Below are 144,179 nucleotides of genomic sequence, written 5' to 3'. Positions count from 1 at the left end.
CGTTTTTTTTCACATGCGGATTCAGTCTGTGAATCAGTCGCTCATCTGCACTGCCCCATTGAATAACATTTGTCTGAGCGCTAGCCGCTTTTTCTCTGATGGCACTTGGAGTAAAAATACCATCGTGTGGATGTAGCATTGAAGTAGAAGTGAGCAGTCTGTTGTGTCCTGGTGAGAGGCACAGCTGCCTGTTCCCTACTGAGGGTGATTGGGAACCATTCACAGAGGCATATCTGGGGGGGGCAGTCGAGCTGCCTAATGCGGCGGTCTGCAGTGTCTCCCCAGGCGGCTGCATTCTGCCGCCCCCTGGACTGTGAGTCAGCCATTCTCTGTACCGGCTGTCAAGCTGACAGCTGCCACAGAGAAGCTGCAGCTCTGACTCCCAGGGATCAATTGTAGTGTGAGTACAATGGAAGCACTGATCGATGCCAGCAGCATGATCAGATCATGTGATCATGCCTGCTGACATCATTCCTCGCCCTGCAGACAGAGGCACACATCGGTGGTAAGTGCTCCAGTGGAGCCAAAGACACCAAAGATTAAGTGCAATGGGGGGGATTTGGAGTGGGGATGGGGTCATGTACTGTGTGTGGGGAGATTTGGAGTGTGGATGGGGGCATTTAATGTGTGTGGGGAGATTTGGAGTGGGGATGGGGGCATTTAATGCATATGGGGGGATTTGGAGAGAGGATGGGGTCATGTAATGTGTGTGGGGATATTTGGAGTGGGGATAGGGGCATTTAATGTGTGTGGGGAGATTTGGAGTGGGGATGGGGGCATTTAATGCGTGTGGGGAGATTTGGAGTGGGGATTGGGGTGTAAAGGGCTAGAGTGAGATTCACTGGATGCAGTGAAGAGCCAGAGGCAGAGAAGGGGGTTAACAGAATTTACTTATACAGGTTATATAGATGTACAAGGCATACGCCACACAGGGAGGAAAGATCAAAATGAAGTATCACAGAAACACTGGTGCAACAACAGAATTTGAACAAAAACACAATATTTGGGGGAAAAAGATATATGAAAGAGGTAACTTATCACTTGCAGTTATTGTTGGGGAGAGGCTGGAATATCTCCCAACGGCATCGTAAATCATGGACAATGTCTCTGGCTCTGTTACGGAGGAACAAAATGCACTGTCACCCGACCGTGCCGATGTATCCGGACTCGTTTTGCTTGAGTACATTGGAATGCAGGAAACAGTCTCTTTCGTTGATTCCTCTGGGATGGAGCAGAACACGAACAGCAGGCAGACTGCGGTAGAGTGCGAATCTCTGACGTACTCGCTATGAGCAGAGCGAGCAAAACTATCTTTTACTGGGAGCAGGAAGGGTCTGAACGGTACGGGAACATCCGGGGGAAGCTCGGTCAAAACACAGGCTGTTGGTGAGTCAATCCGCAAGGGACTAAAGGATGAGGCGTTCGCAGTCGGAGCAGTGGGGAGTCAACCTTTTCCTTGTTCTGCAGTAGCCTTCCCACCAAATCTCCCCCGTTCCAGCGCGCTCAGCCCCTTTTATAGCTCTCATGCCCCCTGTTGTCCTGTGCAAAGGTCCTCCCAATCCAGAAGAATCGTCCCCCGGCAACAATGGTGATAGTTCCGGCCCCAAAGTGTACAGGGAACCGCTGATGCTGTCCTGGTTCATCTTCTTACATTTAATGCATGTGGGGAGATATGGAGAGGGGATGGGGTTATGCAATGTGTGTGGGGAGATTTGGAGTGGGGATGGGGGCATTTAATGCATGTGGGGATATTTGGAGTGGGGATGGGGGCATTTGATGCGTGTGGGGTGATTTGGAGTGGGGATGGGGCATGTAATGCGTGTGGGGATATTTGGAGTGGGGATGGGGCATTTAATGCTTGTGGAGAGATTCAGAGTGGGGATGGGGGCATTTTATGCGTGTGGGGAGATTTGGAGTGGGAATGGGGCATTTAGTGCATGTGGGGATATTTGGAGTGGGAATGGGGGAATTTAATGTGTGTGGGGAGATTTGGAGTGGGGATGGGGGCATTTAATGTGTGTGGGGAGATGTGGAGTGGGGATGGGGGATTTAATGTATGGGGTGAGATTTGGAGTGGGGATGGGGATTTAGTGTATGGGTTGAGACTTGGACTGGGGAATCGAGGATTTAATGTGTAGGGGGATTTGAGGAAACAAAATGAGGAGCAAAGAGGGAAATGCAGAACATGTATGAGGAAACAGTATGGGGGGCATGGATGAGGAAACAGTAGGGGGGAATGGGGGCATGTATAAGGAAACAGTATGGGGGATGGGTGCAGACATAGTATGGTGAGTGGGGGTTGGGTGTAGACAGTATGGGGAGTGAACGGGGAATGTATGCGGACACAATATGAGTAGCGATGGGGAAAAATCAATGTGGACATAGTATGGGTAGTGAGGGTGATGGAATGTGTGCAGACACAGTATGTGGAATTGGGGGTATGTATGAGCAGGCAGTATAGAAAGTGAGGGGTAAATATACAAGGAGACAGTATGGTGAACAAGGGGATGTGAGGAGACAGTATAAGGGGAATAGTGTGAGGCGACAGTATAGGGGGAGAAAAGTGACTGGACACAGAATAGAGAATGAGTAGTGGGGGCGTAGCATGGGGGGACAGTGTAAGGCGGCAGTATACCAAGGAGGCGGAGTGTGATGTAAGGGTACAGTAAAGATATTGAGCCCTATAGGGAGGATACAGTGTGAGAGGACAGTGTGTAGAGGGGGCCAGTATGGAAAGGAGAGGTCAGTGTGAAGAGCATGTACCATAAGAGGGACAGCTTGGGGCCATATTTTGTGCAGACATTTTAGTGAGGGGCAATTATTTATTCAGGGGCTTAGCATAGGGCAGATATTTTTTATTCAGGAGCATTATAATGACACTGGTATCTTTAAAGGCATCATGTGGAGATTTGCTGCAGAAGACCGGAGAAGATGGAAATCTGAGACGGCTGTGGATGAGAAAACATCATGGGGTCTGGACAAGATGAAGAAAAGGAGAATGACTCCAGAGACGACGTCATCTATAAGGTACCTGGATGTAAATATTATTTGTGATACTGACTAATTCTCATGTTCTTATTTATGGTAGGAGCAATAAAGGGTGTCCAGGTTTGTGCTGAGTCTGCAGTCATTCTTTGTGACTGCAGACTTCCGAATTCTCACAGTGCGCCCTGTACGCTGTTAGGATTCTCTCGTGCTGGCGATTTACATACATGGACTCACCAGCTGACTAGACATGTGTGGCCTCACTCAATGGAAATGAACTGAATGAGGCCGGGCACGTCTAGTGGGAATGTGGTCAGAAGTATACAAATCACATACTTGTGCTGACATGACCGTCCACTCTTGGCAAGGGAGAATCCTAAAAGTGTGCAGTGCATTAGTTGTGAGAATTCAGAAGCCTGCAATCAGGATTCAGCTCTGCAGGTTCCAGTAGTCATCACACGGACACTTCACTCATGCAATTTTCATACTTATGGTCCTGTGACAATGACAATGAGCTTTTCTTCCTGCTTCTCTTTTTCACTGATCATTGAGAGCATTAGGGAGAGCAGCTCGTCGGTACATGAATGTGTGCAAAACGCATGTGTGCTGGGGGATGCCAAACTAAATTCTTGCCCTGGATGCCAGAAAGCCTAGATATACCTCTGGCAATTCATCAGCAAATAGTGACTTTGTGGTCACAAAGACCTCTGTTGAACTCAACAACACTGAGTGGTCAATGCGACCGTGTGAGAATTGCTTAGATTGGCCAAATTGTGGGCAAATTTAACCTCCTCAAGGACCTCAGTAGCACTAAATGACATAAAAAAAAGCTAGCAGCTACCTTTGGCACAACCCAATCCTCAACCTATTCTGTGACCAATTATTTAAACCCTTTACCCCCAAGGGTGGTTTGCACGTTCATGACCGGGCCAATTTTAACAATTCTGACCACTGTCCTTTTATGAGGTAATAACTCTGGAACGCTTCCATGGATCCTGGTGATTATAGCATGGTTTTCTCATGACATATTGTACATGTTAGTGGTAAAATTTCATTCATATAACTTGCGTTTATTTGTGAAAAAAACGGAAATTTGGCAAAAAATTTGAAAATTTCGCAGTTTTCCAACTTTGAATTTTTATGCCCTTAAATCACAGAGATATGGCACACAAAAAACTTAATAAGTAACATTACTTTACATCAGCACAATTTTGGAACCAAATTTTTTTTTTTTTTTTAGGAAGCTATAAGGGTTAAAAGTTGACCAGCGATTTCTCATTTTTACAACACAATTTTTTTTAGGGACCACATCACATTTGAAGCCACTTTGAGGGGTCTATATGATAGAAGATATCCAAAAAGTGACTCCATTCAAAAAACTGCACCCCTCAAGGTGCTCAAAACCACATTCAAGAAGTTTATTAACCCTTCAGGTGCTTCACAGGAATTTTTTGAATGTTCAAAAAAAAAATGAACATTTAACTTTTTTTCACAGTAAAATTACTTCAGGTCCAATTTTTTTATTTTATCAAGGGAAACAGGAGAAATTGGACTGTAAAAGTTATTGTGCAATTTGTCCTGAGTACGCTGATACCTTATATGTGGGGGGGGGACCACTGTTTCAGCGCATGGCCGAGCTCAGAAGGGAAGGAGCGCCGTTTGACTTTTTCAACGCAAAATTGGCTGGAATTCAGATTGGACGCTGTCACGATGACCCGCCCTGTGTGACACGACCCGCAGGCCGGTAACTAAAACAACAAGACTCGGCACGTGATACTGTCCTGCGTGACACGGCCCGCAGGCCGGTAACTAAAACAACAAGACACGGGGAAAAGGGAAACAGTTACAACGGTGGGCCCTGCGATAGGGAAAGGGGACGTGGAGACCTCCTGCACTCCCCTGAGTCAGTGTCCCTAACGCTCCTAACATTCCCTATGCCGGTTCCGCACCGGGCGCCGATCAGGAACCTGTCACCCTAGCACACCCCTACACCTATCCCTTTCTAGGGAGCTGGGTGGCGCAGGCACTGGCCCCACCTCTGCACTTATACACACTAAGGAAAAACAGAAACAGGGAAACACCACTTAGCTTTACTCTGTTGCACTTGCTCCTGGCAACAGAGTCCACCACCAGAATGCAGCTCTTCTCCTGAATCGCTGCCACCAAGCTCTGTCAGAGCTACAAATAAATCCCCTATGACTCCTTCCACACCAGGGCTAAGACAGTGCTGCAAGGAATGCTCTCCAGCTCCTTCCTCCACCAAGGATGGCTGAAATGAACACTATCACCAACACTGATTGCAACACCTGTGACTCTTTTATAGCAGAGCCAAAGCAATCACACCTGCATTATAATCATGTGCACTTAACTAAAGAAATCAGAGTGCAATGACGCTCACCACCACCGGGGGGCAAACTTAGAACAAAAGACACCACAGTGCAATAATCCTAATGGCCACCGGGGGCAAAAACCAAACTTAACCACAGCTTAAGAAAAAAAAAGGTTACTTGTGCTTTTTATCAGTCCTGATCCAGCATGGATCATGACAGACGCCATGTCACGTTTGGAGAGCCCCTGATGTGCCTAAACAGTGGAAACCCCCCACAAGTGACCCCATTTTGGAAACTAGACCCCCCCAAAGGAACTTATCTAGATATGTGGTGAGAACATTGAACCCCCATGGGCTTCACAGAAGTTTATAACCTACAGCCGTGCAGTTAAAAAATCATATTTTTTCCTCAAAAATGATCTTTTCACCCCCAATTTTTATTTTCCCAAGGGTAACAGGACCCCAAAAGATATTGTGCAATTTGTCCTGAGTGCGCTGATATCCCACATGTGGGGGTAAACCACTATTTGGGTGCATGGCAGAGCTCGGAAGGGAAGCAGCACATTTGACTTTTTTGGCTGGAATTGAGATCGGACACCATGCCACATTTGGAAAGCCCCTGATTTGCCTAAACAGTGGAAACCCCCCACAAATAACACCATTTTGGAAACTAAACCCCCCAAGGAACTTATCTAGATGTGTGGTGAGCACATTTTTTCCACAAACATGATCTTTTAGTCCCCAATTTTGTTATTTTCCCAAGGGTAACAGGAGAAATTGGACCCCAAAAGTTATTGTCCAATTTGTCCTGAGTACACTGATATCCCATATGTGGGAGAAAACTACTGTATGGGCACACGTCGGGGCTCGGAAGGGAAGTAGTGACATTTTGGAATGCAGACTTTGATGGAATGGTCTGCGGGTGTCATATTGCCTTTGGAGAGACCCTGACATGGGCAGACATACTGCCGGTTCAACCTGTGCGACTGCACAGGGGCCCAGAGCCTCCAGGGGGCCCTGCAAGGTGGCTAATGAGAAGGGCAATCTGGCTGTTTTCTCCAGGCCTGAGGCTCTGGGGGCTCATGGCCAGATTGCCCTCATGTGCAGGCACAGCGGCACGCAGGGAGTGATCCAAGCAGCTCCGCTGCTTGCAAGAGAAAATTGCAGGAGTGGAGCTGCAAGGATCCATCCTGCTTGCTGCCCGGAGACCGCGCTTGCTGTCTCTGACACAGAGAAGAGCGCCACTGAATGACGTCATCATTCAGCGGCTGCTGCTGTGCCAGAGCGAGGAAGCGAGGGCGATGCTGTGGACAGGTGAGAGGAGAGAGGTGGAGTGTGTGTCAGAAACACCGCACTGAACTTCCTCACTGAGCGACTGCGCGTGTCCTGAGTAAAGCGAAGTGTGCTCAAAGATACCTGTGGAGCGGGCAGCAGCCGAGTAGATGCCGCAGGACCTGAAGCACGTGACTGTTAGGGGCGTGGCCTAAACTCCAAAGAGCCAGGAGCTGCAAGAGAACTCCTAGTAGGGTAACTGCGAGACAAAGTTACCAAGGGGCATAGACAGGGAGGATAGTCAGGACGTAACCAATGAGGCGTACACAGAGATAGCTGCAAGGTACAAAAGGGGCGAGCAGAGAGTAGTCAGATCACAGGCAATGAGTCATACACAGAGAGGATAGCACAGTACAGAATCAACAGGCAAACTCACAATGGGAAACAGACCCGGGTCAGAACCATATAAACAAGCTATAACAACGAGCAGGCACAGGCACACAGAGGTCAGCACACTCAGCCAAAGGCAAAAGTATAACTGGCAGGGATTGGAGCTTCCCAGGGGTTTAAGAAGCTCTCCCGGAACCAGAAAGAGGCCACAATCATTAATCCCAGGTGTGCAGGTCAAAACCTGCACTGAGCTCCAGACATTAACCCCTGACGTGCAGCTCAAAAACCTGCACTGGGATCATGACAGTACCCCCCTCTCAACGGGGGGCCTCTGGACCCCCAGGCTTCCCCGGGTACTTGGCATGGAAAGCCCGAGAGAAGCGATCTGCATGTACAGAGCGAGCAGGGACCCATGAGCGCTCCTCTGGTCCATATCCCTTCCAGTGGACCAGGTACTGCAAAGAGCGGCGCACCCGCCGAGAGTCCACAATATGTCCGACCTCATACTCCAATCGACCCTCCACCAGCACTGGAGGAACAACAGGCTCGGAGTCCTCTTTGACAGACCCTACGGATTTCAACAGAGATTTATGGAACACATCTCGTACGGACCAATGAACTTTGGTCCCAACTTAGCTGATGGTACCTTTAAGTTGATGTTACGTGTGGAAAGCCAAACCTTCTCTCCCACCTGAAACATGTCTCCCGAGGCTCTCTTTTTGTCAGCAAAATATTTGTACCTCTCCTGGGCCCGAGAGATAATACGCTGGACTTCAGCCCAGAGGTTTTTTAACCGTTGAACAGACCCCTCTACCCCTGGACAACCGGAATCCACCCGTGAAAACTCCCCAAAATGCGGATTAAACCCATAGTTAATCAGGAATGGGGACATGTTGGTGGACTGATTCACCCGGTTGTTAAAAGCGAATTCCGCCAACGGTAACGCATCACACCAATCCTCCTGTCTGGCGGAGGTCAGACACCTGAGAATTTGTTCCAGGGATTGATTGGTGCGTTCTGTCTGACCATTACTCTCCGGGTGATATGCCGACGAGAAGGAGAGTGAGATGCCCAATTTCATACAGAACGCCCTCCAAAATTTGGCCACAAACTGCATAACCTCTGTCAGACACAACATTCAGGGGTACCCCATGCAATCGGACCACATGCTGCACAAACCACCTAGATAATGTTTCTGCTGAGGGTAATGCTGCCAAGGGAATGAAATGGGTCTGTTTAGAAAACCTATCCACCACCACCCAGATCACGGTATTGCCCCTGGAAGGTGGAAGGCCGGTAATAAAATCCATGGAAAGATGAGTCCATGGCCTATCAGGAACCGGTAAAGGTATGAGTTCCCCAGCTGGCCGGTTATGCGAGCTTTTGGAACAGGCACACACGCAACAAGCAGAAACAAATTCCTTGACATCGGACCTTAATGAAGGCCACCAAAAACCCCTGGCTACTGCCTCTCTAGTGGCTGTGATACCTGGATGAGCACTCAGCCTAAACTCATGAAACTCCTGCAGAAGTCTAGGCCGCAATGAATCTGGAACAAACAGTTTATCCCCTGGCCTGGTTGCCAGAGCTAGGGCCTGAGCCTTTAGAATTTCTTGCTCCAACTCAGTTGAGACCCCCGCCACTACCACCCCTGGGGGAAGAATGGAGGAAGGCGGCTCAGGGGGAGACACTGGGTCAAAACTTCTGGACAGGGCATCTGCTTTAACATTTTTGGACCCCGGTCGAAAAGTAATGGAGAACTGAAATCGTGGAAAAAAAAAAAAAGTGACCAACGGGCTTGTCTAGGAGTAAGCCTCTTAGCAGATTCAAGGTATGCCAAATTTTTGTGATCCGTGACAACCGTGATAGGGTGAGCCGTCCCTTCCAAAAAGTGCCTCCATTCCTCAAACGCCAGCTTGACCGCAAGAAGTTCTCTATTGCTTACATCATAGTTTTTCTCAGCTGAGGAGAACTTCTTGGAGAAGAAGGCACAGGGTTTGAGTTTGGTAAGGGTGGCCGGACCCTGGGAAAGCACAGCCCCCACCCCCACTTCAGAAGCATCCACCTCCACAATGAAAGGTTTGGACGGGTCTGGTTGTACCAACACCGGGGCAGACATGAAACATTTCTTAATCGCTGAGAAGGACTCCTTAGCAAGTACAGACCAATTTTTTTTACATCAGTGCCCTTCTGAGTAAGATCCGTGAGTGGTTTAACCACTTGTGAGAAACCTTTAATGAATCTTCGATAATAGTTCGCAAATCCTAAGAAGCGCTGGAGCCCCTTGAGATCTTGAGACTGAACCCAGTCAGCGATCACCAGCACCATCTTAGGATCCATACGAAACCCCTCACAGGACACAATCAACCCCAAAAAAGACAGTTCCTGTACAAAAAAACGAACATTTTTCCAATTTAGCGAACAATTGGTTCTCCCTGAGTCTCTGGAGAACTGTCTGTAGATGTTGCAAGTGAGATTGGCTGTCCGAGGAATACACCAAAATGTCATCCAAATAAATAATAACAAAATGGCCTATCAGGTCAGAAAACACAACATTGATAAAATTCTGGAAAATAGCGGGTGCATTATTTAACCCAAACGGCATTACCAGGTTCTCAAAGAGTCTTTCTGATGTGAGGAACGCAGTTTTTCACTCGTCCCCTTCCCGAACCCTTATCAGATGGTAGGCTCCCCGCAGATCTAACTTGGAGAACCATTGGGCACCAGCTAACTGGTTACATAAGTCTGGGATGAGAGGAAGCGGGTAAGTGTTCCTAACCGTTATCTTGTTCAGTTCACGAAAGTCGAGGCCGCAAACCACCATCTTTCTTCTCCACAAAGAAGAATCCTGCTGCCACAGGTGACACAGAAGGCCTGATATGCCCTTTGCGGAGACTCTCAGCTATGTACTCCTTCATGGCTTGGCGTTGAGGCCCAGACAATTTGAACAATCGAGCCTTAGGTAACTTGGCTCCGGGTACTAAATCAATGGCACAATCGTAGGGTCTATGTGGTGGCAGTGCCTCAGCCTCACTTTCGGAAAATACGTCTTCGAAATCCTTCAGGTACTCCGGAATACCTTCCAGACCGACAGACGACACCGATATGGATTTCACAGCGTTAAGAAGATGTCCCAGGTTGCCACATTTATCCTTACATCCCCATTGAGTGATCTCCCCTGTAACCCAATCAATGGTAGGATTATGACATTGAAGCCAAGGCATCCCCAGTACCAGTCTTACCAAGTTATCTAGCACAAGACAACTTAGTTTTTCCACATGAGTGGAACCCACTTTTAGAGAAAAAAGTTCAGACCTGCAACAGATACCGTCCTGGGTAAGAGGAGACGAGTCAATTGCCACAAGTTTAACAGGATCCTGAAGCCTGACTGTCCCTATCTTATTAAGAGTCATAACTTTGGTATCAATCAGGTTCACAGCAGAACCACAGTCAACAAAAGCAGTAGTCTGAACCGGACCATTACCAAGTTCCAGTTCCACCTGCAGCACCATTTTTGCACGTGAGGAAAATTGTACCTGAAGGTCTGGGTAGCCTCCTCGACTACTACCCAGACCTAGTCGTTTTCCGCCATCTTGGAGGATGACGGACAGGAGGGGCAGTCCTTCCAGCGTCCAGATTCCCCACAATAGAAGCACAACTGCTTCTGCCGGCGGCGTCTTCTCTCCTTTTCCTCACAGGTGACAGCGCTCATCTCCATAGTCACAGGAAGAGTCCGGGTCTCATCTCCACTGAAGAATAATGTTGTTTCCTGTTGCATAACGCCTCTAGCCCACAGTCTGCGATCCATGCGAACCGCTTGGGTCATGGCATCCTCCAGGGAGTCAGGCGGAGGATGGAGTGCCAAAGCATCCTTCAGACGTTCACACAGGCCTTTACGGAACAGCCCCCGAAGGGCGGCATCACTCCAAGAAATTTCGGCTGCCCAATGTCTGAATTCAGTACAGAACCATTCGGCCGAGTGCTCCCCCTGACAGACACTCATCACCTTGTCCTCAGCCAAACGCACTCTATCAGGCTCATCATAAATAAGCCCTAAGGCTTCAAAAAACGCATCCACAGACATTCTCTCAGGGGCAGAAGAGGAAAGCGAAAATGCCCAGGCTTGGGGGGACCCCCTAAGCAGGTACATAACCACCCCCACCCACCATCCCCAGAGGAGCGGGGTCTCAAAGAAAAAAAAAGTTTACAGCCCTCCTTAAATGCTCTGAAATCATCTTTGTTACCAGAAAACGTATCTGGCAATTTAACCGGGTATTCGGGTGGGACTAAAATGACATCTCTATTCCCCACCTGCTGGAATCCTGCGGAAAGTACCCCCTGAACTGAGTCCTCAACCCGCCGTTGGGACTGGGCCAGAGCTTGGTGTTCCAAACTAAGCTTCTGCAGTGACTGAGTCAAGCATTTCACCTGCTCAGATAAAGCATGCATTGGGTCCATGCTGCCGAAGTGAGGAGAGAAAAAAAAAAGCAGGCCAGTTATAATGTCAGAAACACCGCACTGAACTTGCTCACTGAGCCAGTGCACGTGTCCTGAGTAAAGCGAAGTGTGCTCAAAGATACCCGTGGAGCGGGCAGCAGCTGAGTACATGCCGCAGGACCTGAAGCACGTGACTGCTAGGGGCATGGCCTAAACTCCAGAGAGCCAGGAGCTGCAAGAGAACTCCTAGCAGGGTAACTGCAAGACAAAGTTACCAAGGGCATAGACAGGGAGGATAGTCAGGATGTAGCCAATGAGTCATACACAGAGATAGCTGCAAGGTACAAGAGGGGCGAGCAGAGAGTAGTCAGATAACAGGCAACGAGTCATACACAGAGAGGATAGCACAGTACAGAATCAACAGGCAAACTCACAACGGGAAACAGAACCGGGTCAGAACCATATAAACAAGCTATAACAACGAACAAGCACAGGCACACAGAGGTCAGCACACTCAGCCAAAGGCAAAAGTATAACTGGCAGGGATTGGAGCTTCCCAGGGGTTTAAGAAGCTCTCCTAGAACCAGAAAGAGGCCACAATCATTAACCCCAGGTGTGCAGGTCAAAACCTGCACTGAGCTCCAGACATTAACCCCTGACGTGCAGCTCAAAAACCTGCACTGGGATCATGACAGTGAGTGTGTGTCAGTGTGTGTGAGTGTATGTCTGTGTGTGTGTCTGTGTGTGTGTGTAGGTGTAGCCGGCCCAGGAGGAGAAGGTCAATGACATGATGGGGGCATGAGGAGAAGGCAGTGATGGGGAGAGAAGGCCATGATGGGGTGATGGGAGAAGGCCATGATGGGGTGATGGGAGAAGGCCATGATGGGGTGATGGGAGAAGGCATTAATGGGATCATGGTAGTGATGGTGAGAAGGCAATGATGGGATGATGGGGAGAGGGGAATGATGGGAGTGATGAGGAGAGGGCTAATGATGGGGTGATGGAGAAGGAAATGATGGGAGTGATTTGGAGAATGCAATGATGGGAGTGATGGGGAGAAAACAGTGATGGGGTGATGGGAGAAGGCCATGATGGGGTGATGGGGAGAAGGCCGTGATGGGGTGAAGGCCATGATGGGGTGATGGGAGAAGGCATTAATGGGATCATGGGAGTGATGGTGAGAAGGCAATGATGGGAAGAGGGGAATGATGGGAGTGATGGGGAGAGGGCTAATGATGGGGTGATGGAGAAGGCAATGATGGGAGTGATTTGGAGAATGCAATGATGGGAGTGATGGGGAGAAGGCAGTGATGGGGTGATGGGAGAAGGCCATGATGGGGTGATGGGGAGAAGGCCGTGATGGGGTGAAGGCCATGATGGGGTGATGGGAGAAGGCATTAATGAGATAATGGGAGTGATGGTGAGAAGGCAATGATGAGATGATGAGAAGAGGGGAATGATGGGAGTGATGGGGAGAGGGCTAATGATGGGGTGATGGAGAAGGCAATGATGGGAGTGATTTGGAGAATGCAATGATGGGAGTGATGGGGAGAAGGCAGTGATGGGGTGATGGGGAGAAGGCCATGATGGGAGTGATGAGGAGAATGCAATGATCGGCGTGATGGAGAAGGCAATGATGGGGTGATGGAGAAGGCAATGATGGGAGTGATTTGGTGAAGGCCATGATGGGAGTGATGGGGAGAAGGCCATGATGGGGTGATGGAAGAAGGCCATGATGGGGTGATGGGGAAAAGGCCATGATGGGAGTGATGGGGAGAGGGCAGTGATGATGAGAAGGCCGTGATGGGGGTGATGAGAAGGCCATAATGGGGTGATGGGGGAGGAGGCAATATTGGGGGTGATGGGGAGAAGGCAATGATGGGAGTGATGGTGAGAAGGCAATGATGGGAGTGATGGGGAGAAGGTAATGATGGGGTGATGGAGAAGGCATTGATGGGGTAATGGAGAAGGCAATGGTGGGAGTGATGGGGAGAAGGCAATGATGGGAATGATGGGGAAAGCAATGATGGGAGTGGTGGGGGAGAAAGCAAAGATAGTGGTGGGGGAGAAGGCAATGATGGAGGAGGTGAAGAGAGCAATGATGCGGGGGGAGGAGGACAATGTGAGGTCTGGGGGATTGGGATGGGAGGAAGGGGGACTTATAATGGCTTTAGGAACAGGGGAAGGTGGAGGAAGACATTATCGCTTATTATGTATAACACAGTCCCTTAGCACATAGTGTACTCACTAATTCTGTATAACACCATCCTTAGTTTCATAGTTTCCTCTTTTATTATGTATAACACTGTCCCTTATTACGTACCATCCTCTCTAGTTATATATGGTGCCGTCCCTTATTATATACAGTAGCTTCCTCTGCTGTTATGTATAGTGCTGTCTCTTACATAGTGTATTCGTGTTAATTTTGTTATTCACAGCATCCTCTTTTATTACATAGTCTCCTCTCTCTTTAGATATAAAATGACTGCTGATCGAGGAGCCGGTGACCAAACGATAAGTCCATCAGCTCCTCCATTAGAAAGGAAGCTTTTCTATGCTCCATCAGCCATCATTGCATTATACAGCTAACAAGACAAGACAGTATGTAATAAAAAAACAGGGCTCTATATAATCCAATATGTAAGGGACGGTACTGTACATAACAAGAGACGGCACTGTATAATAAGGGACAGCAATATACATAATAAAGGAGACTATGTTATATATATATATATATATATATATACACTCACTGGCCACTTTATTAGGTACACCTGTCCAACTGTGTGTTAAGACTTAATTTCTAATCAGCCAATCACATGGCGGCAACTCAGTGCATTTAGGCATGTAGACATGGTCAAGACAATCTCCTGCAGTTCAAACCGAGCATCAGTATGGGGAAGAAAGGTGATTTGAGTGCCTTTGAACGTGGCATGATTGTTGGTGCCAGAAGGGCTGGTCTGAGAATTTCAGAAACTGCTGATCTACTGGGATTTTCACGCACAACCATCTCTAGGGTTTACAGAGAATGGTCCGAAAAAGAAAAAAAATCCAGTGAGCGGCAGTTCTGTGGCCGGAAATGCCATGTTGATGCCAGAGGTCAGAGGAGAATGGGCAGACTGGTTCGAGCTGATAGAAAGGCAACAGTGACTCAAATTGCCACCCGTTACAACCAAGGTAGGCAGAAGAGCATCTCTGAACGCACAGTGCGTCGAACTTTGAGGCAGATGGGCTACAGCAGCAGAAGACCACACTGGGTACCACTCCTCTCAGCTAAGAACAGGAAACTGAGGCTACAATTTGCACAAGCTCATCGAAATTGGACAGTAGAAGATTGGAAAAACGTTGCCTGGTCTGATGAGTCTCGATTTCTGCTGCGACATTCGGATGGTAGGGTCAGAATTTGGCGTAAACAACATGAAAGCATGGATCCATCCTGCCTTGTATCAACGGTTCAGGCTGGTGGTGGTGGTGTCATGGTGTGGGGAATTTTTTCTGGGCACTCTTTGGGCCCCTTGGTACCAATTGAGCATCGTTGCAACGCCACAGCCTACCTGAGTATTGTTGCTGACCATGTCCATCCCTTTATGACCACAATGTACCCAACATCTGATGGCTACTTTCAGCAGGATAATGCGCCATGTCATAAAGCTCGAATCATCTCAGATTGGTTTCTTGAACATGACAATGAGTTTACTGTACTCAAATGGCCTCCTCAGTCACCAGATCTCAATCCAATAGAGCATCTTTGGGATGTGGTGGAACGGGAGATTCGCATCAGGGATGTGCAGCCGACAAATCTGCGCCAACTGTGTGATGCCATCATGTCAATATGGTCCAAAATCTCTGAGGAATGCTTCCAGCACCTTGTTGAATCTCTGCCACGAAGAATTGAGGCAGTTCTGAAGGCAAAAGGGGGTCCAACCCCTTACTAGCATGGTGTACCTAATAAAGTGGCCAGTGAGTGTATATATATGAACAACGACAGAGCAAAGTCCAGCAATAACGTGAGCAATCCAGGATGCTGTTAAAAAAAATTTTTCTTTCTTTTTATTCATAAATCCATTAGAATACAATGGTCCAAGCAGTTCAAAACAGCAATAACGCAGGAAAGTAGTGCAGATAGGACTACGCGTTTCAGCGGTAACACCCGCCTTCTTCACGGTCCAGAATCTAATCTGCTTTCCAAACATGGAACCTTATATACATCCCACTCCCATTAGAGTAATTATAAACATGTGAGAGACTAAAAAACATGTGTTATAAAAGCAGATCAAACATATAAGCTATCCACATATTGATCAGTATACAACATGCATAAAAATTATAAAGAAAGGATTCAACATATTGGAGAAAAATACATTAGAAGTGTCCAATAACCTGACCATAAAATTTAAATGGTACAAGATCATATAACAATAATACTAACCAGTGTTGTATAGTACAAATATATCAATAGTGCATAATGATATCCAGGCGATTATTAAAGCCCTGTGGCATACGTGTCCCCAACTCAAATGTCCACCTACTTTCTCTTGCAAGCACTTTTTTTGTGAAAATCTCCACCCCTCAATGTTTTTTTTACATGCTCAATGCCCATAAAGGAGAAACCACGTAAATCTCCATTATGTTTTTTAGAAAAATGTCGGGATACTACTGATGCACCAACCATAGGCAAATTACTAGCATCTGACAGGTGTTTGCGGATTCTAGTTTTAAGGGAATTCATCGTACAACCTACATATTGCATACGGCATATATTGCAATTAATTAGATACACTACATTCTCCGTATTACAGTTTATAAAAGAACAAACAAACTGTTTTTTATTGGAGATAGATGTAAATGTTTTAGATTTATTAGCAAAACCGCAGCACTTACAGATATTGGCACCGCATTTAAAAAATCCTGTTATTTTTAACCAATTGCTAGGGGAAATTTTATCCGGATCTTTAAACATGCTGGGTGATAATAATGTAGCTAAAGTCGGGGCTCTTCTTGCTACAAAGGCAATATCATTATTTTCCACAATATTTTTCAAAACATCGTTCTGAGACAACAAAGGAAGATATTTTTTGATGATTTTAACAATAGAGTTAAACTGAGGACTATAATTAGTACTGAAAACCACCCTAGATTTTTTAGAGTCAAACTGTCTTTTTTTCTCAGTAGATTCCAACAGCTTAACCCTATCCATGCCTGCTACCATTTTCTTGGCTCTCTCCAAGGACCAATTAGGATATCCCCTTTTTTTTAAATTATTACAGGTCATTTCAATTCCTTCCTCCAATTTGTCACCAGATGTAGTATTCCTTTTCAGTCTAATAAGCTCCCCCACAGGAATATTCTGAATGACATGTTTGGGGTGATTAGAGGAAGCCATTAAAATACTATTGCATGCAATGGATTTTTTATAGGGAGATATCAGAACCCCATCATTGTCCAGATCTGCGGTCAGTTTCAAGTCCAAGAAGTTAATTGATACCTCATGACCACTACTAGTAAATTTTAGATTGAAATCATTCAAATCCAAATAGGAGAAAAAACTTTTTGCAGACGAGAGACTACCCCTCCAGACAAATATCAGATCATCAATAAATCTCCCCAGCCAAACAATATTATCCTTGTATGGGTTATCAATATTAAAGATATAATTTTCTTCCCACACAGACATAACCAGGTTAGCTAGGGAGGGTGAGAACTTAGCGCCCATGCTCACACCCTGTGTCTGGAGGAAATATCTCTCATCAAACATAAAATAGTTGTGGCTTAAAAGGAATTGAATTGAGGAAACAATAAACCTCTGGATGGAATCCTCATAATTACTGTATCTTGACAAATAATATGTGATGCATCGTATCGCGACGTGATGGGGGATGGAAGGATATAACCCCACCACATCGCAAGATAACCACACATAATCAGATTGCCAGTAAAATTTCTCCATAATCTGTATTATACTTTTGGAGTCTTTAAGATGACTTGGTGTTAATGGCACTTAAAGTTCATTATAATGAGGACAACACTCATGTGTATAATGATTTATCATCTGTCAGTATACCATCTGGTAATAATTGTATTCATTTTAGTGAACAGGTAGCTGTCTCTAATTTAAGACAACTAGAGGGGGAGACACTGTTTGGGCGCATGGCAGAGCTTGGAAGGGAAGGAGCACTTTTTCAACGCAGAAATAGCTGGAATTGAGATCAGACGCCATGTGGATTTGGAGAGCCCCTGATGTGCCTAAACAGTGGAAACCCCTCCTATTCTAACTCCACCCCTAACCCCAACACACCCCTAACCCTAACCTCAGCTCTAACCCTAGCCCTAACCCTAATGGGAAAATGGAAATAAATACATTTTTTTAATTTTATTATTTTTCCCTAACTAAGGAGGTGATAAAGGGGGGTTTGATTTACTATTTATAGTGGGTTTTTATGTTTGGCAGCTGTCACACACTAAGGCTGGTTTCACATTAGCGCTTTTTAAGCGCACGCACGGCCGGGGGTAGCTTCGCCCCCGAGCCGGCTCTCTGCCCGGCGTGCCCGCCCCTTGCTTGTAGCGCCGCCTCCTAGCGCACAGCGGCGCCTGCGATCGGCGCACCCTATCTTTAGCATAGGGTGCGCAGATCGTGCGCAGGCCGTGCGCTGGCCGTGCGCTAGTTGCGCTTTGACCTGCGCTGCGCACTTTTGACGGTGCGCCGTGCGCGCCAAAATCCAAAAAGTTTGATTTTGGCGCTCACGGCGCACCGTCAAAAGTGCGCAGCGCAGGTCAAAGCGCAACTAGCGCACGGCCTGCGCACGATCTGCGCACCCTATGCTAAAGATAGGGTGCGCCGATCGCAGGCGCCGCTGTGCGCTAGGAGGCGGCGCTACAAGCAAGGGGCGGGCACGCCGGGCAGAGAGCCGGCTCGGGGGCGGAGCTACCCCCGGCCGTGCGTGCGCTTAAAAAGCGCTAATGTGAAACCAGCCTAAGATGCTTTTTATTGCAAAAAATATTTTTTTGCATCACCACATTTTGAGAGCTATAATTTTTCCATATTTTTACCCACCGATTCATGTGAGGTCTTATTTTTTGCGGGACGAGTTTACATTTTTACTGGTACCATTTTCAGGCACATGACTTTTTTTATCGCTTTTTATTCCGATTTTTGGGATGCAGAATGAACAAAAACCAGCATTTCATGAATTACTTTTGGGGGAGGCGTTTATACCGTTCCACGTGTGGTAAAATTGATAAAGCGGTTTTATTCTTCGGGTCAGTACGATTACAGCGATACCTCATTTATGTTGTTTTTTTATGTTTTGGCGCTTTGATGCAATGCAAGCAATTTTAGATAAAAAATAATTATTTTTGCATCACTTTATTCTGCGAGCTATAACTTTTTTATTTTTTCCATGCAAAGAGAAAAGGTCGCACTCATCGAGATCGATGTCTCACTGATTTATTGACATATCATGAACATGTCAAGTCGGGGGAGTGACATAAGGAGTGCAAGAAAGGCTGACAACGGCCGCTCGAGCAGCGCGAAACGGCCGTTGTCAGCCTTTCTTGCACTCCTTATGTCACTCCCCCGACTTGACATGTTCATGATATGTCAATAAATCAGTGAAACTTCGATCTCTATGAGTGCGACCTTTTCTCTTTGCATGGATTCCCAGGATTGACTGTTTCCAGGTCTGGCACCCGAGATTCCCAGCTGCTGGGCTTCTGTATGCCGCACATCATTTGAAGTCACACGGTAACAGCGGTGCCGTCCGCTTTTTATCTTGAGTTTTGTTTTTTATTTTTTCGCTGATGGTGCTGTATGGTGGCTCGTCTTTTGCGGTGCAAGAGGACGTATTCAGCGGTACCGTGTTTCTTTATATCCGTCTTTTTGATCGCGTTATTGCACCTTTTGTTCGGCGGTATGATGATAAAGCATTGTTTTTTGCTTTGTTTTTTATTTTTATTTTTTAAGGGGTTAACTAGTAGGACAGTTTTATAGGGCGGGTCGTTACGGACACGGTGATACTACATATGTGTACTTTTTTTGTTTTGGTTTTTTTTATTTCCAAAAAATGAATTTATTAGGGAATTTTTTTTTAAATTTATTTAGGCATTTTTTAGAAATTACTTTTACACATATTTCTTTTTTTTTACTTTATTTTATTGTCCCAGGGGGGAAAATCACTGTCTAGTGTCAGATCGCTGATCTGACACTTTGCACAGCGCTGTGCCAGATCAGCGATCTGACAGGCGCTGCTGTAGGCTTTCTCAGCCTCCATGGAAGCCACCTTCATGCAGGCCTCCGAAGGCCCCCGCGGCCATCTGCTGGGAAGGAGACCCTTGGAGCAGCGCAGCACATCATGCTGCTCCGAGGGTCTCAGGGAAGCACGCAGGGAGCCCCCTCCCTGCGCGAATCTTCCCTAATCCTCCGGTACACTGCGATCATGTTTGATCGCAGGATGCCAGGGGTTAATGTGCGGGGGCGGTCCGTGACCGCCCCTGACACATAGTGTCGGGTGTCAGCTGTGATAATCAACTGACACCCGGCCGCAATCAGCGGCGCTCCCCCCGACAGGTGAAAGACTGCAGTGATAGTCGACTTTGTAGAACTTTCTCCCATCTCCCTACTGCCTCTATGGAGCTCAGCCACAGTGATCTTGGGGTTCTTCTTTAACTCTCTTACCAATGCTCTTCTCCCATGATTGCTCAGTTTGGCTGAATGGCCAGGTCTAGGAAGACTACTGGTGGTCCAAAACTTCTTTCATTTAATGATCATGGAGGCCACTGTCCTCTTAGGAAATTTGAATACTACAGAAATTCTTTTGTAACCTTGACCAAATCTGTGCCTTGCCATAATTCTGATTCTCATTTTGTCTGACATGCACTGTGAGCTTGGAGGCCTTATATAGACAGGTGTGTGCATTTACAAATTAAGTCCTATCAGATTAATTAAACACAGCTGGACTCCAATGAAGGAGTAGAACAATGTCAAGGAGGATCACAAGGAAATGGACAGTATGTGACTTAAATATGAGTGTCTGAGCAAAGGGTCTGAATACTTATGACCATGTGATATTTTAGTTTTACTTTTTTAACCCCTTTACCCCCAAGGGTGGTTTGCATGTTAATGACCAGGCCAATTTTTACAATTCTGACCACTGTCCCTTTATGAGGTAATAACTCTGGAATGCTTCCATGGATCCTGGTGATTCTGGCAATATTTTCTCGTGACATATTGTGTTGTGAATTCTCTTGCTTGGAGTTCTGAGCCGAAGCTCCCTCTGCTCCCTCTGGTGGTTGCTGAGAGTAGTGGAGCTGGTCAGGTGGATGGAAGTTCCCCACCTGACAATGATAATTGGAAACCTGGGATTACTGGCTGGGAGCATATAATTGAGCTGGCTGCTCTTGGAGGTTGCTGGTGATTTCCTCAGTGTGCATTTGGAGCTCTTTTGTCCCCTGCCTGATCTGCATGGTTCAGTTAAGTGATTCTTTTGCTAATCCTTTGCATCTAATCTGGTTGTGTCTTTTTTTGCTTTCTGTTTTGCTGCTAGGGTTCAGTGTGCTGGGCCCTGCTTCATATGTTGCAGCTTGTTCAGTCCCCTGTTATGTTAGTATCTTTTTGCTTGCTGCCAGTTTATACCAGAGTGCTGATCTAGTGGGGGTGAGATCATGTGATCTCAGGTTTTTTTGTATATCAGTAGTGTTGGACTTTTTCAGGGTTTTGTGCATGATTGCAGACAGTATCTTTTCTATCCTGTCCTGTCTAGACAGCTTTGGCCCCACCGTTTGCTCAGTCTGTTCTCTGCCTGTGTTTGTGTCTCATTTTGTCTCACCGACAATATATGTTTGGGGGCTGTCTATTCCTATGGGGATCTGCTCCGGGGCAGTTTAGATTTCATCTTTCTGTCTTTAGGCTTAGTTAGTCCTCCGGCTGTGACGAGGCGTCTATGGCATCGTAGGAACTCTCCACGGCTACTGCTAGTTGTGCGGATAGGATCAAGGGTCTGCAATCCGCTTAGTTACCAACCTCTCTGGTCTTCTGGTGGCTTAGCCTGTTCCTGCCATCCTCCTCGGTGACCCATTCATGACAGTGGTAAAATTTCTTTGATATGACTTGGGTTTATTTGTGAGAAAAAAAAACTGAAATTTGGCAAAAATTTTGAATATTTCGCAATTTTCCATCTTTGAATTTTCATGCCCTTAAAACACAGATATGTCACGCAAAATACCTAACAAGTAACATTTCCCACATGTCTACTTTACATCAGCACAATTTTGGAACCAAATTTTTATTTTGTTAGGATGTTATAAGGGTTAAAAGTTGACCAGTGATTTCTCATTTTTACAACAAAATTTACAAAACCGTTTTTTTAGGGACCACATCACATTAGAAGTCACTTTGAGGGGTCTCTATGATAGAAATACCCAAAAGTGACACCATTCTAAAAACTGCACCCCTCAAGGTGCTCAAAACCACATTCAAGAAGTTTATTAACCCTTCAGGTGCTTCACAGGAATTTTTGGAATGTTTAAAAAAATGAACATTTAACTTTTTTTCCACAAAAACTTTACTTCAGATCCAATTTTGGCCTGGGCAATAACATGCAAACCATCCTTGGGGGTTAAAAAAGTAGGTAGGTGGTGTCAAGGGGCTGGCTAGGTAGGTGGTGTGTGTGTGCGCTCAACAATGTACCAAAGGCCAAATACATTATTGCAGCTTATCACACATACAGCAAGCAGCAAAACCCTTGTTAGCTAGATTGATTTATTACATTAATGACAATACAAATTGAATACAATATAATGCACATACAAGATACAGTGGGGACGGAAAGTATTCAGACCCCTGTACATTTTTCACTCATAAGGCCCCGTTACATTTAGCGATGCACCAGCGATCCCAACCACGATATGACCCGGTCAGGATCGCTGGTGCATCGCTAAATGGTCGCTAGTGAGCTTTCAAACAGGCAGATCTCATTAACGATGCAGCAGCGGTCGGCGGTCGTACTTACCTGTCAGACGCGGCGAGGGTGACCGTCTTCCGCCTGCGTCCATGGCTCGCTCATCGGCGCCAGTAGGAAGACGACGACGAGAAATGGACCAGGCCGATCTCGCGCGATCAGCGATAGCCAGCGGGGGAGCCGGTCGGAGGTGAGTATCACATGTAGGGATATCGCTAGTGATATCGCTGCTGCGTCACAAAATTGGTGACGCTTTAGCGATATCGCTATGTGTAAGGCTGGTTTCACATTCGCGTTAAAACAACGCTGCGCCCTGCGTCGTTAAGCCCCGCCCCGATCCGGCTCCCTGCCCGCCCCATCCGGGATCACCGCCTACTTTCGCATTTGCACGCATGCGATCGGCGCACCCTATCTTTAGCATAGGGTGCGCAGATCATGCGCTGCCAGTGTGAAAGTAGCGTGCTGCGCACTTTTGACTGTGCGCCGTGCGCGCCGAAATGCAACATGCTGCATTTCGGCGCGCACGGCGCACCGTCAAGAGTGCGCAGCACGCTACTTTCACACTGGCAGCGCATGATCTGCGCACCCTATGCTAAAGATAGGGTGCGCCGATCGCCTGCGTGCAAATGCGAAAGTAGGCGGTGATCCCGGGAGCCGGATCGGGGCGGGGCTTAACGACGCAGGGCGCAGCGTTGTTTTAACGCGAATGTGAAACCAGCCTAAAGGGCCCTTTAGTTTCATTGCAGCCATTTGGTAAATTCAAAAAAGTAAATTTTTCTCATTAATGTACACTCTGGACCCCATCTTGACCGAAGAAACAAACAGAAATGTAGACATTTTTGCAAATTTATTAAAAAAGAAAAACTGAAATATCACATGGTCATAAGTATTCAGACCCGTTGCTCAGTATTGAGTAGAAGCACCCTTCTGAGTTAGTACAGCCATGAGTCTTCTTGGGAATGATGCGACAAGTTTTTCACACCTGATTCCTCTGCCAATCTTCCTTGCAGATCCTCTCCAGTTCCGTCAGGTTGGATGGTGAACGTTGGTGGACAACCATTTTCAGGTCTCTCGAGAGATGCTCAATTGGGTTTAGGTCAGAGTTCTGGCTAGGCCAGTCAAAAATGGTCACAGAGTTGTTCTGAAGCCACTCCTTTGTTATTTTAGCTGTGTGCTTAGGGTCATTGTCTTGTTTGGAAGGTGAACCTTCGGCCAAGTCTGAGGTCCAGAGTACTCTGGAGGAGGATTTCATCCAGGATATCTCTGTTCTTGGACAAATTCATGTCTCCTTTAATTGCAACCAGTTGTCCTGTCCCTGCAGCTGAAAAACACCCCCATAGCATGATGCTGCCACTACCATGTTTCACTGTTGGGATTGTATTGGGCAGTTGATGAGCAGTGCCTGGTTTTCTCCACAAATACAGTACATTAGAATTATCAACAAAAAGTTCTCTCTTTGTCTCATCAGACCAGAGAATGTTATTTCTCATAGTTTGGGAGTCCTTCATGTGTTTTTTAGCAAACTCTATGCAGGCTTTTATATGTCTGGCACTGAGGAGAGGCTTCCTTCGAGCCACTCTGCCATAAAGGCCCGACTGGTGGAGGGCTACAGTGATAGTTGACTCTGTGGAACTTTCTCCCATCTCACTACTACATCTGTGGAGCTCAGCCACAGTGATCTTGGGGTTCTTCTTTACCTCTCACCATGGCTCTTCTCCCGCGATTGCTCAGTTTAGCTGGACGGCCAGGTCTAGGAAGACTTCTGATGGGCCCAAACTTCTTCCATTTAAGGATTATGGAGGCCACTGTGCTCTTAGGAACCTTGAATACTGCAGAAATTAATTTGTAACCTTGGCCAGATCTGTGCCTTGCTACAATTCTGTCTCTGAGCTCCTTGGCCAGCTCCTTTGACTTTATGATTCTCATTTTGTCTGACATGCACTGTGAGCTTGAAGGTCTTATATAGACAGGTGTGTGCCTTTTGTGGGGAAGGTGACTTGACGGACAGACGTGAATGGTAGTAGGAGGGGACGGTTTGTGCACTAGAGGCGGAGATTGACAGGATAGAAGGGTGACAGCTGGGAAAGGTGGATAGGAGAGTGCAGTACCTAGAAATGACCACAAGATGGCAGGGGGGAGTAGCTTAGGACTCAACATCAGCTTATGGCTTGAGAAACGCTTAGTCATGGGGGGCGGGAAGATAGGAACCCAGGAGGGAAATTCCTGGTGAGAGAGGGGATAAATAGAACAGGATAGGGTTCCAGGCAGGCTAGTCCAGGGAAGAGCTCGGCAGAAGACGGAGAACAGCGAAGAGCTTGACCAGGGGACTGACAGGAAAGAGACAGTCAGGGGGGTGGCCCTGACCCGACGGACTGCAGGACTGACGAGGCCCCGGGGATACCGATTGGACGACAACCTTGGGCAGGTGAAGCGCTGGTGGTAGATTGGTCTAGGACACCCCCAGCGAAAGATCCGCGAGGGACGTTACTTCAACTGGAGCAAAGGTGCAGGTACCCAGGCCTGGAGACAGAGAACTGTAAAGAGGCTGCGGTGCGTGGTTGTGGTCTTCAGAAGGACGACGAATAAATACGGAACTGTTACTATTGAAATCTGTCTCCGCCTCGTCGTTGCATCGCCTGGTGTCTGTGTCATCCGGACAGGGTAAGCAGTGGTCCACCCCCAATCCCGGCCCCCTCGACATTTGGCGTAGTCGGCAGGATCGCTGCCGCTAATACGACATCTTCCGTGGCAGGCCTGCGCCTGAAGAACCCAAAAGGACTTGGATTGCTCCCCTGTGGATTACAAATACCTGTGGATTACAAGACTGCTCACCTAGGGATTATAAATTGGAGACTTGGTTCCGGATCCGGGACGGTGGCGTCAAGAGGTCGAATCTCATCGGGAGGCCTGCTTTCGGGAGCCACTGATGGCCCCCAGACATCGGGCAGAGAGGAGGAGTGACTTTGGGCTCTGCTGGAGCAGCCGCCAAAGACATCGCCTGGGAGCCTCCCCGCGGGACCCACGAACCTGGAGGCTAGCCCTGCCAGACGGCGGGGTGAAGATTGGAGGTTGCGGGAGGAGCTGCGGAGTGACCTGCCGGAGGCCGCGGCGCCGGGGAAGGTAAGAGATCCCCCGGCCGGCGGCTCCGCGACCAGCCCCCTCCACCCGGCCTTCCCGCCCGGCCTCCTGCATTCCTGTGGGCCCGGTCGCGGAGGGCTTTGCGGCCTCCGCTGGGCCAACCGACGCTCTCACCCGCCACCCTGAGCCACCCCGCCTGGCGGCGCATCGGCCCGCGTCGCCGGTGCGGAACCAGCCCGCGGCCGACACTGCTGCATTCCACCTGTCAGCAGTGGCCCATTCCCTGAAGCCGGCCGCCACTCCGGCCCCGTCTGCGACTCCAACTCCGGTTGCGGCCTGCCCTGCGGCTTCGGCTGCGGCCTGCTTGTCGGGCTCTGCGGCCTACCCACCGGGAACCACGGCTGCCCGGCCCCAGCGGCTGCTGGGCCGCCGACATCTACAGCCGCCTCTGCCCCGCTCTCAACCCCGGCTGTGTCCCGCCCACCGGACTCCGGGGCCTACACCGGACCCTCCATCTGGGTCGCGGAGGTCATACGGAAGAAAAAGGCCAGGGAGCAGGACGTCTGGAACCTGCTCCATGAGAGAGGGGAGGCTGGCATGGCGGCTTCACGATCTTTGGGGCGGCTTGTGTACACCAACCTGGAGAAGGGATACGGCTTCATTCGGGACCTCGCAACCGGCCAGAAGGTGTACATCAACGTGACCTCCATCCGTCACGGCCGGGCATTGCGAGGGGGGACTTATCGTACTACAAAGCGTACTGTCCCTGCGGCTACTACGCGGTAGCCGTAATTGCTGAACCCGAAGGTCACGAGCCCCCATAGAAAGGACCCCTAGAGACACTCCCTGCATCCCGGGAGCTCCATGGCTGTGGGGCCCCTTGCTACCGGCTACCAGGAGATGGCCCAGACTGTCGGGATTTCGTTGCACCGTTGTGCAGGCCACGAGGACAGTTTTCCGTCCAGGTTACAAAGAATGTTTTTATGTTGTTTGATTTGTTTTCCTGATTTAGCGGGGATGCGGAAAAGGGAGTATTAATGTTAAAGGGAGGGGGAAATAATGTTACGTGTTTTGAAAAAAAGAGAAAAAAAAAGAAGAGAAAAAGGGGGTTACTCCAGTTGAGCAACTCCTATTGCAATTAAAGTAAGAGTAACAGTATGTTAAGAGTTGATTTAATGAGTAGTGTGTAACAAAAAAAAATGTGTGTAACAGGTTCCGGGTACGAGGTAGATGTGACGAAGACACCGACCATGACTCTTTTTAGGTGAAACACGAAGAGACGACAAACATCGAACCAGACAGTGGTCCGTCAGTCAGGTCCCCAACACCACGGCCACCCCACAAGGACGGGCGGGCGCCAATGATGACCTGGTAGGCGAAAGGCCTCAGTCATGGCATTCCGGACAGCTGAAGATCATAGAAGGGGAGAGTAGTGGGAGGTTCGCGCCTTAGAGTAGTCCAGGTGGACCTCACCAACCCGAAAGAAGTCACGTGGCCTGCGCGCTGGCGAGTAGCAGTAGGCTGCTCGGAGCATGGTGCTTCCGGTTTAGTTCGGCCCCGTGGGCAGCGGGTTTGGCCCAACGACCGGTCCGACAACAGACTGTGGACAAGCTTCAGAATGACGTAGGTAGGGAGTATGATTGTCGGGACAACAATGGACAAAGGGAGGGGGAGTGTGGGGAAGGTGACTTGACGGACAGACGTGACAGGTAGCAGGAGGGGACGGTTTGGGCACTAGAGACGGAGATTGACAGGATAGAAGGGTGACAGCTGGGAAAGGTGGATAGGAGAGTGCAGTACCTAGAAATGACCACAAGATGGCAGGGGGAGTAGCTTAGGACTCAACATCAACTTATGGCTTGAGAAACGCTTAGTCATGGGGGGCGGGGAGTTAAGAACCCAGGAGGGGAATTCCCGGTGAGAGAGGGGATAAATAGAACAGGATAGGGTTCCAGGCAGGCTAGTCCAGGCAGAACTGGACTAGTCAGGGGGGTGGCAGAAGATGGAGAACATCTCGGCAGAAGATGGAGAACAGCGAAGAGCTCGACCAGGGGACTGACAGGAAAGAGACAGTCAGGGGGGTGGCCCTGACCCGATGGACCTCAGGACTGACGAGGCCCCGAGGGTACCGATTGGACGACGACCTCGGGCAGGTGAAGCGCTGGCGGTAGATTGGTCTAGGACAGCCCCAGCGAAAGATCCGCGAGGGACATTACTTCGACTGTAGCAAAGGTGCAGGTACCCGGGCTTGGAGACAGAGAACTGTAAAGAGGCTGCGGTGCGTGGTTGTGGTCGTCAGGAGGACGACGAATAAATCCGGAACTGTTACTATTGAAATCTGTCTCCACCTCGTCCTTGCATCGCCTGGTGTCTGTGTCATCCGGACAGGGTAAGAAGTGGTCCACCCCCCAATCCCGGCCCCTACCACACCTTTACAAATCAAATCCTATCAGTTTAATTAAACACAGCTGGACTCCAGTGAAGGAGTAGAACCATTTCAAGGAGGATCACAAGAAATGGACAGCATGCAACTTAAATATGAGTGTCTGAGCAATGGGTCTGAATACTTATGACCATGTGATATTTGAGCTTTTCTTTTTTAATAAATTTGCAAAAATTTCTACATTTCTGTTTTTTTTTTGTTCAGTCAAGATGGGGTGCAGAGTGTACATTAATGAGAAAAAATGAACTTTTTTTAATTTAACAAATGGTTGCAATGAAACAAAGGGTGAAAAATGTAAAGGGGTCTGAATACTTTCCATACCCACTGTAGCTAATCAAAAAATATTAAGCAGCCTGCTGTATCCCACCTTGTCATTTAGTGCTTTGGTGAAATAAAACTGTCTGCAGACCTAAGGCACATAAAAAAGATATTTTTCTGTTTCTAAATGTGAAACAGCCTGCTGTATCCCATGTAGTCATTTTGTGGCAGTGATAGCAACCTCTTTGCAGACCTAAGGCACATTAAACAAAATTATAATTTTTCAGTTGCAAAAAGTTAGACAACCCGCCGTATCACACTTTGTCATTTGTTTGGGTTGAAATTAAGCTGTAGAGGCCTGATCTAGAGGCCATAAACAAATTCTTCTGTTATTAACGTCATATAGTAAGGGACCTGACTTGAAAATAGTTTGTAGCATCTAAGTGTGTTATAGAGGCCTGATCCTTGGTCCCCCCCAAAAATCTTTGGGTTGAAATTAAGCTGTAGAGGCCTGATCCAGAGGCCATAAACAAATTCTTCTGTTATTAACATCATGCAGTAAGGGACCTGACTTGAAAAATAATTTTTAGCATCTAGTGTGTTATAGAGGCCTGATCCTTGGTCCAAAGAAAAAATCTTTTTTTCTGTGACTAACACAATACAGCACGCCGTATTTCAACTTTGAATTTACTGTCACTGAAATTCAGCTGTTTGCAGAGGTGGTGCAGAGTTTAAAATCTAATGTTTGGTTGTTAATACTGTGCTCCTACCACACTATCTGAGCAATATGACTGGGAAAAAGCGAGGCCATGGTGGAAGGGGAATTAGGCTTGGTGTTCAAGGTGTACGTGGGGTAGGTGGAAATGTCGGTGAAAGCACTAGTGAAACAACGTCATGTCCTATGCAAAGACAACACACAACTTCTGTTACTGGACAGGCTACACCCCTACCATTCTTTGGCAGATGCACAGCGGTACATCTTGTCGATGATTCCCAGAAAGAGCATGTACTCGAGTTGATGGCAAGTGCAGCCTCAAGTGGCCTCTCCTCCTCTTCCTCCACCTCAACATCACACCCAGTACAGTCCACAAATGTGGCACCCAAATTCCCCTTGCTTCCCCCCACGTCCCAACTATCCAAATGTTCACCTGACTCTACGGAACCACAGAGGGGTGATTCTGAAGAGCTGTTCACACATTCAATACCATGTTCATTAGAAGTGTACTCAATTTGCATAGTCAAGATGAGGGAATCTGCATTGATGCCTAAATTTATTTTTAGCTTGGATCCGGGGCAGGAAGAAATACAGTCCCAACAGCATCCTGACCCTCATCATCAGACGTTAACCCCTGGGGGAGGTGATCCTGATGAGACTCAGATATCTGAGGCTCACGCGGACTGTACTGTGCTGTCAGGGCAAGAAAAGGAGGAGAGTGACTCCAATGGCCAGGAATGTGATAACACAGAGAATGATGAGGTGTTACATCCCAGTTGGCATGAACATAGAGGCACACAGCTGAGTAGGTCATCTCAGGAGTTAGACCAGGAGGTTATGTTGCGCCGCCCGTCGCAGACACGTAGTGATGCAGCCACGATGAGCGATGCATCCTCAGCCACAACTATGCCTCTGACCAGCAGCGTCCTTTGGTCTGCAGCTCGCAGGAGTGGCAAGGGTTGCCTACCCTCGGCCTTTTTTGACACTGAAAAGGATGAGCCAACTCATGTAATCTGCCAACTTTGCAAAAGAAAAACTGATGAGGTAAAAACTGCAATAATTTGACTACTACATGTATGAACCTTCACATGCGCAATCAACATGCTTTAGTGTGGGAATCCCACTGCGCAAAAATGCAGACCAGCGGACATCAACCACCATCAGCAGCCTCATCAATCGCATCTGCTGCTTCTTCCACCTCCCCTGTTACCGTGGCAACTATTGAGATGCAGGTCTTCAACCATAGAACCTCAGGTTCTTTACCCATTTCAGTCACGCTGACTGAGAGGCCGCCTTCAGCTGAAACAGAAGCAGACATGCCTGCTGTTTGTGACCAATCTCAGAGAACAATCACACCACAAGTTTCTCAATCTACAGTAACAGTCTCAGCGTGCACCTCTCTCATGGTCCAGCAGTGTTTTTGGTTCACAGTACTCCACCCTCTCACAGCTCTGCAGCCAGCCAATGGTTCCGCAGTTGTGGTCATGGAAAAGATTGTTTCCTCCTATGCATGACAAAGCTAAGAAGTTGAACTCCACCATCTCCAATTTATTGGCAATGTAAATGCTGCCTTTCCGCATGGTGGATACTGATGGTTTCAGAAAACTGATGGCCGTCGCAGTCCTCCAGTACCAATTACCCAGTTGCCATTATTTTTCTTAAAAAGCTGTGCCTGCACCACACCAGTATGTAGCAGACAACATCACCCATTCCTTGACATAATCTCTGTCTGCCAGGGTGCATTTTACCACAGACACTTGGACAAGTAAGCATGGCCAAGGGTGTAACATCTCGCTGACTGGGCACTGGGTGACTCTGGTGTCTATGGGGACAGATGCTGCTCCACAAGTCTTGGAATCCCCAAGGCTTGCAGGCCAAACCTGTCATGATCCAGGTTGGATATGACAGAGAAAACGCTCAAGTAACCTTTTTTTCTGTGAGCTGTTTGCTCAGGGTTGGTTTTGCCCCCGGTGGCCATTAAAGGTTATTACACAGTGGTGTCTTTTTCCTAGTTTTGCCCCCGGTGGCCAATAGGGTCATTGCACTTTTGTAGTTTCAGTTTAGTTTGCCCCCGGTGGTGGTGAGCGTCATTGCACTCTGTTTCTTTAGTTTAGTTCACATGATTGTAATGCAGGTGTGATTGCTGGCTCTGCTATAAAAGAGTCACAGGTGTTCCAATCAGCGTTGGTGATAGTCCTCAGCTACAAGCAAGCCTGGGTGAAGGATGGAGCTGAAGGAGAGTCCCGGGCAGCTCAGTGAGAGTCCTGGAGTGGCAGCTATGGTGTCTGCGAGGAGGGCTGGCATGGCTTGGTGGAGTTGCAGCTATGGTGTCAGCAAGCAGTTCTTGCATGGCTTGGTGGAGTGGCAGCTATGGTGTAGAGCTGCACTCATGATGCTGGACTCTTTTGCTGGAAAGCTGGACTCATATGCTGGACTCTGTTTCTGGACAGCTGCACACAGGTGGTTGACTCTGCTTGCTCCAAGGCTGCACTATGGTGTTGGATCCGGTCGGAGGAAAAGATGCATGCAGGTGGTGGGCTCTGTTGCTGGGAGCGTAAGCAACAGAGCAAAGCTAAGTGGTGATTCCCTGTTTTGTCTCTTTTCCTTATGTGTGTTCTAGTGCAGTGGTGGGATTAGTTTCCGCACCATCCACTTCACTAGTGAGGGTTTAGGTGCAGGGCGAGTCAGGTTTTTTAGGTTCCTGATCGGCGCCCGGTGCGGAACCGGCATAGGGAACGTTAGGAGTGTAGAGACACTGACTCAGGGGAGTGCCGGAGGTCTCCACGTCCCCGTTCCCTATCGCAGGGCAAACAATGTTATTGTTACCCAGGTTTTCCCTTTTATTGTTTAAATTCGCCTTACTGGAGGCGGGGTTTCCAGACATACGTGTATTTCCGAAATTCGCCTGTTGGAGGCAACATATCCAGCTGCACGTTTTATTATTTAAATTCGCCCAACTGGAGGCGGTGTATCCAGGGTCAAGCGTGTCATCTAAATCCGCCCTGCCGGAGGCACTGTGTCCAGCCACGCGTGACCATGACAAAACCTCTACATTTAACACTTCTTCCACTGCTTCTGCCTCCTGTATCTCATCTAAGGCCTTCATCTGTGCCCTCAACCTCTGCCTTCACGAGACACGCGTTCCAGCAGTGCATAGTGAACTCCCACCACCTCCGTACTGCGCAGCCAGGGCTCACCGCAATCAGGCAGTCTTAAAAGTGATATGCCTTGGAGATCGCAGTCATACAGTTGAAAAGTTGTGGACAGCTCTCCAGGCTGAATTTGATCAATGGTTGTCTCTGCTGAACCTGCATCCAGGGAAGGCCATGTCTGATAACGGTGCGAACCTGGTGCGAACCTGGTGGTGGCCCTACAGCGAGGCAAGCTCACACACATGCCTTGCATGGCTCATGTCCTCAACCAACATTTTCTCAGCCACTATCTTGGCCTAGGTGACCTGCTCCAGAAAGCACTTAAGCTGTGTGCTCATTTCTGCCATTCGCACCCCTCTGCTCATAGACTTGCATTGATACAGAGGTCTTTGTCCATGCCAGTTAACAGGTTGACATGCGATGTGCCGACACGGTAGAATTCCACTCTGCACACGTTGAGGCGACTGTGGCAGCAGCAACGAGCCCTGACACAGTATGTCATGTCACATAACCTAGGCCAACACATTATGGAGGTGGCACATATCACGTTACAGAGTGGGCACAGATTAAGGAACTCTACACCCTTCTGCACAGTTTTGAAATGGCTACTAAGATGGTCAGCGCTGCCGACGCCGTTATCAGCATCACTATTCCAGTCATTTATATGCTGGAGCAGACTTTGAATAGCCTGCAGAAGAGATGATGGTCCTAGAAGAAGAGGAGGAAGCAGAGGAGGCTGCGGAAGGGATAACATTGTCTCAAGACTGTCAAGACTGTCGACACACAGGCAGGTGCCAAGGGAGGGTGGAGTACTGCGATCGAGGGGGGCTGGTGATGATAGCAGACAAACAGTTATTGAAGGTGCAAGATCCGAGGAACAAATGGAGAAGGAAGAGGTGATGGGCGAGCAACTGTCGGATGAAGAGGATAATCCTCTCCTCTCTGTTGTTTGGGGTTGGAGGAAATGAGCCTCATTATTACCCAGCATGGGCTTGGACCTCATGGTAGAGCCTTACATATGAGTGCCTTCTTGCTGCACTCTCTGCAACATGATGCCCGTATAGTAATGATTAGGAATAATGCTGACTACTGGGTTGCCACTTTATTTACTCACATTTTAAAAACAAATTTTGCTAGATGATTCCCGCCCTAGAAAGGGACCCGCGAATGCAGGAGTATCGAAACACACTTTTATACAACCTTAAGAGAGCTTTTCCTCAAGACAGTAGTGGAGCACACAGTTCGCATCGCAACTGTAGGCTTCCAACCTCCGGCCCGTCAATTCGTCAACGACAAAACATTAGCAGCAGCGGTGAAAGTGAAAGAATCAATTTCTGTGAGTCTTTTGCCACTTTTCTTAGACCAACTCGTGCACCAGCAAAATAGAGTCCAAGTCTTACAAGTGATGAACGAATGGAGAGGATGGTGCAGGAGTAGCTAGAACTAAATGTCAATACCGTCAGGGAGGGATTGGACCCTTTCACATTTTTGGTCTTCCAAAATGGAGGAGTGGCCTGAGCTTGCCTCACATGCCTTGGAGGTGTTATGAGTGGCTCACCGAGGAGGAAAACAAGACCAAGCCAAGTCACAGAAACCAGAGAGGTTGGTAACTACGCGGATTGCAGACCCCTGATCCTAACCACACAACTAACAGCAGCTGTGGAGCGTACCTACGATGATTCTAGACGCCTCACACAGCCGGAGGACTACATAAGCCTAAAGCAAGAAAAGGGAAAATCTAAAACTGCCCCAGAGCAGACCCCAAAGGAATAGACAGCCCCCACACATGTATTGATGGTGAGACAAGATGAAAAAACGAACACAGGTAGGAAAATAGGCTGAGCAAACGATGGGGCCCACACTAGCTAGAAAGGAAAGATACTGTGTGCAATCATGCCAAAAAACCCTGCAAAAATGTCCAACACTTCTGATAGCAAAAAATACCCTGAAGTCACTAGACTTCTCCCACTGTATCAGCACTCTGGCATATTCTGAGAACAGAGCAAAAAGAGGCCAATCTAATAAGGGACAAAAAGCAAACTGACACATACAGTGACATAAGAGTGGAAATTCAGCACAGTCCCAGCCGGGGCTAGCTGACCACACTAAAAACTGAATAGACCAAACCAAATCAAATGTGAACATTAGCAAAGACAACTTAGCTTGAGAAGGCAGGAACTGAGCTGGAAACTAAGACCTCAGGAGGCAGGAAAAAATCACCAGCATGGGAATAGGTAGTCGGCTGTCTTAAATCCAGTCTGAGACTCCAGATGTCCACTCCTCTTCCTCATTATCAGGTGGCAGGTCTCTGTTAATTGGATCAGCTTCACTACCTCCTGCCACCACCAGAGGGAGCACGGAAAGAGAACTCACAACTCCTCTGTCAGCACAACCAGCTCCCTCACCAGAAACCAGAGGCAGACCAGAAAATGAGTTCACAACAGGAGGTTTTATCGTGCCCGGCAGCCAGCTTTCTCTCAGAATGTGTCTTCAGTGCTGCTGGTGGTCTCCTGACAGATAAGCGCATACAGCTGTTCCCTGAAAGTGTTGACCGCCTAACTTTCATTAAGATGAACAAGTCATGGATCTCCAAGGACTTTTGCACCCCAATCGCAGACTGTACAGACTAGGTGATATTGCATTTTTAATGTGATGCATAAATGTCTTGTAACTGTACTCTGTGATCTCTTTAGTGTCGCTTCTGTGGTTGCTGCTGCTGATGTTAAAACAAATTTGTGGAAATGTGAAGAGTCATCGTTGGTCTACATCTGCTGAGTTAGCTGTAGTGGAAGACGTGTTGGTCCCAATTAAACTATTTCTATTCTCGTGAAAGGTATTCCACTTCGGTGGTGTCAGGCCCTCATTTTTTTAAATGTCAACACACCTTGATGGATGTTCATCTGCTGGATCGGGTGTAGTGAAAAACCTGTCGGTCCCTATTCTACTATTTCTACTGTGTTGAAATTGATGCCACTTTGGTAGTGAATGCCAATAATTTTTGGAAATGTGAACACTCCTTATTGAGTATCCATCTGCTGGATTTGGTGTAGTGAAAGACCGGTCAGTCCCTAATCTACTATTTCGACTGTGGTGAAATTGATGCCACTTTGGTGGTATCTGCAAATAATTTTTGGAAATGTGCACACTCATGGTTGAGTGTCCATCTGCTAGATTGGGTGTAGAGAAAGACCTGTTGGTCCCTATTAGACTATTTCTGCTGTGGTGAAATTGATGTCACTTCTGTGGTGTAAGGCCCTCATTTCTTTAAATGTGAACACACCTTGTAGGGTGTTCATCTGCTGGATTGGGTGTAGTAAAAGACCTGTCAGTCCATATTCTACTATTTCTACTCTGGTGAAATTGATGCCACTTTGGTGGTATCTGCAAAAAATTTTGGGAAACGTGAACACTCATGGTTGAGTGTCCATCCGCTGGATTGGGGGTAGAGAAACCACACATACTCCACCACATACTAATTACACTGACACCATGGCCATGATATCACCACCACACTAATACACTGGCACCATGTCCATTACATCACCACCACATACTAATTCACTGACACCATGGCCATGACAACACCAATATATACTAATACACCGGCACAATGTCAATTACATTACCCCCACATACTAATACACTGGCACCATGGCCATTACATCAACACTACATACTAATACACTGGCACCATGGCAATGACATCATCACAACATACTAAAACACTGGCACTATGTCAATTACACCACCACCACATATTAATACACTGGCACCATGGCCATGACATCGCCACCAAATACTAATACACTGGCACCATATTCATCACATCACCACCACATACTAATACACTGGCACCAAGTCCATTACATCACCATCACATATTAATACTCTGACACCATGGCCATGACATCACCACCACATACTAATACACTCACACTATGTCAATTACATTACCCCAACATACTAACAAACTGGCACCATGGCCATGTTATCACCACTACATACTAATACACTGGCACCATGGCCATGACATCACCACCACACTAATACACTGGCACCATGTCCATGTCCTCACCACCACATACTAATACACTGGCACCATGGCCATGACATCACCTCCACATACTAATACACTGGCACCATGGCCAAGTCATCACCAATATATACTAATACACTGGCACCATGACATCACCACCACACTAATACACTGGCACCATGTCCATGACATCACAACCACATACTAATACACTGGTAGCATGGCCATGTCATCACCACCACATACTAATACACTGGTACCATGGCCATGTCATCACCACCACATACTAATACGCTGGCACCATGGCCATGTCATCACCATCACATACTAATACACTGGTACCATGGCCATGAAATCACCACCACATATGAATACACTGTCACCATGGTCATAACATCACCACCACACTAATACACTGGCACCATGGCCATGACATCACCATTATACACTGATACACTGGCACCATGACCATGACATCACCACTATATACTAATAAACTGGCACCACGGCCATATCATCACCATCACATACTAATACACTGGCACCATGGCCATGACATCACTACCACATACTAATACACTGGCACCATGGCCATGTCATCACCACCACATACTACTACACTGGCACCATGGCCATGTCACCACCACAACATACTAATACACTGGCACCATGGCCATGATATCACCACCATACTAATACAATGGCACCATGTCCATGACATCACCACCACATACTAATACACTGGTACCATGGCCATGTCATCACCACCACAGACTAATACACTGGCACTATGGCCATGACATCACCACTATATACTAATACACTGGCACTATGGTCATGAAATCACCATTATATACTAATAGACTGGCACCATGGTCATGTCATCACCACCACGTACTAATACACTGGCACAATGACCATGACATCACCATTATATACTAATACACTGGCACCATGGCCATGACATCACCATTATATACTAATACACTGGCACCTTGGCCATGCCATCACCACCACATACTAATTCACTGGCACCATGGCCCTGTCATCACCACCACATACTAATACACTGGCACCATTGTCATGACATCTCCACCACATACTAATACACTGGCACCATGGCCATGACATCACCATTATATACTAATACACTGGCACCATGACAATGACATCACCACTATATACTAATAAACTGGCACCATGGCCATGTCATCAACATCACATACTAATACACTGGCACCATGGCCATGACATCACCACCACATACAAATACACTGGCACCATGGCCATGATGTCACCACTCTATACTAATACACTGGCACCATGTCCATATCATCACCACCACATACTTATACACTGGCACCATGGCCATGACATCACCATTTTATACTAATACACTGGCACCATGGCCATGACATCACCATTATATACTAATACACTGGCACCATGACAATGACATCACCACTATATACTAATAAACTGGCACCATGGCCATGTCATCAACATCACATACTAATACACTGGCACCATGGCCATGACATCACCACCACATACTAATACACTGGCACCATGGCCATGATGTCACCACTCTATACTAATACACTGGCACCATGGTCATATCATCACCACCACATACTAATACACTGGCACCATGACATCTCCACCACATACTAATACACTGGCACCATGGCCATGACTTCATCACTATACACTAATACACTGGCACCATGGCCATGTCATCACCACCACATACTAATACACTGGCACCATGGCCATGACATCACCACTATATACTAATACACTGGCACCATGGCCATGACTTCACCACTAGACACTAATACACTGGCACTATGGTCATGTCATCTCCACCACATACTAATACACTGGCACCATGGCCATGACATCACCACTATATACTAATACACTGGCACCATGGCCATGTCATCACCATCACATACTAATACACTGGCATCATCGTCATGACATCACCACCACATACTAATACACAGGCACCATGGCCATGTCATCACCATCACATACTAATAGACTGGCACTATGGTCATGACATCACCATTATATACTAATACACAGGCACCATGGCCATGATATCACCACCACACTAATACACTGGCACCATGGCCATGACATCACCATTATATACTAATACACAGGCACCATGGCCATGTCATCACCATCACATACTAATAGACTGGCACCATGGCCCTGTCATCACCACCACATACTAATACACTGGCACCATTGTCATGACATCTCCACCACATACTAATACACTGGCACCATGGCCATGACATCACCATTATATACTAATACACTGGCACCATGACAATGACATCACCACTATATACTAATAAACTGGCACCATGGCCATGTCATCAACATCACATACTAATACACTGGCACCATGGCCATGACATCACCACCACATACTAATACACTGGCACCATGGCCATGACGTCACCACTCTATACTAATACACTGGCACCATGGCCATATCATCACCACCACATACTTATACACTGGCACCATGGCCATGACATCACCATTTTATACTAATACACTGGCACCATGGCCATGTCATCACCACCACATACTAATACACTGGCACCATGACATCTCCACCACATACTAATACACTGGCACCATGGCCATGACTTCACCACTATACACTAATACACTGGCACCATGGCCATGTCATCACCACCACATACTAATACACTGGCACCATGGCCATGACATCACCACTATATACTAATACACTGGCACCATGGCCATGACTTCACCATCACATACTAATACACTGGCATCATCGTCAAGACATCACCACCACATACTAATACACTGGCACCATGGGCATGACATCACTACTGCACTAGCAGCATGGCCATGTCATCACCACCACATACTAACACACTGGCACCATGGCCATGACATCACCATTATATGCTAATACACAGGCACCATGGCCATGTCATCACCATCACATACTAATAGACTGGCACTATGGTCATGACATCACCATTATATACTAATACACAGGCACCATGGCCATGATATCACCACCACACTAATACACTGGCACCATGGCCATGACATCACCATTATATACTAATACACAGGCACCATGACCATGTCATCACCATCACATACTAATAGACTGGCACCATGGTCATGACATCTCCACCACATACTAATACACTGGCACCATGACATCACCAATATATACTAATACACTGGCACCATGGTCATGACATCTCCACCACATACTAATACACTGGCACCATGGCCATGACATCACCATTGTATACTAATACACTGGCACCATGGTCATGACATCTCCACCACATACTAATACACTGGCACCATGGTCATGACGTCTCCACCACATACTAATACACTGGCACCATGACCATGACATCACCACTATATACTAATACACAGGCACCATGGCCATGTCATCACCATCACATACTAATACATTGGCACCATGGTCATGATATCTCCACCACATACTAATACACTGGCACCATGGCCATGACATCACCACTATATACCAATACACTGGCACCATGGCCATGATATCACCATTAAAAACTAATACACTGGCACCATCGCCATGACATCACCATTATATACTAATACACTGGCACCATGGCCATGTCATCACCACCACATACTAATAAACCGGCACCATGGCCATGACATCTCCACCACATATTAATACACTGGCACCATGGCCATGACATCACCATTGTATACTAATACACTGGCACCATGGTCATGACATCTCCACTATATACTAATACACTGGCACCATGGCCATGTCTTCACCACCACATACTAATACACAGGCACCATGGCCATGACATCACCATTATATACTGATACACTGGCACCATAGCCATGTCATCACCACCACATACTAATACACTGGCACAATGACCATGACATCACCATTATTTACCAATACACTGGCACCATGGCCATGTCATCACCACCACATGCTAATACACTGGCACCATGGCCATGACATCACCATTATATACTAATACACTGGCACCATGGCCATGACATCACCATTATATACTAATACACTGGCACCATGGCCATGACATCACCATTATATACTAATACACTGGCACCATGGCCATGACATCACCACTATATACTAATACACTGGCACCATGGCCATGACATCACCACTACATACTAATACACTGGCACCATGGCCAAGTCATCACCACTCTATACTAATACACTGGCACCATGGCCATATCATCACCACCACATACTAATACACTGGCACCATGGCCATATCATCACCACCACATACTAATACACTGGCACCATGGCCATATCATCACCACCACATACTAATACACTGGCACCATGGCCATATCATCACCACCACATACTAATACACTGGCACCATGGCCATATCATCACCACCACATACTAATACACTGGCACCATGGCCATGTCATCACCACCACATACTAATACACTGGCACCATGGCCATGACATCACCATTATATACTAATACACTGGCACCATGGCCATGACATCACCATTATATACTAATACACTGGCACCATGGCCATGACATCACCACTATATACTAATACACTGGCACCATGGCCATGACATCACCATTATATACTAATACACTGGCACCATGGCCATGACATCACCATTATATACTAATACACTGGCACCATGGCCATGACATCACCACTACATACTAATACACTGGCACCATGGCCATGACATCACCACTATATACTAATACACTGGCACCATGGCCATGACATCACCATTATATGCTAATACACTGGCACCATGGCCATGACATCACCATTATATACTAATACACTGGCACCATGGCCATGACATCACCACTACATACTAATACACTGGCACCATGGCCATATCATCACCACCACATACTAATACACTGGTACCATGGCCATATCATCACCACCACATACTAATACACTGACACCATGGCCATATCATCACCACCACATACTAATACACTGGCACCATGGCCATATCATCACCACCACATACTAATACACGGGCACCATGGCCATATCATCACCACCACATACTAATACACTGGCACCATGGCCATGTCATCACCACCACATACTAATACACTGGCACCATGGCCATGACATCACCATTATATACTAATACATTGGCACCATGGCCATGACATCACCATTATATACTAAAACACTGGCACCATGGCCTTGACATCACCACTATATACTAATACACTGGCACCATGGCCATGACATCACCACTATATACTAATACACTGGCACCATGGCCATGACATCACCATCACATACTAATACACTGGCACCATGGCCATGACATCACCACTACATACTAATACACTGGCACCATGGCCATATCATCACCACCACATACTAATACACTGGCACCATGGCCATGTCATCACCACACCAATATATACTAATAAACTGGCACCATGGCCAAGTCATCACCATCACTTACTAACACACTGACACCATGGCCATGACATCACCACTACATACTAATACACTGGCACCATGGCCATATCATCACCACCACATACTAATACACTGACACCATGGCCATGACATCACCACCAGATACTAATACACTGGAACCATGGCCATGACATCACCACTACATACTAATACACTGGCACCATGGCCATGTCATCACCAATATATACTAATACACTGACACCATGGCCATGACATCACCACCAGATACTAATACACTGACACCATGGCCATGACATCACCACCAGATACTAATACACTGGCACCATGGCCATGACATCACCACTACATACTAATACACTGGCACCATGGCCATGTCATCACCAATATATAATAATATACTGACACCATGGCCATGACATCACCACCAGATACTAATACACTGACACCATAGCCATATCATCACCACCAGATACTAATACACTGGCACCATGGCCATATCATCACCACCACATACTAATACACTGGCACCATGGCCATATCATCACCACCACATACTAATACACTGGCACCATGGCCATGTCATCACCACCACATACTAATACACTGGCACCATGGCCATGACATCACCATTATATACTAATACACTGGCACCATGGCCATGACATCACCATTATATACTAATACACTGGCACCATGGCCATGACATCACCACTATATACTAATACACTGGCACCATGGCCATGACATCACCATTATATACTAATACACTGACACCATGGCCATGACATCACCATTATATACTAATACACTGGCACCATGGCCATGACATCACCACTACATACTAATACACTGGCACCATGGCCAAGTCATCACCACTCTATACTAATACACTGGCACCATGGCCATATCATCACCACCACATACTAATACACTGGCACCATGGCCATATCATCACCACCACATACTAATACACTGACACCATGGCCATATCATCACCACCACATACTAATACACTGGCACCATGGCCATATCATCACCACCACATACTAATACACTGGCACCATGGCCATATCATCACCACCACATACTAATACACTGGCACCATGGCCATGTCATCACCACCACATACTAATACACTGGCACCATGGCCATGACATCACCATTATATACTAAAACACTGGCACCATGGCCTTGACATCACCACTATATACTAATACACTGGCACCATGGCCATGACATCACCACTATATACTAATACACTGGCACCATGGCCATGACATCACCATCACATACTAATACACTGGCACCATGGCCATGACATCACCACTACATACTAATACACTGGCACCATGGCCATATCATCACCACCACATACTAATACACTGGCACCATGGCCATGTCATCACCAATATATACTAATAAACTGGCACCATGGCCAAGTCATCACCATCACTTACTAACACACTGACACCATGGCCATGACATCACCACTACATACTAATACACTGGCACCATGGCCATATCATCACCACCACATACTAATACACTGACACCATGGCCATGACATCACCACCAGATACTAATACACTGGCACCATGGCCATGACATCACCACTACATACTAATACACTGGCACCATGGCCATGTCATCACCAATATATACTAATACACTGACACCATGGCCATGACATCACCACCAGATACTAATACACTGACACCATGGCCATGACATCACCACCAGATACTAATACACTGGCACCATGGCCATATCATCACCACCACATAATAATAAACTGGCACCATGGCCATGACAACACCAATATATACTAATACACTGGCACCATGGCCATATCATCACCACCACATAATAATAAACTGGCACCATGGCCATGACAACACCAATATATACTAATACACTGGCACCATGGCCATATCATCACCACCACATACTAATACACTGGCACCATGGCCATGTCATCACCACTACATACTAATACACTGGCACCATGGCCATATCATCACCACCACATACTAATACACTGGCACTATGGCCATGTCATCACCAATATATACTAATACACTGACACCATGACATCACCACCAGATACTAATACACTGACACCATGGCCATGACATCACCACCAGATACTAATACACTGGCACCATGGCCATGACATCACCACTACATACTAATACACTGGCACCATGGCCATGTCATCACCAATATATACTAATACCCTGACACCATGGCCATGACATCACCACCAGATACTAATACACTGACACTATGGCCATGACATCACCACCAGATACTAATACACTGACACCATGGCCATGACATCACCACCAGATACTAATACACTGACACCATGGCCATGACATCACCACCAGATACTAATACACTGACACCATGGCCATGACATCCCCACCAGATACTAATACACTGGCACCATGGCCATGACATCACCACTACATACTAATACACTGGCACCATGGCCATGTCATCACCAATATATACTAATACACTGACACCATGGCCATGACATCACCACCAGATACTAATACACTGACACCATGGCCATGACATCACCACCAGATACTAATACACTGACACCATGGCCATGACATCACCACCAGATACTAATACACTGGCACCATGGCCATGACATCACCACTACATACTAATACACTGGCACCATGGCCATGTCATCACCAATATATACTAATACACTGACACCATGGCCATGACATCACCACCAGATACTAATACACTGACACCATGGCCATGACATCACCACCAGATACTAATACACTGACACCATGGCCATGACATCACCACCAGATACTAATACACTGGCACCATGGCCATATCATCACCACCACATACTAATAAACTGGCACCATGGCCATGTCATCACCAATATATACTAATACACTGACACCATGGCCATGACATCACCACCAGATACTAATACACTGACACCATGGCCATGACATCACCACCAGATACTAATACACTGACACCATGGCCATGACATCACCACCAGATACTAATACACTGGCACCATGGCCATGACATCACCACTACATACTAATACACTGGCACCATGGCCATGTCATCACCAATATATACTAATACACTGACACCATGGCCATGACATCACCACCAGATACTAATACACTGACACTATGGCCATGACATCACCACCAGATACTAATACACTGACACCATGGCCATGACATCACCACCAGATACTAATACACTGACACATGGCCATGACATCACCACCAGATACTAATACACTGACACCATGGCCATGACATCACCACCAGATACTAATACACTGGCACCATGGCCATGACATCACCACTACATACTAATACACTGGCACCATGGCCATGTCATCACCAATATATACTAATACACTGACACCATGGCCATGACATCACCACCAGATGCTAATACACTGACACCATGGCCATGACATCACCACCAGATACTAATACACTGACACCATGGCCATGACATCACCACCAGATACTAATACACTGGCACCATGGCCATGACATCACCACTACATACTAATACACTGGCAACATGGCCATGTCATCACCAATATATACTAATACACTGACACCATGGCCATGACATCACCACCAGATACTAATACACTGACACCATGGCCATGACATCACCACCAGATACTAATACACTGACACCATGGCCATGACATCACCACCAGATACTAATACACTGACACCATGGCCATGACATCACCAGCAGATACTAATACACTGACACCATGGCCATGACATCACCACCAGATACTAATACACTGACACCATGGCCATGACATCACCACCAGATACTAATACACTGGCACCATGGCCATGACATCACCACTACATAGTAATACACTGGCACCATGGCCATGTCATCACCAATATATACTAATACACTGACACCATGGCCATGACATCACCACCAGATACTAATACACTGACACCATGGCCATGACATCACCACCAGATACTAATACACTGACACCATGGCCATGACATCACCACCAGATACTAATACACTGGCACCATGGCCATGACATCACCACTACATACTAATACACTGGCACCATGGCCATGTCATCACCAATATATACTAATACACTGACACCATGGCCATGACATCACCACCAGATACTAATACACTGACACCATGGCCATGACATCACCACCAGATACTAATACACTGACACCATGGCCATGACATCACCACCAGATACTAATACACTGACACCATGGCCATGACATCACCACCAGATACTAATACACTGGCACCATGGCCATGACATCACCACTACATAGTAATACACTGGCACCATGGCCATGTCATCACCAATATATACTAATACACTGACACCATGGCCATGACATCACCACCAGATACTAATACACTGACACCATGGCCATGACATCACCACCAGATACTAATACACTGACACCATGGCCATGACATCACCACCAGATACTAATACACTGGCACCATGGCCATGACATCACCACTACATACTAATACACTGGCACCATGGCCATGTCATCACCAATATATACTAATACACTGACACCATGGCCATGACATCACCACCAGATACTAATACACTGACACCATGGCCATGACATCACCACCAGATACTAATACACTGACACCATGGCCATGACATCACCACCAGATACTAATACACTGACACCATGGCCATGACATCACCACCAGATACTAATACACTGGCACCATGGCCATATCATCACCACCACATACTAATACACTGACACCATGGCCATGTCATCACCACCACATACTAATACACTGGCACCATGGCCATATCATCACCACCACATACTAATACACTGGCACCATGGCCATATCATCACCACCACATACTAATACACTGGCACCATGGCCATGACATCACCACTACATACTAATACACTGGCACCATGGCCATGTCATCACCAATATATACTAATACACTGACACCATGGCCATGACATCACCACCAGATACTAATACACTGACACCATGGCCATGACATCACCACCAGATACTAATACACTGACACCATGGCCATGACATCACCACCAGATACTAATACACTGACACCATGGCCATGACATCACCACCAGATACTAATACACTGACACCATGGCCATGACATCACCACCAGATACTAATACACTGGCACCATGGCCATGACATCACCACTACATAGTAATACACTGGCACCATGGCCATGTCATCACCAATATATACTAATACACTGACACCATGGCCATGACATCACCACCAGATACTAATACACTGACACCATGGCCATGACATCACCACCAGATACTAATATACTGACACCATGGCCATGACATCACCACCAGATACTAATACACTGGCACCATGGCCATGACATCACCACTACATACTAATACACTGGCACCATGGCCATGTCATCACCAATATATACTAATACACTGACACCATGGCCATGACATCACCACCAGATACTAATACACTGACACCATGGCCATGACATCACCACCAGATACTAATACACTGACACCATGGCCATGACATCACCACCAGATACTAATACACTGACACCATGGCCATGACATCACCACCAGATACTAATACACTGGCACCATGGCCATGACATCACCACTACATACTAATACACTGGCACCATGGCCATGTCATCACCAATATATACTAATACACTGACACCATGGCCATGACATCACCACCAGATACTAATACACTGACACCATGGCCATGACATCACCACCAGATACTAATACACTGACACCATGGCCATGACATCACCACCAGATACTAATACACTGGCACCATGGCCATATCATCACCACCACATACTAATAAACTGGCACCATGGCCATGTCATCACCAATATATACTAATACACTGACACCATGGCCATGACATCACCACCAGATACTAATACACTGACACCATGGCCATGACATCACCACCAGATACTAATACACTGACACCATGGCCATGACATCACCACCAGATACTAATACACTGGCACCATGGCCATGACATCACCACTACATACTAATACACTGGCACCATGGCCATGTCATCACCAATATATACTAATACACTGACACCATGGCCATGACATCACCACCAGATACTAATACACTGACACCATGGCCATGACATCACCACCAGATACTAATACACTGACACCATGGCCATGACATCACCACCAGATACTAATACACTGACACCATGGCCATGACATCACCACCAGATACTAATACACTGGCACCATGGCCATATCATCACCACCACATACTAATACACTGACACCATGGCCATGTCATCACCACCACATACTAATACACTGGCACCATGGCCATATCATCACCACCACATACTAATACACTGGCACCATGGCCATATCATCACCACCACATACTAATACACTGGCACCATGGCCATGACATCACCACTACATACTAATACACTGGCACCATGGCCATGTCATCACCAATATATACTAATACACTGACACCATGGCCATGACATCACCACCAGATACTAATACACTGACACCATGGCCATGACATCACCACCAGATACTAATACACTGACACCATGGCCATGACATCACCACCAGATACTAATACACTGACACCATGGCCATGACATCACCACCAGATACTAATACACTGACACCATGGCCATGACATCACCACCAGATACTAATACACTGGCACCATGGCCATGACATCACCACTACATAGTAATACACTGGCACCATGGCCATGTCATCACCAATATATACTAATACACTGACACCATGGCCATGACATCACCACCAGATACTAATACACTGACACCATGGCCATGACATCACCACCAGATACTAATACACTGACACCATGGCCATGACATCACCACCAGATACTAATACACTGGCACCATGGCCATGACATCACCACTACATACTAATACACTGGCACCATGGCCATGTCATCACCAATATATACTAATACACTGACACCATGGCCATGACATCACCACCAGATACTAATACACTGACACCATGGCCATGACATCACCACCAGATACTAATACACTGACACCATGGCCATGACATCACCACCAGATACTAATACACTGACACCATGGCCATGACATCACCACCAGATACTAATACACTGGCACCATGGCCATATCATCACCACCACATACTAATAAACTGGCACCATGGCCATGTCATCACCAATATATACTAATACACTGACACCATGGCCATGACATCACCACCAGACTCTAATACACTGACACCATGGCCATGACATCACCACCAGATACTAATACACTGGCACCATAGCCATATCATCACCACCACATACTAATAAACTGGCACCATGGCCATATTATCACCACCAGATACTAATACACTGGCACCATGGCCATGACATCACCACCACATACTAATACACTGGCACCATGGCCATATCATCACCACCACATACTAATAAACTGGCACCATGGCCATGTCATCACCAATATATACTAATACACTGACACCATGGCCATGACATCACCACCAGATACTAATACACTGACACCATGGCCATGACATCACCACCAGATACTAATACACTGGCACCATAGCCATATCATCACCACCACATACTAATAAACTGGCACCATGGCCATATTATCACCACCATATACTAATACACTGGCACCATGGCCATGACATCACCACTACATACTAATACACTGGCACCATGGCCATGTCATCACCAATATATACTAATACACTGACACCATGGCCATGACATCACCACCAGATACTAATACACTGACACCATGGCCATGACATCACCACCAGATACTAATACACTGACACCATGGCCATGACATCACCACCAGATACTAATACACTGACACCATGGCCATGACATCACCACCAGATACTAATACACTGACACCATGGCCATGACATCACCACCAGATACTAATACACTGGCACCATAGCCATATCATCACCACCACATACTAATAAACTGGCACCATGGCCATATTATCACCACCAGATACTAATACACTGGCACCATGGCCATGACATCACCACCACATACTAATACACTGGCACCATGGCCATATCATCACCACCACATACTAATAAACTGGCACCATGGCCATGTCATCACCAATATATACTAATACACTGACACCATGGCCATGACATCACCACCAGATACTAATACACTGACACCATGGCCATGACATCACCACCAGATACTAATACACTGGCACCATAGCCATATCATCACCACCACATACTAATAAACTGGCACCATGGCCATATTATCACCACCAGATACTAATACACTGGCACCATGGCCATGACATCACCACCACATACTAGTAAACTGGCACCATGGCCATGACATCACCACCAGATACTAATACACTGGCATTAGAGATGAGCGACTTTGCCTTTTTTATGGTCGAGTCGGGTTTCAGTATAATGTATACTAATTACTGTATACTAATACACTGGCACCGTGCAGGTTCCACCACACCATCCATATAGAGCTGCCTTCTGTTCACACTGCGGAGTGCTCACATCATGGGATGCACCACTGGCTGAAGGCAGGGGTGTGTACGAGAACATTCCTTACAATAGCTCCATCCTTTCCTTTATAACATTATATATCATTAGATGCATATTGTGCCCATAGTAATATACATCTACACAATATGGAGTCACTAGAAATAACTTATAGCCTGTCTGCATAACATGTGCACCTGATGTAGCACCCCCGTGTCAGTGATGGTATGCCCCTGCTTTTTTCTAATGAAAGCTTTGTGCAGGATGGACAGAGGATGAGAGAAGTGCGGGGAAGAGCGGGAGGCTTGATGTCTGCTGTGAGGATCCTGCGTGCTGCCGCCTCCTCCTGACACACCGCACCGTCTATACACTACACTCCATGGCGACAGTCATTGCAGGAGGGGGACACAGGAGCCTTCAGGACGACAGCACCACCACGGCTGGCATGCTGCAGCCCCCCTCATTGTAAGCCTGGGCTGGACACAATGAGCACCACCTGCATTCTGCAGCCCTTGGGTGGTCGGATCAGTAGTAGTCATATGCTCACCAAGCTGTAAGGTAGGTAAAGTGCACACGGCCCCACGTATATGGTGTATGTATGGGATATACAACCCCAGATATATGGTGTATGTATGGGATATACAACCCCAGATATATGGTGTATGTATGGGATATACAACCCCAGATATATGGTGTAGGTATGGGATATACAACCCCAGATATATGGTGTGGGTATGGGATATACAACCCCAGATATATGGTGTAGGTATGGGATATATAACCCCAGATATATGCTGTAGGTATGGGATATATAACCCCAGATATATGGTGTGGGTATGGGATATACAACCCCAGATATATGGTGTGGGTATGGGATATACAACCCCAGATATATGGTGTATGTATGGGATATACAACCCCAGATATATGGTGTATGTATGGGATATACAACCCCAGATATATGGTGTAGGTATGGGATATACAACCCCAGATATATGGTGTGGGTATGGGATATACAACCCCAGATATATGGTGTAGGTATGGGATATATAACCCCAGATATATGCTGTAGGTATGGGATATATAACCCCAGATATATGGTGTGGGTATGGGATATACAACCCCAGATATATGGTGTGGGTATGGGATATACAACCCCAGATATATGGTGTATGTATGGGATATACAACCCCAGATATATGGTGTATGTATGGGATATACAACCCCAGATATATGGTGTAGGTATGGGATATACAACCCCAGATATATGCTGTAGGTATAGGATATACAACCCCAGATATATGCTGTAGGTATGGGATATATAACCCCAGATATATGGTGTATGTATGGGATATACAACCCCAGATATATGGTGTGGGTATGGGATATACAACCCCAGATATATGGTGTGGGTATGGGATATACAACCCCAGATATATGGTGTATGTATGGGATATACAACCCCAGATATATGGTGTAGGTATGGGATATATAACCCCAGATATATGCTGTAGGTATGGGATATATAACCCCAGATATATGCTGTAGGTATGGGATATATAACCCCAGATATATGGTGTATGTATGGGATATACAACCCCAGATATATGGTGTGGGTATGGGATATATAACCCCAGATATATGGTGTAGGTATGGGATATACAACCCCAGATATATGGTGTATGTATGGGATATACAACCCCAGATATATGGTGTGGGTATGGGATATACAACCCCAGATATATGGTGTGGGTATGGGATATACAACCCCAGATATATGGTGTGGGTATGGGATATACAACCCCAGATATATGGTGTATGTATGGGATATACAACCCCAGATATATGGTGTAGGTATGGGATATATAACCCCAGATATATGCTGTAGGTATGGGATATATAACCCCAGATATATGCTGTAGGTATGGGATATATAACCCCAGATATATGGTGTATGTATGGGATATACAACCCCAGATATATGGTGTGGGTATGGGATATATAACCCCAGATATATGGTGTAGGTATGGGATATACAACCCCAGATATATGGTGTATGTATGGGATATACAACCCCAGATATATGGTGTAGGTATGGGATATACAACCCCAGATATATGCTGTAGGTATGGGATATATAACCCCAGATATATGCAGTAGGTACGGGATATATAACCCCAGATATATGGTGTAGGTATGGGATATACAACCCCAGATATATGGTGTAGGTATGGGATATACAACCCCAGATATATGGTGTATGTATGGGATATACAACCCCAGATATATGGTGTAGGTATGGGATATACAACCCCAGATATATGCTGTAGGTATGGGATATATAACCCCAGATATATGCTGTAGGTATGGGATATATAACCCCAGATATATGGTGTATGTATGGGATATACAACCCCAGATATATGGTGTAGGTATGGGATATACAACCCCAGATATATGCTGTAGGTATGGGATATATAACCCCAGATATATGCTGTAGGTATGGGATATATAACCCCAGATATATGGTGTATGTATGGGATATACAACCCCAGATATATGGTGTGGGTATGGGATATATAACCCCAGATATATGGTGTAGGTATGGGATATACAACCCCAGATATATGGTGTATGTATGGGATATACAACACCAGATATATGGTACAGGTATGGGATATACAACCCCAGATATATGGTGTAGGTATGGGATATACAACCCCAGATATATGGTGTATGTATGGGATATACAACCCCAGATATATGCTGTAGGTATGGGATATATAACCCCAGATGTATGGTGTATGTATGGGATATACAACCCCAGATATATGGTGTGGGTATGGGATATATAACCCCAGATATATGGTGTATGTATGGGATATACAACACCAGATATATGGTACAGGTATGGGATATACAACCCCAGATATATGGTGTAGGTATGGGATATACAACCCCAGATATATGGTGTGGGTATGGGATATACAACCCCAGATATATGGTGTAGGTATGGGATATACAACCCCAGATATATGGTACAGGTATGGGATATACAACACCAGATATATGGTGTGGGTATGGGATATACAACCTCAGATATATGGTGTAGGTATGGGATATACAACCCCAGATATATGGTGTAGGTATGGGATATATAACCCCAGATATATGGTGTGGGTATGGGATATACAACCCCAGATATATGGTGTATGTATGGGATATATAACCCCAGATATATGGTGTATGTATGGGATATACAACCCCAGATATATGCTGTAGGTATGGGATATATAACCCCAGATATATGGTGTATGTATGGGATATACAACCCCAGATATATGGTGTGGGTATGGGATATATAACCCCAGATATATGCTGTAGGTATGGGATATATAACCCCAGATATATGGTGTATGTATGGGATATACAACCCCAGATATATGCTGTAGGTATGGGATATATAACCCCAGATATATGGTGTATGTATGGGATATACAACCCCAGATATATGGTGTGGGTATGGGATATACAACCCCAGATATATGGTACAGGTATGGGATATACAACACCAGATATATGGTACAGGTATGGGATATACAACCCCAGATATATGGTGTGGGTATGGGATATACAACCCCAGATATATGGTACAGGTATGGGATATACAACACCAGATATATGGTACAGGTATGGGATATACAACCCCAGATATATGGTGTAGGTATGGGATATATAACCCCAGATATATGGTGTGGGTATGGGATATACAACCCCAGATATATGCTGTAGGTATGGGATATATAACCCCAGATATATGGTGTATGTATGGGATATATAACCCCAGATATATGGTGTATGTATGGGATATACAACCCCAGATATATGCTGTAGGTATGGGATATATAACCCCAGATATATGGTGTATGTATGGGATATACAACCCCAGATATATGGTGTGGGTATGGGATATATAACCCCAGATATATGCTGTAGGTATGGGATATATAACCCCAGATATATGGTGTATGTATGGGATATACAACCCCAGATATATGCTGTAGGTATGGGATATATAACCCCAGATATATGGTGTATGTATGGGATATACAACCCCAGATATATGGTGTATGTATGGGATATACAACCCCAGATATATGGTGTATGTATGGGATATACAACCCCAGATATATGGTGTATGTATGGGATATATAACCCCAGATATATGGTGTATGTATGGGATATACAACACCAGATATATGGTGTATGTATGGGATATACAACCCCAGATATATGGTGTATGTATGGGATATACAACCCCAGATATATGCTGTAGGTATGGGATATATAACCCCAGATATATGGTGTATGTATGGGATATACAACCCCAGATATATGGTGTATGTATGGGATATACAACCCCAGATATATGGTGTATGTATGGGATATACAACCCCAGATATATGGTGTATGTATGGGATATATAACCCCAGATATATGGTGTATGTATGGGATATACAACACCAGATATATGGTACAGGTATGGGATATACAACCCCAGATATATGGTGTATGTATGGGATATACAACCCCAGATATATGGTGTGGGTATGGGATATATAACCCCAGATATATGGTGTATGTATGGGATATACAACACCAGATATATGGTACAGGTATGGGATATACAACCCCAGATATATGGTGTAGGTATGGGATATATAACCCCAGATATATGGTGTAGGTATGGGATATACAACCCCAGATATATGGTGTATGTATGGGATATACAACCCCAGATATATGGTGTATGTATGGGATATATAACCCCAGATATATGGTGTTTGTATGGGATATACAACACCAGATATATGGTACAGGTATGGGATATACAACCCCAGATATATGGTGTATGTATGGGATATACAACCCCAGATATATGGTGTGGGTATGGGATATATAACCCCAGATATATGGTGTATGTATGGGATATACAACACCAGATATATGGTACAGGTATGGGATATACAACCCCAGATATATGGTGTAGGTATGGGATATATAACCCCAGATATATGGTGTGGGTATGGGATATACAACCCCAGATATATGGTGTAGGTATGGGATATACAACCCCAGATATATGGTGTAGGTATGGGATATACATCCCCAGATGTATGGTGTAGGTATGGGATATACAACCCCAGATGTATGGTGTAGGTATGGGATATACAACCCCAGATATATGGTGTAGGTATGGGATATACAACCCCAGATATATGGTGTAGGTATGGGATATACAACCCCAGATATATGGTGTAGGTATCAGATATACAACCCCAGATATATGGTGTAGGTATGGGATATACAACCCCAGATATATGATGTAGGCATGGGATATACAACCGCAGATATATGGTGTACTATGGGATATACAACCCGAGATATATGGTGTAGTATGGGTTATACAACCCCAGATATATGGTGTAGGTATAGGGTATACAACCACAGATACAGTGGGGCAAAAAAGTATTTAGTCAGTCAGCAATAGTGCAAGTTCCACCACTTAAAAAGATGAGAGGCGTCTGTAATTTACATCATAGGTAGACCTCAACTATGGGAGACAAACTGAGAAAAAAAAATCCAGAAAATCACATTGTCTGTTTTTTTTTCATTTTATTTGCTTGTTTCTGACCAAATACTTATTTTCCACCATAATATGCAATCAAGATTTCTGGCTCTCACAGACCTGTAACTTCTTCTTTAAGAGTCTCCTCTTTCCTCCACTCATTACCTGTAGTAATGGCACCTGTTTAAACTTGTTATCAGTATAAAAAGACACCTGTGCACACCCTCAAACAGTCTGACTCCAAACTCCACTATGGTGAAGACCAAAGAGCTGTCAAAGGACACCAGAAACAAAATTGTAGCCCTGCGCCAGGCTGGGAAGACTGAATCTGCAATAGCCAACCAGCTTGGAGTGAAGAAATCAACTGTGGGAGCAATAATTAGAAAATGGAAGACATACAAGACCACTGATAATCTCCCTCGATCTGGTGCTCCACGCAAAATCCCACCCCGTGGGGTCAGAATGATCACAAGAACGGTGAGCAAAAATCCCAGAACCACGCGGGGGGACCTAGTGAATGAACTGCAGAGAGCTGGGACCAATGTAACAAGGCCTACCATAAGTAACACACTACGCCACCATGGACTCAGATCCTGTAGTGCCAGACGTGTCCCACTGCTTAAGCCTGTACATGTCCGGGCCCGTCTGAAGTTTGCTAGAGAGCATTTGGATGATCCAGAGGAGTTTTGGGAGAATGTCCTATGGTCTGATGAAACCAAACTGGAACTGTTTGGTAGAAACACAACTTGTCGTGTTTGGAGGAAAAAGAATACTGAGTTGCATCCATCAAACACCATACCTACTGTAAAGCATGGTGGTGGAAACATCATGCTTTGGGGCTGTTTCTCTGCAAAGGGGCCAGGACGACTGATCCGGGTACATGAAAGAATGAATGGGGCCATGTATCGTGAGATTTTGAGTGCAAATCTCCTTCCATCAGCAAGGGCATTGAAGATGAAACGTGGCTGGGTCTTTCAACATGACAATGATCCAAAGCACACCGCCAGGGCAACGAAGGAGTGGCTTCGTAAGAAGCATTTCAAGGTCCTGGAGTGGCCTAGCCAGTCTCCAGATCTCAACCCTATAGAAAACCTTTGGAGGGAGTTGAAAGTCCGTGTTGCCAAGCGAAAAGCCAAAAACATCACTGCTCTAGAGGAGATCTGCATGGAGGAATGGGCCAACATACCAACAACAGTGTGTGGCAACCTTGTGAAGACTTACTGAAAACGTTTGACCTCTGTCATTGCCAACAAAGGATATATCACAAAGTATTGAGATGAAATTTTGTTTCTGACCAAATACTTATTTTCCACCATAATATGCAAATAAACTGAAAAAAAAACAGACAATGTGATTTTCTGGATTTTTTTTTCTCAGTTTGTCTCCCATAGTTGAGGTCTACCTATGATGTAAATTACAGACGCCTCTCATCTTTTTAAGTGGTGGAACTTGCACTATTGCTGACTGACTAAATACTTTTTTGCCCCACTGTAAATGGTGTAGGTATGGGATATACAACCAGAGATGTATGGTGTTTGTATGGGATATACAACTCAAGATATATGGTCTAGATATGGGATCTAAACCCGAGATATATGGTGTAGGTATGGAATATACAACCCTAGCTATATAGTGTAGGTATGGGACATACAACCCCAGATATATGGCATTGGTATGGGTATACAACCTCTGATATATGGTATAGGTGTAGTATATATTAACCTCAGATATATGTTGTATGGGATATATGACCCCAGTTTTATGACAAAGGTATTGGATATATGACCCCAGATATATGTCGTATGGGATATATGACCCCAGATACATGACGAAACAAAGGTATAGGATATACGACCCAAGATATATGGCATAGGTAGAGGATGTACGAATATAGATATTTGGCATAGGTATAGGATGCACAACCATAGATATATGGCATAGGTATAGGGTGTACGACCATAGATATACTGTATGGCATAGGTATAGGATGTACGACCTTAGATATATGGCATAAGTATAGAATATGCGACCATAGAAATATGGCAAAGTTATAGGTTGTACGTCCATAGATATATGGCATAGGTATAGGATGTATTACCATAGATATATGGCATAAGTGTCACGCTTTTGCTATGCAGGTAGATATAAGCTCCACTAGATGGCAATAGAGTGGAGGGAGGACCGCACACAGCAAGAGCAGACCTGCAGCGCAGCAGCAAAGTTACCAGCAGGTGGCATCAGAATAGTCAAACAAGCCAGGTCGATATTAGTCTGTAGCGCAGTACTAAAAGAATAAGCAAACACAGAGTCAGAAACAAGTCGAATGGGTCAGTACCAGTCAGGAGCAGATATGCCAAAGACAAGAGACAAACAGCAGGTCAGGGTCCAAGCCAAGTCAAATACTAGAGAGTCCAAAACATGAAAGGGGGAACACAGAGTCAGGACGGGAAGAGGGGAACAAAACAGAAGTGCAAATACAGCAAAAGGACAAATAAGGGTATACATAGAGTCAGCTACTCACGCCGTAGGCAGAAACTATAACTGACACTGCCTGCAGGATGCAGTGAAGAGAAATAGCCAGCCTGGCGCCAGAGCGAGGCAGAGAAAAGATAACCCTTGACATGATCAGACCGGGAAAGAGTGATGGGAAACAAAACCCGGCCTGGATCATGACAGTACCCTCCTCTCTCAAGGAGGGGCCACCCCAGGCTTCCCAGGATAATGAGCATGAAAGGCCCAAACCAAGCATTCAGCATGGACAGATCACACCGAGACCCTCAATCGATCCTCAGTGAGCCAAATACTGAAGTGAACGGCGGACCATGCAAGAATCCACAATCCGTTCCACTTCATACTCAGTCTGACCATCCGACAGGTGGCGGAAGGGATGGCGACCCAACAGAGGAAGGTATAAATGACTTCAGGAGGGACTTATGGAACACATTGCGGATCCGAAGCGATGGAGGAAGGCGCAAGCGAAAGGCAACTGGGTTGACAACCTCCATGATCTCGTAAGGGCTAGTAAACTTGGGACCCAGCTGAACAGAAGGAACCTTCAACCGTATGTTCTTAGTAGACAACCACACCTTATCTCCTACTAGAAATACCGGCCCTAAAGACCGTCGCTTGTCAGCAAAATGTTTATGTTTGCCCTGAGCCTCACCAATGTTCCTCTGGACCTCCCTCCACACCTCCCCCAACCGCTGAATTGCCGAATCAGCCCCTGGACACCCTGAATCCAGCCTGGAATAAAATGGGGGTGAAAACCGTAGTGTCACAGTCCAATTCTTGGATCTGTGTCAGATTTGGGATTCCCTGATTTAAACCTTTTTTTTTCCTTTCAGGTCTTTTAGGGAGTTAATATGGGTTTTTTGCCCCCGGTGGCCACAGGTGTTATTACATGTCTGTTGTTTTCCCTGCTAATGTGACCACTCCTCCTTGCTATATAAGGTCACCTGGTCTGTCAGCTGGTGTTGGTTATAGCAGGTCCTTAGTGGATTCCAACCACGGTGAAGCAGCTGGCTCTGAGGTGTTTAGCCACTGCTGAAAGTTGATCTGGTGCTGAAGTCTGCTGCCCGGTGTTTGCAGCAGAGAAAAATGGTGAAGGTAGCAGCTGGCTCTTAGGTGTCGAGCCACTGCTGAAGATGGTGAGGGTAGCAGCTGGCTCTTAGGCGTTGAGCCACTGCTGAAAGCTAGTCCGGTGATGAACTCTGCTGCCCGGTGACTTCAGCAGAGAAAGATAAGTGTTTTGTTGTTTTCCCCCGTTTGGTGTATTTTCCTTCATGTGTATTAGTGCAGCGGTGGGACCAGTGTCCGCACTATCCATTTCCCTAGTAAGGAATAGGTGCAGGGCTAGTGAGGGATTCAGGTATCCTGGTCAGCGACAGGTGAAGAGCCTGTATAGGGAACATTAGGAGTGTTCATGGACACTGCCGCAGGGGAGTGTAGGAGGTCTCCACGTCCCCGTTCCCTATTGCAGGGCCCACCGTTATAACTGTTTCCCCGGTGTCCCCTCTTTGTCTTGTTTCAGTTACTGACCTGCGGGTCATGTCACACAGGACAGGTACACGTGACAGTTTATAACCAACCACTCATTTTGTCTGGTGAGCCATGGGCCAAGTACAGACCTGTGACCAATTGTTTCTGGTCCTTACTGAGGAGAGTGAGGTGCTGCACAGTGTGTTGGAGCAGCAGCAGCAGTTGTCGGGGTCTGGGGCCTCCCCTCTGGCTCAACCAGAACCCCAATGTGCGGCTTTGGTGAATATGCCACTGTTGTGAGTTCATTTTTCCCTTCACCATTGAGGTCTGATGAACTCCCTCCTCTGGTGAAGGAAGGTAGTGAGGCTGATTACCAAACACCTGGGCAGCTAGATAATGACTGGGTGGCTGGAATTGAGGACTGGATATAAGGCAGCTGCCACCCTTCTGCCTTGCTGGTGATTCTGCTGGATTCTTGGAGACCAGTCTGATTCCTGCGTCTCAAAGCTAAGTTTTTCTGCTCTGCTTTGTACTCTTCAGTTTTGTTTTTGTTTTGCCTTGTTTTTTGGGAGTTCTGCCATCCGCGGCCGGGGGTGAGCTGAATTCCATTTTTGTCTCTCATCTGTTGATCTTTTGCTCTGTCTTCAGAATATACCTGAATGCTGATATAGTCTTTTGAAGCCTAGCAACTTCAGGGCCTGTTTTTCCTATCAGTCGGTTGGCTCATTTTGGATAGGGTTTTTGCGGATGGCAGACAGCAGCTTTCCTATGCTGTCCTATTTAGTTAGCTTGGGCCCCATCATTTGCTCAACCTATCTTTCTATCTGTGTTAGTGTTTTCATCTTGCTTCACCGTCATTATATGTTGGGGGCTGCCTATTGCTTTGGGGTCTGCTCTGGGGCAGTTTAGTTTTTCCCCTTTCTGTCTTTAGGCTATGTAGTTCTCCGGCTGTGATCGAGGGGTCTAGGGCACCGTAGGAACCCCCCACGGCTACTGCTAGTTGTTGTGGATAGGTTCAGGGGTCTGCAATCCGATAGCTGCCAACCTCTCTGGTTTTTCTGGACTTAGCTAGTATTTTGTTTTTTCCTCCTTCAGTGACTCATCATAACAGAATCACCAGCCATACCGCAGATCCTAGGGTACTCAAAAGCAGGAGAGAATTGTAAAAAAAAAAAAAAAAGTGTGTCAGAATTTTTTTTTGTGCATATTTTTTCCTCTATATCTCTGAGGCCATAGGGGGAATTTTTCTCTCAATGGAGATGAAGCAATTGTCTGATCATGTGGAGCAGCTCGCTGCTGAAGTGCGGGGAATTTCCGCCTATCTTGCTCATTCACATGCTGCTGAACCAAAGATTCCTACTCCTGATGTTTTTTTGGGGGATCGGTCTAAATTCTTGAATTTCAAGAATAATTGTAAATTATTTTTTGCCTTGAAGCCTAACTCGTCGGGGAACTCCGCGCAGCAGGTTAAGATTGTCATCTCTATGCTGCGTGGCGATCCCCAGGATTGGGCGTTTTCTTTGAAACCTGATGATCCTATTCTGAATAATGTGAACGCATTTTTTCAAGCCTTGGGGTTGTTGTATGATGAACCTAATGCTATTGATCAGGCTGAAAAGACCCTGTTGGCATTAAGCCAGGGTCGGGATTCGGCAGAGTTGTACTGTCAAAAATTCCGAAAGTGGGCGGTACTTACTACCTGGAATGATGGTGCCTTGGCAGCCCTCTTTCGGAAGGGTTTGTCAGAAACTGTAAAAGATACTATGGTGGGATTTCCTGTTCCCTCTGGTCTTGACAATTCTATGTCATTAGCCATTCAGGTGGATCGGCGTTTACGTGAACGCAAAACTACACGAGAGATATTGCCACCTGTTGAACAAATGTCTGAACCTATGCAATGTGATAGAGTTTTGTCTAGGGCGCAACGTCAGGAGTTCAGAAGGCGTAATAAGCTGTGTTTTTTTGTGGAGATGCCTCGCATATTATTTCTGTCTGCCCTAAACGAGAGAAACGTTGTGCACACACGTTTTCTGTGGGTGGTGTTCAACCTAAGTTTCTTCTGGCAATTACTCTGATCTGCTCCCTGTCCACATTTTCCGCCAAGGCTTTTGTGGATTCGGGAGCAGCTCTGAACCTGATGGACTTGGATTTTGCTAAATGTTGTGGATTTCCTATGACACCTCTGCGGACGCCTATCCCTTTGAGGGGTATTGATGCTACTCCTTTGGCGAAGAATAAACCTCAGTTTTGGACCCAGGTGGTAATGCGGGTCACCCCAGACCATCAAGAAAATTGCAGATTTTTGGTGTTGCATAATTTGCATGATACCATTGTTCTGGGGTTTCCCTGGTTGCAAATCCATAATCCAGTTCTGGATTGGAAATCTTTGTCTGTGGTGAGGTGGGGTTGTCGGTGTGTCCTTAGTGATGCTCCTGTTTTCTCCACCTCTCCCCAGTCGCATGATGTTCCTGACTATTTGGCTGACTTTTATGATGTATTTAGTGAGAATGAGTCTGCGTCTTTGCCTTCTCATAGGAGTTATGACTGTGCAATTGAGCTGAACCCGGGGTGTAAATTCCCCAAGGGTCGGCTCTTCAATTTATCTGTACCCGAGTACGAGGCTATGCGATCCTATATTAAGGAGTCATTGGAGAAGGGTCATATTAGACCATCCTCTTCACCCTTAGGTGCTGTTTTTTTTTTTCATGGCTAAAAAGGATGGTTCATTAAGGCCTTGTATTGACTATTGTGCCCTCAACAAAATTACTGTTAAATATTGGTATCCGTTACCCCTGATTTCTGATCTATTCTCCAGAGTTAAAGGTGCTTGCTGGTTTACCAAGCTTGACCTCAGGGGGGCGTATAATCTTATTCGCATTAAGCATGGGGATGAATGGAAGACGGCGTTTAACCCCTTACCTACAATTGACGTAATATTCCGTCCATGTGACCATGGACCTAATTACCATGGACGGAATATTACGTCATCGCGATCAGCGGCGCCCACGTGGTGAGCGCCGCTGATCGCGGCCGAGTGTCAGCTAATTATCATAGCTGACACCCGGCACAATGTGTCAGGGGCGGTCACGGACCGCCCCCGACACTTTAACCCCTTGCACACCGGGGGTTAAAGGGAAGCATCGGCAGGGAGGGGGCTCCCTCCGTGCTTCCCTGAGCCCCCCACGGCAGTGCAGTGTGCAGCGCTGCTGCGGGGGGCTCCTTTCCTCCAGGCCCCCGAATCCAAGATGGCGACGGGGGCCTGAGGAAGCTGGCTTCCTCAGTGCCTGCAAAGCGCAGGCATGAGGAAGTCTGCAGCAGTGCCTGTGTCAGATCGCTGATCTGTCACAGTGATCTGTGATGTGACAGATCAGCGATCTGTCACAGGACAGTGATGTCCCACCTGGGACAAGGTAATAAAGTAAAAAAAAAAAAAAAGTGTTAAAAATAATTAAAAAAAAATCGCTAAATAAATTAGTAAAAAAAAAAAAATATTCCCCAATAAATCCATTTTTTCAAAATAAAAAAAAACAAAAACAATAAAAGTACACATATTTGGTATCGCCGCGTCCGTAATGACCTGCCCTATAAAACTGTCCCATTAGTTAGCCCCTTTAGCGAACCCCTTAAAAAATAAAAATAAAAAACGAAGCAAAAAATAATGATTTATTATCATACCACCGAACAAAAAGTGCAATAACGCGCGATCAAAAAGACGCATATAAATATATAAATATGCATGGTACCGCTGAAAACGTCATCTTGTCCCGCAAAAACGAGCTGCCATACAGCATCATCCGCAAAAAAATTAAAAAGTTATAGCTCGCAGAATAAAGCGATACAAAAATAATTATTTTTTATATAAAATTGTTTTCATTGCAAAAAACCGACAAAACATAAAAAAAGACCTAAATGAGGTATCGCTGTAACCGTACTGACCCGAAGAATAAAACCACTTTATCAATTTTACCGCACGCGGAACGGTGTAAACGCACCCCCCCAAAAGAAATTCATGAAACGCTGGTTTTTGTTCATTCTGCGCCCCAAAAATCGGAATAAAAAGCGATCAAAAAATGTCACGTGCCCGAAAATGGTACCAATAAAAACGTCAACTCGTCCCGCAAAAAATAAGACCTCACATGACTCGGTGGGTCAAAATACGGAAAAATTATAGCTCACAATATGTGGTGATGCAAAAACTATTTTTACAATAAAAAGCGTCTTTTAGCGTGCGACAGCCGCCAAACATAAAAACCGCCATAAATCGTAAATCAAACCCCCCGTTATCACCCCCTTAGTTAGGGAAAAATAATAAAACTAAAAGAAAATGTATTTATTTCCATTTTCCCGCTAGGGTTAGGGTTAGGGTAGGGTTAGGGCTAGGGCTAGGGTTAGGGCTAGGGTTAGGGCTAGGGTTAGGGCTAGGGCTCAGATTAGGGTTAGGGGTGTGTTGAGGTTAGGGTTGGAGTTATAATTGGGGGTTTCCACTGTTTGGGCACATCAGGTGCTCTCCAAAGTCAACATGGCGTCTGATCTCAATTCCAGCCAATTCTGCGTTGAAAAAGTCAAATGGTGCTCCTTCCCTTCCAAGCTCTGCCATGTGCCCAAACAGTGTTTTACCCCCACATGTAGGGTATCAGCCTACTCAGGACAAATTACAAAACAACTTTTGGGGTCCAATTTCTCCTGTTACCCTTAGGAAAATAAAAAATTGGGGGCAAAAATATAATTTTGCTGAAAAAAATGTTTTTTTTATTTTCACGCCCGGGCGTTATAAACTTCTGTGAAGCACTTGGGGGTTCAAAGTGCTCTCCACACATCTAGATAAGCTCCGTGGGGGGTCTAGTTTCCAAAATGGGGTCACTTGTGGGGAGTTTTAATAGTTTAGGTACATCAGGGGCTTTCCAAACGCACATGACACCCGCATACCAATCCATCAAAGTCTGCATTCCAAAACGTCACTACTTCCCTTCCGAGCCCCGACGTGTGCCCATACAGTAGTTTTCTCCCACATATGAGGTATCAGCGTACTCAGGATAAATTGGACAACAACTTTTGGGGTCCAATTTCTCCTGTTACCCTTGGGAAAATAAAAAAAATGGGGACTAAAAGATGATGTTTGTTGAAAAAATACGATATTTTTATTTTCACGCCCGGTCGTTATAAACTTCTGTGAAGCACTGGGGGGTTCAAAGTGCTCACCACACATCTAGATAAGTTCATTAGGGGGTCTAGTTTCCAAAATGGGGTCACTTGTGGGGGGTTTCCACTGTTTAGGTACATCAGGGGCTCTCCAAACGCACATGACACCCGCAGACCAATCCATCAAAGTCTGCATTCCAAAACGTCACTACTTCCCTTCCGAGCCTTGACGTGTGCCCATACAGTAGTTTTCTCCCACATATGAGGTATCAGCGTACTCAGGACAAATTGGACAACAACTTTTGGGGTCCAATTTCTCCTGTTACCCTTGGGAAAATAAAAAAATGGGGACTAAAAGATCATGTTTGTGGAAAAAATACGATTTTTTTTATTTTCACGCCCGGACGTTATAAACTTCAGTGAAGCACTGGGGGGTTCAAAGTGCTCACCACACATCTAGATAAGTTCCTTGGGGGGTCTAGTTTCCAAAATGGTGTCATTTGTGGGGGGTTTCTACTGTTTTGGTACATCAGGGGCTTTCCTAACGCGACATGGTGTCCGATCTCAATTCCAGCCAAAAACGTCAAATGGAGCTGCTTCCCTTCCGAGCTCTGCCATGCGCCCAAATAGTGGTTTACACCCACATGTGGGGTATCAGCGTACTCAGGATAAATTGCACAATATCTTTTAGGGTTCTGTTACTTTTGGAAAAATAAGAATTGAGGGTGAAAAGATCATTTTTGTGGAAAAAATATGATTTTTTAATTGTACCACTGTACGTTATAAACTTCTGTGAAGCCCTTGTGGGTTCAAAGTTCTCACCACATATCTAGATAAGTTCCTTGGGGGGTCTAGTTTCCAAAATGGGGTCACTTGGGGGGTTTCCACTGTTTAGGTACATCAGGGGCTCTCCAAACGCGACATGGCGTCCGATCTGAATTCCAGCCAATTTTGCATTGAAAAAGTCAAACAGCGCTCCTTCCCTACTGAGGTCTGCCATGCGCCGAAACAGTGGTTCCCCCCTACATATCAGGTATCAGCGTACTCAGGACAAATTGCACAATAACTTTTGCAGTCCAATTTCTCCTGTTACCCTTGGTAAAATAAAGAAAATTGAACCTGAAGTATTTTTTTTGTGAAAAAAAGTTAAATGTTCATTTTTTTTTTAATATTCAAAAAATTCCTGTGACGCACCTAAAGGGTTAATAAACTTCTTGAATGTGGTTTTAAGCACCTTAAGGGGTGCAGTTTTTAGAATGGTGTCACTTTTGGGTATTTTCTATCATATAGACCCCTCAAAGTGGCTTCAAATGTGAAGTGGTCCCTAAAAATAAAATGGTGTTGCAAAAATGAGAAATCGCTGGTCAATTTTTAATCCTTATAACTTCCTAACAAAAAAAAATTTTGGTTCCAAAATTGTGCTGATGTAAAGTAAACATGTGGGAAATGTTATGTATTAAGTTTTTTGTGTGCCGTATCGCTGTGATTTAAGGGCATAAAAATTCAAAGTTGGAAAATTGCAAAATTTTCAAAATTTTCGCCAAATTTCCGTTTTTTTCACAAATAAACGCAAGTTATTTGAATGCAATTTTACCACTACCATGAAGTACAATATGTCACGATAAAACAATGTCAGAATCACCGGGATCCATGAAAGCGTTCCAGAGTTATGACCTCATAAAGGTACAGTGGTCAGAATTGTAAAAATTGGCCCGGGAGTTAACGTGCAAACCACCCTTGGTAGTGAAGGGGTTAATACTCCGGAGGGACATTTTGAGTACCTGGTGATGCCTTTTGGGCTCACTAATGCCCCTTCTGTCTTCCAGTGCTTCATGAACGATATATTCAGAGACTTTGTGGATAAATTTTTGATTATCTATCTGGATGATATTTTGATCTTCTCCAAGAATTGGGACTCTCATGTGGAACATGTTCGGACTGTGTTCCGGATTTTGAGGGAGAATTCCCTGTATGTCAAGGGATCGAAATGCCTTTTTGGGGTACAGAGGATTTCATTTTTGGGATTTATTTTGTCTCCGTCAACTATTGAAATGGACCCGGCCAAGGTACAGGCCATTTATGATTGGGTTCAGCCCACTTCTTTGAAGGCCCTCCAGAAGTTTTTGGGTTTTGCTAATTTTTATCGGAAATTTATAGCTATTTTTTCTGGTATTGCCAAGCCATTGACGGATTTGACTAGGAAGGGTGCTGATGTGCTGAATTGGTCTCCCGAGGCTGTTTCTTCCTTTCAGGAGCTGAAGCGAAGATTCACTTCTGCTCCGGTTTTGCGGCAACCTGATGTCTCACTCCTGTTTCAGGTGGAGGTGGACGCTTCTGAGATTGGTGCAGGAGCGGTGTTGTCCCAAAAAGATCTTGTGACATCTAAAATGAATCCTTGTGCTTTCTTTTCCCGAAAGTTCTCCCCATCCGAACGTATCTATGATGTGGGGAATCGGGAACTGTTGGCCATGAAATGGGCATTTGAGGAGTGGAGACATTGGTTGGAGGGAGCCAAACACCAAGTGGTGGTCCTTACTGACCACAAGAATTTGATTTACCTGGAGTCGGCCAAGCGCTTGAATCCTAGACAGGCTAGGTGGGCCTTGTTTTTCACACGTTTTGATTTTGTGGTCTCTTTTCTTCCGGGCACTAAGAATGTCAAGGCAGACGCCCTCTCTAGGAGTTTCCTTGCTGATTCTCCTGTTGTGACTAAGTCTGTTACCATCTTAGGCGAGGGGGTAGTTCTTTCTGCCATCTCGCCCCGATTTGAGACGTGCTCTGGAAGAGTTTTAGGAGGACAAACCTGAGCGTTGTCCCAGTGGAAAGTTGTATGTTCCTGACCAGTGGAGGAAGAGAGTGATGTCTGAAGTTCATTGCTCTGCTTTGGCTGGTCATCCAGGTATTTTTGGTACTAGAGATCTGGTGAGTCGGTCTTTTTGGTGGCCCGCCTTGTCTCATGATGTCAGGAATTTTGTGCAGTCCTGTGGGACTTGCTCCCGGTCTAAACCTTGTTCTCGCTCTAGTGGCTTGTTGATGCCTTTGCCGGTGCCCAGGAGGCCATGGACCCATATTTCAATGGATTTTATCTCTGATATGCCTGTCTCTCAGAGAATGACTGTTATTTGGGTGATTTGTGATAAATTCTCTAAGATGGTCCATCTTGTACCACTCCCTAAGTTGCCATCTTCCTCTGAGTTGGTGCCCTTGTTTTTGCAACAGGTGGTTCGCTTGCATGGGATTCCTGAGAACATTGGATCTGACAGAGGAGTTCAGTTTGTGTCTAGATTTTGGAGGACTTTCTGTTCCAAGCTGGGATTTCAGTTGTCCTTCTCTTCTGCGTTTCACCCTCAGGCCAATGGGCAGACGGAGAGAACAAACCAGACTTTGGAGTCGTATTTGAGATGTTTTATTTCTGCCGATCAGGATGATTGGGTTTCATTTTTGCCCTTGGCCGAATTTGCTTTAAATAATAGAGCTAGTTCTCCCACTTTGATGTCACCCTTTTCTTTTGTAACTTTGGGTTTCTCCCTCGATTTTCTTCAGGGCAGGTGGAGCCTTCTGCCTGCCCAGGTGTTGACACTGTGGTGGAGAGAATGCACCAGATCTGGGACCAAGTAGTGGATAAGTTGTCTCTCTCCCAGGAAAAGGCCCAGTGGTTTTCCAACCGGCGTAGGACCGTTGGTCCCCAGTTTAAGGTGGGCGATATGGTTTGGTTGTCATCAAAAAATATCGCTATGAAGGTGGCTTCTCCTAAGTTTAAGCCTAGATTTATTGGACCTTACAAGATTTTGGAAATTATTAATCCGGTCTCTTTACGGTTGGCTCTTCCTGTCACATTTAAAATTCATAATGTGTTTCATAAGTCCTGTGATAAAACACTCCGGGATCGCCTTTGCTGGGGTCAAAGGTCACGTGCGTTCAGCATGAAACTCAGGCGCAGAGCTGGGATTCGGGTATAACTGACACTGGGTCAGGTTTATTAATGGTGAAAGCAATGCATATAGAAATAAAACATAAAACAAATCCTTGCCTGTCCGGCACTAACTAAACAAAGTACAACCTAACTACCAACTGGCGGGCTTCTCCCGTCCAGCCAAACCACAGTTGCAGTGGGCACTGCTCTCACTCACGTGTGTCTCTCACACAGACAGGCTCTCTGTGTTCCCAGGCTGAGACACTCACACAACCACCTGGCATCCTTTTATATCCACCTCCCATTATTCATTAGCAAGCAGGTGCGATACTGACCAGACTAGGCCACATAGGAAAGGAATCTGGGCGAGATATACCTGCCCTCATCCACTATTCCCACATGATTCTCACATATCCCCCCCCCTCTGCTCAGACCTCTCCGGTCGAGCAATGACACCCGCCAAACAGTGTACTCGGGACAGGGCATCTGCATTTCCCATCTGTACCCCTGGGCGGTGCTCCACCGTAAAAGTGTAGGCCTGCAGGGCAAGGAACCACCGGGTCACCCGGCTATTCCGTTCCTTGTTCAAGTGCATCCACTTGAGAGGGGCATGGTCCGTGATCAGCCTGAACTTTCGGCCCACCAGGTAATATTTGAGGGCCTCTAGAGCCCACTTAATGGCGAGGCACTCTTTTTCTACGACTGCATACCTTTGCTCGTGTTTATTCAGCTTCCTGCTGAGATAGAGGACTGGGTGTTCCACTCCGTCCCTCACTTGTGAGAGTACTGCCCCGATACCGGTATCAGAGGCATCCGTTTGTACCACAAACTCTCTGCGGAAGTCCGGAGTCACCAGTACGGGCTGAGAGCAAAGTGCCCGTTTTAGGCTATGGAAGGCTTCTTCAGCCGCTAAACTCCATTTAATCATGACGGAGTCTTTCCCTTTTGTAAGATCTGTCAGGGGGGTAGCGATGGCTGCAAAATTGGGTATGAACCGGCGATAATAGCCGGCGATCCCCAGGAAGGCTTGCACCTGCTTCTTGTTGACAGGTTGTGGCCAGTCCTGAACCGCCTGAATCTTATCAACCTGGGGTTTAACAACACCCCTCCCAATTACATACCCCAAATACCGGGCTTCTAGCCCGATGTGACATTTCTTGGGGTTCGCGTTTAGACCTGCCTCCCACAGGTCATCAATCACAGCTTGTACTTTCTGGAGATGAGTCTCCCAGTCCAAGCTGTAAATGACAATGTCATCCAAATAGGCCGAAGCGTACCGCCTATGTGGCCTCAGGACTCGATCCATCAGTCTCTGGAAGGTCGCCGGTGCCCCGTGCAGTCCAAACGGCATATACACATACTGAAATAAACCTTCCGGCGTAGCAAATGCCGTCTTTTCTCTGGCAGCCTCAGCCAGAGGGATCTGCCAATACCTCTTTGTTAGATCTAGGGTCGTAATATACCGGGCTTTTCCTAACCGATCTATTAACTCGTCGACCCGGGGCATAGGATAGGCATCAAATTTTGAGACCGCATTCAGTTTCCTGAAGTCATTGCAGAACCGGATGGTGCCGTCCGGTTTAGGAATTAGCACAATCGGGCTGGACCACGCACTGTGCGATTCCTCAATGACTCCTAACTCTAACATTGCCTTCACTTCTCGGGAAACGGCTTCACGGCGCGCTTCCGGGATTCGGTAGGGCTTTACGTGAACTGTGACACCAGGTTCCGTTACGATGTCATGTTTCATTAGCGTAGTCTGCCCGGGTTTTTCTGAGAAAAACTTTTGGTTGTGAAGTAGAAACTGCCTGACCTCAGTCTTTTGCCGCTCCGAGAGAGTCTCTGCAACCCGTACCTCCGGTACGGAATGCGAGCAGACGGGACGGGCCAGCTCCGCTGACAAGGCAGACCGATCTTTCCAGGGTTTTATCAGATTTACATGATAAATCTGTTCAGGTTTCCGCTTACCTGCCTGGTATACTTTGTAGTTTACTTCACCAACTCTTTCCTTAATCTCAAAGGGGCCCTGCCACTTTGCCAGGAACTTACTGTCCACCGTGGGGACCAGGATCAACACCCTATCTCCGGGTGCAAACGTACGGATCTTGGCGCCCCTATCATAGATTCTTTTTTGGGCTCCTTGAGCCTGCATCATGTGTTCTTTGACTATAGGCATAACAGCCGCAATACGGTCCTGCATTTGTGTGACGTGATCTATCACCGTTTTAAACGGAGTGACCTGACCCTCCTAGGTTTCTTTTGCAACGTCTAACAGTCCGCGAGGACGTCGGGCGTACAATAACTCGAAAGGCGAGAATCCCGTGGAAGACTGGGGTACTTCCCTGATGGCAAAAAGCAAATACGGAAGTAAATAGTCCCAGTTCTTCCCATCCTTGTCTATCACCTTTCTCAGCATCTGCTTCAGAGTTTTATTGAACCGTTCGACCAACCCGTCTGTTTGAGGATGATACACGGATGTGCGTAACGGTTCGATTTGTAACAATCGGCAGAGCTCCTTCATTACCCTGGACATAAAGGGGGTCCCCTGGTCGGTGAGTATCTGTTTTGGTATACCGAACCGACTAAACACATGCACCAGTTCCTTGGCAATCGTCTTGGTGGCCGTGTTACGCAAAGGGATGGCCTCCGGGTAACGAGTGGCATAATCCAAGATGACCAGGATATGTTGGTGTCCACGTGCAGACCGTGGAAGGGGTCCAACTAAATCCATCCCAATCCTCTCAAACGGGACTTCAATAATAGGTAGGGGTACCAAAGGGCTACAGAACCGGGGCTTAGGTGCAGAGGCTTGGCAGTCAGGACAAGACTCACAATATACACGAATATCGTGATGCATGCCTGGCCAAACAAAACAGTGTAATATCCTTTCGGTGGTTTTCTGGACTCCCAGGTGACCTCCCATCACATGTCCGTGGGCCAGGTCCAGCACCTGCCGCCGGTAGGGTTTTGGCACGACTAATAGTTGCACCGTACCTTCACCCTTTTTCTCTATCTGATAGAGTAAATCATTCTCCAGAACCATGTAAGGATATGCCAGCCTAGAGCCAGGTTCTACGGGTACCCCGTTTATCACTTTTACATTTGTCCTAGCCTGAGAAAGGGTAGGATCCTTTATTTGCTCGCTTTGGAAGTCATCTTTCTGAACTTCCAAATTCGGCAAACGGGGAGGTGGACGGCTGTCGGCCTCCTCCTCTTCCCCGGTCTCCTCCGTATCACCCGTCATGACTGAAAACGGGAACTGCAGGTCATTTCCCGCAGACTCTTCCCCCGAGTCTTCCGGGGAGACCTCTTCCAGGGGTTCGGGACCCCCACGCGCCCTGGGAGAAGAATCATGTACACGATTACCCAAGGGCATCAACTGATTCTCCCACAATTGCCAGAAGTGGGGAAAATCCCGGCCCAGGATAACATCATGCAATAACGCCGGGACGAGTCCCACTTTATGTTGCACAGACCCATAGGAAGTAGTAATGCATATGACCGTGGTGAGGTACGAACAGGTGTCTCCATGCACACACGTTACAGAAAATTTGTCTGATGGTCCAGTCGGGGCTGACACCAGACTGGCCTTCACCAGAGTCACCACACTTCCCGAGTCTAACAATGCCACCACGTTTTTGCCATCAACAGTTAAATCACACAAGTGTTTTTCCGCATCCTTTTGACCGGCATTCACACTCACTACCCGTGCAACCATAGACATGCGGTTTTTAGAGTCTGTGACGTCGCACTGCATGGGCTCAGTAGTGACCGGACAGTTCGCAGCAATATGTCCCATCTCATACACGCGGACGCACCCAGGCAGGTGGGAGGAGTTGGTCTCCCCGTGGTGCTGCATGATGTTCCCCGAGGTGAGGGGGCACATCCCTGTTGTGAGCAGACTGATGATTTAGTCCGCGGGGCTCACGCCGAAACTTCTGTGCTACCAAAAAAGCCGCCCCCTCCTGGTCGTGTGGAGGAAGATGACCAAGGAGTGTATATTTCCTCCATATTCCCATCCCCTTCTCCTCCAGTAGTGGCAGCAGGGGTGCTGCCAGGGAGTAGGGGCAAGTCGCAACCCTCACCACAAGCTGCCCCTTAGAGTCTGAGTCCTCTTAGGAGGGGGGGCAGAGAGGAGTGGTTACCTCTGAGCCTTGTGGGGGTGTGAGTGTCAGGACACGGGGGGGACGCCTCTGTTGTTGGTTCTGTGAGTTCACCATCTAGTGGCAAGAGAGTGAATGACAATAAACGTTCAGGTCCGGACCTGGGTGTGTATGTGTTTGTATGGGTGTCTGCCATTCTCGCGCCAGTGAGTTATCAACTGGACTTACCCTTTGTTATCCCCAGGCCTAGCTCATTCCCCAGGTCGGCACTCTGAGATTTGTGGTACCTCTGGAGTATACGTCGTCACCTCCATCTGCCCTCTCTTGCCATGAACTGGAGTGTCAGATGATTGCTGAAGTGAACTCTGATGGAACAGGGCGTCCTCACTGTAGGTGGTCTCCAGTGTGGTGCGGTGTTGAGGGTCCGGAGGCTCGTTATTGAGGGAGGGGTACTGTCACAGTCCAATTCTTGGATCAATGTCAGATTCGGGATTCCCTCATTTAAACCTTTTTCTTTTCCTTTCAGGCCTTTGGAGACTTAATATGGGTTTTTTGCCCCCCCCCCCCGCTGGCCACAGGTGTTATTACATGTCTGTTGGTCTCCTTGCTGATGTGACCACTCCTCCTTGCTATATAAGGTCACCTGGTCTATCAGCTGGTGTTGGTTATAGCAGGTCCTTAGTGGATTCCAACCACGGTGAAGTTAGCAGCTGGCTCTGAGGTGTTTAGCCACTGTTGAAAGCTGATCTGGTGCTGAAGTCTGCTGCCCGATGTTTGCAGCAGAGAAAGATGGTGAAGGTAGCAGCTGGCTCTTAGGTGTCGAGCCACTGCTGAAGATGATGAAGGTAGCAGCTGGCTCTTAGGTGTCAAGCCACTGCTGAAAGCTAATCCGGTGATGAACTCTGCTGCCCGGTGACTGCAGCAGAGAAAGATAAATGTTTTGTTGTTTTCCCCCGTTTGGTGTATTTTCCTTCATGTGTATTAGTGCAGCGGTGGGACCAATGTCTTCACTATCCAGTTGCCTGTTATGATTGGGTCACCAAGGAGGAAAGCAAAACCAAGCTAAGCCACAGAAAACCAGAGAGGTTGGTAACTAAGTGGATTGCAGACCCCTGATCCTATCCACACAACCAGCAGTAGCCATGGAGCGTACCTACGATGATCCTAGACGCCTCGACACAGCCGGAGAACTAAATAAGCCTAAAGCAAGAAAGGGGAAATCTAAACTGCCCCAGAGCAGACCCCAAAGGAATAGATAGCCCCCAAACATATATTGTCAGTGAGACAAGATGAAAACACAAACGCAGGTAGGAAAATAGACTGAGCAAACGATGGGGCCCACACTAACTATACAGGACAGGAAAGGGAAGACTCTGTCTGCAATCACGCAAAAAACCCTACAAAAAATGCCCAACACGTCTGATAGAAAAATTCTGAAGTCACTAGACTTCGCCCACTATATCAGCACTCTGGTATATTCTGAAAGCAGAGCAAAAAGAGACCAATCTAATAATGGACAAAAACAAACTGGCACAAGCAGTAACATAAGGATAGAAGTTCAGCAAAGTCCCAGCCTTAGCTGAGCATGCAGTGACTGAGCTGGAAACTAAGAACTCAGGAGGCAGGAAAAATCACCAGCAGGGATAGAGGGAGTCGGCTGTCTTAAATCCAGTCAGAAACTCCAGATCTCCAGTCATCCTCCTCATTATCAGGTGGCAGGCCTCTGTTAATTAGATCAGCTCCACTACCTCCAGTAACCACCAGAGGGAGCCCGGAAAGAGAACTCGCGACCCCTCTGTCAATATAACCAGCTCCACTACCTTCACTAGTAACCAGAGGTAGGCTAGAAAGCGAATTCACAACAGTTCCCTAGTAAGGGATAGGTGCAGGTCTAATGAGGAATTCAGGTATCCTGGTCAGCGACAGGTGAAGAGCCTGTTTAGGGAACGTTAGGCGTGCAGGAGGTCTCCACGTCCCCGTTCCCTATTGCAGGGCCCACCGTTGTAACTGTTTCCCCGGTGTCCCCCCTTTGTCTTGTTGTTTCAGTTACCGACCTGCGGGTCGTGTCACACAGGACAGGTACACATGACACGTAGTTACAAAAGAACGGAGAGGTGCCAGTAGACTGATTAATCCAATTATTAAATGCAAACTCAGGAACAGGCAACAAAGAGCACCAATCATACTGCTGAAACATGGCAAGACACCGCAAAATTTGTTCAAGTGACTGATTGGTCCTCTCCGTCTGACCGTTGGTCTCGGGATGGTAGGCCGAGGAGAAAGTCAAGTAAATACCCAACCTTTTACAAAAAGCCCTCCAAAATTTGGACACAAATTGTACCCCTCTGACAGAAACCACACTCAGAGGCACGCCATGTAACCGCACCACGTGCTCAATGAACAACTTAGGTAGTGTTTCTGCATTAGGCAGACCTGCCAAAATGAGCCTGTTTTCTGAATCTGTCAACCACCACCCAGACCACAGTTTTGCCATTTGAAGAAGGGAGATCAGTGATCAAGTCCATGGACAAATGAGTCCAAGGTGTATCCGGAATTGGCAATGGCACCAATTCCCAAGCCGGCCGGTTATGGAAAGCTTTAGCACGGGCACACGTATCACAAGATGACACAAACTTGGCGACATCAGAAGCCATAGAGGACCACCAAAACAGAGTAGCAATAAGCTCTTTGATTGGCCGAGATTCCAGGATGCCCACTAAGAGCAGAATCGTGGAACTCCCGGAACACTCTCAACCGGTACTGAACATGAATGAAGAGCTTGTTATCAGGCAATGACGGAGTAGCAAGAGACTGAGCCTCACAAATCTGCTCCAATTCTGAGGACACCCCTGCCATGACCACCCCGTGCTGAAGAATGGAGGAAGGAGGTTCGGGAGATGATATCGGATCCAAGCTGCAAGATAAGGTCAGCCTTGACATTCTTGGAATCAGGTCGAAAGGTGATGGAAAAATGAAAGTGTGAAAAAAAGCGACTACCTCCCCTGTCTAGGAGTCAAATGTTTAGCGGACTCAATGTATGACAGTTTCTTGTGGTCCTTAATCATCGTGATCCGATGAACAGCCCCCTCCAAAAAGTGCCTTCATTCTTCAAAAGCCAACATGATTGCTAATAACTTCCGATTCCCGACATCATCATTTCTGTCAGCAGGAGAAAATATCTTAGAGAAGAAGACACAAGGTCTTAAGTTAGTTAAAGTGATGGGTCCTTGGGACAACACCACCCCCACCTCCGAAGCGTCCACCTCAATAATGAACGGTTCAGACGGATCGGGCTGGAAAAACAGGGGCAGACATAAAACATTCCTTTAATGAAGAAAATGCTGCCACTGCTGGAGCTGACCAGTTTTTAAGATCAGCCCCCTTACGAATAAGATCAGTGAGATGCTTTACCACCTGCGAAAACCCCTTAATGAATTTCCTGTAATAATTGGCAAATCCTAAAAACGCTGAAGATCCTTAAGGTCTCTGGGTTGCACCCAATCCACTATGGCCCATACCTTCCCAGGGTCCATACGAAACCCCTTGGCAGACAAGATGATCCCCAGAAAGGACAGCTCTTGGATGAAAAATGAGCACTTTTCAGCAAAAAGAGAGTTCTCCTGTAACCTCTGGTGAACTGCATGTAGATGACCCATTTGATCTTGTTTGTCAGATGAAAATGCAAGGATATCATCTAAATAAACCAACATAAAGCGCCCAATGAAATCAGAAAATACATAGTTAATAAAATTCTGAAAAACTGCTGGTGCATTATTGAGACCACCAAAAGGCATAACCAAATTGTCAAACAAACCCTCAAAGGTGAGAAATGCCATATTCCACTCATCCCCTCCTGAATATGGATAAGTTTATACTCTCCCCTAATTTCCAATATAGAAAACCACTTGGCCCCAGATAATTGGTTGTACAGATCAGGGATGAGCGGGAGGTGATAAGTATTTCTCACCATAATCTTATTTCATTCACGAAAATCGAGGCACGGGCACAAACCACCATCCTTTTTTTTTACAAAGAAGAATCCAGCCGCCACAGGAGAGACAGAGGGACAGATGTGACCTTTACGTAGACTTTCTGAGATATACTCCTTCATCGTGGTTTGCTCCGGGCCAGAAAGGTTGTACAGATGGACCTTAGGCAATTTAGCAGCCGGAATCAGATTGATAGTACATTCAAAAGGGTGGTGTGGTGGTAAGACCTCGGCCTCCTTTTCGGAAAAAACATCCTCAAAATCCTTCAGGTACTCCGGAATACCCTCCAGATTAACGGATGACACAAGTACAATACCAAGACAACCCTTAGAACAATTAAGACCCCATTTAACAATATCCCGAGAATCGATTGTCTAACTGTAACCAAGGAAATCCCAACACCAGTCCCGCAGAAAGATTGTCCAGAACAAACATGAAATACGTTCCTGATGCAAGGAACCCACCTTGAGGAGAAACTCCTCTGAGACAAATTTAATAGCATTCTTAGCCTGCGGTGTTTTGTCAATAGCCACAATATGAATGGGAGTCTCAAGCCTAACTGTCACTAACTTACACTTGGTATCAAGTTAGAGTCAGTAAAGTTCATGGATGACCCACAGTCCACGAAAGCTGAAGTGGGCGTGTAGCAATTCCCACAACAAAGTTCTACTTTCAACAATACCTTATGAAATGAGGAAAAAGGTACCTGAGAGTCTGGGTGACCTCATCGACAATCACCCAGACTGGGCATCTTGTTAGTCGGTGGGCAGGAGGGGTAGTCCTTTTTCCAAAGTCCAGGATATCCACAGTAAAAACATAAATTTCCTTCAGGTCACCATCTCCTCTCCTTCTCCTTGAGGTTGGTGGCCCCCACCTCCGAGAACTTTTAGCACAGCGCAGGCACCGGCATATAACAGCAACACAGGAGGAGGCGACGCACAGACACAACAGGGGGTTGATGGATGGCTGAGAGGCGTCTGATACAGGGGGGCACACCATACCTATGGGACTCAATACATGTATGGAGAGCAATTTATTAAAGTCAATATTTCGGCATTACTAGGGATCAGAAACTGCAGAGCCACCTTCACAGAGTGCTGCTGAAGGTGGCTCTTTTACTTAAAAACGCCCTGGGGGGGTGACAGGTTCCCTTTAAAGCTTCTCTGGCTGGTCTGTGTGAGATCTCCTTTTTCAGCTGATTGCATAAGCCAATAAGCCTTTCCATGTTTGGTAGGTTGTTTTTCTTATTTATAATGGTTCAAAAAAGAGATTTAACTGACTGGAAAGTCAGAAATTTTTAAAAGTCTTGCAGCACTCTTGAAATTGCTAACATTTTGGGAAGTTATCACAGAACTATCAAAAGTTTTTTTGCAAGTAGTCAACAGGGTTGCAAAAACATATTCAGAAAAAATGGACTCATATTACCTACCAGAGATTTAAGAAGAATCAAACGTGAAGCGACCAGGAACCCATTATTCCTCCAGTGCTGACATATTTCAGAACTTCAGCCTTCCTGGAGAGACCAGAAGTACAAGGTGTTCAGTGCTCAGAGACATGGGAGGTAAGGAAGGCCAAAACCCGACCACCACTGATCAAGACACTGACGTTAAAACATCAAGACTGGGCCAAGAAACATCGGAAGACAGATTTTTCAAAGTTTTTTGAGCTGTTTAGATGAGAGTCTGAATCAGTAATGGACACAGACCTCCACTGCGACTCTGATACCAGCAAGGTGGAGGTGGGGTACTGGTATAGACTGGTATTATTAAACATAAGTTATTTGGACATTTTCTGGTTCAAGATAGCCTCAAAATCAACTCCCAAACCTACTGCCAGGTTTTAGAAGACACTTTCTTCAAGCAGTGGTACAATAAAAATTAGTGTTAATCAGCCGGAGAGTTTGTAGGCTACATGTGAGGTTAAGGCCTCACTCACACATCAGTGATTTTTCACGCAGGTAAAAAGAACTGTCCATGTGTCATCAATGTTTGACCTGTTTGTCAGTTTTTACCATCAGAATTTCAACAGTGATTTTCTTGTATGGGAAAAGAATAAATAAATAAGTTACAAATCTTCTATCCATTGCAATGTTAATCTCGGTCTGCACATGGATTGTACACTGATGCCATCCGTGTGCACTCTGTGATTTTCACGTCATTGAATTGTATGGGTAATTTTGATCCGTGATGAGGATACAAACACCATCATATCGCCGCAATTTTTTTTTGTGAACACACAGCCTGCAAAAAAGCATGGACATGTGAACGGCTCCATAGACGATAATGGGTACATGTTATATCTGTGAAAAACACTCATACAACATGTATGTGAGAAATGGATGACTGAATGAATTACCCAAATACAGGGTGTAGGTAAAGGATGTCTGATCCTAGATGTATGACGTAGGTAAAGGATATACGAAGGATTCCATTCTTTGGAATTTTGACCTGATCTCTAAGCACCTTCAGCCATACATTTTTTCATGTGTTATCAGCGTGTTTTCTTTGGGATAAATACCTGTATTACACTGTAAGGCCGGGGTCACACTTGCGTGTGCAATGCGAGAAACTTGCGCATCAATTCCCGGTACTGCCGCCGGCACTCAGGACCAGAGCGTTCAGCTGCATAGAAATACATGCAAGCCAGTCCCGAGTGCCGGCGGCAGTGCCGGGAATTGATGCGCGAGTTTCTCGCATTGCACACGCAAGTGTGACCCCCGGCCAAATATGGTGTTCTTTTGGTGATGCGCAGTGTTGACTTTGTAGCAAAAATACCTTTTGGAATTATGGCCAAAAAGTTCAACTTTGGTCTCATTCGAACATGGCACATTTTCGCACATGATTTTGGCAGATTTGATGTAGGCTTTGGCAAAACGATGCTGGGCTCAGATGTTTTTCTTCGTAAAAAAAAATGGCTACCGATCACTAGAGCAAGACTGTCAAGGCTCCTCTTTCTCTTTGGCTGCACAACCACACCGAGGATATGTGCACACGACGTCTTTTAGATTTCGGCGTACCTGCATTATTTTTGAAGCACAAGGCAATTCATGAAAATTTTCATGAAGTAACTTGTTTTACATCTTTAGTGTTGTTTTTGAAGCTGCTGGGTTTTTTTTAAGTCCTGTATAAGATAGTAGCTGAAGCCACGTGAAGAATGGTCAGGTCACTTCTTTTAGAGGCTTCACGACTTTAGAAAAAAGTTGAAGATGAAATGATCTCTAAAAGGGCTAAAGTTAAAGATGACACATTTCATTTGTATTTAAGTAAAAAAATAAATATATATTTTCATCTTTTGGAACATTGGAACAGTAATTTTATCAAAACTGCAGCAAGCAGTCCATTAAGTGACACATGCTGGAATCAGGGTATGTGCCCCTACATCATGCTGCTCTCAGATGTGGAAGCAAAAACCTGATGTCAGATTCCCTTTAAGTCGTAAGTGCAGCGAATATGGAGTTAATACACTACGTTTGCTGTGTGAAAATAAATGGTTGGCATTAGCATGCATGGCCTTGTTCGTTGGATGTGTACGGAGTGCATAGCACTTCCAATGTTCGTTCCTGAAGGGGGCAGGTTTGCAGATACCGAAAACCAGATAACAGATTTGCTTTAGGTAGCCTAAGGCTGCTTTCACACATCCGGCTTTTTGAATCCGGCACGATGCGGCGAAATTTGGGTTTTGTCCCATAGAGTTGTATTGTCGCCGCACCGTGCCGGATGGGTATGCGGCGCATCCGGATTTTGCCGGATACGGCAAGAAGTAGCCGTCCGGCGTCTGCAAAAAAACGTTCGCTGCAACGTTTTTTGACAGCGCCGGACCGGTTTTTCTCACAGTGCATGCGCGAACACTGTGAGTCTTGCGCTGCTCTTTTAAATGTGGGCTCCACTGTATCCGGCCACACAGGCATCTGGTGTCTCCGGCACATCCCGGATTCGCCCCTACGGCTTTTCGCCGCACGGCGCCGGATTCAAAAAGCTGGATGTGTGAAAGCAGCCTTATTGTGTTGTGGATTTGAAGGTATTGCAATTATGGAGTACCTGACCGGCTGGAATAAGCAGTGTAACATAGTATGTAGAACATGACATACTTGGGTACAGTACGGAGTATGGTAATATCGTAATATAAAAATAATGCTATGTATCAAGGTGATTATTGTGACATTCTTATCTTTAAAGAGTTATCCAAGTTTTTAAAATGCATGGGCTTTCCATAGGATAGGTCGTCACTAGTAGATCAGTGGGGTCTGACTGTCGGTATCCTCGCTGATTAGCGGTTCAAAGGGCTGCGGCTCTGTTGATTTGTCACCAGGTTTTGTTCTGTAATCTGAGAGCAGCATAATTTAAGATCAGAGTCCCTGATTTCAGGGATGTGTCACTTACTGGGCTGTGTTTTGTTGTGAACATGGCCTGAACTGTACGTCCCCCATGCTACTTTATAATACAGCTTCGCCTCTGCATCATCGGAGGAGCCAATGATTCAAAGCAGTGATTGTAAAAATTATAGAAAAGAGCTTGTAAGCCTTGTGCTCATTGCCTACTAGAGACCGGTCCTGGCTGATAGACTGCAGCAGTGACCAGTAACATAGGCAATGAGCATTACACGTAAATTTAATAATCCCTCTATTCTTGATAATGGAGAGGATTTTTAATAATCAATAAATTAGCTTTAATCTTGAAGTACATCATAGTTTGATTTGTTCTAAATTTTGTCTGTGGTCCAATGACCTCTCTGGGTGGGTTTCAGCATTATCTAATGCCGTAGTCTAGTAGTCTACTATATATAGTAATACAGAGACTGCAGAAAACAATCGGACCAACATTTTAAACAATACCCTATTCAACATTTTTTTTTTACCAAATCTGCTTGCATTTCATTGAAACAGAAAGGCCCCAAAGAGTCCATATTCTTTAAGATGACATGAGATGCATGCACATCACGGTATATGTGGGGACACGGACCTCGTGATCCCTGTGGGAAGCAGTTGTGATTGACAGGCCCCACTCTCACTTCAACAGCCTAGATTGCAGAAACCTAATTAATGCTAATCGGATCTAAAGAGGGTCAATAAAGGGAGTAGGAATACTTTGTCACCCTGTCAGCTTTAGCATTGTGATCCTCATAACTGAAAGTCTAGTACCTAAATGAAGCTATTGCTGTCTTCTGATAATGAACATACCTTAGTCATATTTGGCAATTTTAACAAAATGTAAAACTTAAGAAGATTCCCTGTGAATAGAAGAAAATATAACTAAGGAAATGCAATTATAAATAGATGTCTAAATAATTGTATTCCCAGTTCACTATTGTTTTTTCTGGGGAGGTAATTACTATAAAATTAAAGTAGCTGTTGTCTTTTTATACTGACAGAAATTCTGGGTCAACAGTAGTGTGAGCAACCTATTCTTACCTCAGCACCCCTGGTATCTAGCTGTATGCCTGTCCTCATTACTTTGTATCACTTTCTATACATATGTACCACACCTGAATTTAGGAGCTTTAATATTTTGTGTACGTGTATATGTATATATATATACACACACACTGCTTAGAAAAAGGGAACACCTAAACAACACAATGTAACTCCAAGTCAATCACACTTCTGTGAAATCAAACTGTCCAGTTATGAATAAACACTGATTGTGAACCAGTTTATCCTGCTATTGTGCAAATGGAACAGGTAACAGGTAGAAATGATGGGCAACTGGCAAGACAACACCTATAAAGGAGTGCTTCTGCAGGTGGTGACCACAGTCCATTTCTCTGTTCTCATCCTTTTTGGCCTAGAGGTACAGTAGCATGAGGCGGTGTCTGCAACCCACAGAAGTTGTTCAGGTAGAGCAGCTCATCCAGGATGGCACATCAGTGTGAGCTGTGCCAAGAAGGCTAGCTGTTCCTGTCAGCAGAGTGTCTAGAGCCAGTACACCAGGAGATGTGGAAAGGGCCGTAGGAGGTCAACAACCCAGAAGCAGGACTGCTACCTCCTCCTTTGTGCAAGGAGGAACAGGAGGAGCAGTGCCAGAGCCCTGCAAAATGATCTCCAGCGGGCCACTAGCATCCATGTGTCTGCTTAGATTGTCAGAAACAAATTTCATGAGGATAGTGTCATGATCCAGGTTGGATGATGACAGATAAAAGCACATGTAACCTTTTTTTTCCTTAAGCTGTGTGCTTAAGTTTGGTTTTGCCCCCGGTGGCCATTAGGGTCATTGCACAGTGGTGTCTTTTGTTCTAGTTTGCCCCCGGTGGTGGTTAGTGTTAGTGCATGTGATTATGTAACAGGTGTGATTGCTGGCTCTTACCTATAAAAGAGTGTCAGGTGGTTGCAATCACTGTTGGTGATAGTGGTAATTTCCAACCATCCTTGAGTGGAGGAAGGAGCTAGAGAGAGTTCCTGGCAGCTCAGTCAGAGTCCTGGTGTGGAAGGAGCTAGAGAGAATTCCTTGCAGCTCTGACAAAGCTTGGTGAAGTAGCAGCGATTCTGGAGGAAAGCTGCATTCTGGTGGTGGACTCTGTTGCTGGGAGCAAGAGCAACAGAGCAAAGCTAAGTGGTGTTATCTCTGTTTGTGACTTCCCTTATGTGTGTTTCAGTGCAGTGGTGGGATTAATTTCTGCACCGTCCATTTCACTAGTAAGGGATAGGTGCAGGGCGAGCTAGGGTTCTTAGGTTCCAGCTCGGCGACAGGTGCGGAGCCTGTATAGGGACTGTTAGGAGTGTAGAGACTGGCTCAGGGGAGTGCAGGAGGTATCCACGTCCCCGTTCCCTATCGCAGGGCCCTCCATTGTAATTGTTTCCCTGGTGTTTCCCCTTATTATTTAAATTCGCCCTGCTGGAGGCGGTGTATCCAGCTATTGAAATTCGCCTGCTGGAGGCGGTTTATCCGGCTGCACGTTTTATAATTTAAATTTGCCCTACTGGAGGCGGTGTATCCATGGTGGCGTGTGTCATATAAATTCGCCCTGCTGGAGGCGGTGTGTCCAGTCACACGTGACCATCACAGATAGTATGAGGGCTCGACGTCCACAAGTGGGTGTTGTGCTTACAGTGCAACTATTGTGCAGGACAATTGGCATCTGCCAGAGAATACCAACATTCGCAGATTTGATACTGGCGCCCTGTGCTCTTCACGGATGAGAGCAGGTTCACTCTGGGCACATGTGACAGAATCTGGAGATGCCATGGAGAACGTTCTGCTGCCTGTAACATCCTCCAGCATAACCAGTTTTTCAGTGGGTTAGTAAAGGTGTTGGGAGGCATTTCTTTGGAGGGCCGCACAGCCCTCCATGTGCTAGCCGGAGGTACCCTGACTGCCATTAGGTACCGGCATGAGATCCTCAGACCCATTGTGAGACCATATGCAGGTGCAGTGGGCCCTAGTTTACTTCTGATGCATGACAATGCTAGGCCTCACTTGGTTGAAGTGTATCAGCAGTTTCCGATATGATGAAGGCATTGAGGCTAAGGACTGGCCTGCCTGTTCCTCAGCCTGGAATCCAATAGAGCACATCTGTGACATTATGTCTTGTTCCATTCACGAATGCCACGTTCCACCACAGACTGTCCAGGAGTTGACTGATGCTTTAATCCAGGACTGGGAGGAGATCCTTCAGGAGAACATCCACCACCTCATCAAGAGCATGCCCAGGCGTTGTAGGGAGGTCGTAGAGGCATTTTGAGGCCACAAATTACTGAGCATTATTTCCTTGTCTTGAGGCATTTCCACTGAAGCTGGATCAGCCTAAAATTTGATTTTCCACTTAGATTTTGAGCATCATTCCAAATTCAGACCTCCATAAGATATTAATTTTGATTTACATTGATCATTTTGATGTTTTATTGTTCTTAACACATTCCACTATGTAATGAACAGAGATTTGCAACTGGAATATTTCATTCAGTATTATCTAGGATGTGATATTTTAGTGTTCCCTTTATTTTTTTAACCAGTGAAAATATATATTGATTCCTTTTTGTTATGTTATACACTGCATCTGAGGACAGACGGAAACATCATGCTTACTCAACATCGACTTTTTTGTTCAATAAACCATTTCTATTCTTTCAGCCAAATGCCAAGTCCTTTGTTTACAGAAAGACAGGGTGGACAGCAGTTTGAGCAGCATATTTTTACCTCAGTTCCCCGGTATCTTTTGTATTAGATTAGAACAGCAGGATGGACTGCCTCTTCTTGACTCTACACCTTTTGTATCTCCAGTATTAGGTCATAAAGTCAGGGAGGGCAGCATTGTGAGCGGCCTCTTTTACCTCAGACCACCTGGTATCTTCAGTATTAGATGAGTAATTCGATCAGAAAGACAAGGTGGAAAGCAGTGTGAGCAGCCTCTTCTAACCTCGGCATCCTTGATGTTTTCAGTATTAGATCAGAAAGACAAGGTGGACAGCAGCATGAGCCGCATCTTCTAACCTCAGTACCCTTGGTAGCTACAGTATTAGATCAGAAAGACAGGGTGAACAGCAGTGTCATCAGTCTCTTCTTATATTAGCACTTTTGTTATCTTCAACATTATTTCTGATCTAATATGTAGTATCTTCAGTATTAAATCAGAAAGACCGGGTGAAAAAGTACGTAGCCTCTTCTTACCTCAGCGCTCTTGTTATCTTCAGTATTAGCCCCTTAATGACCGGAGCTTTTATCGATTTTTCGTTTTATTTTTTCGCTCCCCTTCTTTCCAGAGCCATAACTTTTTTATTTTTCCATCAATATGGCCATGTGAGGGAGTTTTTTTTTGCAGGACGAGTTGTATTTTTTAACGACACCATTGGTTTTACCATGTTGTGTACTCGAAAATGGGAAAAAAATTCCAAGTGTGGTGAAATTGCAAAAAAATTGCAGTCCCACACTTGTTTTTTGTTTGGCTTTTTTGCTAGGGTCACTGAATGCTAAAACTGACCTGCCAATATGATTTTCCAGGTCATTACGAGTTTATAGACACCAAACATTTCTAGGTTCTATTTTATCTAAGTGGTCAAAAAAAAAATCCAAAGTTTGCTAAAAAAAAATTGTGCTATTTTCCGATTTTCCGAGACCTGTAGCGTCTCCATTTTTCGTGATCTGGGGTTGGGTGAGGGCATATTTTTTGTGGGCCGGGCTGACGGTTTTAATGATACCTCTTTTGTGCAGATCCGTTCTTTTGATCGCCCGTTATTGCATTTTAATGTTTAGCGTTTGGGTTAATCCTTTGTATAAGTTTAATTTTGTTATTGTTTTATTTTGATTTAATGGGCGCGGGCGGATTGCGATTCCACCAGCGTCTATTGCGGGCACATGTCAGCACATGTCGTGGCTTTGAGATGGGCTCATTGCCGGAGCCCACCATAAAGCAGGGGATACCGACCGCTGACTTACTATCCCGTGTGGAGGGCAATGAATATTCATTTCTCTTTAGAATCCTGGTATGATTGGCCCCCACCTCCATCCTAGTATGATTGGCCCCATCAGAAAACGTTAAAAAAACAAACCATTACACTTCTTACCTTACGGCGCTCCCTCGCAGTGTCCCACTACGTTGCCAGCAGCTGCTTTATGCTTCATGCACTGCTTGCAAGCCGAAGGGCAGCTGCTGGAATACTTTGTGCACGCCGGGACAGTGTGCGCGCAGAGCAGTGAGTATTCATTTGCTCTTCAGTAGCGCACACAGTGTCTGCCGCCGGCTTCCTGTAGCTGCCCGCGAACACGTGTGCCGCTACTAAAGGGAATGAATATTCACCGCATTCCACGCCCACGGCAGTGGAATGCGGTGAATATTAATTTTTCTTAAGTAGCCGCACACGTGACTGCCGGCAGCTGCAGGAAGGCTCCGGCAGACACTGTGCGCGCTACTGAAGAGCAATGAATACTCACTGCTCTGAGATAATGACTTTTGGGTTTTCATTGGCTGTAAGCCATAATCATCAACATTAACAGAAATAAACACGTGAAATAGATCACTCTGTTTGTAATGATTCTATATAATATATGAGTTTCACTTTTTGTATTGAAGAACTGAAATAAATTAACTTGTTGATGGTATTCTAATTTCGTGAGAAGCACTGTATTCTGCATTTATGTAATGGCTCTATTATTCTTCTTGTTACCTTTCCCAGTATTGATAAATTTTGTCCCTACACATTCTGCAACTATGAGCATTACGGAATTGGACACATATTTATACCCAGTGGTCAATATGTTCATATATTCCTTTGATGGATAACGGAAGAATGGAATAATGCAGAATTCTAAGAAAATGTGCTTCGGCATTGTTATTTTTTGGGGAATAGGAGTTGAGCTTACTCCCCTTTTCCTTTTACAGTATGTATTTCTAAATATGTATTTGGTTCACACTGTCCCAAAAAATCCCAAAAAAGTGAAACATGCTGTATAGGGGTTCTGGATCCATTTACAGTCTTCAGTAACACTCTATGGCCCCATTATACATATATGGGAGTGTAGGAGGGTGGACTCACAAATAGACCTGTCTGATGAAGAAGGATCATGTAAAATATGTTGTGTACACTGTTTGATGAGCATTCGTATACATGCCTAAGGAAACAGCTAGAATTAGAAAAAGACGGAGTAGTACCAGGTTTTGGCCACTAGATGGAGACAAAGGATAGTGAGTAAAGGAACCTAACAGCAGCTGAAGCTAGGATAAGCAGAGTCATGGTGGCGGAGTTATGGGACTAAGGAGGGGATTTCTCAAGAAAGGGGATAAAAGGAAAGAGAGTCCCAGGGTCAGGCAAAACCTCCAGAGGAGAGAGAGAGGAGAGAAGAGCTCAGGAGAAGACGGAGGAAGGAAGAGCGCGGGAAAAGAGAGAGCGAGATGGATAGCCGGGGGGTGGCCCTGACAGGACAGCGGCTGACTAAAGGACACCTGGGGTACCAGACGGCTGGACACTGAAGGGGCAGTAAGTGACGCAGCGGGCAGACTCGACCGGGGGAAGCAAGGTGGCCGTGGGCCTAACGGCAGCCACGGTGAAAGAACCCAGAGGGTCATCGCTGACAGGAGTAGGAGGAGGTGACAGGTACCCGGGGCCAAAGCGCAGAACCTGTCATTTTGCTGTGGATGTCATGGAAGACACCGAATAAAGTGGACCTGATTGAACAAGTTTCTGCGTCTGTCTTCAGTCTGTCTCGCAGTCGAAAGGGACCACCCCGCAGTCGGCACACTACTACAGGAGCTTGATAGTTGATCCTTATACAAACAAACAAGCTGTCAGGAACACTGCACTGAACTTTCTCACTGAGCCACTGCGTGTGTCCTGAGTAAGACAAACTGTGCTCAGAGACACCTGTGGAGCGGGCAGCAGCAGAGAAGATGCGTGCTTCAGACCTGCAGGACCTGAAGCACGTGACTGCTGGGGGCGTGGCCTAAACTCCAGAGAGCTAGGAGCTGATGGAAAACTCCTAGAATTGTAACTACGGAACAAAGTTACTAATTGGCATAGACAGGGATATAAACCAGATCAGGCCGGGGTCAAAGCACAAGATAGCATGACAATTACCAAAGGGCTAGACAGAATGGATAGTCAAGACGTAGCCAAGAAGTCAGAAACCAGAGAAGCAGATATACAGTACAGAATCAACAGGCAAACTCACAACAGGGGACAGAACCGGATCAGAACCATATAAGCAAGCTATCAGACAACGAAGAGGCACACACGGGTCAACACACTCGGCCAAAGGCAAAAGTATAACTGACAGGGATTGGAGATTCTCAGGGCTATAAAAAGCTCTCCCTGAACCAAAGAGAGGCCACAATAATTAACCCCAGGCGGGCAGGTCAAAGCCTGCACTGAGCTCAAGACATTAACCCCTGACATGCAGGTCAAAACCTGCACTGGGATCATAACAGTACCCCCCCCTCAACGGGGGGCCTCTGGACCACCCGGCTTCCTTGGATACTTGGCATGGAAAGCCTGAACCAGGCAATCTGCATGTACAGAGTGAGCAGAGACCCATGAGCGATCCTTCGGTCCATATCCCTTCCAGTGGACCAGGTACTGCAAAGAGCGGCGCACCCGCCGAGAGTCCACAATATGTCCGACCTCATACTCCAAGTGACTCCACCAACACTGGAGGAACAACAGACTCGGAGTCCTCCTTGACAGACCCCACGGGTTTCAACAGAGATTTATGGAACACATTGGATATCTTTAAGGAGGCGGGGAGACACAACCTATATGCCACCGGGTTGACTATCTCCACAATCTCGTACGGACTAATGAGCTTAGCTGACGGTACTTTCAAGTGGATGTTACGTGTGGAAAGCCAAACCTTCTCCCCCACCTGAAATGTGTCCCGGGGCCCTCTTTTTGTCAGCAAAATATTTGTACCTCCCCTGGGCCCGAGAGATATTATGCTGGACTTCAGCCCAGAGGTTTTTTTAACCATTGGACAGACCCCTCTGCCCCTGGACAACCGGAAACCACCCGTGACAACTCCCCAAAATGAGGATTAAACCCATAATTGATTAGGAATGGGGACATGTTGGTGGACTGACTCACCCGCTTGTTAAAAGCGAATTCCGCCAACGGTAACGCATCACACCAATCCTCCTGTCTGGCGGAGGTCAGACACCTGAGAATTTGTTCCAGGGATTGATTGGTGCGTTCCGTCTGACCATTACTCTCCGGGTGATATGCCGACGAGAAGGAGAGTGAGATGCCCAATTTGATACAGAATGCCCTCCAAAATTTGGCCACAAACTGCACACCTCTGTCAGACACCACATTCAGGGGTACCCCATGCAATCGGACCACATGCTGCACAAACAACCTTGACAATGTTTCTGCTGAGGGTAGTGCTGCCAAGGGAATGAAATGGGCTTGTTTTGAAAACCTATCCACCACCACCCAGATCACGGTATTGCCCCTGGAAAGTGGAAGACCGATAATAAAATCCATGGAGAGATGAGTCCATGGCCTATCAGGAACCGGTAAAGGTATGAGTTCCCCAGCCGGCCGGTTTTGCGAGCTTTTGGAATGGGCACAAACTCCACAAGCAGCAATGAATTTCTTTATATCGGACCCTAGTGAAGGCCACCAAAAAACCCTGGCTACTGCCTCTCTAGTGGCCGTGATACCGGGATGAGCACTCAGCCTAGACTCATTAAACTCCTGCAGAAGTCTAGGCTGCAATAAATCTGGAACAAACAATTTATCCCCTGGCCTGGTCATCAGAGGTAGGAACTGAGCCCTCAAAATTTCTTGTTCCAACTCTGATGAGACCCCCTCCACTACTACCCCTGGGGGAAGAATGGAGGACGGCGGCTCGGGGGAGACACCGGGTCAAAACTTCTGGACAGGGCATCCGCTTTAACATTTTTGGACCCTGGTCGAAAAGTAATGGAGAATTGAAAGCGTGAAAAAAAAAGTGACCAACGGGCTTGTCTAGGAGTAAGCCTCTTAGCAGATTCAAGGTATGCCAAATTTTTGTGATCCATGATAACAGTGATAGGGTGAGCCGTCCCTTCCAAAAAGTGCCTCCATTCTTCGAATGCCAGCTTGACCGCAAGACCTTCTCTATTGCCTACATCATAGTTTCTCTCGGCGGATGAGAACTTCTTGGAGAAGAAGGCACAGGGTTTGAGATTAGTAAGGGTGGCCGGACCCTGGAACAACACTGCCCCCACCCCTACTTCAGAAGTATCCACCTCCACAATAAATGGTTTGGACGGGTCTGGCTGGACCAACACCGGGGCGGACATGAAACATTTCTTAGGAGCTGAGAAGGACTCCTTAGCGAGTTCCAACCAATTTTTTACATCAGCCCCCTTCTGGGTAAGATCTGTGAGTGGTTTAACCACTTGAGAGAAACCTTTAATGAATCTCTGGTAATAGTTTGCAAATCCCAAGTAGCGCTGGAGCCCCTTGAGATCACAAGGCTGAACCCAGTCTGCGATCGCCAGCACCTTCTTAGGGTCCATACAAAACCCCTCACAAGATACAATCAGCCCCAAAAAAGACAGTTCCTGTACGAAAAATGAACATTTTTCCAATTTAACAAACAAGTGGTTCTCCCTGAGTCTCTGGAGAACTGTCTGTAGATGTTGTAAGTGAGACTGACTGTCCGGGGAATACACCAAAATGTCATCCAAATAAATGACAACAAAACGGCCTATCAGGTCAGAAAACACAACATTGATAACGTTCTGGAAAATAGCGGGGGCATTAGTTAGCCCAAAGGGCATAACCAGGTTTTCAAAGAGTCCCTCTGATGTGAGGAATGCAGTTTTCCACTCGTCCCCTTCCCGAACCCTTATCAGGTTGTAGGCCCCCCGGAGATCTAATTTGGAGAACCATTGGGCCCCAGATAACTGGTTGCATAGGTCTGGGATGAGGGGAAGTGGATAAGTGTTCCTAACCATTATCTTGTTAAGTTCCCGAAAGTCGAGGCATGGCCGCAAACCACCATCTTTCTTCACAAAGAAAAATCCTGCTGCCACGGGTGACACAGAAGGCCTGATATGCCCTTTGCAGAGACTCTCAGCTATGTACTCCTTCATGGCTTGGCGCTCAGGCCCGGACAAATTGAACAATCTAGCCTTAGGTAACTTGGCTCCGGGTACTAAATCAATGGCACAATCGTAGGGTCTATGTGGTGGCAGCGCCTCAGCCTCACTTTCGGAAAATACATCTTCGAAATCCTTCAGGTACTCCGGAATACCTTCCAGACCGAAAGACGACACAGATACGGTTTTAACAGAGTTAACAAGAGGTCCCAGGTTACAACATTTATCTTTACATCCCCATTGAGTGATCTCCCCCGTCACCCAATCAATGGTAGGATAATGGCGTTGTAGCCAAGGCATCCCCAGTACCTGTCCTGCAGGCAAGTTATCTAACACAAGACAAGTTAATTTTTCCACATGAGTGGGACCCACTTTCAGAGAAAAAAGTTCAGACCTGAAACAGATACCATCCCGGGTAAGAGAGGATGAGTTAATTGCCACAAGTTTAACAGGATCCTGAAGCCTGACTGTCCTTATCTTATTATGAGTCATAATCCTGGCATCAATCAGGTTAACATCAGAGCCACAGTCAACAAAGGCGGTAGTCTGAACAGGACCATCACCAAGTTCCAGTTCCACCCGAAGCACAATTTTTGCAAGTGAGGAAAAAGGTACCTGAAGGTCTGGGTAGCCTCTTCGACTACTAGCCAGACCTAGTCGTTTCCTCCCACCTTGGAGGATGACGGACAGGAGGGGCAGTCCTTCTTCCATTGTCCAGATTCCCCACAATAGAAGCACAACTGCTTCTCCCGGCGGCGTCTTCTTTCCTTCTCATCACAGGTGACAGCACTCACCTTCATAGCCACCGGAGGAGTCCGGGTCTCAACTCCACTGGAGAATAATGATGTTTCAAGTTGCATAACACCTCTTGCCCGCAGTCTGTGATCCATGCGAACAGCTTGGGTCATGGCATCCTCCAGGGAGTCAGGTGGAGGATGGAGTGCCAGGGTATTTTTCAGACGTTCACACAGGCCTCTATGGAACAGCCCCCGAAGGGCGGCATCACTCCAAGAAATCTCGGCTGCCCACCGTCTAAATTCCGAACATAACCACTCGGCCAAGTGCTTCCCCTGACAGACACTCATCACCTTGACCTCAGCCAAACGCACTCTATCTGGCTCATCGTAAATAATCCCTAAGGCCTCAAAAAACACATCCACAGTCATTCTCTCCGGGGCAGAAGAGGAAAGATAAAATGCCCAAGCTTGTGGGGACCCTTAAGCAGGGACATGACCACCCCCACCCTCTGTTTCTCATCCCCAGAGTAACGGGGTCTCAAGGAGAAAAAGAGTTTACAGCCCTCTTTAAATGCTCTAAATTCATTTTTGTCACCAGCAAACGTATCTGGTAACTTAACCGGGGATTCGGGTGGGACTAAAATGACATCTCTATTCCCCACCTGCTGAAAGCCTGCGGAACGCACCCTCTGAACCGAGTCCGCAACCTGCCATCGGGACTGGGCCAGAGTTTGGTGTTCCAAACTTAGCTTCTGCAGCGACTGAGTCAAGCACTTCACCTGCTCAGATAAGGCATGCATTGGGTCCATTCCGCAGTAGTGAGAGAGGAAAAAAAAAAGTTCACGGTCAGTTATAATGTCAGGAACACTGCACTGCACTTGCTCACTGAGCCAGTGCGTGTGTCCTGAGTAAGGCAAACTGTGCTCAGAGATATCTGTGGAGCGGGCAGCAGCAGAGAAGATGCGTGCTTCAGACCCGCAGGACCTGAAGCACGTGACTGCTGGGGGCGCGGCCTAAACTCCAGAGAGCTAGGAGCTGCAGGAAAACTCCTAGAATGGTAACTACGGAACAAAGTTACTAGTTGGCATAGACAGGGACATAAACCAGATCAGGCCAGGGTCAAAGCACGACATAGCACGACAATTACCAAAGGGCTAGACAGAACGGATAGTCGACGAAGCCAAGAAGTCAGAAACCAGAGAAGCAGATATACAGTACAGAATCAACAGGCAAACTCACAACGGGGGACAGAACCGGATCAGAACCATATAAGCAAGCTATAAGACAATGAACAGGCACACAGGGGTCACCACACTCGGCCAAAGGCAAAAGTATAACTGACAGGGATTGGAGTTTCTTAGGGCTATAAAAAGCTCTCCGTGAACCAAAGAGAGGCCACAATAATTAACCCCAGGCGTGCAGGTCAAAGTCTGCACTGAGCTCAAGACATTAACCCCTGACGTGCAGGTCAAAACCTGCACTGGGATCATGACACAAGCTTTTTAGATAAAGGTAGGAAAACCTCTACTTTAGAAGAGATCCTTCTTTATTACTATGAAACCTCTTAGGATGTGGATATTGGTATAGGAAATCATACAACCCAGAAGTGAATGAGTTCTGATCATGAGAATGCCTGACATGCATTGATAAGACGCCCTTCAGGTTCAGTTAGCATTTAGACACTCCTAAGGAACAGCGGAAGAGATATAGCTTCAGCAAATCCTTTTAATAGATGCACTCATAAAACTTTCCAGCAGAGAATTTGATCGCTTCTGCTTGGCCTGCTGGCTGTACTAATTGGAGCTTAAATCATCCATATGAATATGTTCCTGATCTATTGATTTTGCATTTGAAAGCAGCCCTGCAACACAAAGCCTTAACTTTGAGTCCCTGCCCGCTGCACCGCAGAGAATGCTGATTAGCTGTGACAATAACTAGAGGCCATTGCCAGGACTTCAAAGTAGATTCTGTCATGTGTTATATACGGATTATTCCTAACCCTAGCACTGAAGAGCCACCTTCATATTCCCCTGTATAGGGTCATTAAATGGGATCTGTCAGCAGTCTCTTATTGTACTTCCCATACACTACACAAAAGAAAAAAGAGACAGGAGCTTACTGCTGCCTGGAAGGCAGAAACGTCTACTGCAGGAGTATGTACGGATGTAGCTATCAGGGATAACATGGAACTGAAATAGGCCATTATTGTCCGCCTAGGCTGGACATGCTGCTCGGCACCTAGTTCAGGCCACAGTTGATTATTTTCTTGATCTGCACTATGAGCTGTTGTGCAAGGGAGCTTGCAATCTACTCAATGTACAGTGGCTTGTGAAAGTATTCACCCCCTTGGTATTTTTTTTGTTTTGTTACCTCACAACCTGGAATTTCACTGGTCTTTTTTAGAGTTTGCATCAGTTCATGTAAAGAACATGCCTACAACTTTGAACATTTGGTGTGGTTTTTTTTTTCAAACAACAAATAGGACAATATAACTGAAAACTTCAGTGTGAATATCTATTCACCGCCATAAAGTCGGTATTTTGTAGAGCCTCCTTTTGCAGCAATTACAGCTGCAAGTTGCTTTGGATAAGTCTCTATGAGCTTTCCACATCTGGCCACTGGGATTTTTGTCCATTCCTCAAGGAAAAACTGCTCCAACTCCTTGAAGTTAGACGGTTTTCTCTAGTGAACAGCAATGATCAAGCCTGACTACAGATTCTCATTTAGATTAAGGTCTGGGTTTAGATTAGGCCATTCCAAAACATTTACACATTTCCCCTTAAACCACTAGAGTGTTGCTTTAGCAGTAAGCTTTGGGTCATTATCTTGTTGGAAGGTGAACCTCCATCCCAGTCTCAAACCACAGACAGACTGAAACAGGTTTGCTCAAGAATATCCCTGTATTTCACACCATCCATCCTCCCCTCAACTTGGATCATTTTTGAAATGCCACAAGTATTAATCCCTGTTACTTACAGTTGTCCTCAAAAGTCTACATACCCCAGCAAAATTTTTGCTCTCTTGGCCTTTTTTCAGAGAATATGAATAATAACACCAAAACTTTTTCTCCACTCATGGTTAGTGGTTGGGTGAAGCCATTTATTGTCAAACTACTGAGTTTTCGCTCATTAAATCATAATGATAACCCAAAACATCCAAATGATCCTGATCAAAAGTTCACATGCCCCATTTCTTAATACCGTGTATTGCTCCCTCTAACATCAATGACAGCTTGAAGTCTTTTGTGGTAGTTGTGGATGATGTTCTTTATTTTCTCAGATGGTAAAGCTGTCCACTCTTCTTGACAAAAAGCCTCCAGTTCCTGTAAATTCCTGACTGCATGAACTCTGTGCAGATGTCTCTGAACAGTACAATAATGTACCACAACTCCAGAGTCTGCTAAGTCTTTCTGAAGGTCTTCTGCAGTCAAACTGGGGACCTGAATTGCCTCTCTAGCAATCCTACGAGCAGCTCTCACTGAAATTTTGCTTGGTCTTCCAGACCTTATCTTGACCTCCACTGTTCCTGTTAACTGCCATTTCTTAATTACATTCCAAACTGAGGAAAGGGCTACGTGAAAACGCTTTGCTATCTTCTTATAGCCTTCTCCTGCTTTGTGGGCTTCCACCATTCTCAGAGTGCTAGACAGCTGCTTAGGAAAACTCATGGCTGTTGTTTTTTGGCACAAGGTTAGAGGAGACTCGGTTTTTAGAAAGCTCGCAAATTTGCATCACCTGGCCTTTCCTAACAATGATAGTGAACAAGCCATAACCCTATCAGACCAATTAAGGTCTGAAATCTCGGTCAAAGTTATCTGAGCACACAAATCTACAGGGGTGCCTACACTTTTACATCATCCCATTTTCCTTTTTGTATTTTTAAAATGTAAAAGATGGAAAAAAAAAAATTTTGCCTAAAAAATTACTGTTCACAATAACAGTAATTTTTGACCAGAGGTGCCCAGACTTTTACATGCCACTGTGCATGACACATTTGATATAAATATAATTGGGAGTTGTCATGGAGATAAACTCTTCATGTATTCATAGGGTTTAGGAAATAAAATTCTTCAGTATAAAATATCTGCCAGTATAATGTTGGCAGCAGTCCATTTTGCAATTATCTGGTAAATGTGGTAAGACACGGCTTACGCTTGCAGCAGGATTTAAAGATGACTCGGTTTTGTTTAATTGCCAATGTAAAACAGTGTTTTCATGCAAAGTTGTTGTGATCTTTGTGACTCCTTACTCTGTAAAGGTGAAATTAAAATTAGGCATTTTGTGAGTTATATTTTCTCATGAGATCAATTCAACAACTGATAGGTACTTGAACACTAAGGCTGTGTGCCCACGTTGCATTTTTTAAGCGTTTGCGCTACGTTTTTGCTGCTGCGGAAACGCTTAAAAAAGCCAATAAAACGCATCCCCATGCAATCCTATGGGATTCCGCAGTTGCTGTGCCAATGCTGCGGATTTTTCCGCTGCGGAATCGCATAGCAGAAAAATCCGCAGCATGTCCATTAATTTTGCGGAATCGCGGCGATTCCGCCACCATAGGATTGCATTGAAACGCTCACTTTACGCATGTGGCTATGCCCACCATGTGTAAAGTGAGCGCTTCATGTGCGGATGGTACCCAGGGTCTGGAGGAGAGGAGACACTCCTCCATGCCATGGGTACCATATTACTGTAAAAAATAGAATTAAAATAAAAAATAGGGATATACTTACCTTCTGGCGGCCCCCGGAGTCCTCACGCTGCCGGCAAGTTCTGTTCCCAGGCGTGCTTTGCGAGAATAACCTTGCCTGGGAACGGAACTTGCCGGCAGACACCGTTAAGGATCGGGATCGCCGCTGAGGAGATCGGGGGCCGCCAGGAGGTGAGTATATCCATATTTTTTTATTTTTTTTTTACTTTTAACATTCTTTTACTATTGATGCTGCATAGGCAGCATCAATAGTAAAAAATTGGTCACACTTGTCAAGTGCTTCACAAGTTTAACCAACCTGTCAATCACTTTTCCAAGTGATGCTTCAAATCGCTTGGAAAAGCGCAAGCATTCTACAAGCTAAAAACGCTTGTGTTTTGAGGGAAAACACATGCGAATTCCGCATGCGTTTTACCCGCAGCAGGGAGTTGCGGAAATGCTGCGGACAATTCCGCAGCTTTTCTGCAACTTGGGCACATAGCCTAAGTCTAACAACATATATCATCATGTGAAAAAGAAAACTCCAAAAGAACATCCTATTACATTAAAGAGTAAAATACCTAGATAATGCCTCATAAAGTCAATTATAATGGAGACGATTCTCAATATCATGAAAAAAAGGAGGACATAGAATCCATTTCCATTGCAAAACATATATAAATTTATTTATCAAAAAGAAGGACACATATAAGAGATACAGGATATTACAAAATCCAATAAAATGGGTAATCAGTAATCACATAAGGCCCGATACTCAAAAGACAAACAAGTGGGCAGCCTGTGATGGGAATGGATATCCATAGTCAATACCACAAAAGTTGATGATGTAAGATAATTAAGCAATGAAATGTAATCATTCTACCAGCCAAAGAAGTACATGGTGGAATATATTAATGCAGAGGTCACCAAAAACAAAAAATTATTTTCCCCTTGGGCAATATTATATCATACGTATAGCCCGGATGGATAATGCTGGTGATACCAATAATGACTGCAAAATAAGCTGACATGTTCCACCACTGAATCTGTACAAGGCTCAGCTACATACCATGTGGTAACGCTTGTGTTTTGAGGGAAAACACATGCGAATTCCGCATGCGTTTTACCCGCAGCAGGGAGTTGCGGAAATGCTGCGGACAATTCCGCAGCTTTTCTGCAACTTGGGCACATAGCCTAAGTCTAACAACATATATCATCATGCATATCACCAGGGAACTATTTTTCACCTGAGCACCGAAAGATACCTAGACAAATAACCTTGATAAAGGCCGTATAGGCCGAAATATGGGCATATCGTCTATTTCTCACTGGCATAAATACAAGCTTTGGAAAATATTTTTCATTTTTAGTCTTTCTGTGCCAAAGGTTTTTTTTCATACACTATTTATTCTACATAGTAACATAGGTCCGTGCGGACCCCTATACATATATACAACACATATCGCCACCATCCACTTACGGTAGCCAAAACGACTTCACTTTTTCTATTTCAGGGTCTATGGGGAGTAGAGATGTGAATTTTCCTATTCATTTGATACTTTTTATTGCAACTTTTTAAAAATGTATCTAAGGCCTGTTTCACACTTCCGTGTTTTCCCGTCAGTCAAAATCCGCCAATTTTTTAAAAAAACGGATCCGCCAAAAAAGGGGCGGATCTGTTTTTTTTTTCCCCCATAGACTTACATTATTGGTGGATCTTGACTGACGGTCGTCCATTTTTTTTTTACGGATCCGCCAAGATTTTAGAGGCTCCCGGGCGGATGAGACGGACCCTGCAACATTTATTTTCTTTGACGGTCCGCTATTTTGAACCGCGCATGCCCGGAATCTTAACTCCGGGAAGCATTTTAACCCATAAATGCCGTTTCGGGAGCCACTATAACCTCTCTCTCTCAACATGGAAGCCCGATCTCATAGAAGCCCACGACATGGAAGATCGGCGATCATGTAAACCCGCGAGACCGCGGCGATCTCGATCATTGAAGATCTCTTGTAAGCCCGCGAGATCGCAGCGTGCATAAAGATCTCAAAGATGGATTGAAGCCCGCGAGATCGCAATGATGAAGGCCGCAGTCACTTTAAATGATGCCTCTTTCCACCTTCCATGGATCCGTGGTCCGCTGTCATCCATACACATCACTCAACGGCGACGGATCAGTTTTTTTTCACCTTTGGCGGATTTCAGCTGACCGCCGACAACGGAAGTGTGAAAGAGGCCTAAGCAATAAGCAATACTCAGGTTTCACTACACTTACTAGCTGAAGTGCATGATTAAAATGGCTCTAAATCCAAGCACAAACGGTATAAAAGTTACAACTAGATTGATAAACGTGGTCCTAAGTGTTCAAAATATGAACCTGGAGTGGACACACCATTGGTGCAGCCCAAGAGGTTAGAGGGGTCACTTTAAAAGCATTAACTGGCTTTTGTCACAGACACAAAGATGGACCTATACCCTGTTCTTGCACAAGGGCCTTCTTCCGTCACATGGGATGAAGGGATGCTCATAAATGGCACACAAATGAAGTTTCCCACTAAGACCAGTTAAAGTTAAAATAGCTTCTAATTCTTTAGGTTGGTAGCACTGTGTAAATGAAAGAAAGTCCCCCAAAATCTGCATCAAAGTCATTGCATTCAGCTAGCCAAACCCTGCTCTATGCTTATAAGGGGCAACTATCCCGAAACAACTGTGTATAGATGGATGACTGGCTTGGCCTAGTATCCCTAGCTATGTTTCCAGGTTCATTAAAAATGTAGAAGCTGACTTATAGTCAGTCAAAAGGAAAGAAAATGACTTGCATAATGAATGATTTAATGCAAAGAGTAAAAGCCCTGAAGAGTCAGATGGGAAGCTGCAGGCATCCTTACATTTGTGTATATGTGGTCACACCGGCATAAGTGGTCCTTATGCTAACAGCTTCTCACTGTAGCTAATAATCCCAGGACATCTATAAGCTCTAAAATAACATGGTAACAGTAATTGTGTAGTTTGGACCCCCTTAGAGAAGAACTCCTATTAATATTTTTTTTCATTAAATGTGTAAATATGCATGTATTCATGTAATGTAGTGAGTGTTTACTCACCCTACAGTTGCTCTCTCCTGGACCCAGCTCCACTCTGCTCCTCTTCTTAGTGACACCACTGCTCTTCAGACTCCTCCGGGTCACACTTCGGTCTATGTAAGTCTATGGAGCATCAGAAAGAGGCTCCATAGACTTAACATTGTAAAAGAGACTTACGGCTCACCCATAGAGTGTAGAGGACGCTGGCTAGTCGGAATTCTGGTGACGTCAATGAGAAAAGGAGCAGAATGGCATTGGAGCCCAGAGATAGCAGCGGTAGTTGAGAATATTAATACACTCACGCTACACACCATTATACATATTTACACATTTAATGAAAAAAATATTAGCGGCAGGAATTCTTTAAAGATTTTATTCCAACCTTAAAAACTGATGGCATAATGCTAGGATTTGCCATCACTTTATGATGGGTGGAAGTCTGATCTCTAAATCAGCACTGCTGCCAATTTATTTCAAGGATGATAGGTGTTCCATGGGTCTGACCCTCATTGATCATGGCATATTCTATGAATTCATAAGAGTGGATAATTTATATTCTAGGCATGTATGTTGGCTTTCATGTGCACATACTTACCCCAGTGTTGGCACACTTTTTTCCTTTTTTTGTATCATAGTTCATAAGGGCAAGGAATAATATACATACAGTTAGGGCCATAAATATTTGTCCAGTGACTCAAGTTTTGCCATTTTAGCTGTTTACCAAAACATATTCAAAATACAGTTATATAATCAATATAGGCTTAAAGTTTAGACTCTCAGATTTAATTTGAAAAAATTGACATCCTAATTGGAGTAAGGGTTTAGGAATTAAAGCTTTTAAATATGTATCTACCTTTTTTAAAAGGACCAAAATTAATTTGACAGATATCTCTAAAGCTCTTTAATTGGTGGCATGGGCTATTTCCTTGTTAATCCATCATCTGTTATGCAGGTAAAAAGTCTGGAAGTGATTCCAGGTGTGGCATTGGAAGCTGTTGCTGTGAACCCACAGCATTCGCTCATAGGAGCTCTGAATGGAAGATAAATATTAGACAGAAAAAAAGAAGAGACTTAACAGAGATGTTAGGAGTGTCCAAATCAACATTCTGCAAGAAAAAGTAGTGCACTATTGAGCTTTGAAATTCAAAAAGGCCTAGACTTCTACGGAAGACAACAGTGGTGGATGATCGCAGAATGCTTTTCATGGTGAAGAAAATCCCCTTAACATCCACCCAAGTGAAGAACAGTCTCCAGCTAGGAGATGTGTCAGTATCTAAGTCTACCATAAAGAGAAGATTTCATGACTTCATGAGAAAAACATTCTGGAAAAGCATTCTTTGGTCAGATGAAAATAAGATCGACCTGTACCAGAAGGTTGAGAAGAAAGCAAGGAGAAGGCTTGGAACAGCTCATGATCCAAAGCACACTGTAAAACATGGAGGCAGTGTGATGGCATGGGCATGCATTGCTTCCAGTGGCTCCGGGTCACTAGTGCTTATTGATGATGTGACAGAAGCAGCCGGAATAATTCTGAAGTGATCAGGGCTATACTTTCGGCTCAGATTCAACCAAATGCAGCAAGGTTGATCGGACGCGCTACACAATACAGATGGGCAATAACCCAAAGCATACTGCGCTAGTAGCCCAGGAGGTTTTTCAGGTAAAGTATTGGAAAATTCTGCAATCGCTGAGTCAATCACCAGATCTTAACACCATCGAGCATGCATTTCACATACTTAAGACAAAATTTACACTGAAAGACCCACAAACAAGCAACAACTGAAGTCAGCTGCAGTAAAGGCCTGGCAAAGCATCACAAAGGAGGAAACCCAGTGTTTGGTGATGACCATGGCTTCCAGACTTCAGGCAGTCATTGCCTGCAACGAATTCTCTACAATGTATTAAAATTGAACATTTGATTTATAGCAAAGTTTATTCGTCCAATTACTTTTGAGCCCCTGAAATGAGGCTTTGTAGAAAAATGGTTGTAACGTGTAATGGGATATTTTTGTTCAACCCCTTTAATTAAACATGAAAGTCCACACTTCAATTTCATTTCAGTTTCATTTTCGATTAAAAATAGCAGCACGCAGAGCCCAAATCACAACGATTCAGCCACTGTCCAAATGTTTCTGGATGCAACTGTAGGTATTGGTGTGTACAAGAGAGGTAAACATGACATGGGAGCGAGGAAGTGAGGAATGTACTTGTATACTTATACTTCAGTGGGGCTATCACTGAATACATTTCTTCATGGCTACCATATGGCTGATTATTATGGAAATGCAAACTCTTCATATTTTATTAACAGATACACGTAATGGTATTCACATGCAGCTTTTCTGAGTTTCTTCATTTGTCCAATTATGTTGCTTTGTATCATAAAGGTTACAATACAGTCCCTTTAAATGGTATTAATAATATATCTACATGCAGTGTACAAGGAGGAAGACGGATGAGTGCTACGTGATCAGCTTTCAGTGTTCTTCTGTGTCTCCCACATTGTGTCTGGCCTTGTCATTATTCAGTTTCTCTCCTGTTACTTAAACATTCAGTGAAATCTAATTCCCTACAGAGACCTGTAGCCTTTTCAGATGAAATACAAGCCACATAACAGATGTCCTTTAGAAGTCAGTATGAATGACAATACATATATATAGCATTAGAGGACATAAAATACTATAGAAGATTTATTAAGCACAATAATACATTTACCAAAGTCTGGAAATTGATTAAAAATCTTACTAATTTTTAAAGGATCCTTTAACGCTAATCTGTCACCAGATTTCACAATACTAACAGCACACCTTATTAAATAAATATCTTAGACCTGATGAGTTTGGTGCACTAACTTTGAAAATCAATGACAGAATGGCTGAACAATCTGTTTTCAAAGTTTCCCAGCCTGTTATTACAATTGGCATTTTTGAGGCCAGCTGTAGCAGTTGTTATACAGCTATTGTGATACGGATTTTCAAAGTAGGTACACAGCCTCATCAGGTCTAAGATCTGCATAATGTACAGTACGCAGCTTGTGCTGTGTACGGTAATCTTGTGGCTGATCCGCTTTATTGCTCAACCAATCCTGTGTTCTCACTAAAGATTGTTGGTGACTTTGTGCCATGCTAAATGTCTTTAATCAGCTTGACTCCCTATTGATCCATAGACTTTACTTGTGTTGTTGCCTTCATAAGATTCTGCTTCTATGAGACCTTCTCCATAAGTTGCCCTCATGAGATCCTGTATTATTCCCTAGAGCAGGGATGTCAAACTCAAATAGACAGAAGGCCAAAATTAAAAGCTTGGTCAAAATTGTGGGCAGCACAGTGGTTAGTACTGTTGATGTGCAGCGCTGGTGTCCTGGGTTCAAGTTCCACCAAGGATATCTTCTGTAAGGCATTTGTATGTTCTCCCCGTGTTTGCGGGAATTTCCTCCCATACTCCAAAGACATACTGATAGGGAATCTAGATTGTGGGGACAATGCCAGTAATGTCTGTAAAGCGCTGTGGAATTAATGGCGCTATATAAGTGAGTGAGGTAGTTTTTCCTTATTAATTATAACGATGAACTTTATCATATAGAAACAAGCTTAAAAGAGTTGTCCCAATAGCAAAAAACATTTTAATTAATAGACCTTAGAATAAAATATTGGAATGATATAATATGTTATTTAAGAGCAGTAAAAAGCATATGGCCCAATGGTCTAATTTAAATATGTAATAACAGTGTCAAAAACCTTGAGTATTACAGATAATTAAATATGATGCAAACAAAAATGCCCCTAAACACAGTATGATACGCCTACAGTGAATTCCTCCACAGTACACTCCACACACGGTATGGTTACCCTACTGCACCCTCAATCCCCCAAAGAATAGTGAGCCCATCACAGTATGATTCTACAACTGTAATCCCCAAACAGCCCTCCATACAGTACAATGGCCACAAAAAGTGCTCCATACAATATAATTGGCCCCACATAGTTTTCCATACAGTATAACGGGGCCCTGCATTGCATTTCATATAGAATAATGGTCCCACATAGTGCTCAATACAGTATAATGGCAACAAAAAATGCTACAGTATAATGACCACAAAAAGTGCTCCATACAGTGTAATGGTGCCACATAGTGCTCCATACAGTATAATGACCACAAAAAGTGCTCTATACAGTGTAATGGCTCCACATAGTGCTCCATACAGTATACTGGCCCCACACAGTGATCCATCAGTATAATGTGCCCACGTAGTGCTCTATTTAGTATAATGGCCTTACATAGCACTCCATACAGGGCTCCATACAATATAATGGCCTGATATAAGGCTCCATACAGTATAATGGCCTCTCATAGTGCCCCATACAGTATAAATGTCCCCACATAGTGCTCCATACAGTATAATGGCCCCACCTAGAGCTCCATACAGTATAACGGGCCACACATAGTGCTCTATACAGTATAATAGTCCCATATTGTGTTCCATAAAGTATAATCGCCCCACATAGTGATCCAAACAGTATAATGGCCCCACACAGTGTTCCATACAGTATAACGGTCCCACAGTGTTCCAATAGGCCCACATAGTGCTCCATATACTGCAACAGGCCCACATAGTCCTCCTTACAGTATAATTGGGCAGCACGGTGGCTCAGTGGAAGCACTGCAGCCTTGCAGCACTGGAGTCCTGGGTTTGAATCCCACCAAGGACAACATCTGCAAGGAGTTTGTATGTTCTCCCCGTGTTTGCGTGGGTTTCCTCCGGGTACTCTGGTTTCCTCCCACGTTCTAAAGACATACTGATAGGGAATTTAGATTGTGAGCCCCATCGGGGACAGTGATGATAATGTGTGCAAACTGTAAAGCGCTGCGGAATACGTTAGCGCTATATAAAAATAAAGATTATTATAATGGCCCCACATAAAGCTTAATGCACTATAATAGGCCCACATAGTGCTCCATACTGCATAATGGCCCCACATAGTGCTCCATACAGTTCCCACATAGTGCTCCATACAGAATAATAGGCCCCACATTAAAAAAATAAATAATTACCTCTGGCCGTTCCCCCACTGCTCCGATCTCTGCATGATGTCTTCAGATCCTCTTACATATCTCGGTATGGTACAGTGGTCGCATTGTAATGGCGTCATCATGCCCGCAGTGCTGATACATTAGACACAGGTGGAATGATGGGAGTGGGAGGGTCAGCTGAAAATGCCTCCATCATTGCTTTCAGCTGTATCAGCATCTACATAGGATGCCGATATAGTTGAAAGCGCGACCAAGCGTTGTGGGCAAAATATATTTGGGAGTACCCACTTGGTGTCGCTGGCCAAATATACTTGGGAGTACCCACTTGGTGTTGTGGGCCAAATATGCTCACCCCGCTTTGACATATGTGCCCCTTTAAAAATACTAGTGAGAAAAAGCCCTCTGTGCCTCCGCATTGAATAACTTGTAATCACTCATGATGTTTTACAATTTAGCATGAACAAATGTTCTTGCTCCAACTAATCTACTGTACAAAAAAAGAGAAAAGGTTTTGGAAACCGTTTTTCGGGTTAAAGCTATGTTCACATCTGCATTGGAGGCTCGGACAGATTTTGACAAAAATACAGGAGCATTCTGGGTTACTGTTTGCATTAAAATAGTGGACACCATGATGAAAACCTGATAGACCTCCAATACTCAGTGGGTTTCTGTAAGAGGTACTGGAAGCAAGATTCGTTGGATGCAGTGAAGAGCCTGAGGCAGAGAAGGAGTTAACAGTATTTACTAGAACAGGTTATTAACATACAAGGAAAACTCCACACAGGGAGACTAGATCAGTAACGGCAACAACAAGATTTGCATAGAAATACAATATCGATTGCAGTTCTTGTTGGGGAAAGGCTGGAATATCTCCTGCCGGCGTCGTAAGTCGTGGACAATGTCTCTGGCTCTGTTACGGAGGAACGAAAAGCAATGTTTCCCGACCGTGCCATTGTATCCGGTCCCGCTTGGCTTGAGTGAGCTGGAACTTGGAAACATTCTCTTTTCTGGATTCCTTGGGAATGGCGCCGAACATGAACCGCATGCACGCTCACAGGCCGTGGCAGCATGCGAACCTCTGAAGTAGTCTCTAGGAACGGAACAAGTCAGATTGTCACTCACTGAGAGGGGAAAGGAGCCGTCCAGCAAGGAAGGGTCCGAGGACAGCTCAGTAGGGATACAGTCAGTTTGCAAGTCAGAACGCTGGGGGATGAACGATGTGGAGTCAGCAGTCGGAGCAGTGGGGAGGGAGTCAACCTTCTTGTTCTGTCGCCTTCCCTCCAAATCTCTCATTCCCGCTCTCAGTCCCTTTTATCTCCCCCACGCCTCCTGCTGTCCAGTGCCAAGGTCCTCCCCTCCCAGAAGAACCTTCCCCCGGCAACAGTGGTGACAGTCCCGATAGTTCCGGCCTCAAAATGCACCGGAAACCCCTGACTCTGTCCGGCTCATCTTCTTACATTTCCATCAGATGCTGATTTCTGGTATATGATGGATATGGCACTGCATTTAATTTTATTCTGATTCTATTCTTGGGTACAACATTTTCAAATGCGAAAAAAATAAGCACAGCCTAAGTTTCACTAAAATAAATTGGGGAAAAAGCGAAAAGAAAATCTATTATTTTAAAGCAAATTGCCCTACACCACTACTCCTCCAAAGGTGACGTGTGAACCACTGACTTGTACTTTAAATACATGCAGTAGAGTGAATGTTCAGCAGAACAGAGTCCTTAGTAGAAAAAGTTTGAGAAGCCTTGCTTAAATGAATAAGTTCTAAATGATCCTACATTTGTTAAAGAAAATATGCAAGGTACATTCAAAGGGGTCTCCCAGTTATGCAACCCTGTTTCAATCTTTCAATGGTTTCAGGGAGTCTGTCAAACCCTAACCTCAAGTTAAATAAATTATACATGCACATAGGGGACTTGGCCTTTATAAAACCATAGTTGTAGTATACACCACTACTTTTGTGTTATGAAAAGAAAAATAATATTTCATATGTAAATGAGGTATCTATTTATCTATCTATCTATCTATTTGATGTGCTCAATATACATAAATATAGTAGTGAAATCCATTGACAGGTATGATTTATATAGGAGCTAAGTCCTCAAGGTGTTTCAATAGGAAGCCGCATATGTAGTAGTTCTCCAGGTAGTATGCGCTCCCGAAACACAGTAGGTGGGATACGGTGATATATTCCAAAACTAAGTTTTATTAACACAGCATACAACGCGTTTCAACTTCTTCTTCAGGTATTACATATAAACTATTACTGCTTTGTGCAATTTATATACAAAAAGTCAGTGCACATCATTTTTAGGTGGGTGCCATACCAGGGTTAAAAACTTTTCAGACACATCCATATCACTCCAACTTTATCCAGAGCTTTAAAAGCTTAAACATTAAAAAGCTAATCCAAATCAAATCCAATTTTAAAAAATTCTAAAATATTTTTTAAAAGTATATACGAAATTCATAAAGAAAATGGTTCATATCTCAATAAAAATTATTTTCTTTTTTTAAAAAATGTATATATACATTTTTTTATATAAATGATAATATTTTCTAAAAGCAAATATCTAAAAGAGGCAAAAAGTCCTATACAAAAATCCTATCTATACAGAAAACTTAACCTTTTTATTTGTCTTTTTTGGGAGGTAGAAAAAAACAAGACCAATGTGGTACAATGGGATTTCTAATTTTTCTTTTAATTCCTTCCCCTTTTACTTCGCAAAAAAAAAAAAACTTCCACAAAAAAAAACTTTCAAAGAAAAAAAACAAGCCCTCACATGGCCATATTGACGGAAAAAAAAAGTAATGGCTCTGGGTAAAACGGAAACAAAAAAACGAAAATGCAAAACCAAAAATACCTACCGTCATTAAGTGGTTAATTTTTTAAAATTCGTTTGCAAAAAATTGTGATTTTTTTTTTTTTTGTCTCTTCAATTGAAGCTATTAAATATAGTTTACGCCATATTTATAAAAGTTAGGGGGAGTTAAGTATGGATAAACCACTCTAGACAAAAGATGCTCAGATTTATCAAACTTTATTTGACACTTTTGCACAAATAACAGCAGTGCAGCCACAATCAAAAGTGAGTGGATTACTCTCACCCCTCCCAGAAATGAATTATGTAGCACATTTGGTAGACAATAAAGCACAATATTGACGCCACATATTCCAGAATTAGTAGGATAATCTTTTGTCTATCTAAAATTTAATTTATAATGTTTTTTCTTTATAGTGAAAAAAGATATTCCTCATTAACTTTAGATTCCCACTTTTTTTCCTCATGGTGTAATGTGTGTTTGAGCAATGACATGTCCACAAAGACATTTGTAGGTGGTTCTTTGCATAGGAGCAAGATCGGATAAGTGTTCAGGACCCAGTAATGGGACCCTCTCATGGACAGCCCATTATTGGGTATATGGCTGCTGTGGAAGTTTTGTCACCGGGGCATATGGACATAGAGGAAGTCCTCACACAGGAACCCCTCTCGGAGCCAAGATAGGATCTGATTGACAGGTTTAGACCTTCTATCTTCTCATAACATGGGTTTGTCTAGGTAATATGCTACATAGGAGTCTCTAATAACATTATGATGTTTATTATACTGTATTTTGGGCGCCTAAATTGTGTTACCACTTATCTTACTATATCTATTACAGATCTGTCACCCAAGAAGTTGATGGGGTAATACCGACTAGATGAAAGAAGGACATTCTGGGGTTTATTGATCAGAGCTGTTGTCTGAGATGGCAAGGCTTCGACGGAAAGCATGCATTGCTCTTTTCCTTTTCACTCTTTTCATTTTCGGAACTATGATGGGCTTGCGAACTTTGAAGCCAACAGATGGCTTTTCTGATCTGGCTCCTGGCCTAGAACTTATGCCCTTTGGAGAACAATCAGAGAAACGGTCTGTATCTAGTGATGCTATTTCGCTACCACAAGGTACTGCGAATGCAGCAGAGCCAACAAAGGTGTACTATGATCTTCATGTTTTCTACTACATGTGGTATGGAAATCCAAAGTTTGATAACAACTATATCCACTGGGATCATGTGATGGTACCTCACTGGGACCCAAAAATATCAGCAAGTTATCCAAAAGGCAGACACAGTCCCCCTGAGGACATCGGATCCAGCTTTTACCCTGAGTTAGGACCCTACAGTTCAAAAGACTCGGAGGTTCTTGAAGAACATATGAGGCAGCTGAGGGCAGCAGCAATAGGTAAGCTGAGGAATTATATTCATTTTAATAAGTTAATAATAGGAAACTGATGTTACCAATACAAACTTAACTGCACAATTGTTTTGTCAAAGGAGTGTTAGTGCTGTCGTGGTACCCGCCTGGTACAGCAGATGAGAATGGGGAAGCAGTGGAAAACCTGGCACCATTGGTTCTGGATGCTGCCCACAGATATGAAATTAAGGTAACAGATGTGCTGTGTTTCTACAATACTTTATGCAATGACTATAACAACTAATCTACCCTTCTGAGTAAGGCTGGAGTCACACTAACCTGCGCAAAATACGGTCAGTATTTTACATGCGTAATACTGATGACAGACCCCTAAATAGTGCTCCGTATGTCATCCGTAATCAAGGTGTGGTCGCGTATTTTGCGCATGTCAGCATCCGTATGCAATCCGTATGGCATCCGTATGGCGAGATTTTCTCGCAGGCTTGCAAAATGGACATATAATGGAGCCATAATGGAGCCCTATGACAGGGTTTCTAAAAGACACCTGGTGCGTATTTCTCGCAAGTCACATGTGTGGTCCGTGTGTAATCCGTATTTTTTGCGCACCCATAGACTTGCATTGGCGTATTACGGCTGTAGTACGCTGACAATGGCAGCATGCTGCGAGTGGCACGGAGCGTAGAATACTGATGAGAAATATACGGCTGGTGCGAGTGACCCCATAGAGAATCATTGGTCCGTGTCTAATGCGTGCTTTTATCGCCTCTCACTCTCCCGTATTCCTCGCCAGTGTGACTCCGACCTATAGGTTACTTACTCTTTTATTAGGATATAGTGGGATGACTTTATGCAGTGTACACTTGATTTTTATATTAGTTCATAAGAAGAAAAAACAAAAACAAACCATTGAACATATCTACACGTTTACCAAAAGTATGCAGAATGAGTACATTTCTTTTAAAGATGCGTGAAAAGCAGCCCTATGGAAACCTGTACCTGAGGAATAAAGCATATTCTGTCTTCACACTTTACAGTCAAATTTATACACATTATTAAATAGATCTGGTAAGGCTTGTGCACTTACATTGCTTTGAAAAAGTATTCATACCCTGTGAACTTTTCCACGTTTTTTCGTGTTCCGCCCACAAACTTAAAAGTGATAAACCAAGACAAAGTAGCAAGTACTTGTGACGTGTAAAGGAAATGATGCATGGTTTTCTAAATATTTTATAAATATAAATCTGAAAAATTGTGATGTGCATTTGTATGCAGCCCCCCCCTCAGTCAATACTTTGTAGGAGCACCTTGTGCTGCAATTACTGCTGCAAGTCTTTGGGGTATGTCTCTACCAGCTTTGCACATCTAGAGGCCAAAATTTTTGCTCATTCTTCTTTGCAAACTATCTCTGCCTCAGTGAGATTGGATGGGGAGCATCTGTGAACAGCAATTTTCAGGTCTCAACTTTGTATCAGTCAACCACATGAATATGCTTTGACCTAAACCATTCCATTGTAGTGCTGGCAGTATTCTCTCACCTGAGCTGTGTATCTCTGCCGACCATGGGCCTCTTGGCAGTTTCTCCAATTAGTGCTCTCTTTGCTTGAGATGTCAGTGTAGGTGAACTATCATGTCTTGTTTGGTTTGCAGTTGTCAATACTCCTTCCATTTTTGGATTATGGATTGAATAGTGATCTGTGAGATGTTCAGCGCTTGGGCTATTTTTTATAACCTAAATCTGCTTTATTCTTCTCCACAACTTTATCCCTGACCTGTCTGATGTGTTCCTTGGTTACCATGATGCTGCTAGAACCCTATTGTTCTCAAAAAATCCTCAGACTCCTTCACAGAACAGCTGTAGTTATACTGAGAATAAACTACACATGTGACTTCTGAAGGCAATTGGTCACTCAGGATTTTATTTAGAGATATCAGACTACAGTGGACTGAATACAAATTCACGTCACAATTTTTAAAATAATTAGAACATCCTGTATCATTTCCTTTACACTTCACAAATACTTCCTAGTTTGGATTGGTATATCACATAAAATCCCAATAAAATACATTTAAGTTTTGGGTATAACATGAAAGAATATGGAAAAGATTATGAGGTATGAATACTTTTTCTAGGCCCTGTAACTACTGAAAAATGCATGTCAGAAATGGCGTTATTAATCTAAAGAAAAAAAAAAGAAGCATTTTATGAGTAAGTAAGAATCATATTCCCTGCTCATTTTAATATTAGCCAGTGAAATTTCCAAAAAGGATTACACTTAGGTAGGAAGGAAGGATCATCCCCACGCTGCCGCAAGAAGAATTCCAAAAATTGTAGAGGTTTCATCGTGGTTTATTCTACGCGTTTCAGGGTTCAGGTGACCCCTTCATCAGGACATACCACAAATATGAAGGGGTCACATGAACCCTGAAACGCGTAGAATAAACCACGCTGAAACCTCTACAATTTTTGGAATTCTTCTTGCGGCAGCGCGGGGATGATCCTTCCTTCCTACCTAAGTGTATGCTTCAACCAGGTCATGCACTGACCTGTGGATCTGCAGTAGCCACCATTAATATATGTCTTTCCTTCACTCTCACCAGGTAAGTAGTTCTCTTGGTGGGCAACTCTGTGTAACGTTTGATAAGACCCTATTTGCGCTTTTGTGTCTCCCTCTTTTCTCTTACAAAAAGGATTATGGTATATAGCTATTTTAACATGGATTTTCACAGAAAGTACAGCTGTCTCATATTTACTGAGAGATCTATATAATAATGTAGTGTGAAATCTGGAGACATGAGTGCTGCACAAAATGAATGATTTTGTGCTCTCCACCAATAGTGTCAGTTACTTTTGTCTCTGCACGTTTGCTGTAACTCAGGTGCCTTTCTGATAAAATGAGACATTTATGTCATGATCCAGGTTGGATTATGACAGATAAATGCGCAAGTAACCTTTTTTTTCCTTAAGCTTTGTGCTTAATGGTAGTTTTGCCCCCGGTGGCCATTAGGGTCATTGCACTGTGGTGATTTCAGTTCTAGTTTTGCCCCCGGTGGCCGTTAGGGTCCTTGCACTTGTTACTTTAGTTTAGTGCATGTGATTATAAAGCAAGTGTGATTTCTCTGGCTCAGCTATAAAAGAGTGTCAGGTGTTGCAATCACTGTTGGTGATAGTGGTCATTTCCAACCATCCTTGGTGGAGGAAGGAGCTAGAGAGAGAGTTCCTGGCAGCTCCGTTAGAGTCCTGGTGTGGAAGGAGCCTGAGGGGATTTCCTTGCAGCTCTGACAGAGCTTGGTAGCAGCGATTCTGGAGGAAAGCTGCATTCTGGTGGTGGACTCTGTTGCTGGAAGCAAGAGCAACAGAGCAAAGCTAAGTGGTGTTTCCCTGTTTGTGACTTCCCTTATGTGTGTTTCAGTGCAGTAGTGGGATTAGTTTCTGCACCGTCCATTTCATTAGGAAGGGCTAGGTGCAGGGCGAGCGAGGGTTCTTAGGTTCCAGCTCGGCGACAGGTGCGGAGCCTGTATAGGGACTGTTAGGCGTGTAGAGACTGGCTCAGGGAAGTGCAGGAGGTCTCCATATCCCCGTTCCCTATCGCAGGGCCCTCCATTGTATCGGTTTCCCTGGTGTTTCCCCTTATTATTTAAATTCGCCCTGCTGGAGGCGGTGTATCCAGCTTCACGTGTAATATTGAAATTCGCCTGCTGGAGGCGGTGTACTCGGCTGCACGTTATATTATTTAAATTCGCCCTACTGGAGGCGGTGTATCCAGGGTCACGTGTGTGATAGAAATTCGCCCTGCTGGAGGCGGTGTGTCCAGCCACACGTTGACCGTGACAATTTACAGACACTAAACTGGCATCCATGTGACAGATGTGAGTATTGTAATGTATCCTCAAAATGAATTTGTATTTTCTTTGTATTGCAGGTTGCGTTTCATATCCAGCCATACAAGGGACGTGATGACCGCACACTGCATGAAAACATTAAATACATCATTGACAAGTAACTTTTTTTTACCATTATTTTTTTGAGTTCTGGAAGCTTGTTAAAGGAACTTGTCAGCTGAACTATGGGCAGCATGAAACAGAGACTGATTCCTACATTCTAAACATCCATGCTTTACTCTGACACTGGAGTGATTCAGAGAGAAAGCAATGAAAGCACGGCTGGGGATGAGATGACTAGTTCAGATGTGCTGGTCCTGGCAGATTCTCCCCACCTCCTCAGCTAGACTGACTGCGCTCTACCTACACACATAAGGGGAGACTTGTCAATTTAGCTGAGCAGGTGAGGAGAACCTGTCGGGACCTGCCTCTTGGACTAGTCACCTTGTCCCTCATCCATGCTTTCAACTATGTTCTTAGCTGAAATGATGGAGTATGTCAGTGTAAAATAGCTGTTTGCAATGCAGGAGCCCATCTTTGATACATGATAATACGGACAGCATGTATCAACTGACTATGACTCTTATCAGGAGGTATGTGCATACATCCTGGGCAACATCTCCGTACACCATATGGTGCTATTTCATGCAGTATAATGTCTGAAGAAGGTCTTGTTGACCGAAACGTCATTTTGTTTGTTGGATTACAATTCTGATAAAATTCCTGTAATAATTTCTTGAAGCTATAAAGCATATGGGATTCTATTTCTTTCTTACATATACTGTATATATGGAGTGGTGTCCTATCCTGGCACCATGTTTCCATACAGAATGACGTATAACTTAGTTACTGTATATATTAAAATAAAGCTTCCCAGGAGCACACCTGCATTACAATTTGGATTCATAGCTAGTGTTGCTAAGATACACATATAAAAAGAACAGAAGTTATGCTGTGATATAGAGCCTCTTAAGTACATTATTTCCCATAAACATAAATAGTACCACTATGCAGTACACAGTAATTGTACTGTTATACAGTACATGTAAATAGTATTGCTATACTATACACAAAATTTGACTCTATAGTACACATACTGTAAATGCTTATAAATTTTACGCAAACATTACACATAGTATGCACACACTCACATACATATTACAAACATAAGCAAACTCATTAGGGAACACATTACACAAACATATCTACACAGATAAAAAACAAACAGATAATACACATATACTGGTCCAATTAGCTGTCCTGCAAAGGACTGTCCCACAGCAAGATAGTAGGATAGTGCCTGCTATGCTCCTCCTGATCTGCACTCTGGACGCTTGCTCCCTTTACCTCTCCTGTCCTACCGGGAGTGTTGTCAAAATCAAATTTACAACAGCCAGCTAGAGGCTTTATCTCTTGTATCCTAATACAATACCGGCATAGAGGCAAGTCAGAAGGCATCATCTCTTCAGGTCTTACATATGATGAGAAGACCATAGACCCATATCTTCCTCCTCCTCAGCATTCCTTCTTAAGAGCCCCCCACCAGCCTCTCCACCATACTCCACTGCTTAATGTTTGGATTGTTTTAAGGCAAAAGGGCTCATATTTGTTTTCCCCAACCTCCCCTTTCATGACCTTTAGGCCGATTCTTTCCCTCCTTTTTGACTAACAATACAGTTGTAATGAAGCATGAGGATATTGAGCATTTCTTATCCCTTGTCAATCAGTTTTGGCCATTCCCAACTGAAATAACTGTTTCTGTGTTCATATTCACTTGGTTGGGTCCATATTTTGATTTTCCTGTTTCACATGTTTGATAATCTTCATATCTATTCATGTTGAGGCCGAGGGCTGAGTGGCATATTTACTTGATTGAGCTACTGTGCAATCATCATCACTACTAGTACAATGTCCGTTTTAAAAGACTATTTGCCGTACTCTTGCTATCTTGTTAATTATGTAATATTCCTTTGTTCTTTTTAGCTTTGGATCCCATGCAGCTTTTTACAGATATAAAACAAGTACCGGTAAAAGCCTTCCTTTCTTCTACATTTATGACTCTTATCTAACGCCACCTGAATCATGGGCTAACCTACTGACTGTGACTGGCTCACATTCGATCCGTAACACCCCTTACGACGGAGTCTTTATTGGCTTGCTGGTAGAGGAAGGACACAAGCATGATATCCTTACAGCTGGTTATGATGGTATTTATACGTACTTTGCTTCCAATGGTTTCTCTTTTGGCTCCTCGCACCAAAATTGGAAAATTATCAAAAGTTTTTGTGATACCAACAATCTTATGTTTGTACCAAGTGTTGGCCCAGGTTACATAGACACAAGCATCAGACCATGGAACAATCACAACACCAGAAATCGAGTTAACGGAAAGTATTATGAAACGGCTCTTCAAGCGGCCCTCACTGTCCGACCCGAAATAGTGTCGATCACATCTTTTAATGAATGGCATGAGGGTACCCAGATTGAGAAAGCAGTTCCAAAGAAAACCGCCACCCGTCTCTATTTAGACTATTTGCCACACCAGTCCGATCTTTACCTTGTTCTTACAAGAAAATGGGCAGAACATTTCAACAAGGAGAAAGAACAATGGCTTATGTGAGCTCAAGGAATAACGTTTCATAACTGCAAGGTGGACCAGAGTTGTGCCATTCACCATACTCTGATGGAGCATGTATTTGTGGCCTGAGTGTGCTGGGAGACTAATTAATTACTAGACTGAACTTAGGGTTTGTATGAATTGTATGAAAAATAAGTTTGCATTAAATAAACCTGTGAGGAAAATAGAAGGCTTCAAAATACTAAATGTTATCTTAGCCTTGTAGCTTGTGTTCAGTTTACAGCACTTCACAATGGAGATCTTAATCAATGAGCTGTCTGTCATCCCTTATCACTGTTCCACTATTTAATAGTCAAATTCATTTTTCAGCTATACAAAATTGATTACATATTCTTCTATTCAGATTAGGCAATCAATATAAGATCAGTAGAGGTCAGATTCACATAAATAAGGATAGGCTGCAATATTAGGCACCACCACTGCTCAATAAAATGGTGCTGTACCTGGTAAACAATGAAGGGGACATAAAGCCGAACCACAGCCCATTCAAGTACCTGATTGGACCAGGTTTTGAGAGTCAGAGCACCAATGATCTGATTTTAATGGACTATTTTAAAGGGAAACTGTCAGCTGTTTTGGCCGCTATAAGATGAGGCCACTGCATTTCAGGTCTTATCTACAGCATTCTATAATGCTGTAGATAAGCCCCCGATCCGACCTGCAAGATAAGAAAAATAAGTTTTATTATACTTTTCCGGGGCGGTCCAGTCCGATGGGTGTCGCAGGTCCGGGTCCGGCGCCTCCCATCGTCTTACGATGGCGCCCTCCTGCTTGCTTCATGACTTCCCGGCATCGCGCTCCTGCGCAGGCATACCTCTCTGCCCTATTGATGGCAGAGCAGATTCCTGCAGTATGCAGGCGCTGGGTCTTTGACCTCTCCCGGCACCTGCGCACTGTAGTACTTTGTTGTGCCCTCAACAGGGCAGAGAAGTACGCCTTTGCAGGAGTGCGTTGCCAGGGAGATTTGAATCAAGCAGGAGGGTGGCGTCGCATGAAGATGGGAGGCGCTGGTCCTGGACCTGTGACACCCATTGGACCGGACCGCATCGGATAACCCCTGGGTGAGAATAAAACTTTTTTTTCTTATCTTGCAGGTCAGACCAGGGGCTTATCTACAGCATTATAGAATGCTATAGATAAGCCCTGAAAGGCAGCGGCCGCAGCTTATAGCGGCCAAAACTGCTGACAGGTTCGCTTTAAGGTAACATCCCCCATAATTACATAAAACCACAATTATGCCATGCCATCACTTTGTGACTATATGGGCAAGTTCACACTGGGCGTTTTTTTGCTGGGGTTTTTTTGCTGCATTTTTTATGCTAATTTTCAGCTGCTTTTTACATTGCCAACAAAGCATTTGAGATTTCAGAAATCTCATGCACACACATTGTTTTTTTGTCATCAGGATTTTGTGCTTTGCAGCATTTTTTTTTACATACAGCATGTCACTTTTTTCAGCTTTTTTTCATCGTTTTTGCAGCGTTTTTCACCCATTGACTTCAATGGATGGTGAATAAAACGCTGCAGATACGCAGGTTGACTTTTATTGCAGCGTATGTGCTGTCATGTGCTGTCAAGGACAGCAGGATGTGACCTCACAGTCAGCTCTGCTACCTCTAGATGGCAGGCTGCATGATGCGTCCATACAGCCTGTCATCCAGTAGAGCGGATCCAAATGCCATTCAATTGAATGGGGGGCTTGACAAAACAGTGTTTGACACGCTGACATATGCATGACAGCGCGGCAAACGCTTCTGATCGGCGGTGAATCCATCCATGCCGGTCAGAGCCACGGTTCCCACACTATCAAAAGACAGTGTGAGCGCTCAGCTGTGATTGGAGGTATAAAGTTTACCTCCGGTCACTGGTGTCAGCTGATGGGACTACAGCTCCCATCATCTGACTCCTGCAGCCGCTAATAACAGTTAGAGCAGGAGCCGATGATGGGGGTACTCATCATTCACTTCTGCGCTGTAAATAAATAATTAAAGAATAAAAACTGCACAGGTTTGCCCCTATTTTTGATAATCAGCCAGACAAAACTCACAGCTGAGGGCTGCAACCCTCAGCTGTCAGCGTTAGCAAGGCAGGATATAAAGAATAGAGAGGAGTCCCCATGTTGTTTTTTTTTTTTTTATTTAAATAAATATTTTAAAAAACGGCATGGGGTCCCCCCCATTTTTGACAACCAGCCTTGCTAAAGCTGACAGCTGGGGGCTGGTATTCTCAGGCTGGTAAGGGGCTTGATATTGGCCCCCGCAGCCTAAAAATAGTCCACAACTGGCCAGAAAAGGCGCATCTATTAGATGCACCAACTCTGGCGCTTTGCCCGGCTCTTCCCACTTGCCCTGTAGCGGTGGCAAGTGGGGTTCATATTTGTAAGTATGGTTTAATTAAGAATAATAAAGGAATTTCATTTTTTCAATTAAAGGACTTTATTCTTGGTGTGTGTGTTTTTATACAATGTGACTAAGGGATTAGTAATGGGAGCGTCTTATTGACGCCTCTCCATTACTAACCTCGGGGCTTTATGTCACCTGACAATGGAAAGGTGTCATCAACCCCCCCAAACTATCACCCCACTTGCCACCACTACAGGGCAGGGCAAGTGGGAAGAGAGAGGTTAAGTGCCAGATTTGGTGCATCTTAGAGACGCACCTTTTCTGGGGTGGCTGAGAGCTGATGTTTTTTGCCTGGGGGGGCAGTATCCATGGCCCCTTCCTAGGTTATTAAGCTATTACTATCAGCCTGCAGCTGTCTGCATAGCCTTTGCTGGTTATTAAATATAGGGAGACCCTACTTCATTTTTTCAGGGTCCCCCATTTTAATCACCAGTAAAGGCTAAGTATACAGTTGTGATCTGATATTAATAGCCTGGGAAGCTCCATGGGTATTACCGTCTTCCCATTCTAAAAACATCAGCCCCCTGCCCTCGGCTTTCCTTCTGCTGGTTACGATAATTATGCAGGAACCCATGCCATTTTTTTTCAGAAAAATAATCTTTTATTAATTAAATACATGTACAGTAAGCTGCACACACACTGCACTAATTGTATTTGTCACAGACATCTCTATATTTACCTATTCTCTTTGTATTTACTGCATGTAATCCATCTCTTCTATCCTGTTGGCTCCTGCAGTGATTTTACAGAACACGGCAGATGAATTGACAGCTTTTCTTCTGTCTATCTATGCAATATAAATACATATACAGCTCTGGCAAAAATTAAGAGACCACCACATCAAAACCCTGTCATGGGCAGCCGATTCTCCAGACCTAAACCCCATTGAAAACCTCTGGAATGTAATCAAGAGGATGATGGATAGTCACAAGCCATCAAACAAAGAAGAACTGCTTACATTTTTGCACCGGAAGCAGTGTGAAAGACTGGAGGCAAGCATGCCAAGACGCATGAAAGCTGTTTTTAAAAATCATGGTTATTCCACAAAATATTGATTTTAGAACTCTTCCTGAGTGAAAACATTAGTATTGATGTTTCTAAATGATTATGAACTTGCATTCTTTGCATTATTTGAGGTCTGAAAGCACTTTTTTATTTTGACCATTTTTGTCAGAAAAAACTACAAAATGTATTGCTTGGAAATTCGGAGACATGTTGTCAGAAGTTTATAGACTAAAAGAACAATTTACATTATACTCAAAAATATACTTATAAAGAGAAAAATCAGACCGGCTAAACATTTGAAAGTGGTCTCTTAATTTTTGCTAGAGCTGTATATGTGTGTGTCACTGACATCTATATACAGCTCTGGTGAAAATTAAGAGGCCACTGCACAGTTTTATAAAAATCAGCTTCTCTACTTGTCTGACAGCCATTCCATTCCAGTGTCAGTTTAATTCCAACCAGAGTACACCTCATTCTACTTTATGTGCTTCTGATTAGGTATTTATCTTCCTACTACTGAATTCGGGGGACATTTCCTCCAACCCCGGTCCACCTTCCCCCAACCTCAACCCCTACCCTACCTCATATCGAAAGCATAATAATCTTATTAATATTACTTGCGCTCTCTCGTCTCCTGCTTTTAATTGTGTCCTCTGGAATCCACGGTCTGTATGTAACTAACTTCCTTTCCTGCACAATTACTTTCTGAACAACTCTCTGAATCTGTTGGCTCTCAATGAAACCTGGATTCAGGATTCTGACACCGTCTCACCTGCTGCCATTTCCCATGGTGGCTTACAATTCTCCCATTCCCCGAGATCCACAAACAGACTTGGTGTAGTGGTCATATGCCGGCCCCCATGCTCACCGACCCACTTCCTTGACCTCTTCTCAGCCTGGCTGCTGCACTTCATGTCCTCAGAACTACCAACCCTTATCCTGGGAGACTTCAACTTCCCTATTAACAGCCCCACTTCCACATCTGCATCCCGGCTTCTATTAGTAACCACTTCTCTAGGCCTCTCACAGCTTTCAACCTCTGAGACACACAAGGACGATAACACCATTGACCTGGTCTTTGTCCGGCTCTGTTCAATCGCCTACCTAAATAACTCACTCCTTCCCCTCTCTGACCACAACATTCTCTCCATCACGCTCACAAATCCTCGCCCACCCCAGCACACTCCTACCTATCACACATTCAGAAATCTACAAGCCATTAACCCTCAGACTCCCTACACTCATTACTGTCCCCAATCAACTCTTTTTCCTGTCCTGATCTGGCTGTTCATCTCTACAATGACACTCTTAGAAGCACCCTTGACCATGTAGCGCCCCTCACCCTCAGAACCTCCAAACAAGATAAAACAGCCCTGGCTCACATCGCAAACTCAACTTCTCCATTGATGCTCTAGGAGTGCTGAACGCCTATGGAGACAAACCCGCATACCAGAAGACTTCCTCCACTTCAAATTTGTGTTAAGAACCTATAACTCTGCCCTTCACCTCACCAAACAGACCTACTTCACCACCCTGATCTCCTCACTATCCAACAACCCCAAGAAACTTTTTGACACCTTTCACTCCCTCAGGCCAAAAGCACAAGCCCTATCACAGACATTTGTGCTGCTAACCCGGCCTCCCACTTTATAGAAAAAATAGATAATATCCATCAGGAAATCCGCTCCCAACCACCAAGTGCTGTGACTCCCATCCCTCCCTGCATTTCACCTGGCTCACTTTCCACATTTGATCCCATCACAGAAGGTGAAGGCTCCAGACTCCTCTCTTCTTCTTGTCCGACTACATGCACTACCGACACCATTCCCTCAAATCTCCTCCAGTCTCTCTTTCCAGTCGTCACAACTCACCTAGCTACAATATTTAATCTCTCCCTCTCCTCGGGTATTTTCCCATCCTCCTTCAAACACTATTGTTACTCCATTATTAAAGAAACACGCTCTCGACCCATCTGTTATGCAGGGCTTAGGTCAAAGGAGGCTGAAATACCCGGGGCACCTGCAGAGTCCCTCAAACTAGGGAAAACCCTGTCTGACCCTCAACCCAGGGTTTTTGCTAATGGTGCAAATGCCTGAGCCTCCAACCTTTCCTTATCTCCTGCTCAGCCCTAAGCTGAACCCTCCACCCAGTGAGTTGTCAAACCACCAAAGCCCACACAGTAATGACAGACAGGGAGAACTTAAACCACACTGCGCCGCAAACACACAGGACAATACTGTAATGTGAACAGGGCAAAACAAAGCACAAATATAGGAAGGCGAAAAGGTAACAACGGATCATACGCCACCAGATATGAATTTCTCTCTCCAACACCTCCTCTCCAGACCGGAACCACTTGACATAAAACACAAGCTATAATCGGCGACGCCCACAGGCCAGCACGACTATTTAAAGACCGTGGGTGTGACCAAACATTCCACCTGATTTCCAGCTAGATTAACCCCCGATAACCTGAGTAAAATCAAGCCGGCGCCACTGAGGCTATAGTGGATGGAGATGGAACTACCGCTGCCTGCCGGACGCTGTGGTGTGAATAGTGTCCGACAACACCATCCTGCACAAACAACTACAGACCAATCTTCAATCTCCCCTTCATCTCTAAACTTTTGGAGCGCCTAGTCTAGTCGCGCCTTACCCGTTACCTCTCCACTCACTCCCTCCTAGACCCTTGACAGTCCGGCTTCCACCACTGAAACTGCACTCATCAAAGTTACCAATGACCTTCTGACATCAAAATGCAATGGTGACCACTCTGCTCATTCTTCTTGACCTTTCTGCAGCTTTTAACACGGTTGACAACTGTCTCCTACTCTAGGCTCCAGTCACTAGGCATTAAGGACCCTGCTCTCTCCTGGTTCTCTTCCTATCTTTCTGACCGCTCCTTCAGTGTTTTGTCCGCTAGCTCCACGTCATCTCCTCTTCTCACTGTCGGGGTACCTCAGGGCTCAGTCCTTGGCCCCCTTCTCTCTCTACACGGCCCCAGTTGGACAGACCATCAGCAGATTTGGCTTTCAGCACCATCTTTATGCTGATGACACAACTAGACACGTCACCCCCCTACCTTACCCTGCTGTATTACAGAACGCCAGTGACTGTCTGTCTGCAGTCTCCAACATCATCAAAAATTATGTTTTAATATATATAGTACAAACATTATGTAATAACAAACATACATGGGCATATATCAATGTCATGTGACTAGCTCCATGGGTCAATATAATGACCAGGAAAAGCGGGACCCAACTATATAACAACACATGAACCATTCAAATAAAAGGTCACATAGAAGGTTAGAAGTTATTCCAAGGTAAATTTTTAATAAAATTAGATATAATTTTACCACTTTATTCACATCCTTTTTTATATTGCACTTTTTATGATATCGTTATAATTTGGTATTATACCGATCACTGTTCATATTTTCTGTGATATGTGGCCCTATTGCTCTCATCCTCGGTATGACGCCGCAATTGTGTGACGTGATTTGGTGCCTGGTACCAGCCCCATCATGTGACCATCTTAGAATCATAGAATCGTAGAGTTGGAAGGGACCTCCTGGGCCATCTGGTCCAACCCCCTGCTCAAAGCAGGATTCGCTAAATCATCCCAGTTAGATGTCTGTCCAGCCTCTGTTTGAAGACTTCCATTGAAGGAGAACTCACCACTTCTCGTGGCAGCCTGTTCCACTCATTGATCACTCTAACTGTCAAAAAGTTTTTTCTAATATCAAATCTGTGTCTCCTCCCATTCAGCTTCATCCCATTGCTTCTAGTCTTTCCTTGTGCAAATGAGAATAAAGTTGATCCTTCTACAATGTGACAGCCCTTTAGATATTTGTAGACAGCTATTAAGTCTCCTCTCAGTCTTCTCTTTTGCAAACTAAACATTCCCAAATCCTGCAACCTTTCCTCAATAGAATCATAGAATATGATTGTGTGTGCTGAGACTGAGGTTTGGTAGCGATGGGTATGCACTTCCGCGTTCCACACTTGCGCACTTCTCACTTTTCACTTTGGTCACGTGACCGGATTTATTTGTCATAAATACCCGACTGGGATTAGACCACGCCCTCTGAGGAAGCGACATCCTGTGTACACGAAACGCGCGTCGGGGTACATGACCTGGGTCCAGACGGGACTTCACATACACCATTATGGGTAACTATTCCTCACCAATCTCACTAATCCCTCCTTTACCATGCACTGGACTATGTATATGTAAAGGCGCTATGTTGTGTCAATGGGAGGTATTCAAAGTATTGGTATGTTTATTTACCCTTATCATATAATGTTCACCTAGCGGTATAGTGATTGATATGTATTAGGGAATTCAGTACTATGTAATTTTATTCATTTGCTCTCTCCTTATCGCTAAACACATGTCTTGGAATAACTTCTAACCTTCTATGTGACCTTTTTTTGAATGGTTCATGTGTTGTTATATAGTTGGGTCCCGCTTTTCCTGGTCATTATATTGACCCATGGAGCTAGTCACATGACATTGATATATGCCCATGCATGTTTGTTATTACATAATGTTTGTACTATATATATTCATTAAAACATAATTTTTGGTAGACACAATTTTTCTCTATTTTTGGCTACATATACTCGTTGTTCCTCCTTGTTTGAAGTATGATATTGAGTCGCCTTATGGCATGGACATTTGAGATTTTTTGCTGGTGTTATTATTTGCAGTCTCCAGCATCATGTCCGCTCTCTATCTGAAACTCAACCTCTCAAAAACTGCACGTCTTCTGCTCCCGCTGTCTACTAACCTTCCTAAATCTGACATTTCCCTCTCCGTGAGTGGCACCATAATAACACCCCTGCAGCAGGTGCGCTGTCTGGGTGTTATGTTCGACACCAATCTCTCCTTAACATCCCATATACAACCTTTTGCCGCTTACACCTAAAGAACATCTCTAGAATCCGCCCTTTTCTCACCATGGAAACAACAAAAACCCTCACTGTCACATTGATCCACTTCCGCCTGGACTACTGCAACGCTCTATTAATTGGCCTCCCCGTTACTCGACTTCCCCCTCTCCAGTCCTTGCTTAATGCAGCAGCCAGGGTCATCCATCTGGCTAATCGTTACTCGGACGCGTCCGCTCTTCGTCAGTCCCTACATTGGCTGCCTATTTATTATAGGATCCAATTCAAAGCACTTGTCTCACCCATAAGGCTCTCACAGTGCAGCACCCCCCTACATCACCTCCCTCATTTCTGTCTTTCGGCCTAACCGACCACTGTGCTCTGCAAACGACTTTTGACTAACCTCTGCACTAATCCATACCTCCCGACTTCAAGACTACTCCCGGTCTGCGGCAATCCTCTGGAATGCTCTACTTCAAGAAATTAGGGCTATCCACAATTTGCATAGTTTTAGGCGCTCCCTTAAAACTCATTGTTCAGAGCGACCTGTCACGTTCACTAATAAAAGTCATTTTATGTGTAAGTGTGCGTGTGTAGCCCATTCACTATCTCCATCTATCCCTCACTCCCTCAAGATGGCTGGACCATCATTTTAAATACACCATTGTAAATACACACCTGTACTTTGTATCTCCCCCACCTCATTGTAGATTCGAAGCTCTCATGAGCAGGGTCATCTTATATTGCTTTAATTATTGTATTGTTAACGTTGTTACTTATGACTTGTGTTTTGAAACTGTTAAACTGTAAAATGCTGCTGAATATGTTGGCGCTATAGAAATAAAGATTATTTTTATTATTATTAGGTGATCACCTGAACCAAATCTTATTTAACGAAGGAAAGTATAAAAAAAACCCTGCTGTGGTGTTCACAATCCTCTTGCAATAGGACAAGCTGGATGGCAAAACAAGTGCTAGTAATATCCCAAAAGTAATAGGAATGAAAAAATAACTTAACCATGCCAAAGGAGTTTAAAAGAAAAGTCTTGAGTGAGGAAAAGAAGGGCTCAATTCTGGCTTTACTAGCAGAGGGATACAGTGAGCGTCTTGCTGCCTCCATCCTTAAAATTTCTAAATCGACGGTCCATTACAACAAAGTCAAGCAGCAGACATTGGGGACAACAAAGCTACTGACCGGCAAAAACAACGTTCCACTGACTGGGATGACCGTCATCTTATTGGAACGTCACTCAGCAACTGCAGGATGACATCAAGTGACCTACAAAAGGAATGGCAAATGGCAGCTGTGGTGAAGTGCACGGCATGAACAGTTCATAACAGACTCCTAGAGGCAGGGCTCAAGTCATGTAAAGCTAGAAAAAAAGCCTTTCATCAATGAGAAGCAAAGGAGAGCCAGGCTGAAGTTTGCCAAAAACCATAAGGATTGGACCATAAAGCACTGGAGTAAGGTAATCTCTGATGAGTCTAATTTGCAGCTTTCCCAACACCTGGTCGTCTAATGGTTAGACGGAGACCTGGAGTGGCGTACAAGCCACAGTGTCTTGCACCCACTGTGAAATTTGGTTTAGGATCGGTGATGATCTTGGGATGCTTCAGCAAGGCTGAAATTGGGCAGGTTAATCTTTGCGAAGGAGATATGAATCAAGCCGTATGCAAAGTTATCCTGGAAAAACAGTTGATTCCTTCTGGTCAGGCAATGTTCCCCAACTCTGAGGACTGGTTTTTCCAGCAGGACAATGCACCATGCCACACAGGTCAGATGAAGGACCACCACATCAAATCCCTGTCATGGCCAGCCCAATCTCCAGACCTGAACCCCATTGAAAACCTATGGAATGCAATCAAGAGGAAGATGGATAGTCACAAGCCATCAAACAAAGAGGAGCTGCTTAAATTTTTGTATCAGGTGTGGCAAAAGGTCACCCAAAAGCAGTGTGGAAGACTGGTGGAAAGCATGCCAAGACGCATGAAAGCTGTGATTAAAAATCATGGTTATTCCGTAAAATATTGATTTCTGAACTCTTCCTGAGTTAAAACATTAGTATTGTTGTTTCTAAATGATTATGAACTTGTTTTCTTCGCATTATTTGAGGTCTGCAAGCAGTACATTTTTTTGTTATTTTGACCATTTCTCATTTTCTGAAAATAAATACAAAATTTATTGCTTGGAAATTCGAAAACATGTCAGTAGTTTATAGAATATAAGCGCAATTTACATTTTAGGCCGGGGTCACACTAACAGACGCAAAATACGGTCCGTATTTTACATGCATAATACGGATCAAGGTGTGGTCACGTATTTTGCGCATGTAAGCATCCGTATGGCATCCGTATGCCGAGATTTTCTCGGAGGCTTGCAAAATGGACATATAATGGAGCCCTATGACAGGTTTTCAAACACAAACAAAAGAATAGATATAGACACATTGAATGCATATATATATATTATTATTATTTATTTATATAGCACCATTGATTCCATGGTGCTGTACATGAGAATGGGTTACATACAAATTACAGATATCACTTACAGTAAACAAACTAACAATGACAGACTGATACAGAGGGGAGAGGACCCTGCCCTTTCGGGCTTACATGCTACAGGATGGTGGGGAAGGAGACAGTAGGTTGGTGGGTTGCATATATATACACATGTCATAGAGACACACATATATATATATATATATTTATATTTCATATAGTTCTACATAGCCGAATAGCCACTGAAACATTTGCCGGCTTCTGTAAAATCATTCCCCAACCTGACATGAAATGACACATGGTTTACATACAGTCTTTCACTAGTAATTAGATGAGGGTTTGTGTGTAAAATTTGGGAGGTGTAGGTGTTAATTTAAGGGGTTATTATTACTATTATTTATTATTATAGCGCCATTTATTCCATGGCGCTTTGCATGTGAGGAGGGGTATACATAATACATACAAGTACAGTAATCTTAAACAATACAAGTCACGACTGGTACAGGATGAGAGAGGACCCTGCCCACGAGGGCTCGCAATCTACAATGGGATGGGTGAGGATACAGTAGGCGAGGGTAGAGCTGGTCGTGCAGCGGTTTGGTGGATCGGTGGTTACTGCAAGTTGTAGGCTTGTTGGAAGAGGTAGGTCTTCAAGTTCTTTTTGAAGGTTTCCATGGTAGGCGAGAGTCTGATATGTTGTGGTAGAGAGTTCCAGAGTAGAGGGGATGCGTGGGAGAAATCTTATATGCGATTGTGGGAAGTGGAGATAAGAGGGGAGTACAGAAGGAGATGTGAGGATCGGAGGTTTCCTGCAGGTAAGTACCGGGAGACTAGGTCACAGATGTACGGAGGACTCAGGATGTGGATGGCTTTGTATGTCATGGTTAGGGTTTGGAACTGGAGTCTTTGGGTAATGGGGAGCCAGTGCAGGGATTGACAGAGGGGAGAGGCCTGGGAATAGCGGGGTGACAGGCGGATTAGTAGGGCAGCAGAGTTAAGAATAGATTGGAGGGGTGCGAGAGTGTTAGAGGGGAGGCCACAGAGCAGGAGGTTGCAGTAGTCAAGGCGGGAGATGATGAGGGCATGGACTAGGGTTTTTGCAGATTCTTGGTTGAGGAATGTACGGATCCGTGAAAAATTTTTGAGTTGAAGTCGGCAGGAAGCGGAAAGGGCTTCGATATGTGGTTTGAAAGAGAGATCAGAGTCAAGGATAACCCCGAGACAGCGAGCTTGTGGGACTGGAGAGAGTGGGCAGCTATTTACTTTACTGGATAGGTCCATTGGGGGGGTCACGTGAGATGGACAAAAGATGATTAATTCTGTTTTGTCCATATTAAGTTTTAGAAATCTAGCGGAGAAGAAGGATGAAATAGCAGACAGACATTGAGGGATTCTGTTTAGTAGGGAGGTGATATCTGGTCCAGAGATGTAGATCTGTGTGTCATCAGCATAGAGATGATACTGAAAGCCATGAGATTCTATGAGCTGTCCGAGGCCAAAGGTGTAAACGGAGAAGAGCAGGGGCCCTAGGACTGAACCTTGCGGGACTCCGACAGATAGGGGGCGCGGTGAGGAGGTGGTGTGCGAATGGGAGACGCTGAATGTCTGGTCTGCTAGGTATGATGCAATCCAAGATAGGGCCAAGTCTGTGATACCAAGAGATGAGAGGGTCTGTAGTAATAGGGAATGGTCCACTGTGTCAAAGGCAGAGGACAGGTCCAGGAGGAGGAGGACAGAGTAGTGTCGCTTGGCCTTGGCGGCTAGTAGGTCATTTGTGACCTTAGGGCAGTTTCAGTGGAGTGGTGTGGCCGGATTGCAAGTGGTCAAGGAGGGAGCAAGAAGAGAGGTGGGAGGATAGCTCAAGATGGACGTGTTGTTCCAGTAGTTTTGAGGCATAGGGGAGAAGTGATATAGGGCGATAGCTAGATACAGAGGATGGGTCAAGAGAGGGCTTTTTGAGGATAGGTGTGATTGAGGCATGTTTAAAGCTTGAGGGGAAAACACCAGTTGTTAGTGATAAGATGAAGAGATGGGTTAGGGTTGGGATGAAGACTGTTGTGAGGTTTGGGATGAAGTGGGATGGGATCGGGTCAAGTGCACAGGTAGTGAGATGTGATCTTGAGAGTAGAATTGTTGTAAAAAATTGTGTGGGCTCCCGTGGTAATTTGTCAACCAGAGAGGTAAAGCAGGTGAGTGAGGGCAGATTTTAATAGCCATGAGAGGGACCATTGTTTTTGGCCCCCCGGCTACAAAAATCTGCCCCCCAGACACCCCAGAAATGGCGCATCTGTAAGATGCGCCTTTTCTGGCACTTATCCTCTCTATTCCCATTGCCCTGTAGTGGTGGCGAATGGGTTAATAAAGGAATAATGTCACCATTCGATCGTAAGGTGACATTAAGCCGATTAATAATGGAGAGGTGTCAATAAGACACTGATTCATTATTAACCCCAGACTATGAAAGGGTTAAAAACCACACACAGACATTAATTAAAAAATCTTTTACTGAAATTAAGACACCAAGATTTTGACAAAGTTTTTTTACTCTGCTATTCCAAAAATAAACCATGATCTGCAAAAAAAACCCCATAAAAAATCACCAATATCCTTACCTCTCCGCCGTTCAGTCATGTCCCCGCTGTAATCCTTCACAAGGGGTTAAATAGTTTACAATGAGGACCGATGCTAATGCGACCAGCCCCACTATAAACTACTGCAAAAAGAATTAGTTCAGCTCTGCGCAGCCTCCCTGGCTGCCCTGAGATTAACTAATTACCATGGGAAAGTTTATGCATTTTTTCCCACGCTCATCAATTCACCTCAGGTCAGCCGGGGACTCCACCTGACGTCATATCTTTGAGAAATGGCTTTCTTCTTGCCACTCTTCCATCATACCACTGCAAATCTACCAAGACCCAGCCGTCCTTCTAAACTTTCATCTCAAACAAGGAGAAGACTGATCAGAGATGCAGCCAAGAGGCCCATGATCACTCTGGATGAACTGCAGAGATCTACAGCTGAGGTAGGACAGTCTGTCCATAGGACAACAATCAGTCATACACTACACAAATCTGGCCTTTATGGAAGAGTGGTAAGAAGAAAGCAATTTCTCAAAGATATCCATAAAAAGTGTCGTTTAAAGTTTGCAGCAAGCCACCTGGGAGACACACCAAACATGTGGAAGAAGGTGCTCTGGTCAGATGAAACCAAAATCGAACTTTTTGGCAACAATACCAAATGATATGTTTGGCATAAAGACAACACAGCTCATCACCCTGAACACACCATCCCCACTGTCAAACATGGTGATGGCAGCATCATGGTTTGGGCCTGCTTTTCTTCAGCAGGGATAGGGAAGATGGTTAAAATTGATGGGAAGATGGATGGAGCCAAATACAGGACCATTCTTGAAGAAAACCTGTTGGAGTCTGCAAAAGACCTGAAACTGGGACGGAGATTTGTCTTCCAACAAGAGAATGATCCCAAACATACAGCAAAATCTACAATGGAATAGTTCACAAATAAACGTATCCAGGTTTTAGAATGGCCAAGTCAAAGTCCAGACCTGAATTCAATCAAGAATCTGTGGAAAGAGCTGAAAACTGCTGTTCACAAGCGATCTCCATCAAACCTCACTGAGCTCGAGCTGTTTGACAAGGAAGAATGGTCAAGAATTTCAGTCTCTTGATGTACAACACTGATAGAGACATACCCCAAGTGACTTGCAGCTGTAATCGCAGCAAAAGGTGGCGCAACAAAGTATTAAGTTAAAGGGGCCGAATAATATTGCACGCATCACTTTTCAGTTTTTGACTTTCCACAAAAATTTAAAATAACCAATAAATTTCGTTCAACTTCACAATTGTGTCCCACTTGTTGTTGATTCTTCTCCAAAAATTTATATTTGGTATCTTTATGTTTGAAGCATGATATGTGAGAAAGGGTTGAAAGTTCCAGGGAGCCGAATACTTTCACAAGGCACTGTATATATGTATGTGTGTGTGTGTCACTGGCATCTATATATCTATGTATTCTATGTGTATATATCTATTCTATTCTAAGCTGTCAGTGTGATTTTACTGTACACAGCATATGAATTGCCGGCTTTTCAAAGGATCTAGAGGTATGGTTCTACAGGAAGTAGGTTTTTTTTCTCTGGGGGCACTCAACTTTATTAGCATGCACAAAGAGACACAAGTTAGCACCAAAAACACATGAAAAAAATGCAACAAAACCGCAAACATAAATGCACCAAAACATGAGTTTTTGCCGCAGCTTCTTTCCTGCCAAGAAATCACGTTTTGCTGCAGAAAAAAAACGCCCAGTGTGAACTTACCCTATTTATTATCTTTTTATATTATTCCCCATAATACAAAAACTGGAATATCTTTTTTTTAAAAAACACATATGGGTCTTTTTACTGCAAACTGTTTCTTTGTTTGTCATATGATTAGTTTGTAGGCTGATGGCAAAAAAAAATTATGTTTTCAAAGTTAAATATGTATTTCTTTAGAAGGATAGAATTGCTATATATAATATTTTAAACGGTTAGTCTCAAGTTTTCTCTTGTGTAGCTCACAACTGTAATTCCTGGTTTCTGGCAGGGTGGGTATTCCTTCTTGAGTGACAGTTCTGATGAGTAGCAGAGCTGTAGTATTAGAACTATACAGTTCAGTACATGTTCTGCTATAATACATTCAGCTATTAGTGGTTTGTTCTGGAGTCTACACTGTTATAACTATATTTACTTATAGAGATAACTGGGCATTTGAAAAAGCACAAGGCAGTAAGAGTCAAGAGCCGTGATTAGGAAACCTGCTCTAAAAGAAATCAATATTGCGGGCTGGTGGCTTTACAAGATTTATAACAGCAGCTTGTCAGGAGCTGAGAGATAAAGAACTGCAGTATAGAAATCAATGGGCATGGGCTGGAGATATTTGGCTAGTATGTTAGGAATTAACTTTTGTCTTGATATGTAACTACTGTGCACACTCGACCAGGGTCTGAACAAGCACTAGTGACCAAGCTCCTTGGATACCAGCTGTACATTATGAAAGATAAAAGCTCTCATTGCAAGAAAATGACAGCAGATAGAAAAAGCAAGTCAGTTGCAAACTTGCTTATTTTCTTGCTGTCTAATTGAATCAATTTTAACATTTATTAATGACCTTGTAGAGGGCATGCAGAGTAGTTTTCCAACATTTGCCGCTGATACTAAACTCTGCAAGGTAGTCAACGCAGAGGAGGATCATTTAATATTGCAGATGGTTTTATGTAAGCTGTAGTCTTGGGCTAAAAAATGGCAATTGAAGTGTCATATAGATAAATGTAAGGTCATGTACAGTACTTGAGCAGAGGAAATACAATGTACAATTGTTTACTATAGAGTAAAACAAAAGGTAAGACTATCACTGAAAAAGATGTGGTCATATGGATGGACAGCAAACTCAATGTTAAGAACATGTACACACTCACACACTGGAAAGGCCGCACCTGCACCCAAGTGGTTCCTGTACAGACAAGAAAGGCACTATCTGCACAACTAAAAATCACCACCTAGGATCTAACTCCCTAAAAGGCCTTCGAGGGGTTTCTCATACCTCCTGAGGAACCAGAGGAGAGGCCACAACACACCACCAAAAAGGGGAAAGGAAGTGTGAAGAAAGATATGAAATCCTAAGGGTAGTGAGAGAAAGTTCAGGAGGACCAAAAATAAAAGGAACGCATATAATTTCCCAGAAACCCAACCATGGTTAAAGGAAAAGGTGATGGGTGGGAAATCAAACAAATTCACTGTAAGACTGTAACTGGAGTTTACCAATCAAGGTAAACCCCTTAGCTGAAGGGCTGGGACTCCTGAACACACATCCACCAAGAGGTACACTACTGCTCAAAAGTTTAGGGTCACTTAGAAATTTCCTTATTTTTTAAAGAAAAGCACAGTCTTTTTAAATGAAGCTAACATTAAATGATTCAGAAATATACTCTATACATTGTTAATATGGTAAGTGACTATTCTAGCTGCAAACATCTGGCTTGTAATGCAATATCTTCATATGTGTATAGAGGTCCATTTCCAACAACCATCACTCCAGTGTTCTTATGGTACTTTGTGTTTGCTAACTGTGTAAGAAGGCTAATGGATGGTTAGAATACCTTTGAAAACCCTTGTGCAAGTATGTTAGCACAACTGAGACCAGTTTGGCTGATTAGAGAAGCTATAAACCTGACCTTCCTTTGAGCTAGTTGAGAATCCGGAGCATTACATTTGTAATTTGTAATACATTTGCCGACTCCCTCTATCCCTGCTGGTGATTTTCTTCCTGCCTTCTGAGGTCTTAGTTTACAGCTCAGTCCCTGCATGTTCAGCTAAGTGTTCATTTGCTCTTCTGTTTACATTTGATCTGGTTTTGTCTATTTCAGTTTAGTGTGGGTCAGCCAGCTCCGGCTGGGGCTGTGCTGAATCACCATCCATATGTTATACCAGAGTGCTGATACAGTGGGCGAAGTCGTGCGACTTCAGTATTTTTTGCATCAGACGTGTTGGACCTTTTTGCAGGATTTTTTGCGTGATTGCAGACAGTGTCTTTCCTTTCCTGTCCTGTCTAGTCAGTGTGGGCCCCATCGTTTGCTCAGTCTATTTTCCATCGTTTGCTCAGTCTATTTTCCTACCTGCGTTTGTGTTTTCATCTTGTCTCACCAATAATATATGTTTGGGAGCTATCTATTCCTTTGGGGTCTGCTCTGGGGCAGTTTAGATTTCCGCTTTTTTGCTTTAGGCTTAGTTAGCTCTCCGGCTGTGCCTAGGCATCTAGGATCATTGTAGGCACGCTCCACAGCTACTGCTAGTTGTGTGAATAGGATCAGGGGTCTGCAATCCGCTTAGTTACCAACCTCTCTGGTTTTCTGTGGCTTAGCTTGGGCTTGCTTTCCTCCTCGGTGACCCATTCATAACAGAATCACCAGCCAAACCGCAGACTCTAGGGTACTTAAAAGAAGGAAAGAATTGTAAAAAAAAAAAAAAAAAAAGTGTCAGAATTTTCTTATATATATTTTTTTCCTCTTTTTCTCTCAGGCCGTAGAAGGATTTTTCTTTAATGGAGATTAAGTAATTGTCCAATCAGGTTGAGCAGCTCACTGCTGAAGTGCGGGGAATTTCTGCCTTTCTCGCTCAGTCTTCTGCTGTTGAACCAAAAATTCCTACTCCTGATGTGTTTTCTGGGGATCCGTCTAGATTTTTGAATTTTAAGAATAATTGTAAACTATTTCATGCCTTGAAGCCTAACTCATCGGGGAGCTCTGTGCAGCAGCTTAAAATTGTAATCTCCCTGCTGCGCGGCGATCCCCAGGATTGGGCTTTTTCTCTGACACCTGGAGATCCTATTCTCACTAATGTGGACGCATTTTTTCAAGCCTTGGGCTTGTTGTATGATGAACCTAATGTTATTGATCAAGCTGAGAAAACCTTATTGGCATTGAACCAGGGTCAGGATTCTGCAGAGTTATATTGTCAAAAATTCCAAAAGTGGGCGGTCCTTACTAAATGGAATGACGATGCTCTAGCAGCTCTCTTTCGGAAAGGTTTGGCAGAAACTGTAAAAGATGTTATGGTGGGATTTACTTTTCCCTCTGGTCTTGACGATTCTATGTCATTGGCCATTCAAGTTGATCGACGTTTACGTGAACGTAAAACTACATGAGAGGCGTTGCCGCCTTTTCAACGAACGTCTGAACCCATGCAATGTGACAGGGTTTTGTCTAGGGCGCATCATCAGGAGTTTAGAAGGCGTAATAAGCTGTGTTTTTTCTGTGGAGACGCCTCATACTATTTCTGTCTGCCCTAATTGAGAAAAAAGTTTTTGGTGTTGCACAATTTGCATGATACTATTTTTCTGGGTTTTCCCTGGTTGCAAACTCATAATCCTGTTTTGGATTGGAAATCTGCGTCTGTGGTGAGTTGGGGTTGTCAGTGTGTTCTTAGTGACACTCCTGTTTTCTCCACCTCTCCCCAGTCTCATGATATTCCTGATTATTTGGCTGATTTTTCTGATGTATTTAGTGAGAGTAAGTCTGCATCTTTGCCTCCTCATAGGACTGTGCATTTGAGTTAATGCCCGGGTGTAAATTTCTCAAGGGTCGGCTTTTCAACTTATCGGTACCCGAACGTGATGCTATGCGATCTTATATCAAGGAGTCGTTGGAGAAGGGCCATATTAGACCATCCTCTTCACCTTTAGGTGCTGGGTTTTTTTTGTGGCCAAGGAAGATGGTTCATTAAGGTCTTGTATTGACTATCGTTCCCTTAACAAAATCACTGTTAAATATCAGTACCCGTTACCTCTCATTTCTGATTTATTTTCCAGAGTTAAAAGTGCCTGTTGGTTTACCAAGCTTGACATCAGGGGGCGTATAATCTTATTCGCATCAAGCACGGGGATGAATGGAAGACGGCGTTTAATACTTCGGAGGGACATTTTGAGTACCTGGTGCTGCCTTTTGGGCTCACTAATCCCCTTCTGTCTTCCAATCTTTTATGAACGATATTTTCCGGGACTTTGTGGATAAGTTTTTGATCATTTATCTGGATGATATTTTGATTTTTTCCAGTGATTGTGATTCTCATGTGGAACATGTCCGGACTGTGTTCCAGATTTTGAGGGAAAATTCTCTGTATGTTAAGTGATCGAAGTGCCTCTTTGGTGTACAAAGGATTCATTTTGTCCCCGTCGGCTATTGAAATGGACCCGGACAAGGTACAGGCCATTTATGATTGGGTTCAGCCCACTTCTTTGAAGGCTCTCCAGAAGTTTTTGGGTTTTGCTAATTTCTACCGTAAATTTATAATTAATTTTTCTGGTATTGTCAAACCACTGACTGATCTGACCAAAAAGGGCGCTGATGTGGTGAATTGGTCTCCAGAGGCAGTCTCGGCATTTCAGGAGCTTAAGCAGAGATTCACTTCTGCTCCGGTTCTACGGCAACCTGATGTCTCACTTCCATTTCAGGTGGAGGTAGATGCTTCTGAGATTGGTGCAGGAGCTGTTTTGTCCCAAAAAGATCCGGTGACTTCTAAAATGAATCCCTGTGCCTTCTTTTCTTGAAAATTCTCCCCATCTGAACGTAACTATGACGTGGTGAATCGGGAATTGTTGGCCATGAAATGGGCATTTGAAGAGTGGAGACATTGGTTGGAGGGAGCTAGACATCAAGTTGTGGTCCTCACCGACCACAAGAATTTGATTTATCTTGAATCAGTCAAATGCTTGAATCCTAGACAGGCTAGGTGGGCCTTGTTTTTCACACGTTTTAATTTTGTGGTCTCTTTTCTTCCGGGCACAAAGAATGTTAAGGAGGATGCCCTTTCTAGGAGTTTCTTTGCGGATTCTCTTATTGTGACCGAGCCTACTACCATTCTAAATGAGGGTGTAGTTCTTTCCGCCATCTCACCTGATTTGAGACGTGCCCTGGAGGAATTTCAGGAGGACAAACCTGAACGTTGCCCTATGGGAAAATTGTATGTCCCTGACAAGTGGAGGAAGAGAGTAATGTCTGAAATTCATTGCTCCGCGTTGGCTGGTCATCCAGGTATTTTTGGTACCAGAGATTTGGTGAGTCGGTCTTTTTGGTGGCCTGCCTTATCTCGTGGTGTCAGGAATTTTGTGCAGTCCTGTGCAGGGGCCTACATAGAAATCATGGGGCCCCATAGCAAAAGTCTGAATGGGCCCCCCCAGAAAAAAAAAAAAAAGAAAAAATCAACAGGTGCTCTTAACTCCAGGCATGCATGTTATAGGTCAAACAATTAATTTTATAGGCTGTGTGGGGCTCATGCAGTATATAGGGAGGCTGTGTGGGGCTCATGCTGCATTTGGAGGAGGCTGTTGGGGGGGTTCATACGATATACAGAAGGGGCTGTGCTCGGGTTCAAACAATATATATTGGAATGTCAGCATACTTAATTCTGCTAAATATACAATTCTGATACAATTAATATTAATAAAATTATCAATAATGTAATAATTATAAAATATTGATATTAATATTGAGCCCTCCACAACAGTCACGGACAGTCTTTCATGTGGCCCCTCGGGAAAATGAATTGCCCACCCCTGCTCTACATGGTATATGGGAATCTATACCAATGAGCAGATAGCTATACAATTATACAAGGCTCTATATCCTTATAGATGAATATATCCCCCTGTGCTACACAGTAACCCCTATGCAGTGCTGTATACAGTATTACATGGCTCTGTAGACCCCCATACAGTGCAGTATACAGTATTACATGGCTATAGACCCCCATACAGTGCAATATACAGTATTACATGGCTATAGACCCCATACAGTGCTGTATACAGTATTACATGGCTCTGTAGACTTATACAGTTCTGTATATAGTATTACATGGCTATAGACCTCACACAGTGCTGTATACAGTATTACATGGCTCTGTAGACCCCCATACAGTGCTGTATACAGTATTACATGGTTCTGTAAACCCCCATACAGTGCAGTATACGGTATTACATGGCTCTGTAGACCCCAATACAGTGCTGTATACAGCATTACATGGCTCTGTAGACCCCCATACAGTGTAGTATACAGTATTACATGGCTCTGTGGACCCTCATACAGTGCTGTATACAGTATTACATGGCTCTGTAGACCCCATACAGTGCAGTATACAGTATTACATTGCTATAGACCCCCATACAGTGTAGTATAGAGTATTACATGGCTATAGACCCCCATACAGTGCAGTATACAGTATTACATGGCTATAGACCCCCATACAGTGCAGTATACAGTATTTCATGGCTCTGTAGACCCCCATATTGTGCTGTATACAGTATTACATGGCTCTGTAGACCCCCATAGAATGCAGTATAAAGTATTACATGGCTCTGTAGACCCCCATACAGTTGCACTTACATAAAGTTCTCTCAGTCCAGTCTCACAGAAGAGAATGGGCTGTGGCAGCTCCAGCACCTCGGACATCTCGTCGTCCCCCTTCTGCATCAGCAGATTCCCCCTGTGTGTTCCATATGGGAAGAGCTCCTACTGAGAGATAGCAGCGGTGATCGTCAGCAGGCAGTGCCAGTGCAGCAGCAGAGGGAGCAGCCAGGTCCTCATGGTGATCGGTGGCAGCGGAGGGACAGTACGCAGCACCACGCCCCACTACTGACTGCAGGAATTCTGACCCGGGACCGATCCCAAGCGGCTGTGAGGGCGGAGAGAGGAAAGCTGGTGAGAGTCCAGAGGACAGCTGGCTCCTGCCCACCCTCTATGGCTGCGGGAGGGAGGGGGTGGGGAGCGCTCCCAGCACGATGGAGGCTACAGTCAATCATTGATAGCAGGACAGGGGGTATACAGCGGCCGGCGGCCGGCGCTTACATTTAATTAAAGGAGATAGTACTACTACAGTACTGTGTCAGCACAGCTGCCAAACTGCAGCGGCCGTTGCGGGCCCCCTCACCCATTCGGGCCCCTCACCTGTCCGGGCCCCATAGCAGCTGCGTGGTCTGCTACTATTGACGGTACGCCACTGGTCCTGTGGGACTTGTTCTCGATCCAAACCCTGTTCTCGTTCTAGTGGGTTGTTGATGCCCCTGCCGATGCCCAGGAGGCCATGGACCCATATCTCAATGGATTTTATTTCCGATCTTCCTGTCTCTCAGAGAATGACTATTATCTGGGTGATTTGTGATAGATTTTCTAAGATGATCCATCTTGTACCACTCCCAAAGTTGCCATCTTCTTCTGAGTTGGTGCCCTTGTTTTTACAACAGGTGGTTCGATTGCACGGGATTCCTGAGAACATTGTGTCGCACAGAGGAGTCCAGTTTGTTTCCAGATTTTGGAGAGCTTTTTGTTCCAAACTGGAAATTCAGTTGTCTTTCTCCTCTGCATTTCATCCTCAGACCAATGGGCAGACTGAGAGAACAAACCAGACATTGGAGTCCTATTTGAGATATTTTATATCTACTGATCAGGATGACTGGGTCTCATTTTTGCCCTTGGCCGAATTCGCGCTAAACAATAGAGCTCGTTCTGCCACTTTGATGTCGCCCTTTTTCTGTAACTTTGGGTTTCATCCTCGATTTTCTTCAGGGCAGGTGGAATCTTTGACCTGCCCAAGTGTGGACACTGTGGTAGAGAGAATGCAGCAGATTTGGGACCAAGTGGTGGATAAGTTGCCGGCATAGGACCATTGGTCCCCGGTTTAAAGTGGGTGATATGGTTTGGTTGTCATCAAAAAATATTCCTATGAAGGTTGCGTCTCCAAAGTTCAAGCCAAGATTCATTGGACCTTCTAAGATTTTGGAGATCCTTAATCCTGTTAGTTTTCGATTGACTCTTCCAGTTACGTTTAAGATCCATAACGTGTTTCATAAATCTCTGTTGAAGAGGTTTGTGGAGCCAGTAGTTCCTATGGCGGCGCCTCCTGACCCTGTATTGGTTAAAGGCAACGTGGAATATGAGGTAGAGAAAATATTGGATTCTCGTTTGGCTAGACGGAGACTCCAGTACTTGGTCAAATGGAAGGGTTATGGCCAGGAGGATAATTCTTGGGTTTCTGCTTCTGACGTTCATGCCGATAGATTGGTTCGTGCTTTTCACCGTGCCCATCCTGATCGGCCTGGTGGTGTGGATGAGGGTTCGGTGACCCCTCCTCAAGGGGGGGTACTGTTGTGAATTCGCTTTCTGGCCTACCTCTGGTTACTATTGAAGGTAGTGGAGCTGGTCAAATTGACAGAGGGGTTGCGAGTTCTCTTTCTGGGCTCCCTCTGGTGGTTACTGGAGGTAGTGGAGCTGCTCTGATTAACAGAGGCTTGCCACCTGATAATGAGGACGACAATTGGAGAACTGGGGTGTCAGACTGGGATTTAAGACAGCCGACTCCCTCTATCCCTGCTGGTGATTTTCTTCCTGCCTCCTGAGGTCTTAGTTTCCAGCTCAGTCCCTGCATGTTCAGCTAAGTGTTCATTTGCTATTCTGTTTACATTTGATCTGGTTTTGTCTATTTCAGTTTAGTGTGGGTCAGCCAGCTCTGGCTGGGGCTGTGCTGAATCACCATCAATATGTTACTGCTTGTGCCAGTTTATTTTTGTCCCTTATTAGATTGGCCTCTTTTTGCTCTGTTTTCAGAATATACCAGAGTGCTGATATAGTGGGCGAAGTCGTGCGACTTCAGTATTTTTTGCATCAGACGTGTTGGACCTTTTTGCAGGGTTTTTTGCGTGATTGCAGACAGTGTCTTTCCTTTCCTGTCCTGTCTAGTCAGTGTGGGCCCCATCATTTGCTCAGTCTATTTTCCTACCTGCGTTTGTGTTTTCATCTTGTCTCACCGACAATATATGTTTGGGGCTATCTATTCCTTTGGGGTCTGCTCTGGGGCAGTTTAGATTTCCCCTTTCTTGCTTCAGGCTTAGTTAGCTCTCCGGCTTTGCCTAGGCGTCTAGGATCATCGTAGGCATGCTCCACGGCTACTGCTAGTTGTGTGGATAGGATCAGGGGTCTGCAATCCGCTTAGTTACCAACCTCTCTGGATTTCTGTGGCTTAGCTTGGGCTTGCTCTCCTCCTCGGTGACCCATTCATAACAGCTTGATTGGAGCCAATTTCATCCAAAACAGGACAATGACCCAAAGCACACCTCTAAATTATGCAAGAACTATTTAGGGAAGAAGTAGGCAGCTGGTATTCTATCTGTAATGGAGTGGCCAGCGCAGTCACCAGATCTCAACCCCATTGAGCTGTTGTGGGAGCAGCTTGACCGTATGGTACGCAAAAAGTGCCCATCTAGCCAAACCAATTTGTGGGAGAGACTTATGGAAGCATAGGGGGAAATTTCTCCAGATTACCTCAGCAAATTAACTGCTAGAATGCCAAAGTTGCAATGCAATGCTGTAATTGCTGAAATGGGAGCATTCTTTGAAGAAAGCAAAGTTTGAAGGAGAAAATTATTATTTCAAATAAAAATCTTTTTTTCGAACCTTGTCAATGTCTGGACTAGATTTTAAATTCATTTGGCCACTCATTTGATTAATAAAAGTATGAGTTTTCATGGAAAACACAAAATTGTGTGGGTGACCCCAAACTTTTGAACGGTAGTGTATAGCCAGCAAGGAAGTGTATTGAAGGGTGAACACATAAACCCTCACCCAGAATGTGATAGGGCAAACCAAAACAGGAAAATGAAAAACACTTGGAGAGCAGCAAACCAATAAATGAAAACAAAGACAATAGTAACGATCAGCATTTCGACAAGGAAGAAAGTTCAATAACTCAGGAGACAGAGGATCCGGCCTCACAACAACAGGTCACCAGATCAAATCCCCAAACCCGAGCTGTGACACTAAACTTTAGTGAACAGTATCAGGCTGCTGCTCCCAAGACAAAATTACGGGATGCATTAAAAGAGGCATAAATGCTCATGACAAAAGCATAGTTTTGCCTCTATACAAGTCACTAGTGTGGCCACACTGAAGAAAACTGCACAATTTGGGGCTCTAGTGTATAAGTCGGACATAGCTGAACAGGTACAGAGAAGAGCGACCAAGGTTATTAAGAGGAATGGATGGACTGCAATACCAAGAAAGGTTATTAAACTTGCAGTTATTTAGTTCGGAAAAATTAAGGCTTACGGGTGATCTTATTACAATGTATAAATATATGAGCGGACAGTACAGAGACCTTTCTAATGAATTTTACACCAAAGCCTGCAACTGTGACAAGGGGGCATCCTCTACGTCTGGAGGAAAGAAGGTTTATTTATCATCACAGGCGCAGAATCTTTACTGAAAGAGCAGTGAGACTATGGAACTCTCTGCCACATGGTATCGCAAAGAATAATTCACAACAAAAGGATGGCCTGAATGCCTTTCTTGAAAAATAGATGACTACAGGTTATGCGTACTAGATTCTGTCATGGAACGTTGAGCTAGGGAACTAGTCTGATTATCATATCTGGAGTCGGAAAGGAATTTTTCCCATACTATGGGGCAATTAACACCATCTTCATTCATGGGTTTTTTGCCTTCCTCTGGATCAACATTTTAAGCTATAGGTTGAACTTGATGGACTTGTGTCTACCTTCAACTAAAAAAAACCCTGAAGTATCTTGAGAATACCTCTTTAAGTGACCTTAATTCTGAGATACTGTATGTACAAAAAAGTACAAACAGGCCTTATGGTAGTGCATAAGAAAAAAATACAATAAACATGATTACATGCCTGCTAGGGCTTACAGTCTACAGTACAAGGGGGAAAGACACAGTAGGTCATGGTGGAACCTCATATGGCAGGATAGCGGCAGCAGTGTTATTGTAGCTATGGTCTTTTCTGTAGGGATGTGTTTTCTGGTTGGTGTAAGAAATCCACAAAACGTGGATGCACAGGTGAAATTTTGGTTATGAAACACAATTTTGTCCCTGCCGTGGAGTCTGTGAAAATAATAAAATGTTCCATATTTGCCTCCTGTCTGCCCGGTGAATCCAGTGGTGGCTGCTCCATGGTCTGCGTCGTTGCCATAAGTAGTGATGTAAACTTCAGATGACCTGACCACTCCAGGAAATCACAATCATCACTACCAATGCACACAGATCACAGAGAGGCCTGTGATAGATGTACGAAGTTTAAGCAAATTTGTATAGCACATTTCATTTTTTCAGAATCCAAGTTGAGGGCAAAATGAATATTCCCGCTAAGTTGTGCACTCCATGAAGAATAGGGTTAATGAATTCCAGACTTTTCAGAGGGTACAATGATTAGGATTTGAACATACCAGTATATTTCCTGATCACAGCTTGTAGTAATTGCTTTTGAAACTCGGTAATGCAAGTGGGTCCATGAAAAAATCTGACAGCACTCGGATGCCATCCGATTGCTGTCGATTTCACAGGACTGTTAGGAGAAGGTGGAGAAACTTTTCTTTTTAATCTTGCAGAGTAAGGATCCATTTACATGGCACCAACCAGCAGCACTATTCTACTAAACTTAGTCTAAACTTTTAACGATCGGCAGTTGCTTAAATGCATGTTTACACAGACAGACCAGAGTAAAGGATACACACTTGGTGATCTGCAAAAGATTGCTCAGTGCACATTGACTGGGTTATCCTCATTCATCAGGTGATCGGCAGCCTGTTTACACTGTAAAATAAATATGTATCGAGCGTTCTTAAGAAATATCATTCATGATTATGTTGCAGTGTAAAGGTACCGTCACATTTAGCGATGCACCAGCGATCCCGAGAACGATATGACCCGGTCAGGATCACTGGTGCATCGCTAAGTGGTCGCTAGTGAGCTGCCAAACAGGCAGATCTCACCAGTGACATAGCAGCGGTTGGTGGTCGTTACTTACCTGTCAGATGCGGCGATGAAGACGTCCTCCCGCCCGCGTCCCAGGATGTTCTCGCGCGATCAGCGACAGACACCGGGGGAGCCGGTCGGAGGTAAGTATCACACATAGCGAAATCGCTAGCAATATCGCTGCTGCGTCACAAAATCGGTGACGCTTTAGCGATATCGCTAGCGATCTCGCTTAGTGTGACGGGCCCTTAAATGCACCTACGGGGCTCATATCCATCACTGTTAAAAGAAAATAGTCTGATACATGGGGGGACACCCCGCATGTGCAGCCACTGCGGCTGCACAGGGGCTCAGAGACTCAAGGGGGCCCCTGCAGGGTGGCTAATAATGAGGGCAATCTGGCATGTTTAACCTTCCCCGACACTCCGGGGGGCCCCTGGCCAGATTTCCCTCATGTGCGGTAGGCAGGGAGAGATCCCTGAAGCTCTGCTGCCTACAAGAGAAAATGGCAGCGTAGCTGCAGCGAGCTGTCATGCTCCCTGCCTGCACTTCCTGTCTCTGTCACAGCAGTCAGCGGCCCGGCTGGATGACGTCATCCAGCACTGCGGCTGATGGCTGTGCCAGAGAGGAAGCTGCAGTGCAGGCAAAGGTGAAACTGCGGGAGAGCGTATGGTGAGTGTGAGTGTTTAGCTGCAGGCAAAGGTGATGCTGCGGGAGAACGTGCGGTGAGGTGAGTGAGTGTGTGTTTGTGTAGGAGGGGAATGATGGCGATGATTGCGGAGAAGGCAATAATGCGGTGGTGGGGAGGATGAAATGATGGAGGTGGTGGAATGGTCAATGATGGGGGAGAAAGCAATGATGGAGATGGTGGAATGGGCAATGATGGTGATGGGGAAAAGGCAATAATTGTGGTGGAAAAGACGATGATGGTTGTGGTGGAAAGGGCAATAATGGTGGTGGGGGAGGAGGAGATGATGGAGGTCGTGGAATGGGCAATGATGGGGTGGTGGGGAAAAGGCAATGATGGTGGTAGTGGAAAGAACAATGATGGTGGAAAGGGCAATGATGAGGGTGATATGGGAGGAGGAAATGATGGTGGTGGTGGTGGAATGGGCAATGATGGGGTGGTGGGGAAGACAGCAATGATAGATGTGGTGGAAAGGGCAATGATGGGGTGCTGGGGGAGAAGGCAATGATGAGGGTGAGAGAGAGGACAATAATGGGATGCAGGCGGAGGAGGACATTGAGGGGTGTGGGGGATTGGGAAGGGAGGAAGGAGGATTTATAATGGATTTAGGAACAGGGGGAGGAGGAGGAA

General features: G+C 44.9%; 1 protein-coding gene across 1 annotated transcript; it reads left to right on the top strand.

Moving 5' to 3' along the window:
- The first annotated feature begins 50,471 nt into the window (after positions 1 to 50,471).
- Positions 50,472 to 115,909, top strand: MANEAL (mannosidase endo-alpha like). Its single transcript, XM_073572100.1, has 5 exons — positions 50,472 to 50,778; positions 108,689 to 109,250; positions 109,343 to 109,452; positions 113,144 to 113,220; positions 115,086 to 115,909. Exons 2-5 carry the CDS (start codon positions 108,776 to 108,778, stop codon positions 115,720 to 115,722), a joined length of 1,299 nt encoding a protein of 432 aa, XP_073428201.1. The 5' UTR covers positions 50,472 to 50,778; positions 108,689 to 108,775; the 3' UTR covers positions 115,723 to 115,909.
- Positions 115,910 to 144,179: the final 28,270 nt, after the last annotated feature.

The sequence above is a fragment of the Dendrobates tinctorius genome, unplaced genomic scaffold (genome assembly GCF_039654945.1).
Source record: "Dendrobates tinctorius isolate UK_male_01 unplaced genomic scaffold, ASM3965494v1 ptg000007l, whole genome shotgun sequence".
Lineage (NCBI taxonomy): Eukaryota > Metazoa > Chordata > Amphibia > Anura > Dendrobatidae > Dendrobates > Dendrobates tinctorius.
This window is presented reverse-complemented; position numbering and strand designations above follow the sequence as displayed.

Bases quoted from the DNA above. Each gene is read 5' to 3' on its own strand.
- MANEAL (XM_073572100.1), top strand. From the start codon at position 108,776: ATGGCAAGGCTTCGACGGAAAGCATGCATTGCTCTTTTCCTTTTCACT. The intron at 109,251-109,342 runs GTAAGCTGAGGA...GTTTTGTCAAAG, and splicing joins GCTGAGGGCAGCAGCAATAG to GAGTGTTAGTGCTGTCGTGG. The intron at 109,453-113,143 runs GTAACAGATGTG...TTTGTATTGCAG, and splicing joins CCCACAGATATGAAATTAAG to GTTGCGTTTCATATCCAGCC.